This window comes from Apus apus, chromosome 1, assembly GCF_020740795.1.
Source record: "Apus apus isolate bApuApu2 chromosome 1, bApuApu2.pri.cur, whole genome shotgun sequence".
In the NCBI taxonomy this organism is placed as follows: domain Eukaryota; kingdom Metazoa; phylum Chordata; class Aves; order Apodiformes; family Apodidae; genus Apus; species Apus apus.
This window is the reverse complement of record NC_067282.1, coordinates 59,391,899-59,533,993: the sequence shown is the minus strand read 5'-3', so window position 1 is coordinate 59,533,993 and position 142,095 is coordinate 59,391,899. Positions and strand designations below refer to the sequence as shown.

General features: G+C 43.8%; 3 protein-coding genes and 1 long non-coding RNA gene across 12 annotated transcripts; 2 read left to right on the top strand and 2 right to left on the bottom strand.

The window, feature by feature from the left end:
• Nucleotides 1-15,509: 15,509 nt before the first annotated feature.
• LOC127381029 (uncharacterized) lies at nt 15,510-21,992 on the top strand. 2 transcript variants are annotated; one of them, XR_007888635.1, is made up of 3 exons: nt 15,510-16,229; nt 20,680-20,799; nt 21,650-21,992. It is a non-coding gene; the product is annotated as an uncharacterized LOC127381029 (long non-coding RNA). The 2 variants fall into 2 exon arrangements; XR_007888638.1 differs by having other exon boundaries at nt 20,680-21,514.
• An 11,988-nt stretch (nt 21,993-33,980) lies between these two features.
• ING1 (inhibitor of growth family member 1) lies at nt 33,981-40,927 on the bottom strand. 3 transcript variants are annotated; one of them, XM_051610774.1, is made up of 2 exons: nt 39,878-40,927; nt 33,981-35,639 (listed from the first exon to the last, which is right to left on the bottom strand). In XM_051610774.1, exons 1-2 carry the CDS (start codon nt 40,017-40,019, stop codon nt 34,936-34,938), a joined length of 846 nt encoding a protein of 281 aa, XP_051466734.1. In that variant the 5' UTR covers nt 40,020-40,927; the 3' UTR covers nt 33,981-34,935. The 3 variants fall into 3 exon arrangements, with proteins under 3 accessions (XP_051466734.1, XP_051466739.1, XP_051466749.1); XM_051610779.1 differs by lacking the exon at nt 39,878-40,927 and adding an exon at nt 36,894-37,550; XM_051610789.1 differs by lacking the exon at nt 39,878-40,927 and adding an exon at nt 36,124-36,887.
• An 8,356-nt stretch (nt 40,928-49,283) lies between these two features.
• CARS2 (cysteinyl-tRNA synthetase 2, mitochondrial) lies at nt 49,284-90,116 on the top strand. 2 transcript variants are annotated; one of them, XM_051610738.1, is made up of 15 exons: nt 49,284-49,608; nt 49,719-49,769; nt 54,822-54,939; nt 58,368-58,439; nt 59,099-59,204; nt 59,924-60,007; nt 62,899-63,028; nt 65,787-65,920; nt 70,368-70,435; nt 73,080-73,146; nt 78,084-78,219; nt 80,228-80,351; nt 82,423-82,521; nt 86,045-86,308; nt 89,114-90,116. In XM_051610738.1, exons 1-15 carry the CDS (start codon nt 49,400-49,402, stop codon nt 89,186-89,188), a joined length of 1,737 nt encoding a protein of 578 aa, XP_051466698.1. In that variant the 5' UTR covers nt 49,284-49,399; the 3' UTR covers nt 89,189-90,116. The 2 variants fall into 2 exon arrangements, with proteins under 2 accessions (XP_051466698.1, XP_051466708.1); XM_051610748.1 differs by lacking the exon at nt 82,423-82,521 and having other exon boundaries at nt 78,081-78,219.
• Nucleotides 90,117-92,164: 2,048 nt separating this feature from the next.
• NAXD (NAD(P)HX dehydratase) lies at nt 92,165-141,642 on the bottom strand. 5 transcript variants are annotated; one of them, XM_051610687.1, is made up of 12 exons: nt 141,316-141,388; nt 139,142-139,719; nt 137,470-137,841; nt 134,050-134,200; nt 132,719-132,764; nt 130,965-131,053; nt 118,619-118,727; nt 104,512-104,562; nt 104,327-104,431; nt 103,868-103,988; nt 94,868-94,988; nt 92,165-92,578 (listed from the first exon to the last, which is right to left on the bottom strand). In XM_051610687.1, the coding sequence occupies exons 2-12, from the start codon at nt 139,698-139,700 to the stop codon at nt 92,428-92,430; spliced, it is 1,875 nt and encodes a 624-aa protein (XP_051466647.1). In that variant the 5' UTR covers nt 139,701-139,719; nt 141,316-141,388; the 3' UTR covers nt 92,165-92,427. The 5 variants fall into 5 exon arrangements, with proteins under 5 accessions (XP_051466647.1, XP_051466676.1, XP_051466666.1 ...); XM_051610716.1 differs by lacking the exons at nt 137,470-137,841; nt 139,142-139,719 and having other exon boundaries at nt 141,316-141,642; XM_051610706.1 differs by lacking the exons at nt 137,470-137,841; nt 139,142-139,719; nt 141,316-141,388 and adding an exon at nt 141,132-141,308.
• Nucleotides 141,643-142,095: the final 453 nt, after the last annotated feature.

Sequence of the window (142,095 nt, the reverse complement as noted above, 5' to 3'; positions counted from 1 at the left end):
ATTTGTAGCTAATATTTCAAATCTTCACTTTCAGCCAAAATTCTGGTTTCGATAAATCAGGGATGAGTCTTCCTTCCATTAGGTGCTGGGTTGGACACTGTCATACTAGAAGCTGTCACCATTTGCCAGACAGATTCTTCACTTTTCATCTTGGGGCACCATCCTGCAGCTAGAGGTTGGCTTTGCTGACAGTAACCACATGTAAAGAAATTCTTGTCATGTGGGCAAAGGAGATTTTTTGAATCCTCAACAGTTCTTTTGTGGTGTATGTGAGCAGTGCTGCATCCATCCATAAGGGCAGTTGTTGTGCCCTCTGTTAGGTAGCAGCTTTTAAGAGGCAGAAATATTCCAACTGTATTGGAGCTAAACTATTGCCATCACCCACGCCGAGCTGAAAAGCAGCAAGGAGCTGATCTACAGGGGCAGCTCTCACCTTAATATTTTCAGGGGTCTGCAAAAACACCTTTTTCAAATGTGGGCAATGCCTGCCTATCTGCAGGGCACAGTCAGTGTGCTAGATTGCAGGAGGAGCAGGGTAGAGGTGTTTGTATCATCATTCATCAAGGGCTTAATCTGCTAAATATTTTCAGAATTTACAAGTTTAGGAACAAGTCTGATCTCGTTACCCTGACCGGAAAGCCACCTCTGGGACGTGAGTGAGGGGAACTTAGTAACAGTGACCTACCAAAACGATATGTCAAAGAGGTCCACTAGAGATTGCCACAGCTGCGGGGCAGGACGAACCACCTCCACGCACATTTTATTCTCATTTGTATCTCATTTATATCTCAACACCTATCTCAAAGTTGTCGCAGCATGCCCTGCTTGGGCTTCTTGCAGTGCTTCAACTACTGCACATAATTCTGTATACCTGCATCTACAAAAAGGGTACTACAGCATTGCTTTACGTAGGAGTTGGTCTTTTCACTTCATGCTCAAGTTGTGCTCTCTGCTTCAGCCAGTAGTCCTGGTTTCCCAATCTCTTCGCTGGAGCCTTGCTGGAGCATGTGTGGCTCTAGTCCAGCCTTCCTAAGGAGTGAGAGGGCCAAGGGGAAGTGAGGGAGACTTTGGCACTGCTTGCTGTGATCTGCAGTCAGGACACCTCCATGAGACTGAGGAGCTAAGAAATGCCCCTGGAAGCTACTGCAGGATGAGTTTTGCTCTGAAAAACTGATTTTCAACTGGATGTCACATCCTGCGCTGTTCAGTACCATACAAGGAAAGCAGCAGTGGCAGAATCACCCCTAGCAGACCCCTCTCTGCCTTGGTCCAGCAGGTCCTTGCAGTCCCTGGTGCCATGCCCACCTTGCTGGGGAAAATACAGTCCCAGTGGGAACACTGGCTGCAACAGCCCTGTATTCCTCAAGGTGTTGAGATGCTGCTCAGCTCAGCACTGCACAACCCAGCCAGACCTGTGCCAGCTGGAAGCTCTGTAACCAGGTTAGCATGGCACCAAGCCCAAAATAATAAGCCCTATTTATTAGGTCTTTGGAACTCTGCCTGAGGTTAAGCCTGCCGTGACCTCAATAACAAAAGGCAGAACAGCTGAGGGAGTAATCCTGCTCAGCCCAAAGACGGGAGAATAAGATCATCCCTCAAATTCAATTTGCAGAGTGAAAGAACTGAGATATGCACAGGTGTCCTCTTGCACAGGACAGCTGGGTAATGTGTCACTGGAGCAAGCAAACACAAAAATGGTTGCCTCATCCTGAAAGAAGATAAAAAAATGACCGACAAACTAGCCATACAGTCAGGCAAGAGCAGAAGGAAGGTGGCATCCTCTGTGCAGGCAGCTCTTTGAGACAGATTCTCAAGGACTCACTAGAGCTTTTCCAGTAGAGAAAGACACATCCAAAAATCCAATGATGAGATGAGACCCAGTGATGAGAAATCCAGAGATATCAGGAATGAGAAGAACACAGGCCAAGCAGCAAAATGAAGTGATGAAAATACTCAGCCTGAGAACAAAAGAGTAACTTTTTTGCTACAGATGACACTAATTTTTTTATTATTGTTAGTGATTTTTTTCAAATTATTGTGAATAAAGTGATCCATCCTACAGCTGTTGCATGTCTCCTGTAGAGACCTTACTATGTAAAGCATTGAAGGACTTCAGTATAGATGTTCTTCCAGGCTGTATAAATGCAGATGCAGGACTTGAAAGTAATCTATAGGGAATATGAGCAATTTATGAGCACTGGGTTATTTCAGACATATTGTACCACCACCCTGGTTCTGAAAGGAAAACAACTTAAAATTGCAAAGGCAGAAATATGCATAGAGCAAAACTATTATTGAATGAACATAAATGTTGCCAGCAATGGTATTTAATTTAAAGGAATTTCAGGACAATGCTTGACACATGCTCTCAAACCTGTACTTTCAGGTGTATTAGTAGAAAGAGTAGCAAGGGGAAACAAAAAAAGGAAAAGGCAAATGTAAAGATCTAAATCTGCTTTGGCCAGCAAGATACAACCTTTCCAGAATTAAAGCACAGTTCCATATTTTGCAGCCCTTTGCTTTCAAAGGGCCAAATCCGCACCTGGTGCAAATGACACATGGTGCCCGTTTTACCTAATACAGGTGCTTGGTTTCCCTTTTGCTTAAGCAATAAATAAATTTGCCCAACCTAAGCACAATATGGGCTTGGGGAGCTGCAAATGCTGGTTCTTGATGGCCCAGAGCAGAGATCCATGGAGTGTTGATGGGTACCAGAAGGTCTCCAAGCTCCCAGGTGATCTGCCACCACAACTGATGCACCACTGAAGTGCCTGAAAGATACATATAATGCTGCACATACAGTGAGTCCCAATTTTGTGGGGAGGTCAGGTCAAGGAGGTCCTCAATGTCCTGGCAAATGTCACTTGGAAAGGGCAATGGGAAGTCGGTGTCCTCACAGCCTGGCCTGGCCCTCGTGCTTTCACTTTCAAGCCCTTTCATTTCTTTCCAGCACCTACCACCCATCACTTGGTACAGACTGAACTTGCTGGCTCTGCAAGAACCATCCTGCCAGCTCCTTCACCCACTTGCTGAATTTTTAAGCAAACATCTTCATGCTTTCCTATGCAAGCTCCCATGCTTGGAGGAATTCCCATTTCATGTATACTAAGCTGTGCTCCTTCAGATGCTCCCTTGAAAAACAGCCTTTAAAACCTAAAAAACCCTTCACCTTTCCCTATTTTTTGGGCCACTGATGGTTTGATACTAAAACCTACCTACCAGGTTTACCAGCACTGTCTCTTGATTTGTTATACTGACTGTGTACACCAGTCATCTCCTTTCCTAGATGCAGTGTACATACACTTTGAGACAAAGATTTATCTTTTCAGTTGTGTGTTTAGATGGTATCTAGCACAGTGAAATTCTAGCCTAGCGATAGGGCTTCCAGGAATGATAGTAATTGAAAACAGCAGCAACAACACTAATAAATTAAGAATATTACCCAGGACTTAATGTACTCCACAGTAGGACAGAACAGCACACAGCAGCAGCTCCAACATCTGGTGGCAGTAACACTGAGATGTAGTCCTTTCTCCTCCTCTTCTAAATACCCTCTGTGGAAATGTATTTGAAAATATCAATTAACATGAATGTTGGAGTACTGTGTCCAGTTCTGGGCTCCCCAGTTCAGGAAGAGCAGGCAAGTGCTGGAGAGGATACAGCAAAGGGCTACAAAGATGATTAGGAGACTAGAACACCTCTCTCACAAGAAAAGGCTGAGGGACTTGGGTCTTTTTAGTCTGGAGCAGAGAAGACTAAGGGGGGATCTCACCAATGCTTATAAATACTTAAAGGGCAGGTGTCAGGAAGATGAGGCCAGTCTTTTTTCAATGGTGCCTAATGGCAGGACAAGAGGTAATGGGCACAAACTTGAACATAGGAAGTTCCACCTAAATGTGAGGAGAAACTTCTTTACTTTGAGGGTGGCAGAGCACTGGAGCAAACTGCCCAGAGAGGTTATGGAGTGTCTATCTTTGGAGACATTCAAAACTCACCTGAGCGCCATCCTGTATAACCTGCTCTAGGTGAACCTGCTCTGGCAGGGGTGTTGGAGTAAATGATCTCCAGAGGCCCCTTCCAACCCCTACCATTCTGTGATTCTGTTGTGCATTGTGTCCTGTTGTGATTATTTCCAAGAAAAGGCTGAAATATTATACATTTAAGAGCAGCCTTCCTCCACATCCTGCTCCTGTATTATGTCAGGCTGAAAAAACTCCTTTCTTTACTGTATCTCTGGTCTCATTTTCTCGCTTCCCAGTCAACACTGAAGTGGATGGTTCCCCAGCCATCATTACAATGTTTCTCATCTGCAACCATGAGTCCAGCTCTGCTCTTGCCCTCCTCCAGACTCTCCATTCTGCCACTCAGTGAGGCCGTGCGGAGCATGGGCAATACCCTGAAACTGAAGGTGATGAGAGGCTGGCAAAGAGATAGACAAACCAAGCCTGATTATTCCAAATCTGTTAGGAAAAAAAAGAAACCAAAACGAAACCCCAAAACAAAACTAGGAAAAAAAGTACTAGGGAAATAAAACCCAAGTAACTTAGCTATGGAGGTGCAGGGCTCCCAGGAGGCCAGCTGATTCAAAGGACATCCCAGTCCCAGGGAGGGCTGGATGCTCACTTCTTTTTGGGAGCCTAAACCCTTCAGGAAGATGGGTTCTATGATTCTGTTCTATGATAATCTTCTCCTTTAAATAATTTTTCAATCACAGCTAGAGGTAGCACTAGAAGGTGGTGCAAAGCTGCTCACAATGGAGACAAACAACACCACACCCAGTTCCGCACAGAAAAAAGAGCTATTTGGATCAAACGGAACTGAAATAGAGGACAACCATCTAAGATGTCAAAAGAACCCTTTAAGCAGCTATGTTGTCCTGCTGTCCCTGAGCAGTGTCTGAGCCATGTGGCTCTTCCCAGAATGATGCAGCACAGCTGCTTCTTCTCAGTTGCCAGTTGCCTGTGGCAAACAGTTGGGGTACCGCAGCCCTTCCCTGGGCTGCTGAGAAGGAGCAGGTCCTCTGCTCAGCAGAAGCCAGGGCTTCCAGGGGCGAGTAGGTGGTTGTTTTTCTAGCAGCTGAGAATTGAGCTCCAGTCACTCCCCTGATTTCCACTACTGAGGCTTTCAGAGAGCTGTGCTGCTAGAGTGAAATCAAAGTGCCTCCTCAAATGGCGAGGGGAGTAAATTGGGAGAGAGTTCTGAGAGCAGATGTTTGACACAGAAGGAACATAGGGAAGGACAAAAGCAAAGTGGGGAAGGCATTTAATGAGGCCCCAGCAAACACTTGGATTGAGCAGAAAGTTCTATGCACTCCCACACAACGCCTTGCCTGCTCCAAATGGTTAGAGGTGGGTTTCGCTGCACTTAGGAATCTCTGAAGGATTTTAATCATCGCACATCGTGGGAAGGGGGGGCTCAGCATATGCCTTGTGTAGCATTTAAAGTGTGGGAGGCTTTTGTCTTGCAGAAAGCTACATGTGGAGCACACTGGTTGAGTTGGTGTCTGGTTGCATCTACATTTCCACTTTGCCCATAGGCTCTGCTGCCTCTTGAGGACCTTCTCCTAGAGACTACTTTGCACTGTGTAAATGGGACTGGCACCATGCCAGGGAGTGTGTTCTGGCTGGCACAGGGGACTGCAGAGTGCTTTTTCCAAATAGTAATTTGCCGTGCTTTGGAGCACATGGACTACAGGAACATATGGGCCTCTCTGCACAATTCAGATGTTAGGAAAACAAGTCTTTGTAAGGAAAGAAGTAGTGTTGTTTCGGCAAAGGGACAGGCCGTGTGCTGTGCCGGGTCCTGGAACAGAGCTATTGAATTTGGGAGGTACTGAATGAACTGCAACGACAGTGAAATGGGGAGAAAAAAATTTAGAAAAAATTTAAATAAGGAAAGAGAAAAGAAAAAAAAGGAAAAGAGAAAGAGAAAGAGAAAGAGAAAGAGAAAGAGAAAGAAAGAGAAAGAGAAAGAGAAAGAGAAAGAGAAAGAGAAAGAGAAAGAGAGAAAGAGAAAGGCAGAATCTCATAAAACACAGGCTAAATAAATAAAATCAGTGAGTGTTAGTTGAGGCATATATAAAATCCAAATCCAGAGATAAATGAATCACAATTAGCTGAGGAGACTGAAGAGAGAAATGTGCTTTCTATTTTAATGCCCAAAAGGAGAGCAAGTGTGAACATCTATTTCCCACAGCCATCAAGAATGGGTAAGTCTCTCCATCACAGGCACTGAGGTCAACCTGCCTGAGCCTGCATGCTCAGCGACCTGCCAGGAGCTCTGGGCTGGGACAGGGATGGCAAACACTCTGCAGCACCTTGGTCCCCAGGTGCAAGCTGTAGAGATGAGAACATAACAGCGGACTGAGGAGGTCTTCTCTCACTCTCAGAACGCTTACACAGCTCTTGTGAAAGGCTGAATCATCTTTTTTTCCTGACATGATTTAATGAACAAGGGCATAAGGAAGTTCCTTTAGGGATCTCCTCAGATTACTGACTGCTCTACCCATCCTCTGACAGGTGGCTGTAGTAAAGCATCAGAGAAATATTTTTGCCTGTTCAGCCAGCTACTAACTCAACGGACTGAATTCACACACCTGCCAGAGTCCAACCATGTGTCTCATTGTTATGCTAAGTGAGGACCACACACCATCCTGCTGCCCAAACACCTGGTTGTTATGTGGGCAGTTTAAGTCAGCCCCTGTTGTAATGAATTTATGTACATTTTCCTGCGTTTCATTTTTGAATATTTAGAATTTGACTGAGTCTCCTTAGTCCTATGTTTGTTTGCAGGAGTGATAGAGTACACCTACTGCCAGTTCTGCCCTCCAGTCTTTCATGGTATGCCTCTAATGGGACCAAGAGCAACAAGAGTTTGTACAGATTGTCCCACCTCAACCCTGAGGAAGTCCTTGTCCTCCAGTTCCTTCAGCACTCCATCCCTCAGCCCTCACCTGTATCCAAAGCCTTATCCTTCAGCACATCTTCTAGTACTCTGTGAAGACAAGAGGGAGATAAATATCAGCTGAAAACAGCTAATGATGGAGCCTTCATAGGGTTTCACTACCCCATCAGCTACTGCTGCAAATTAAAATGGACACATTTTTATCAAAATAAGGCTGGAGCTCTGACTCTTGGCACTCCCATCACTGCTCAAGTGGATTAGGGCAGCTGCAGGAACCAAAGGAGACGGCCCAAACAGAAGCCCACTTCTGCAGCTCTCAGGTGTGTTTTGGTCTGTGTATCTCCTGCTGAAAGGTGTAAAGAGGTTTTTGTCCATTCAGAGGTAATGGAGACAAAACCCACTTTCTAACACCTCAATAAAAAGTCAGAGCCTGGGATGTATTTCTGCTACCTGATATATACATTTGCTGGAGAGAGAGTTGGATGTGAATTGAAGACTCGAAAGAAATTAAATTACTTGAGAGGGTACTGTAATTGAAGAGAAACATGTGAGCTTGAAACAAATTTATTTACTACCATGGGAGAACTGTAATTGAAAAGAAGAGGAACTTGTAGAGCAGAGCATTTGGAATTGACTTGAGAGGGAGAGAAAGCACAGGGCTCTCTGCACTCTGAAATTAATTTCTTGCTTGATTTGTAGTACCAAACTTTGGAAACATCTATACCAATTAACTTGAAAGTGTAATGCTTTGCCCTAGGGAGTCAAGCATTTCCATGTAGGGATAGAAAAAATAAGATGTTTTAAGCTTGTTCCTCAGCTTTTACACAAAGTGGAACAAGGCATTGAATCAGTTATAGCCAATAGCAGTGCTAGGTCTAGATTTCAGATGCAGCATCACCAAGGTTTTCCTCTCTGCATGTGCAAGTCCAGTTATCCTTAAAATCTACCTGGTGGTAAAACTGAATATACATCATCCTGAAATGGCTCATGAAAACAGAACTATCTCAGGGAGCCCTATTACATGAGCAAAACAACACTGTTCACCAGCATCTGGCTAACACTTGGTAGAGGAGATGGTTTATCCTTCTCATACCAGAAGAAGAGAAAAAGTGGGCTGTTACTGAGCACCACAGAGATTTCTCTGTAATCAAGAGTTGGGAATGTCTCTCACACCTTTCCCAACCTGCAATCCAAATAGCAACTGCTCTCCACCAGAAAGTGTAGCAGGTGTGCTGCAACCTTCCCCCAGGGCTGGGAGTCACCAGCCCATCCCTGGCACTGTGGACCTTTATTGAACACGGTCATAGACCAACAGCTCTTTCACTGTAGTTGCCTCTTGCATCCAACACAGTTCTAGGCTGAAAAATGGTACAAGATGGCCTTGCCAGGTCCTCACTTGCTGTGCTACAGATCCAGTAGCTCAGATCACTCTGAAAAACATCTATGCTAGGGTTTCTCAGCTGCAAACACTTCAAGCTCATCTTAGGAGCATAGGTCTGAGCTTGGGTTTTTTCTGCCTTACCCATCACCGAGTGCATTAAGGACTGTGCAGGGTGCTGAAGGTTTTCATTGACACCTCTGCAGCTGTGGGGCAGGTGTGATTGATTGGCCATGTAATAGGAACTTGCAAAAGAATCAGCCAAGGATGCACAAGAGGCAGTGGATGTCTTGAACTACTTTCTTTTCCCTGCAATAGCTCAGTAGGGTAGCTGTGAATCAAGTGCAGCTACAGTTTCATTTTGTCACAGGGCTCAGGTCACTCTCAGGCTTCAGGGCTTCTTCTCATGGGATTGTACTCCAGAATCCCACTTGTCATTACATTTACTATTTTTATTTATTTTATTTTACTTTCTACATTTATCCAATGTAATATTTTTACCAATACAGCTTTCTGACTTCTGACAATTTCTACATGAAGGAATTAGAAACAGAAGATGGGATCACAGGGAAATTCATGCTGGAAGAGACCTCAGGAGGTCCCTCGTGCACCCCTGATCCAAGCAGGACCACCTGAGAGATCAGACCAGGTTGCTCAGGGCTTTGCCCAGCCTGGTCCCCAAGGACAGAGCCTGCCCCCCTCCCTGGGCAGCCTGTCCCTCTGCCCATCCCTGGCCTGCCTGTCCCCCTGGGAGAGGTTCCAGTACCCAGCCTGACCCCCGATAGGGTCAGTTCCCACCTGATGAACCTTGTTGTCCGGCTGTGACAGGCCCAGTGCCCTGGCTCCATCCCCTCCCTGTAGGCACCAGGGGGACTGTCAGGTGCCCCCAAAGCCACCTCTGCCCCAGGCTGGACATGTCCCCTGCCCCTGCTCAGGGACACATTCCAACCTTGAGCGTGGTGGGGATGAACTCACTCCAGGTTGTCCATGTCTTTCCTGCACTGGGAGCACCAACTGGCCTTGGTACCCACATGTGGCCTAACAATGAGTGCTGGGCAGAGGGGACATGCCCTGCCCAAGCTCCTGGTGGTGCTTCTGCTGATGCAGCCCTGGATGCTGCTGCCTGTCTCTGCTGCCAGGACTTGCTGCTGGCTCCTGCCCAGCTCCCAGGGCCCCAGAGCTGCTCCTCAGCCAGAGCCTGTATCTGCACACTAGTTTTCCACAGCCTTTGACTGATTTTCTTCCATTAGTTCATTTCATTATTTTTCAACCTGCTTACAGTTTCAAGTTCTGCAACATCCTTTGCCAATGAGTTCTGCAAATTCAATATACACTGTGTGAAAAAGTACTCCTTTTGGTTTGTTATTCTCTGATTGCTTCATCTGGTGACCCCTGGTTCTGTGAGAAATAGTGAATAAATTTTCTTATGCAGCACACAATTTTGTAGAGCTATATCATATTTCCTCTCAATCATCTATTTTCCAAGCAGAGGAATTGTATTCTGTTCAGTACTTTTTATGAAGCAGATCTATTCAGTAAATTCTAGTTATTCTCTGAACCTCTTTTTCATTTCAACTATAACCTTCAGAGATGAGATGACAGTATATGAAAAGAGGATGCATCATAAATTTATAGTGTAATGATGTACACTGTTTTGTGCTCCCTTCTTTCCCTACTTAACACTGAAGTGATGTTCTCAACTGTTCACAAGCACTACCAGATCTTTCTTACACGGCTAGAGGAAATAGAGAGCTTACTGTATATATGTATATAGTTCAGATTGTTTTTCCTATATGAATTACCCTGAACATAATAATACCAACCTTCATCTCTGAATTTATTTCCAGCTAATTGGCACCATGAGATCCTTCTGCAACTCTCTGCATCTGGTTCAGTTCAGCTGACCCAGGATAATTTTGTATGACCAACAAACCCTCTCACCTCACAACAGATGCTTTTTGTCGTACATCACTTACAAGCATTTTGAATAATGTAGGTCACAACATAAATTTCTTTCAGATTTCACCCATATTCTCCTTGCAGCTGCCGATTTATCCCTACTACTACTCTGTGTTTTTAAAGCTCTTCTTAAAAGTTTCCTGTATCCTGGCTTCTGATAGGATGAGGGCTAATGGTTTCAAATTGCAAGAGGGGAGATTTAGGTTAGACATTAGGAAGAAATTCTTTCCTGTGAAGATGGTGAGACGCTGGCAAAGGTTGCTCAGGAAAGCTGTGGTTGCCTCCTCCCTGGAAGTGTTCAAGGCCAGGTTGGATGAGGCTCTGAGCAACCTGCTCTAGTGGGAGGTGTCCCTGCCCATGCGGGGGGATTGGAACTAGGTGATCCTTAAGATTTAACCCAAACCATTCTATGAAATCTTGGATAAAGGGCCTTATCAAGAAGTTTTGAAAGAAATAACTGGCTTAATTACTACACCTGATGAAACAGAATTACTCCCCCTACAAAATCCACAATGATACTTTCCTGTATGAACTGTTCATCCACATCTCTTGCTCCAGTCTCACGTTAGCCTGACAACCAGGCTGTTTTCCAGAAAGTCAAGTCACCTCCATGATCTCCACACTGGCCATTTTAAAAAAAAGGTGCCACAGCAACCAACTCCAAGTCTGCACAATGAAGTCTCACCTCACCAGCAGCTGACATGACACAGGCAGCTGCCACCTCCACCTTTGAAGTCCTTGACTTTCCCTACAAGAGCTGTAGCTATCAGTTTGGTCAATTTTTTTTCTACTGGCACATTAATCTGAGACTGATCCATACGCAATGAAAGGATTTTAGCTCCCCCAAGGGCCTCTATATTTTTTTTGCCCTCGAATACTGGGGAATTTTGGGGGGGGCCTGTCATGCTGTGGTTTTTCACTTAGTCTGCCAGAGTTTTTCCTTTTTTTCTATCACCCTCATTGGGAGGTATCTTCCATTTTCTGAAGGAATTTATTTATTTACTTAACTACTAGTAGTCTTCTTTACTGCTTAAAAACATGGAAGTGTAGCTTTTTTGGATTCTTTTTCCTCTTTTAAGAGAGATTTTTCCTTTCATCCCCTGATGCAGTGTCCCTAAGGCAGCTCAGTCCCACCAGGTACTTTTGGCTGCAGCTGTTAACGAGCTTTCTCACTGTTCCATGATTCTTCTCCTCAAACTTAAGGTTGTTGTAATGGACAAAAATCCCTTTAAATAAAAAATAGGCTTCCTATTTTTTGTTTACTATCCTCAAATGACGTTAGCATTGAATTTCAAAGGTCAGGGCCGGAGTAATACAACTCACCACACCACTTAGGCCTTTGCTAGCCTATTATTGCACCCATTTCTGAAGGAGAAATCTGAAAAAATTGCCAAGGGAGATCAAGACTGGACTGGTGGCAAAAAAGCTGCAATGAGGCTCATTGTGGAGGTGACTTTATTACTTTTTCCACTTCCTCCAAAAGCATGCTTCTCCTATGAAACTTAAACACCAGTGTTCTGCAAGAGAATCCCCTGGCACTCAATGTGTCAGGTCAGACACCCCTGCTATCATGGTCACATGCTGTCATTGCAGATACTGAGGGTATCACATATACAGTGGAAATAAAAATGTGTCAGAACTCAGGGATTTTAGAGTGTGTAAGTGGCAAGTTTTCATGTAGCTCACAAAAATATTCCTATTGTCTCTAGGAAGACAAACCAAGAAGTGCTGTTCCAAAGGGCTCCTTCTGTATGTGTGATCCATAAAATATTAGGAAGTCAGCTGATGGTTTCAAATTGCTTGACTCTTGAGAGAAGGGGTAAATAGATGAGGGAAAACTCAAGGACTCTCTACTCAAAAAGCTCGCATTTAAAAAATACTTAATTAGTATTCTCACATAGTCAAAAAAAAGTGATGAAGTGAATGCCTAAGTATCAAGCACAACACAGAGGTTGTAGAGCAATGTGCTCTGACACTTCAAGAGCAACCATAAAATGTCCATGTACAAACACCAATAAAAAAAGGTGAGAACAGGATCCTTCCATAAAAAGATGTTTGAAGTAAAGTACTGCCAGGCAGGGAGCACAGCTAACGAGAACAGCTAAAACACAGGATGAGTGGCAGCTACAGTCTTTTGCAAGCGTGCTAACACTGTACACTTGCTCAACATTTTACTTTGACCAAATAAACCTGTTTTACTTCCACGTTGAGTCTTGTCTAGTAATAACGTGATCTCGTAGTGAGCCAGGAGATGGTGATCCTTGCAGAAACAGCAGACTGCTGAACAGGATGGCTTGGGACAAACTAGAAGTGGTTCAGGTTCAGCGCATGTTGGAGGATGTCAAGAGCAAGGATGCATGCTTTCATGAAGTAACCTGGCAAGTTTAAAAGCTCTAACATCAGGTGATAGCCAGAGGAGAATGATTTCCTCTAACAGCCTCTCTGGCAAAAATCTGCTGCTTTTCCACAGCTGGCAAGAATGAGTTCAGTGCTCAATGACATAGTAAATGAGTGAAGGGCACAAGAGATGAGAGTCCTGATAGACACGGAAGGCTTCCCTGCTTGAACCTGTGTGATTTTTGCCTTCATCCACAATTTCTGCACACTTTCTGCTCAGGCTTTGCCTAGAAAATACATCCTGGATGCCAGCCAACAGCCCTTGCAAACGTCTGATAGAGAGTAACTTGCCAGGTAGATTTTGTGATTTAAGGATATCATTTATTACCTCCCTGACTCTAATCAGTTCGATTTATACCACTGAAAGATTTGGACAGCTTTAATGTCTGAAAAGTGTTTGTAATACCTCTTATTTGATGATGTTTAATAGCCTGACCCTGTTGACCTTGATATCCACTGTGATGTATTCCAAGTACTTCGCTCAAGCACTTTCCTTTGGTTTGGGGAATTTTTGGTAGCTATTTTTTAAGCCCAAATAGGTGTCTGAAATATCACAGTTTTGGATTTTCCTGCCTTATGCCAGGTAGCTTTTACACTCTCATGCTAACAGACTGCTATGCTGCAACTTCTGAACCTCATCTTTACATAGATGACGTACTAGACAAAATGAGAACTGAGTGACAGTTCCTGAAGATGGATTCATGTTACAATATTAGTGCCATGTAATTCTTTCTAGGTCAACTTTGAATGGCATTCATGCATTTGCAACCTAGGAATGGCTGGCTGAAAATGAAGTCCAGGATGTTTAAATGGCTTGGCACAGCTTTCTGGGCCTGAATGTCAAGTCTAGCTAAATAAGTCTTCAGTGGTCAGACTTGAGTTTTCAGTCTTTAAAAACATCCCTTAGGCTTTTGTTTTCTGGGGAAATCAGAATGATGATGCTTTGCCAGTGTGGTATTTTACCTCCTTCAAGTTTCTGAAGAGGTAATTGCATTAAAAGCAACTTTGTTTAACTTGTTGTTTTTTTTTTTTTTTTGATTACCATTGAATCTTTTGCTGTACTGTGGTTCGCTGTGTATTGACCACACTACAAAGTGCCACAGAATCCACTTAATATCTGGTTCAAACAGTAACTTTGAAACTCCATCCAATCTATTCGGACTAGAAAACATTGAGGGCCATTAAGATGATCAAAGGGCTGGAGCCCCTCTGCTATGAAGACAGGCTGAGGGAGTTGGGGCTGTTCAGCTTGGAGAAGAGAAGGCTCCAGGGAGACCTTATAGCACCTTCCAGTACCTGAAGGGGCTACAGGAAAGCTGGGGAGGGGCTTTTCGCTGAAAAGGGCAGTGATAGGACAAGGGGTAATGGTTTTAAACTGAAAGAGGGGAGATTTAGGAAATACATTAGAAATAAATTCTTCACCATGAGGGCGGTAAGGTACTGGAATAGGTTGCCCAGGGAGGTTGTGGAAGCCCTCTCCCTGGAGTTCAAGGCCAGGCTGGATGAGGCTTTGTGCAGCCTGGTCTAGTGTGAGGTGTCCTTGCTTGTAGCAGGGAGGTTGAAACTTGATGATTTAAGGTCCTTTCCAACCTTAACCATTTTATGAGTCTATGATTCTATGTTAATTCATCCTCATTTTCAAATCCTGAATACATTTCCATATATTATCTCAGACCACTTATTTGGTGACATTGGGATAGATGGAATTTTCTGATTCGCTCTTTGGGAATTGTGAACATTCTGTATCTCATTCCTGAATACTACCATTTATTTTGAAATGCTCTGAGCTAGTGGCACTTAGAAGACTAATTACTGTGCTGTGATTCTAGGTGTGTTACGTCAGTCTTCATAATTATATGCTTGACTTAAGATTAGCATATTGTGAAACATGCTTGTATTAAAATACTGTTTGTGGCAAATGAGGCATCAAATATAACAACACTTCTCTCCTCAATGTTAGAAGGGTAATCTTTCTCTTTTTCCTATAGGGCACACTACATCACCATCCTCCAGCACCGAAGTTTTCTGACGTTTTTGGAAAGTCAGAGGGCATCAGGACTGCACAGAGGAATGTCAGGATTGAATGGAATAGATAGCAACACTATGACTTGGTTCATTGAGAATGACTCTTCGTGCGAGAAGAATATGCCAGTGGCTGCCTGGGTTTAGCCTGGATTAAAAATAAAATAGTGGGTTGGTCCCTCTTTTCAATGGGATCCCTGAACAGAAAGTAGTTTTACTTATAAGAATTAAGATGAACCATACTTCAAGGCCTGGCCATAAGTACTTTTCAATTCTGCACAACCCTTCTGATGTGTCTTTTTTGTTTGGATAAAAGCTTTTATTTTTGCAGGGCTGGGTATGTAATAGCAAATACCAGTGCCTTGCCAAAATAGAGGTCTCAAAACTTTCCCTTGAATTTCTCCTGTGAGCACAGGCACCTGGCTCCATGCACAGCATGCGGTATGTTCAAATGCCTGCCACCCTGAGGGCTCTTCCCTTCTGTGTGGGGAGAGGTGGCACATGAGAAGCACTTGCACGAGGCAGAAAGCTGAGCTGTGGTCTGGGGCTGAAGCTGGCCACATCATCCCACCGCCTTCCTTGCATGGCTAGTACCTTTCCAGACCCTCTCCTGTGCCCATTGACCTACTGAAATGCCAAAATGTGCCCACTGCTTTTGCTCAGAGAGGAGTTCGATGCATGGCATACCTAGCAGAGGTAGGATTCCTGGCAGGAAGTTTAGCCAGGGCTTGGGGTGGGAACCATCCCATTTGGCAGCAGCGAGCTGTTACGTTGGCTCACACCGTCTTGTGAAACCTTACCCCAAGACAGCTGCAGGAGGAGGAACAGCACAAATAGGAACCTGGAAAGGAGAAGGCAAAGCAGCTTCTTCCACCTCAGACAAGCTTTCCCTGTGTGGCCGCTGGCTTTAAGAAGATGGTGAGAGGAAAAGAGTAGAAAGAACAACAGCACTAGACACGGCCTGATCAAGCTGAAGCATGAAGACAAAGAAGCAGATGTGACGTCTCTAGTGCTACGTCTGTCAAAAAGAAGCTATTTGAATGGAGTGGAATTTAGCTCCCCACACGGAGAAGGAAGCATAAAGATGAGTCGTCTGGGTGACCAGGAGCTCATGGGACTGCCCAGGACAGAATCCCTGCCGCGAGGGCCTTGTGTAGCTGCGTGGTCCTCTCCTTCCCATCTTGTAGGCTGCAGACTTTCGGTACTCTGGAAAACAGCCCTTGGGATATCCATGACTGCGAGGGCAATGGTGCTCCTAGGTCTGGGGATGGTTCCCAAATGGCTCCATAAGAAGTTAGGTTTCTCATGTGTAACACCTGCTACTCTGTGGTGGAAACTCTAGTCCAAAAAGTCTTCTATTTCAGGAGGAAAGAGGAATGTAGCCTTTGACAACCTGCTTCCCATCAGAAAAAGGAGAATGGCTTTACAGTTCCTTTTCCCAGACAACTTAATCAGCCGGAAAAGGTTCAATTAAAGGTGACAGCTTGTTTTTTGCTTTAAGCATATGTGCTGAGTGCAACTGCATGATTTTCATCCAGGATTCAGGGGCTGGTCAGTGACAAAGTTACAGGTAAGGGACAAAACTTCAGTCAGATTTAGAAATCCTTTAAGACCCAAGGGATACTGGCAGTAGCTTAACTCCTGCTCCTTTACTCTTTCTATTCTCCCCATATTTCTTCAGTTGATATTGATCCATTTAAGATGTATAAAGCAAATAACTGTATTTAACAGCCCTAGTTGTGAGCAATCAAAGAGTTCTTAAGAATCTCAGAATGTGAATCTACAATGTTTACCCTCAGGTAGGAATCTCATTAATAATTTAAGATGTCTGTATGCAATTGAAATGTAATGGTAATTTTCAGCTACAAGGGATCAATCTAACAGAGCATTCCAGTTCTCTGTGTACTGTGGAAACAGTACTTCTCTGCGTAAATGTCATATTTATACACAGTGAGCTCTGAAAAAATTACAGCCATTTTTCTCTATGGTTCATTTATAAAGCTTTCTTGAATCCTATGAAAAGCCCTCATAACCCACAGCCTCAATGCTTGCTTTCACACAGCCAACGGAGCTGCTACTGGCTTGCCTTGTAAGTCTGATGCTTCTCAGGCGTTCAAAGAATCCGAAGTAGGGTCATGAAAATGATCAGAGGGCTGGAGCACCTCTGCTACGAAGACAGGCTGAGAGAGTTGGGGCTGTCCAGCCTGGAGAAGAGAAAGCTCTGGACAGACCTCATAGTGGCCTTCCAGTATCTGAAGGGGCTACAGGAAAGGTGGGGAGGGGCTTTTTACAAGAGCTTGTAATAGCAGGATTAGGGGTAATGGCTTTGAACTGGAAGAGGGGAGATTTAGGAAATACATTAGGAAGAAATTCTTCACTATGAGGGTAGTGAGACACTGGAACAGGTTGCCCAGGCAAGTTGTGGCTGCCCCCACCCTGGAACTGTTTGGGGCCAGGTTGGATGGAGTTTTGAGCAACCTGGTCTAGAGGAAGGTGTCCTTACTCATGTTAGGGGGGTTGGATCTAGGTGACCTTTAAGGTCCTTTCCAACCCAAATCATTCTGATTCTGTGATTCAGTGGGGCACTGGCTTCAGCTTGCTTGCCTGAAGAGCAGTGCCAGATCCACCCACTCACAGCTGGATCATCTGCCAGGTTTGACCCATGGCACAGTTGTATATCATACATCAAGGGCTCATAGGTGCAGTTACATATCATATAACGTGCTGTTTCTGCAAGAAAACATCTTTCAGGAAGATGCCCACCCATCAGCTTGGTTACACTGTGGGACCCAAGGGGACAAATCTGTGGTGGGGTCAGTACCTTTGTGTGAGCCTGGTAGTCCTCATGGGGAGAACTGGTTGTGTAGGTATGGAAAAAGCTCCATCAAGCCAAGGGTGTAAACCTCTGCTAAAATTGTTTTCATTGAGGGCAGCAACTGAGAAGACAAGTAAGGAAAATATGAGTGCAAATAAACCCCACAAGAAAGTTAACAGCTGTGAAAACACCCAGCCCTGGCAGTGCCCACAGGCCAGGGAAGCAGGCTTTGCCACGGTGGGGTACTGCTGGCAGCTCTCCTGCTTTGTCCAGGGGTACCTAAAATCTTTGCTGACCTATCTTCCCAGCAGGTGGGCAGTGTGACACTTCAGGTGTTGGAAATAAAATGCCCGTAACATCCCCCTTGGAAGAAGTAAACCATGAGCTAAGCCCTTGTCTGAAGGTCTCTGCTGGATGCCTCCAGCTGGAGGACATTCCCAGTCCCTGCCGCCACCCTCCTGCACACGCTGCTGGGTGCTTTCCGTGCCAGCTGTCCCCACCAGCAGCCTTAGAGCTGTGGGAATTTTACCAGATGTAATCGGCACTGTAACAACAAAAACCAGCCTGACAGACAAGGCTAATGGAGGGAAAAAGAATAAATCAGTTTTTACTGGATTTCTCAGAATTCAGCCTCCTTCGACAAAGATGATTATAACTAATTAGGCAGAGCACGCTAACAATGCTCACATTTGGATGTGTGGTTTCTCAGTGAAAAGGGAAATTAAATAGGATGTAATCAGAGAGCTGCAGACAATGAGAAAAAGAGGCCAGTCCAAGCCAGCAGGTTTTCATCAGAGAATAGATGAACAGAGTAGGTAATTTGTTTTGTTGTACCTAGGACATTATAAGTGCTACACAGTACTATATTTTGCATTTCCAGTAGAAGTGTCTGATAATACTGTCCTTGAGGACTTTGTTTCCCTTCTGCCCTCAGCCTCTTCTTCAGCTGAGAGGAAAGGCTGTACAACTGAGCTTCCAACAAACCAGGGCTTCTTCAGGTGATGCTGAAATGCCTCAAACATCCCCCAGTGAGAGGGAAGGGTGGGGGGAAGGACAGTGAAGAAAGGGAGGTGGGAGCCTGGTGGCTGGAGTCTCTGTGGGAACTGCAAGTCTGACCAAGGTACCTTGACCTGGGCAGTCAGAGGATGGTCCTGCCATCCGGGCTCAGGGCTACATCATCATGAGGCTGGTGCCTGCACACACATGAGCACATGTGTGCAAGTCTGCTTCCCCTTCAGCTCAGGAGAGCCCCCCTGCACCAAGTGTCCAAAGCAGATCTAGATGTTGAGTGCCCAGGGTTGGAAAGCTGGAAGGATGCCCTGAGCAGTGAGAGGCATCATAGAATTATTCAGGTTCAAAAAGACCCGTAAGATTGAGTCGACTGAGGAGACGCAAGGTGGACCTGGTGACTGGGCACAGTAAAGGCACTGGCAGCTTTGGCACAATCAGTCATAACCCCTGGTATCTAGAGCCACCCTGGCAATTTCAAGGCATCTGAGCCAGCAAAGGAGCTTTAGATGAGAGCAGAGACTTGTGCTGCTTGCTTGCTGGCAGGTCTGATCCCTGCTCTAAGAGGCATAGCTCTGGCCTGACCATCCTGTGAAACTATCCTCAAGCTTGTAAGTGCTTTTGGGAATGGAGGTCTTCAGACAAATGTCTTTTTTACATCACTTTGTCAAATAACAACTGGGAAGCAGATTAAAAAGTAGTACCTTGCACTGACTGTACCTTTTTCTTGCTTACTCTTGGCAGGGCCCCTGATGCAGGCAGACAGGAAACAACCAGCCATGGAAGTGTGGATCAGGCTCTTTGTGATGCCTCTTTGGTGGCAGCAAACAGCAGGACCACACCTACTAGCCACTATTTGCAGTCATGGTCAAACACCAAACCCCTGTGCTGCTAATGCCGAAAGCAGGGAACTGAAAAAAAAAACAAAGCCACTGATAAAAAGTATTGCCAGGAAAAATCCCTCAGGCCATGAATCCTGCACAGGACAAATTGGACAATTTCATCCAGCAATTCCTGCTTCACCCTCTCCCTGTACCAAAAATTGCAGCACACTTTCAAGCTGGGCACCCAGCTCTGAACACCCTTCTCAGGCAGTGACTTCCCTTCTCCTGTGGGCTGAAGGAACAAAATCATAAACAGGTATATGAGAAACTTACTGCCTCAGCAATAGGTTCTCCATAACTGAGTGGGAAAGAATTGTGTGCAAAAAAAGATCTGTAGTTAGACATAACTGTTGCCAATAAAAACTTCAGACCATGTCACTGAAGCTGTATACGATCTGTGGAATTTACAGAATTCATTTTAATACAGCAACTTTCCCAGGAATATGAACGAGGCAAGTAAAGGGCTCCAGAGGAACAATAATAACTTCAAAGGTAGGGAGGCATCAGGGTAGGGATCAGCAAATCAAGCTTGAGGCAAGATCGTGAGCAATTGAAGGTGGGAGCCCAGCAGCCAGTGGTCTCCCCCAGGCGCCTCGTGCTGCAGCGTGGCTGGTCACAGGAGACCCTGGCCACCACCGCAGGAGGTGGCTGCCTGCACGGGGCAGCCTGCATGGAGAAAACAGTCCCTGGGCTGAGGGTGAGGGCATTGCTCCCCACGGCTGTTGTGTTTTAAAATTGAAAAAATATATATTTATTGTAGCCAAAACGTAAAAATAGGCCCATTAAAAAAAATGTGTTGGCTGCCAAAAACATAAGCCACCTTCTTCTGTTCCTTCCTCTGAACAAGCTACAAGTTCCCAGCTTGCTCCATCCACAGCCTCCCATCAACTTCCTGTGCCACCTTGAACACATTGACACTACCTCTGTACTTCAGCCTTTACTTTTACATAGAGATGGAAAAGGATAGACTTATTTTTCCAGACCAACCAGAAATTCTCTGGTAATCATAGAATGCCAGGTAGGAAGGGACCTCAAGGATCATCTGATCCAACCTTTCTAGGTAGGATCATAGTTTAGATGTGATGGTCCCACACCTTGTCAAGTTGAGTCTTAAGAGTGTCCAGTGTTGCAGAATCCAGCACTTCCCTGGGGAGATTATTCCAATGTCCAGCTGTTCTCATAGAGAAAAATTTTATTCTGATGTCCAACAAGTTGTTGATCTTTAAAAACAAGCATTGATACTTTTCAACTGCTCTAAAACTAGTGGATTTCATTTGTCTTAACACTGTTGCTATTTTTTTACATTTTCCTAGCACACTGCAGAGGAAGAAAGAAGTAGAGGCATGAGAGAAGCTGTTTGAGCAGAGCTGGATCAAGAACATCAATATTCAAAGAGGGATCTTTGATCAATATATGCAGACAAACCCCAGCCTGTATGCATCTCATTACAGTGCTCCATCCAGTACTGCTTGTTTGCTGAATTGCCTGTTTCTGGGAAAGGAAAAAACTTGCATAATACCTAGTTTAGACCTAAAAAAAGTATGAACACTTAGTGGGGATACATCAGTAGCTCAAGCCCACCAGCTAGGGGATCACAGTCTTACAGATTGCCACTGACTCGTGGGCAGAGAGAGGGAGTGGGAGTGGTAAAGAGGGGAAATAAGGCAAAAGACATGCTAGATAGCTTTCTTTCCAGCCCATCTCTGCACCCCCAGCCTGAAAATTAAAGACATGGTTGGTAAAGGATCATGGCTTACTTCAAGATGACCTATTGCATGGGTCCAAAGCCAGCTGAGTCATGTCCTCTACATAAGGGAACAGGAACAGAAGAGGAGCCAAAGGAGACCTATTTCAAGAATTAAGGTTGCCACCACTTTTCCATGTCTAATGTTTCTGCAAAGGGCTCTGACTCAACAACAACTTGCTGGTGCTTCAGGTGTAGCACAGAGGGAAATGTCACATAGGGGACAAAGTGTCCCCTGTGCCACAGCAAGCAGGCTTGCAATAAAAGAGCTTACCAGCCACAGTGCCCAGCTGAACAGGCTGACAGCATGTGCACGTCTAAGACTGTTGCAGAGGTCCTGTGTGACACCAGCATCCCAGTGGTACCACAGCTACTGATCTTTACCTCCTTATTTTGTGCCTCAGGTACCACAGCCCAGGTGAAGACGGGCAGGTAGTGCTTAGCCTGCCCAGTGCCCAGCGGTGAGCACAGAAAATGGGCTGGGAATCCACTCCAACATGTTGTTGAAATAATTTTTTCCTGTTGTTGCCTCTCTCCAGAGCTGCTGCATCCATGTGAAGCCAGTGGGGATGGAAGGTGCAGCACACTCAGGCAACGGAACTGCAGGGAGCGGTGGTACCAGCAGCAGAGAGCAGCCTTGGGAGCTAGAGAGCCTGGGGAAGAGCCAACTGAGGGCTTGGAAAGGTGCAGCATCTTCTCTGGAGCTCTATGGTGCCCTTCTAAAGGAGGATGGAGACAAACCAGAAGAAAAAATGGGAAGCATGATCCTCAGGGCTGCACACACTGTAGTACAGCTGAAGCCTTTCACCTTTCAGAGGGTTCTTTGTTGTAATTAAAGGATGTAAATACTGCTCTGTAGTTGATACAAAAGAGCATCTCTCATTTGGCAAAGTGTACCATGGAGTTCTGGATAAAGGCTGAAATGAGCAGGGTTTGCCCGGGTGCCCAGGCTGCTCTGACAGCCCTGCTGCAGCCTTCTACAGCTTTCCACTCACTGAGAACTATTTTTTTTTTTTTTTTTTTTTTTTACCTCCCTGATGTTAAAAGGCTGAGTGTTGGGGCTGTTCAGCCTGGAGAAGAAGGCTCCAGGGAGACCTTAGAGCAGCCTTTCAGTACCTGAAGGGGACACACAAGAAAGCTGGGTAGTGACTGCTTACAAGTACATGTAGTGATAAGATGAGAACAATAGCTTTAAATTGGAAGAGGGTGGGTTTAGGTGAGACGCTAGGAAGAAATTCTTTACTGTGAGGGTGGTGAGACACTGGTACAGGTTGCCCAGGGAAGCTGTGGCTGCCTCCTCCCTGTAAGTGTTCAAGGCCAGGTTGAATGGGGCTTTGAGCAACCTGGACTAGTGGGAGGTGTCCCTGCCCATGCAAAGGGTTGGAACTAAATTATCCTTAAGGTCTCTTCCAACCCAAACTATTTTAAGATTCTATGATCTTTTTTCCCCCTCTCTTCTCTGCCACTAGCTGCTACCTGTCTCTTTTACTTTGTAGCTCTCCTAAGGCTGAGTGAGATGCAACCCTAGCAGGTGTCGATTCCTGCACAACAGGGAGGCAAGAAAACCCCAGCTACCAGTGCCGCTACCTTATGCTGCTCCTTCACTCTCCTGCTCATCATCTGCAAAACAATCGCAAGCTCTGCTGGAGCAGACACAAGGAAATGTGTAATGGGGCTTCTACTCCATGTACACACTCAGTGTCACCACATCTCACCTACGCTTGCTCATCTGGCTCCTGCAAAGGAGACTGTAGGTGGCCCCATGGGAAGGGACTGGGGGCGGCCAAAAGCTTTTCCCTTCAGGTGTCTCCAGACGCTCTCTTAACTTTGCATGTGAACAGGGACTTCCATAGTAAGGACTTGCCTCAGCAAGGACTGCAGGCAAGTTTGGATTTAGCAGAGGTCTAGCCCTGGGCTGCAAACTGCAGGGCAAAACTGCAGCAGAGAGGTGGCTCTCTTTCCTTGGATGGTGTAATGGGAAAAAGAGTAGGGATGCTTGAGCACAGTGGCTTGAGGGGGTCAGCAGTGTTTGGAAGACTTGGACTTGGGTGACAAGTCTAGGACAATCTAGGACAACACAGTGATAAATGGAGAAGCTTTGAAGGTGATGCTGGAAGTTAATCTGATGTAAGGTGGGTGAACATAAACAGCTCTTTGCTCTAGCAAAACACAAGCAGACACAATTTTTTTATATGAATGTCTCAAGCTATCTATCTGCCTTGGCTTCAGTCTTTGATTCTGCCCTTTTGTAAATAGATTGTTACATTGCTATCATCCTATTGTATTCATATTTTGAGCATTTTAACTAGCAATTCCAATTTACAGACACCAATTTATTTTCCTTGTTGATTCCCCATGGTATGATTAGCAAATCTGCAGTTATACAGTCAGTGTGGGGAATCATATGAAGTAATTTAATGTGTCAAATCCCATAAAAGTTTGGCAACATAGGCATCATGGGAACCTTAGGAAAAATTGAGACTCATTATTACAACAAAAAATACTGGATCTTGTGAAAACAATGAGTTACTGCAATGAGTTACTGACTTAAAATATCGTGTAAAACACATTTGAAATTCCAACAGGCTTTGGTAGAAGCTGTAGGGGTTCATCTGACAGCAGAGTTGGTCACAGAAGGGTGGGAGGGATGGCATGGACTGAGTGATAAGATACCATGCATGTAGATAGTCAGAGATGTCAGATATGAAGTTAGTGGGAAATGTGCTTATGCATGTAAGTGACAGTTAAGTCCCAGTTCCTGGTTCTACAGCAGTACCTGTTCCTTGGGCTCATTTATGTTCAACTTCACTCTTGCTTCTTTCAGTAGGCTCCAGCATACACAAGAGAAGTTGTTGGTCTTCCTTTGGACCAAATACATGCAGAAGTTGCAGAAACGACTCTCTATTTTCAAAAAGCAGATAAACTGCAGCAAATGGATCAAGTGTGGTTTCACTGCCATGGTACCAGGATCCAGAAAAACACCTGCTGACAGTCTGCATACCCTCTGGGGCTGGGCAGGCCCCCTCTGGCCCTCAGCAGCAGCCTGCCCCATGCCCTCCCAGTGCACATGAGGAGACAGGGACTCACTGACTCGACCCTTGGCTCGCGCCAACCTGCCACAAGGCTCACAGCTGCTATTTTTGCAACATGATGAAAGTGCCCTTCTCCTGCTCCTCAACTTTGCCAGCCACTTACACCTCCCCTCTAAGTTCCTGGAGCAATAAAGTGACCTAATGTCCACCAGCAGCCTGCTACAGAGGACCCTTTCCCAAAAACAGTGAGACCTGCCTGTGTGGGTCAGCAAACCTGCTGTGTGGGAGCCTCTTTCCTTCCCTATATACACACAGTGTGGCCAGACATGGCCAGCGCTTGAGTCTTTCATGTCAGGTTCCCAGGTCATGCAGCCTGGCAGATCACTCAGGCAGATGACATCCCATATATGTCTCCTGGACCCGGTTCAGCTCCGTAGGAAAATCTGTTCTCCCCAGAGCCTGTAACATCAGTAGTGTATTTTGGGCAGGTGTGGTACTGGTGCTGTGTCCAGCTGCACACCTCCAGGCATCACGGTGGCAGCAAATACAGCCAGACCAGCTTGGGCCTTCACGCCTTGCACAGAGGATAAGATGGCAGAGGCACCAGCTCCTGACCCACAATGTAGGACTGTGTACAATTTTATGCCGTCTCATCCTTATAATCAAAAAGTTCATCTTCCTTTCTGATAAACATCTAAGAAACATAGAACGGTTTGGGTTGGAAGGGACCTTAAAGAGCATTCAGTTCCAACCCCCCTGCATGGGCAGGGACACTTCCCACTAGACCAGGTTGCTCAGAGCCCCATCCAACCTGGCCTTGAACACTTCCAGGGATGGGAATATGACATCTTCTCTTCAAATATCCCATTTCCTGAGGTACAGGATTTATAAAAAGAACACTGTGGCTATGAAAGCACCACCACAAAGAAGATAAGTTCCATATTGCTCTGGTCACATGCACAGCTAAGCTCAGAAAATCCTGTTGCTACAGATGTTTATTTAGGAAACTCAGAATTGTGGAATGTTTCAGCATCAGACTTTTTCCTACCACTGCAAGTATTTCCAACAGCTCTGTTCATAGCCAGGCACTAAAGTACTAATAAAAGACAAGCAGCCAAAAATAGGTGTGAGGTTTTGAGTTGGTCTAAAATGGATCAGAAATGAGATGTGGAGAGCTGGGAACTTACCAGAAGCACAGCAAAACCAAAGCATGCATCTTCAGATAAATGATATAATCCAGGGATTCCCTTCTTCTGCCCCTAATTAAGGAAAAGTTTAAAAAAGCTGGCAAAATATTTCAATCTGTTTGTATGTGACAGGAAAGAAGTCACCATGGAATGCCTTTTAAAGAAAAATAATAAAAAAAACACCCTGCAAGATTCCAGAGCTATAAACCTGTGTTGGGATTGGTTAGGGATGGGATAATAGGGTTACTCTGCTTATTTACTTTTTCTTTATGGTGCTGATCCCCACTGAGGAAGTGAAAAGCTCATTCCAATGCCTTAATGGACTCTTACATCAGAAATAAGAGTGAGCGGGTGTTTCCTGTCAAGAGTTAGAGGGACTTCTGGAGAGCTGTATGAATTCAGTTGTCCTTGCTGAATTGTACAAGATTCCTGATGGTGTCCCCACTCCAGCCTGTCTAGCTCTCAAGCTCCCTCCCTGGAAATGTTCAAGGGCAGGTTGGATGGGGTTCTGAGCAACCTGATCAAGTAGGAGGTGGCCCTACCCGTGCTGGGGGTTTGGATCTAGATGATCTTTTAAGTCAGATCTAACCCAAACCATTCTATGATTCTATGATGACTGGTACCATCATGTCAGTTTGGTGTCACAGGCAATCTTGGCAAGAAAGACCCTCACCACTTCCTCCAGTTCACTGATAATGATGTTAAACAGGACAGGTCATAGGACAGACCTGTGGTAGTCCGCTGGTTATCAGCTCCCAGGAAGAAAGTATATGACTCATCACCCTGACCCTCTCAGCCCAACCAACCAAAATGTTACTTACCAATCTAGTTGTCCACCTGTCCAGACTGCAAACTCCCAGCTTAGATGCGTTAATATTATGGGAGACAATAATGAAACCCTGCTAACGTTTACATGAACAGCATCCCACTCATTAAAGCTGAAGCAAATGAGATCCAGCACTTTTCCCTCATTCACAAATCTGGTAATTTTATAAAGAAAGGTGAACAGGCTGGTCAGGTATCATTTACCCTTGGTAAAGCCATGCTGAAGTCTCTCATTCACCTTCTTCTTCATGTGCCCAGAAACGTGCTCCAAAGGGACTTGCTCCCTGATTTTCCCAGGAAGCAAAGTGAGCCTGACTTGCCCACAGTTCCCCAGCTTGTCCTTCTGGCTTTACAAAAAAACATTCATTTGTGACAACCTTTCTCAAATCATGCTACGTATAAGCAGTCATCTGTGCACTCAGCATAATTCATGCACAGTCCTTTCATTTCTGTCCTGTAGTCATCTTCTTGGTCATGCCAGTTCACCTAAAATTGTCTTAGGAGGTGGAATGAGAAATGTTAATATTGCTGTGAAGCCAAATTCCCTTCAGACAGCTGGCTGCTGGGAATCCTAATCTTAGAGGAATCCTTTCAGCACCTACAGCAGAGAACCAACCCTGTCCCCTATAGCCCTCACAAGTTCCAGGAGTGCTGGACAAAAAGAAGAGGTTCTGTAGTTACTACTGTGCCCTTGTTCTGCAAACATGTCCAGAATTTTCCAATCCACAGGGTGCATAGATGACCACAGACTGTCCATTAGAAATAATTGATAGGAAAGGAGATACATAAGCTTTCAAAGATTCTTTCAGAAAATTAAACAGAGAATTAAACACATCCACTAATCTTCTGTATTATACCTTTCTGAACCCTCCCCAAAAACAGTGCAAAAAAGAGTGTGTGTAGAGTTCCTAGTCTAAATCCCAGGAGGACATGTCCTCAGTGGCATCCATGACGGCACAGAGACCTCAGAGACAAAAAACCTTTGTTGACCAGTGAGATGTGTGCAAGATGCTGATAAAACAGCCTCCAGCAGCTGCTTGATACGAACAGAGAAGCCTTCTCTGTATTTTCACTGCAGGGAATCTCTGCTCTCCAGCAAGACTAAGTCAAGGTCCGGCATACAATGGAGCAACCTGCACTGGCAGCATACCTGAGTCTGTGTCTCTAGCTTTTATTTCAAGCAAGAAATTGATCCAAAAGAGCCTTGTGTTAGAAAGGATGAAACAACGGACCCTCCAATAGTTAAATGAAACATTTAAAGTAAGATTTACATCAGCTTCACAAGTAAATATACTTCTCTTCTTCCTGAGCTTTGGTCCAAATTTTTTAAACTAGTTCTCCAGAAGTTCCTTTGTTTTCACCTTTTATATGCTAGTGGCATCTGACAACAGATCTTAATGCTGGAAATATTTCCTGAAATACCAGCATCTGACATTGGCTTCCACTACCTGTGGAAAATAGTAATGGTTTACTCATGGAAGTTAATACTTGTAGTTTTTTTGAGAAACTTGCTTAACTATTGTTTGACAGTGAGTTGAGATCAAATATAATTTTTCCCACTTCTGCACTGCCAGATATGGCAAAAGAACCCTTGGCCTTTGTCTTGCACAAAGAAGGTTCTTTGGCTTCCCTTGAAACCCCTGTGGAAACAGGTGATACCTCCTGGCCAGCGATGCCTTTTGTAAAATAACATCTATAGGTGATATGATACCTTGGTAACCCGCTTCTAGCAGTTCTTCAATAGTGTCTTGTATGGCCTGACACAGTTCTGGCTTTGCAAAATCTTGGAGAGTCACTTAGGAGAAGTGAGCGAGGGCCACACGTTTTGTGTTTATCTTTTCAGGAAATTTGATGCTCTGTTTCCTTATAAGGTATTTAGATAGAATCCTTTTAAATCTTTTACAGGCTTGGGAATATTACTTCTGATATCAAAGTCCAGCTGTTTACCTTGGTATCGTAGCCTTACTTCCACTCTTCACAAGAACTTCTCTCCCTTTTGTAAAGGTTACTTTGTGTTGATTCTAAGGCCTCAGAGTAAGGGAGCTCTCATGACACCTTCTATATTCCCAGAAAAAAAAAATAAAAGTAATAATATATATATGTGTGAGTGTGAATAACAAAGACTGAGAACAGTATCAGTAATTTGAACTTAAAATTATTACTTCTGTGTTCTTGAAGCTGTCTCCAATCCAAGTAGAATAGGCTCAGAGGATAAAAAAAAAACTGATACAAAATCAGGACATCCAAACAATCATATTTCTCTTCTATGTGACATGATGTCAACATGATATGACCATGATCTACATTTTTTAAGTAACTGTGACCATAGATTAGCTTGATTAAAGTTTGAGACATGTGACATTGATTTCCTTCTACTTTCAGTGTCCTCCAGGGACACCTACAAACTGAAGCATTCAGACTGAGGGGACTTTCCTGTATGAATTGCCCTTAATCTTTTAGTTGTTGAATAAAATCACTGTGTGGAACATGCATATAACAATTCATCTTTTACTGATACAGCTCTCAATAAATTGTCTGTTCCCAAAGTTATAAGACTGAAGAAGCTATTATGAGAAAGGCACATTTTATTTCAGATGAAACGATGCAAATCTCAAGGAGAGCAGAGGCTGGCAGAAGAAAAGTCCCCTGATACATATCTTTTAATTAACATAGCAAAACATTCCTTTCTGTATGCAGATAAGTCATTTGTGCACAAGTCATTTGGGCTTCTCATCCTTATCACTGTAAAACTTTTCTTTTTTTGCAAGTTTGATTTATTTTTGAAAAAAAAAAAAAAACAACAAAAACTAGGGAAGTGTATTGTATGATGAGAGAGTTTGGGATGTATAGCACTGAGGGGACAACAGTAATTTAAATTGCATTAATTATTTCACAAAATGAGAATATAAAGGTGAATTTCTCTGCCTTACCCAAGTTTTAAAATATTCACTTAAGAGATCCAAGTTTAAGTATAAATATAAATTTGTCTTATGATGCTGAGTTACCAGCATAGTCTCTTGGGGCCTAACCTGACTTGTCAGCAAGCCAAACACAAGAGATCACGCGATTTTCTTTGCATCATGATCCTTTCCCCAAAGCATGAAGCAGAAGCCAAAGTTCAGGGCCAGTTCAGCCAGTGCCTGCATGGACAACTGTTGTTCCACAAGCAGGAGGCCACCTACTGCCTGCATCTTCTGTGGCTCCCACAGAGTCTCTTCTAGCCCTCAGTCTCAGCTGACAGCTGTATAGGAAGGCTGACTTTTTAAAGGAAGCCATTGAAAATAAAAGCAACAACATAAAGTAGCTTAAAAATTAGTGTTACTGTCAATGTCCATAGAAGCACATTTAATAAGCAATCCGAATAATTGCCTTGAAACTTTTTTGGGGGATAGACTCAATGCACATGTGCTCAGTGCATCCAGCACAATTGTATAGAAACTCAAATTACCCTACTGCAAGGAATCCTGCCATTTCAGACCCTTTTTTTGCTCCCTGCTTCAGTAGTTAGTTACAATTTGGATGACAGATTTTCACCCCAACAATGAAAGGAATTTTGGCTTCTACAAAGCATCCATCCATCTGACCAGGATTTCTTCCACACTCTTGGTTACGGCAGGGTCTGAGAATTCAGGACCTTATGTTAGATGTATAGTGCACAAAGTCTTTAAAAATGGGTAGCTGAACTACCAAGATGCTTTAGAGAGGACAGCAGACCCAGCACTTCTTCTCAAGGATGTTAAGACACAAGGTTTATTTACGCTTCTCAAGTAAAAGCTAGAAATGTAAAGGCCAGCACCTGTTTTTAGAAGTTTGGTATGGATCACCTTTTGTCTTCTTCCAGGGGAGCTGTAGTAGCGGTGAGGTCCTGCAGAGGAGCCAGTGGCACATGCTGGGTGAGAGAGATGGTAACCACCATTGGCAAAGCTGTTTATAAAGTGAACTAAAGATCAGTATAATTCAGGAATCAGGCTTCACACACTGACAACCAGAAGCCTGCAACTGGGGAGAGCCACCAGCCCTGCACACTCCTGTCCTAGCTACTACCACAGCTTCCCAGCTGTGAGAGGGGACAGAGCTACCTTAGCTTTTGTCTGCCAACAATAAATGCTTGCTGGGAAAGTTAATCAAGACACCCTGAACTTAGGTGAAAACCTTAATACTATGTCTCAGCAGTTCCTATACATATTTCATTAGTTCTGGTGCTTTTCCTTACTGCGTCATTTACTTGTTACATTTGGGATTTCAGTAACACCTGGGAAAGTAAGAAGCTGCATGGACCATTACTAGCTTTATTTTTTGACATTACATTGAATGCTCACATTAATTTGAATACACAGAAGTGAAAAATTATTAGCTATGGCTAAAGTTGTTTTTTCTTATGTACAGAGCAAATAGGTGGTGAGGAGGAGGTTAAGTCTAACTAAAGCAATAGAATGCACTCCAAGGCTATCCAAATTTGTTTCAAAGCTTTTCTACTACAGATAACTTTTTTCGGGGCATTATGTTCTGTGAAGCACTTCAAAATATTTTGCCTCTCTCATTTTTATTACAATTTAAAAGATTAACTAAAAATACCCTACCAAAAAAATGAGATCTGCAGAGCAGTCCAATTCAATTGTATTTATTCTGCATGCTCCACGAAATTAGGACACAGTTAATCAGCAACTGTGCTTAATTAGTAAGAAACCTATTTAAACCTAATGATACACATGGCCAGGGTTGCTGCTGCTTAATGGAGACACTAGTTCTGCTTAATTGGGATGCTTTCAGGTGATATAAGGGTTGAAACTGATGTTTTGCTCTGCTGTTTCAGACTCATGGTGGTTCTCTCTCGGTCCTACTGGGAACACTTTGCAATCGGGGCTGACATAGCACCCAAAAGGCTCCCTCAGTGCTGCTGTTTCTCTCCTGACTCGTGCCTTCAGCACCAGCTCTCCAGCGCCAGCTGCCCTACTGCAGAACAAATCTGCCATCTGAGGACAAGGACAACTCAGGTGTAAGGTGTGCTGCCTGCTCCCTTGATTCAAGTGTTGAAACAGAGCTTTTCAGTAGTCAGAAGGACTTTACTTTCACCTCCAGGGTTTAGCAGCACAACATGGACATTCCTGTGACACCTACCACAAGTCAGCAGTGGTCAGCGCTGCCTGAATGTTTTCAGTGAGAAGTTTAAGAAGTTTGTGACTCTTGCTGCTGTGACTTCCTTCTCAACTAACACCTGCTGATCTTCATGTACTGTATGAATGCTACCGTACCCGATAGCCACTCACTAGCACATGGGAGATGAGTCAGAAGCCTTAGCTCAGTTCCTAGAAGAGCCTTCCTCTCACTCAAGCCTTTTGTTGGCATCCTCAGAGGGTCACCGAGAGATTCAGGTGTGTCCAGAGAAGGGCCACAAAGACGGTCAGAGGGCTGGAGTACCTCTCCTGTGAAGACAGCCTCAGAGAGTCAGTGCTGTTCAGTCTGGAGAAGGCTCCAGGGAGACCTTACAACGACCTTCCTGAAGGGGCTACAGAAAACCTGGGGAGGGACTTTTTACAAGGGAATGTAGTGATAGGATGAGGGGTAATGGCTTTGAACTGGAAGAAGGGAGATTTAGGCTAGACATTAGAAAGAAATTATTTACTATGAGGGTGGTGAGACATGGGCACAGGTTGCCCAGGGAAGCTGTGGATGACCCCTTTCTGGAAGTGTTCAGGGCCAGGTTAGATGCAGCTTGGAGAAATCTGGTCTAGAGGGAGTCGTCCCCAGCCCTTCCAACCCAAACCATTCTATGATTCTACTGTTCTCAAACCTGCAGCTGATCTCCCTGGATCACAGCACTGTCACCCTACTAGGCAGTACAAGGACACTTGCAAATTAGCTGATCTATCACACAGAAATAATTAAAATTGGCTCAAAGGGTGGCATTTTCTCACAACCATCAAACAAACTCATAACTAAGAAAGGAGGATTTGTAAAGCCATGTTGCAAAGACAGGACTTTAGACAAGATACCAAAGCCAGAACCAAGTTAGCACAGTGTGCAGCACTTGCCAGTGTGTCAGTGCACCATGAGATGGCATCACTTTCACCAACAAGGAGCCTAGTGCCCCTGGTCTGACTGAAGTAACTGCAGCCATCGACTGAAACTAGACCCGTTGAATGTTACCGGCCGGTCCAGTCAGCTCCTGGGGTCAAGCAGCAGAACAATGTTGCAGCCCTCTGTAACTGGGTGAGTTGGAAAGATAACACAAGTCTTGGAAAAAGACAGCAAGGGATTAACTCCAAGCTGCTTTGCAAATCAGCAGCTGTATTTTGCAAAAAGACTGAAACATGGGAGGCCACAGCAAGGCTTCAGCAGCAGGAAATACATTGATTAAAGGGCAATATAAATATTGCTCTACCAGCCTATCTTTCTTACCATGCTTCTTTGCACCTTCGTTGTCTTCTTCTGGCTATTCACAATCCGAAGAGCCAGTGCAGACATTTCATGCAACAGGCTTGATTTGAAACGGTATCTGCACTAGCTCCTACACAAAGTTTCACTGGGGTTTCACGAGTACAGTCTTTCGAAGTTACCCATGTTCTCAGAGTAGGATGGTGGGAGGACAGCAGAATGGCAGAAAAAACCAGAAACACTGGTCTTAGCCACAACAACAAGTGGAGGGAAGGAGAAGGAAAGATTGGGAAGTGCACAAGGAGAATGGAAAATGAGAAGGCTGAGTAGAGAAAAAGAGAAGGGCATGAGAGAAGAGCAAGGACACACCAACTCTAAACCACCTCAGGAGCAGGAGATATGGTTCAGAGTGGTCGCTTGCCCCAAGGAAAGGTGGCTTGGTATAACGTGACAGTCTGTTCCAGGCACGTGTGGTGGCTGAAACGTGGATGCACACACACTTGGTGTGCCTATGCAGGAACAAAACAGGACTCCTACTTGTCACTGTGAGCATGTCTGGCTGGCTGGGAATATCCAAGCAAGGTGATGCTGTGCATCTCGTGGCTTCTCAGTACATCTTTAGAAAACATTTGGCTCCTTCAAAGGTCTTGTGTTCGCCTGGATCCAAAACCTTGTCTCCCCTACTTCCAAAAGGCCTGATGGAATACACTGAGGAAAAGCTGCACCACCTCAGTGGTATGGTTTTGCTGTCCAGGAAGCAAAACTTCACAATAGTAAGTTTTAAGAGAATGCTGTGTTTCAAAAAACCCCAACCTCAGCCTCCCATATTCTTTCAAGACTCATGTTTGACCCACCAGAGTTCACAACCTTCACTTCCACAGCCTTCCTACTGCTGGTCCCATCCTTTCTCACACGCAGTAAAGGCTCCCAGGGGGATGAGGATATTAAATCTGCTCAGCCAGAACATCGGCCCCACCAGATACGCAGCTGAAGGAAACAGTCTGATGAAGCTTCACTAAAGCTAAGTGACAGAAGATCTGCATACCTTGGTCACAGCCAGCATGTTTTTGTATGAGGTGACCATTAAGAATAAAACCGACCCCAGAATGCAACAGTACACAAAAGATCATTCTGCTGATAACAAGCACGGAAAGGTATCTGTAGTGTAAAAGAATGAGAACAACTGAACAAGACCAGCTATCGATTTTTAGATAAATGGCCTGGTGTGGGAGGGACAGCAAGCACAGAAAGAGTTGAGTTGAATGGAAAGTTAAATGCTATTTTGGCTCTCCTGTGATCTTGCTGGCCATAAATTCTGTGAAGATTCACTGTCAGAACTGTAATTTGGTTACCACTACAACAGTTTCAGGCATGCTAGCAGCAGCTTGCTGGAGCTGCTGAGGTTAAAGACAATTTTTTAAATAAGCTATAGGAATGGTCATTAAACATGATTGCTAAAGAAGCAAACTGTCAAAGTTCTTTCATTTATTTCTTAATATCACAGCTGTACAGTTTTCATACATACAGCAGGAAATGCACATTGGTTACACAATGGCATTTGGCTGCATTTCCAAGTATAATACAGTAAGTGCAACTCCACTTTAAAATGTACATTTATACAACTTAAAGAAATTAAAGATTGCTACACTACTATCTGTGACAGTATAAAGCTTCATTTATGTTAAGTCTCATTACTAAACCACTTCCTGGTTAAATATAAAACATATTCAATCATTTTAAAATGGCCCTTGTGGTACTTGGCCAGCATATAAAATATTTGTTGTGTAAAATTTAACCATTAACTTTTTCTTTTTAAAAAATAATCCTCTAAGCCTATTTAAACATTTGCTATTGAACTGTTATACTGACACTTTGTAGCAGGAACCAAATTTTTACCCTTCTTTTGTTTGCTCTTGCACTGCTTATGATGGAAAGAAATTACATTTGTAATGTATTGCAGCTTTATTCAGATACAACCAAATGGCTAAACTATTTAACAATTTTGTTCAAAAGGTAAATAACATTCTTCAAGAAAGAAAACGAAATTACATTTCAGAGATATTTATCATCAAAATTTTAATGGGTAGAGTGCTACCAGCACTGAAAAAAAAAAAGTGAAAAAAAAAAAAAGTATTAATTTATCTTTTAAGACGCACCTGAATATTCAGTTTAAACTCTTATAACTTTAATTTTGGAATACATTGGTCCACAGACCACAGTCTTGTTACAGTTTACCAAATGAAAAACAAAATTGCTTATTGCCGTCCCTATAACAGGAATGGTTCAGTTTTAAACCTCCTTTAAAAATATACATTTTACAATCCTTTCACCTCAACAAAGGTGACACTGACAATAAATACACTGGTTTGGTGGTTTTGTTTTTCTTCACTAGGAAAAGTCTGCAAACTACCTGTTGTAGGCCCTTTCTTTTTTAGACTTCTCCAATGCCTTGTCCATAGTTTTCTCATTTTCTCCTCTACATTTGGGGCAGTACCATTTGCCCTTCGGTTTGTGATTGAGTCCCACGCAGGAAAAGTGAAACCACTCAATGGGGCACTCATCGTTATCGCATCCTATCATTTCTCCATAGGAGACCTGGTTGCACAAGCAGTATGTTGGCTCATTAGGGTCAATAGGAAGGTCTGGTGGAGAAGCTTCCCTCTCTGCTTTAGCCTTGGATCGTTTCTTCTTCTTGGACGTTTTTGCTTTCTTCTCCTTTGGAGTTCCTGAGGTGATGTCATCGTGATCATGGTTATTTGAAGCATTTTCTCGATTCTCGTTGTTCCGTTGCCGCCTCGACCTCTTATTGTTGGGCTTTTCAGCCTGTGCGATTGTCTCATTCTTTGACTTATCTTGGCTGGCTTTCCCACTGTTTCCAGTGGTATCGTTAGTCTCTTGGCAAGTCTCAAACAGTTCCATGTGGCTGTCCACTTGCCTGGTTCTGTTCTCAACAAGCTCCACCATCTGACTGACGATTTGGATCTTCTCATCGCCCAGTTCCTGACTCCGAATCAAAGCTCTCTGTATGCAGTGCAACATTCTTCTCTTCTGCACAGCATCTGTCTCTCGTTTAAATTTTTCATAGTAATCATCCAAGTCCTTCAGAATCTCTGCAAGGTAGGAATAAAAACTGTAAATATTTTCAACAAGGGGAATGGCAAAACAAAGCGTACCCATGTTTTTCCTTCCACCCAGCAACGCCTTTCTGTGATGCACAAAGCTGGGCAGAGTCCCTGGAGCTGGTATGTGACAAGGGGCTCATGGCTCCAGCAGAATACTTTTGTTACAGTTCAGTCCCACAGGAACAGAAAGCAAATGCTGACTTAGAAAAAAAAAAAGGACTAAATATCATTTCACATCTGTTAACAATTCTCACCTTTCAATGTATCAGTAATTCAAAAGAACTAACTAAACAAATACCATTTAAAGTTCCAAAATTAATTGTAAAATCCGAAGGCCAATTTAATAGATTGTTTGCACGGACATTTTCTGTATATCAACATGAATATTTTTAGTGAATGACTGAGAGTGGGAGAGAAAGAAAGCAAAAACCAGTGCAGAAATCAGATGCTGAGTTACTTAATAATCACTCACCTATTTGACAGCTGATGTAGAAGAACTCCAAATACATGGGACTGGGTCCCCAGCTATGGCAAGTTTCACCTGATACTGCTGAGTTATTTTAGCTGAGAATGTGAGGCCACTTAAATCTCTAGTACTACAGAATTAGGATTACAATATCCAAGACGTCTAGATTATTTCCTCCCTACAGTTTATGTAAAAAACCTGTTGCTTACTTTTTAAAACAGAGAAATCTAATCTTCATTAAATATTTACTGGAGAGAAGGAGATTAAAAAGTTAGAACATTAAAGACAATATGTAACAATTGGAGCAGCTAGACCTTCCAATTTAAAATGCTAACACTCTCGAACTGCAGAATTGTTCCAACAGTATATACAAAAGAACACTACACAAGTGTGTTTAAAGTTTCAAGACTAGTTCTAGAGACCTATTTTGAGCAGATGCTTTTGACTTTCCCTTTGATACTCAAATCAACTCAAATGTACAGAACACTCAGCACTAAGTCCTCAAAAACATGCAGAATGTTTTTCTTCTATCTCCTTTCTTCTCTGATTTTTCCCTGTCTCACAGGTTAGAACAGACTGTTTTAGAGAAACAAAATATACTGAGATATAAAATCTCACTTCAGTTCACCTAATGGAAACCAGGATCTCGTATACATGCAAATAGTATTAGCAAAACTGTGTCTGAATTTCACAAGCATGAACCTACTTTTTTTTTTTTTTTTTCTTAAAGGAAGAGAACGTGGTAACGACAATTTACATACACAACTAATAATTACCCAGTGATTTAGGTTTTGCCTTGGCTTTGAACGCACGCATTCCAAATTTCTTCTGAAGACACAGACATTTTCTGCAAGTTTTACTTCAGCTTTCAGAGCTGCAGCCCATGTTTCTCACATCAGGATAAGCATGACCTGCCAGCAGCTCCTGCAGTATCACCTATCTGACCAAAATTGGTATTTCAATGTTATTAACTATCTCAAGCAAATGCCTTTTCTTTTTTTTTCCTACTATCTAAAAAACCCACAACAACCCCCACACAAAAAATCCTCACCAAAACCCCTGCCCCAAAACCCACAACTGTACAGAAGATCAGGGATTCAGAAAGACTAAAAATCCGGCGTTCCTTGTGTTCGGTGGCTGACATGCAGAAGTTTTATGCTCTAACTTCTGGCACTTGACAGACGCCACCAGTTCTCCGGCTGGTTTGCAGGCATCTTGCGTGAAGAACACTCTCTCGATGCCACCAAAGCGGCAGGGACCTGACGCCCGAAAACTTCGGCGCGAGCACCGCGCGCACACACACGCACACACACGGACCCTACAGCACCGCACCGCCTCCTGAGGCCGCTCGTCTGTCACGCAGGAGGGGCAGCTGGCTGCGGGGATCTCGGCTTCTGCCCGGCCCCGCTGAGCGCCTCCACGTGCAGCGCGTGAGACGCGGTGCGGGGCGATGCGCGGCTCCACACGCACGCCGGCCGACGGGCGGGGCTGCCCCGCGCCGGTGCGGGCACCGGGCTGCTCCGGCGGGGGCGGGGGGGGGCGGCCAGCGCTGAGCGCCGGGCGCTGCTGCCGCGGCTGCCCCGCCGCGCTGCGACGCCAGGGCCGGGCAGCGGCGTTTGCGGTGACCCGCGTTACGCAACCGCAGCCCCGGCACCGCCAGCGCCGCGCGCGCGGCCGCGGGAAACCAAAAGCAGCAACAACCACCAGAAAGGGCGCCGCGTGCTGCGAGAGCTTTATTCTCCGGAGACCCCGCAGCCCGCCCGGGGGCCGGGACACCGCGCGACGGCTGCGCCCCCGCACCCCGCGCGGGCAAGGCCCCTCTGCGGCCCCGCAGCGCGCGTGCCGGGGGAGGAGGGGCGCGAGGCGCCGTAACGGCCCTGACGGCAGGTTCCTGGCGCCCCCCCCGCCCCCTGCGCCCAACCGGGCGGCGGCCTCCTCCTCCCGCCGGGCCCCAGGGGCCGCCCCCTCCCCGCAACCGGCGCGGAGGCCGCGCCCCGGAAGTGACGGCGCCGCTATTGTTCTCCGGCAGGAAACCGGCGTCGGGCTCCCCCGGTGCGCGGCGTAACGGGGGGAGGCGGCGGAAGCGGGGAGCGGCCAGGGGGCGGCCCGCCCGCCCTCCGGGAGCCGGCAGGGGGCGCAGCCCGCCCCGCTGTCCCCACTCGGCACCGGAAAGCCCCGGGGGCGCCCCACGTCATTACCACGGGCAGCCGTGAGGAGGCGCCCCCCGCCAGCGGCGCCGGGCGGAGCGAGCCGGCCCCGCCCCCCGCCAGCGGCCCCGCCCCGCGCACGCGCCGGACGCCCAGGGTGGCCCCGCCCCGCCACCGCCGCCTCAGCCAATCAGAGCCCGCGGGCCGGGGCAGGCCGAGGTATTCAAATCAACCCCACGGAAAAGTTGCTTCTCTAGACGTCACGAAGGGGGCGGGGCGCAAGGCGGAACTGCCCGGCCCCAGGACCAATCGGAGGCAGGAGGCGGGGCCGTGGCCGGCCCCCGGGGAGGCTCCCCTCCTATCAGCTCCGCCGGGGGCGGGGCGAGCCGCGATATGCTAACGAGGGGCGTTGATAAAAGCCGCAACGACGCCGATTCCCCAGCACAGCGCGGAGGCGCCCGGTGCCCGCGGTGTCGGTGCCGGCCTGCCTGCCGGCCTCCCCGCCCGCCCTCCCCTCCCCGCGGCCCCCACGGCCGCCCGGGGAAGTTTTCCCTGGTCCCTTCTCCCAGGAGCCGGCGGGCTCCCTGGCGGGCTGCCCGGCGAGGGGCTAGGGGAACGACCCAGGGCTCTCTCTGCGCACCGCCCCCTTAAGGCCACATGCACGGGGGGAGCGGGGCTGCGCGCACGCCGAAGGCGAGGGGGTCCTCCGCGCACGGCCCCCCGGCTGTCACCGCTGCCGGCGGCACTGAATAAAGCCCTCCCCTCCCCCCTCCCCTCCCCGAACGGACACCAGCAAGCAAGTGACAAAGCTGCCCCGAGCCCCGCACAAACTGGCCTGCCCGTCCCTCCGCCCGGGAGGTACGGGGACAGCGTGCCCCGGAGCGCCGGCAGCACGGGGAGGGGAGGGGAGGAGGAGGAGGGAGGGGGCACTTCAGCACATCCGTAAACCCGACCGTATCGCACACCCTCCCCCCCGCACACCCCACACGCCAGTCCCGTCTCCCCCGCCCCACGGAGCGGGGCTGTTTTACGGGGCGAAAACGGAACCCGGCGAAGAGGGAGCGAAGAAAGCACACCCTGCCCCCCACTCTCGCCGAACCCCCCTCTCCTCCCTCCTTCCTTCCCTCCCTCCCTCACTAGCTGCCTCTCTCCCCTACTACAGCCATAATGAATACTGTACATTCCTAAATGTTGTGCTGTAATCTCTCCCTCTCTGTCCATCCAGCACTTTCTTCCGTACCCCCAAACCCTTCCACCTCAGCCCCACGGCCGAAGACGGCCCCCCTTTGTGCACCGCACACCCCACTTCCCTGCCCCCGCCTTCTTGGCCAGCAATTTACACAGAAAAACAGAGTCCTTGCTTAATAAGAGAAGCTGGAGACCTTTTGTTCCGCCCCATGACAAGAGCTAACGCTGCAGATCAGCCCCTCTCTCTCCTCCCGGCTTTCTCCCTCCTCTCACCTCCCAAAAATAAAACTACCATCCCTGTGGGGTGCAGAGGGGCAAACGGAGCCGAGGCTCAGCTCTGAAGAAAAGAAAGGGAAAGACACCCTCCCCCCCGAGCCCCATACCATACACACAGCCGCACACACACGTATATAGAAAGCACTTACCTTGATATTTGGCGTCAATTTCCCTCATCAAGGAGACATTTCGCTGCAGATCGAAGGGCATAGACTCGATGGAGTCCAGATAATCCTCCACATAGTTCACTAGATGAAGCTGGTCTCCGTTTGCAGGACTCAACATTTTCATCCGGCAGAGAAAAAAAAAAAAAAAAATATCCTTCCCCACACCTCTCTCTCCCTGCCTGTGTGAAGAGCAAGTGCTGCTCCCTCCAAAGACGGTAACCCCGATGAACGGCTCACTCCCTGCCCACCTCTCTCTGTAGCACCCCCAAAAAACCGGGAGAAGCTACATCTGACTCCTCTTGTGTGAAACAGAGGGAGAGAGAGAGAGACACACACACACACACACCCTCCGCTAGTCCCCTACAGCCAGCAGCAGCTGATTGAATGGCTGTCGTTGTGGGTAATTCACGAAGGAGGTGGTAGGAACAATCAGAGGGATTTGTGTGTGTGTGTGTGTGAAGGGGAGGCGGGGGGGGGGGGGGGGGGAAAGGAGGAGGAGAAAGGAGGGGGGCTTAAACCAGCTCCTCCGAAACAATCTGGAAACAAAATGTGCTCCGCAAAGTGTCTGTCAGAAGCAGCGGCAGCCCCTCTGCATGCGCCAGCGCCGCTCTGCTCCGCTTCTCCTCCGCTCCCCCCTGCCTTCCCCGCTCTCTCCTCACCGCCGCCGCCGCTCCCCGGTGGTATCAGCGCAGCCTTCCTCGCTCCTATACGCCGCACTTGATCCAACGTGGAAAACCCAAATACCAGTTTCAAACACTTGGGAAACATTCAGCCCCGCCACGGAGGGCGCATGCGCACCCCTCCCCGCGCTGTGTACACACACACACACACGGGCACACTCACCGCGCACACACACTCCCTCGCTCCCCCTCCCCCTCCCGGAACCGCGGCGGGGCGAGCGCTCCTCTGCATATTCATCGTCCCTCCTCCCCTTACTCACGTTCGGGGAGGGGAAGGCAGCGGGGGCGCGGGGTGAGCGAGGGGGGTGGGCGGCTGGCTGCGGCCAGAGAAGTTGTGAGGAGAGCGGCCCGCGGGGAGGGTGCGGGGGCCGGCGGCTGCCCGGCCTGGCGGGCGGGGGGGGGAAGTTGGGTGCTTTTGCGGCAGGGCACGGACTTTGGAGGAGTCTCTCCCCTTCTGCGAGCTGCTGGCGGAGGCCGCGCTCACCCCAGCGAGGAGCAGCTCCCCGGGCTTCCCCTGAAGGAGACAGGGAGACGGTGGAGGGGGGGGGGGGCCCTGCAACGGCCCGGCGGTGCCGGCGCCGCCGCCGCCCCGCTCCGGGGGGCAGGGCTGCCGTGCCCGGCGCGGCGCCGGACGCTGAGGAGAAACGCTACCTCCCGCCTGCCGCCTCAGCAGGCAGCCGCATCGATCATCCCCTCCCGCGGCGGGCGACACCCGCTCCAGCCACTCACCGCTCCCCTCGCGGCCCGCCCCGCGGCCCGCGCGGCCAATCGCCACCGGGAGGGCGGGCGTTGCGGTGACAACGCTGCCCGGGATACCGGCCGCGGCGGAGGGGGCGGTAACGCGCGGGCTGGAGGGGGGGGAGCGGGGAGGGCGGGCAGGCGCATGCGCACTCCCGAGCAGCGCGGAGAGAAAATGGAGCCGCCTGTTAAGGGGCCGGAGAGGACTACATTTCCCGGCGGCCCCCGGGCGGGCTCGCGCTCTCACCCCTTGCCCCGCGCGGGGGCGGGTTCGCGGGGGCGGGTTCGCGGGGAGCCCCCCCCCCCCCCCGGGGGGTGTTTGGGGCCGCGTTGCGGGGGTGTTGCCGCGTACCCCGGCTGCGGGCTGCCCCCGCAGCGCCCGCCGCTCCGCTTCTCCCTGCCAGGGTGGTCCGTCAGGACGGACCCCGCCGCCGGCCCCCGTTCCTGCGGCTGGCGCTCGCCGGGGGCAGCCCGCCTTTGCTTCCCGGAGCCGCCGCTCTCACGCGTAAGCTGCCCGCGGCAACAAGCCCCCCGCCTGCCCCGGGCTGCCCCCGGCCCCCGCGGCTGCCCCACCCACCCTTGCCCCCTTCCCGCGGCGGGGCGGGGGGCGGTGGCACGGCCGGGAAGGCCTCCCCTCCCCTCCCGCCCCGCTCCTCCCTCGGCGGGCGGGGCTGCGGCGCCGCCGCGCTGCCCTCGGGGGGCGGGACGGGGCTGCGGGCAGCGCTGCGGGGCGGCCCGGCGGGCAGGGGCTGTGTCAGGGGCGGCGAGGGCTTTGTCTCGTCGCTCGTCGGGGCGAGACGTTGGCCTGAGCCGGACGTTTCCTCTCGGGAAGGCTCTGGATGCCGGTCCCGGCGGGAGCGGCGGTGTCGGGTAGAGAGGAGCGGGGAAGACGGGGCTGGAAGACCTGCCCCGCCTGCGGAGAAGCGAAACAAGGCGCGCTTTCTGGCAATCCCCTGGGTTCGGGGAGACTGAGTCATCGCTTCCGAGTGCTCACTCTCGCCGGTGCAGTCGTTGTGGTTGAGGCACTGGAGTTGTGCTTCTCGGGACACTCTTGACGAAGGACCTCAGCATCTTAAACCCCATTTAAGTATTTCTGCTGCTGTCACCAGCTCGGTGCCTGAACGCCCGGAGCAGGGTTTTCAGGGGACCGCAAGCAGCTCTTTACCGATCCCTGCAGCGGGAGTTCGGCATGGAAATTCTTCGGAGGAGGAGAGCCGATCTTCCATTGCACAGACTAAGCCCATTTTGATCTGACCCTGCTTCCCTCCTCCCCGCGCAAATTTCAGGGGGCAGTTGCTCGTTTTCTGAAGGTACCTTTGATTCTTCCCCTTATTTTCTGTTCCCGTGGGTTGCTGTACTTGCTGATGTAAAACCTCAAAAACCCGAGATCTTCAGTATGTAAATGATGATTAGGACCATAGCTTCTAGGCAGTGCTCCAAGGCAGTGTTTCTGGACCTGTGTGCTCTGGTTGACGGTGGCATTGAGGAGGAGTTTTGTAATGGTGGCAGTAGCCTGGGAACACCTATTTTAAATCACTGGCACCACCTTGGTAGATACAGCCTGTTTCACCACTGCCTTGAAGAAGCTGAGCCAGTGTCAGCAATTAAAGGTCGTTAGCAGTCCCCTGGCTAGTCTAAGAACCTAAGCCAATAATTATAACTTAGTCGAGGCAAGACATCTTAAAAGAATTCAAATTAGTTCCAAGAAAAGTAATTCTTGCAAAAAAGTTCACCACCATTCTAGACACAGTAGTAATTACACATACAAATAAGAAATAGTAAAAGGACCTGCTAATTTACTAAACAAGATTTTCTGTCCCTTCTCCTTATGAACAACAAAAAGAAATGGGTAAGTACAACTTTCAAGTGCACTTGTGGCCTGCTAGGCTTCCTTAATTTGCTCAAAAATATTGATTAGGCTTGTATGCACTGAGGACAGACCGCCTGGTATCACCTGCCTCTTTAAAATGCCATCTTCCTATGTTAGCCTTTCATATGTTGCCAGAAAAGTGACAGAAAAAACCTCCAATCGTTGGACTTTGCACAAATCCTACAAAAAGGATGGGACTGAGCTCACCTGAGAATTTATTTGGTACACACTTGGAAGGTCCCCTTTCACAGTTCCCAAAAATGATTCTCGGTGTACTGCTGTAGTCAAATCTACCTGATGCAGAAATACCTATTCTCTGCACCATCCCTTTTAGGTTCAGCAGTGTGTTAGCCATCTTTTTAGGAAGCTGGGGCAGGGCATGTGTGGACATCAGGTAGAAATATACATCTCTAGGTTGAAAAGTTCTGGGACATGTGGAGCTGACACGCATTGGTCATCTCTGTTTCTTTCCCTCCTCTTCCTCTGCTTTGTTTTATTTTGACCTCTTGCCTCTGAACTGCAGTAGGTGAGAGATGGGAGATTCTGAATGAGGTTTCGGTTGTTCTTTTGAATTAGGGGCCTGTTTATTACTCTGGTGGAGCACTTCACAAGTAGAAGTGTAGGGAATGATTGTCATGAGTCAGAGAAGGAAGAGATTTGTGGGCTTAGTTTTCTTCCCTATTTTCTATACTTTGTTGGAGGATAAAGTCTCTAACTCCTGCTTCCAAGCCCCTTTGCTCTGATTACAATAAATCTTTTTGTTTAGAACCCCAAATCTCTATGTTTTTTTTCAAATGTTTCTTGAGGCTGTTACTAAAGATCTAAACTTGAAGCAGTGGGAAACAAGGGAACATATAACCAGATCAACAACTCAGGCAACTACTGTGTAACATATATATAATGTATATATAATATTATAAAACATATGCATCATATAACATTTAAATATTCCAGTAATTATGGCTAGTCTGGTCATTATGGTTACTCCATCTCATCAGCATAAAGTTCAGAATTCTTAATATGAGGAACATAAAATCCCCAACCTCCAAATACGTTCCACAAATGCAGACATTGAATGTATGAGGATAGCTGGTATAAGGAATTCTGTCTGCCTCTGTTCTCTTACTCTGCCTTAGTTGCCATTGATATATGAAATACTATTTAATTAATACAGCTGTGTCTCTATTTATTAGAAAATACAGTATCTTCTGATCATTAGTCCCTATATAGGTATAGACAAATCAGATGAGTTATTCCTTCTAGTAATTGCTGTTTTTCACCATTTAATAGCTTAATCCCTCTCTTTTACAGTTACATATGGGGTTTTTTTCCTTGTCAGTTAATTCTTGATGAGGCTAAATTCATACTTATCTGGGTGGTGATAAGAGAATTTTACAAGTCTGTTATACTTGAAGGTTTTGAAACAAAACTGCAAAAGGCTAACATGCAAGATGAACAGACCTGAGGTTTGTAAGCATGAAGACCAGCAGATAAATCCTACTTCACACTTCCAAGCAATATACATTGCCTGTGCACTGGAAAGCTTACACCACTTACAGATATTTGGGTCAAAAATACCTATTCATGTCAGCAAATTATGTGGGATTAATGGATGCTAGAATCTGGAAAACAAATATAGCTGAGTTGGTCCTTTTTCTCCTTCTCAACAAAGGCTCAAGCATTTCACAAACTCCCCAAACATCTACTTAATGTAGGCCTGCCCTTCTAAACTTTTTTTTTTTTTGTGGTGGTGTTTTTTTGTTGGTTTTGTTTTTTGTTTGTTTGTTAAGTCACATCTCCTCATCTTGTCTTCTGCTTGCCCTGACTGTTGCACTCACTGCCTCTTTTCCCAAGAGTTTTCTGGCTGCTGCACCTAGTGAGCTTAAACAACACTGGCATTACAGGTGAGTGGAAGATCCTGACTGGAACCAGAAATCGTGCATTGCGGTACAAGGCCAAGGCAGAAGTATGTCTGAGTTGTCTCAGCACAGAGTCAGCACAGATCAAGGGGAGCTTATTCCATGGGCTCCACATTTCCACAGTGAGTACAAGAGAAATGTGCCTCAACAGTTGGAAACCACTGACAAAGACACCAAACCAACCCGTTGCTGAATTCACACCAACCCTCAGGCTTGTTTCTCTAAACTGTGGCACAGGACCCAAACACTTCTGATGGAAAACTGTCAGCATTGGTTAGAGCAGCTGACAGGTAGACTGTCTGGACAATAGTAGATGCTGTTAAAAACTCAAGGTTCGGCCTACTAGGCTTGTGAGAAGAACACACAAGTTTATTTTGATTTTTATGTCCACCCATTACATTTCTTTTGCAGTTTTATTTCATTTCTCCAGAGACACTCTTTTGGAATAGGTATCTCAAGATTATTTTTCTTCTGTAAAATATACTATTTGTGAATATTTGGGGGAATGGACACTGAACATTTACAGTATTTCTGAGTCAAGCGTTTGTATCAAGACAATTGTTACTGTCCTTTTAAAATTAAATTAGTCTTAGACAAACTGATACCCATGTTTTGTTAAAATAGAAGTACTATAAATGCTAAGTCAAAATGTTTCTGTCATTACAGACTACTACAGAGCTCCAAGAGACACTCAGTCCACTGCAGTGGATTTAGCTCATCTTGGGTTTTGGTTTATAGTTTGTCTTTACAACCTTTTCCCCCCTTAATTTCTCAGGGTCAGCTTCCTTGCCAGGTTCCTGAGCTAGAATCTGACAAGAAAGGCCACAGATACTGGAAACGTGCTTTTCATAACACAACAAATGCCATCTTTCTCCTTTGTCAAACACAGTGTGGTTTAGTTTTTTGGAAGAAAAATGCAGCACCTTTATCAATAGAGGGAAAACTGTAAAACCTTACAAAGCATATATCTCCTAATAATAAACAGAAAGAAAAAACAATTTTTTAGCTTATTTTTTATTTACTTGTGATAAGAACATACTACGGGATTTTCCTACTGATCTTACCTCTTGGGGACAAATCTTGTCAGTAGTCCTGATCTGAATACCTGGGAGTGGAAACTGGAAAATACGTGAGGAGCCATGTGAGCTAGAACCCCCCAGAGATCCTTCCTGCCCACCCCAGAAAATATATAAAGCCATTCTCAGGCATTCAGGACTCACTTCTTTACCTTAAGAGTTTCAGGTTTTATTTTTAAAAAAGGAAGTTTTATCCTTAACAGCTCCTAAGAAGAATGTGAGATGACCTGACAATATTAAATACACGGGTGTCCCCTTGAAACAACATTTTACCTGCAGCTCAGACAGACACACCTCAGTGGGATTTTGACCAAGAGATCTACCACTCTGCAGATGGCATCTCATACTAGTTACTCAGCAGAAAACACAGAAGTAACAGGAGTACAGCAAGCCCAGGCCTGGTATCAATCAGGTGTGCCCTGGCTCTAGCTGCTGGCAACCTCTGAAGGCATCTTTTACTCCAGGTGGAAGCAAAGGTGAACCTCCTGATGGAGGAAGAAAATCCTTTACCACTATTCTAGCTCTCTGGTAGGCAAGTATGGTCTGACTCCACATGTCCCAGGCCAGGAAGAAGGGTATTGGGAAAGGAGGTAGATGGCATAAGGTAGAGGTGTGCTTACAGCTATAGACTGATTGTTTCTGAGAATGTCTGCCAGTATTTATGGGTCTAATCCATCAGAATTAGCAATGCTGTTCATTTTAAACTGTACTTTTTTAGTACTTCAGTGTGTATAGAATGCTTCTGTCATTCCACTGAGTTTATTCCACTGCATTAAAACAAACCTGGAGTGTGAACGATGTGTACTGTTTATTTCAGGCATTTAATAATTATGGCTTTTCCTACCTTCAGAAAATAATGTTTCGTAGCAGGACATAGAGGTTTCTGAAATAAAGGCTAACAGCCAGTCTGGATAGCAGAGCCACTAAGTCTTCTGAAACCACAGGGGAAAGGAGAAACTCCTGCATTCTTCTGATCTGTTGGCAGTTTCATCCATGATAGCTAAACCTGGAATTAAGGCTAAAAAAAGCATTCATTGTTACTTAGTATTGATTTGGACTCTGTCAAAGTGCATGGCACCGTACAGAACAAAGCAGACAACAGAGTTAATGACAGCTCTTAACAGGATGCATGTTGAACAGCAAAGACATCAAAACCAGCTCACTATGGAAACTGAAATAATTGGTTTGTGAAGCTTCCCGAGAAGGATAAAAGCAAACATTACAAAGGTTATTGGATGGTATCTTCAGTTTCATCCTACTAGTCTCAAATTAGCAGGTCCAAAAAACAGGTTTCCTCTTTGATCAAAAAGTTAAGATTGTTAAAGGAAAAATATTGTGGAAAGTGCATACTAAGAACAAAAGGAAACTTTTTTCACTGGTAGGGCTTGGTACCTGACACTCTCTAAAATGAAGCAAGATGTAGATGGACATCTGTTATTATGTAAAAGCAATTATTTAAAACGATCATATTACATAAGAGACAACTATATCAAGCCTGTCCCTGGCAGACAGAAGAGGAAACAATACAAGGAGTTCTGTGAGGCAGTTCACCACAGGCAGACCTATTTCATGCAGTGTTCAGGCAAAAGAGGCTGGGATCACTCAGCATTACCTTCCTCCCAAAGGACAAGAAGATAGATACTTTAGCAGGTGAGTAACACAATGCTCTGGGAGACCCGAAAATGCTCCAAACAGCCCGTGTAGAGGCTCGTAGAGAGGAAGACAGTGGGGACCAGGGCAGACAGCACGTGCTGGAAGTGATGGTTCACTTTCTCTTCTCATATGACAGCAAGAGCGGCTACAACTTGAATACATGCCAAGAGGACACTTCCTAAAAATGGCAGTAGACCTGTGGTACTCCTTGCCAAAAGCTGGATTTGGTGTGGGTTCACAGATGCCAGGAAAATTAATGGTAGAGCAATCTACTGAGGGAGGCTAAAAAAACTGGGGGGAGGGGAGAGGGGGAGAGGAACCCCAAAGCATTCAGCTGAGGATGTAATCTGGTTGGAAACTGGGGGGTAGCTGGGAAAATATTATATATGCATGCAGAGTTCTCACTTGTTTCCTTGGTAGCCTCTTATAGTTACTTTTGGAAACAAGATGCTAGTTAAAAAAGATTTTTGGCAGCCTTATGTCTGTTCCATTGTACTTTCATTGACTCTAGTTGAGTAGCTCAGAATTTCCAGAGTAAATCAACTGCAGCCAGTTAAACCCTATTTCCTTGGTGTGGGAAGGAAGGAAGGAAGGAAGGAAGGAAGGAAGGAAGGAAGGAAGGAAGGAAGGAAGGAAGGAAGGAAGGAAGGAAGGAAGGAAGGAAGGAAGGAAGGAAGGAAGGAAGGAAGGAAGGAAGGAAGGAAGGAAGGAAGGAAGGAAGGAAGGAAGGAAGGAAGGAATCCATCACCAGATTAACGCGCACCTTGTGTCATGTTGGAAAGCGTCGATGTCAGGTAGGACCTTTACACAGGTACGTGGGAGTAGAGGGGATCACAGAATGGTTTGGGTTGGAAGGGACCTTAAAGCTCATGTAGTTACCATCTCCTTGCACAGACAGGGACACCTCCCCTTAGGCCAGGTTGTTCAAAGCCTCGTCCAACCTGTCAATGCAGAAGTGTTGGGGTTTTGTTGTTGTTTGTTTTGTTTTGTTGGGTTTTTCATTCTTATTAAATCCAGCTTGGGAACGCCACACCGCGTTTGTCTTTCAGGATCTCACAGGCTCCCGGCCGTTCCCTGACCTGAACGGCACCATCAAACAGACTCACCCCGCACTTGACCGAACTGACTTAACACGGCAGGGTTCAACTATCACCGATTTCCTCCACACCCCCCCACTCAAAACCTCGTTAGGAAGAGACCAGGCGCTGCCGAAGCCCGAGGCCACCTACGCGCTGTCCGGCCGCACCCGCGGGCTGCTCAGCTTACCTGGCACCGCGGGCCCCGCCGAGGATCGCCCGGGCAGCCCGCACCGCTGACCCCGCAGCCCCGCAGCAGGAGGGGGCGGCCCGCCCCGCCCCGCCCCGCCCCGCCCCGCCCCGCTCCGCTCCCTCCCGCAAGGCCCGCCTCTTCCTGCCGCTCCGGCTGTAGCTACCCCCCTCGCCTGCTGTTTCCCGGCACAGCCGGCGCGGCTGTCGCGGCGACAGGCGCGAAGGGTTGTGCCCGCTCCCCTCCCCGCGGAGAGGCGGAGCTGCCGGCTCCCCGCCCGCCCGCGGCCGGGAGCTGTGGCCATGCTGCGCGGGGCTGCGGCGGCGGCGCGGCGGTGCTGCGGGCTCCCCGGGCCCGGTGCGGGGGAGGCGGCGGCGCGGCGGTGCTGCGGTGCGGCGGGGCGGCGGGAGTGGGTGCCGCCGGCGGGGCGGGACAGCGGAATCGTGGCGTACAACAGCCGGAGCCGGAGCAAGGAGCCGCTCGTCCTGGCCACGGAAGGAGTGGCGACCTGGTAGCGCCTTGCGGCGGGGCGGGCGCGGGGCTGGCGGGGCGGGGGGCAGCAGCCCTCTCCCGCCGGCCGGGCGGGGGATGACGGGTGCGGTTTGCCTCCCCTCTCCGCAGGTACAGCTGCGGGCCGACGGTGTACGACCAGGCACACCTCGGGCACGCCTGGTGAGTCGCGTCCCCGATGGCGGGGGGTGGTCCTGACCTGTCCCGTGGCGGGGGGGGGGGGGGGGGTCCCGCGGTGGCGGGAGTGAGGGGCAGCCCCCGGGCTCCCGCGGTGGGCGGCAGCGTGTGTCCGGGTGGCACACAGACCCTGTGTCCGGGTGACAGAACCCGCTGAGAGCCGCTGCACTCCGGCTGTTGGTCTGTGCAAAGGGCAAAATAACTCTTGTAAGTTGTTTTTTTCCCCCCTTTTCTCGGCCTCGGGAAGCGTGAAGGGGGGCTCTGGGTGCAGCTCGTCTCCCTCAGCCGGAGGCAGAGGAGTGGGGTGGAAGGTATTAAGAACAGGTGCTTTTTTTGCTAGGCAAGGTGAGTTGTCTCGACTCGTATCGGCAGAACGTGGCCTCTTGCGTAGCCGGGGGTCCTGGAGCAGAGCCCCTCGCCCCTGTGACACGGGAGTTCTGCCCCGAATTCAGTTCAGACGCCGTCGGCACCAAGGAGGAGTTGTTCAGGGTGGTCTGACTAGTAAAAAGATGCTTTTAAGGTTAACGGAAAAAGCATCTGCTCTTGAAGCTGCCTGAGCTTTCTGAGATTTAAGGTCTCTTTGCATAGTAACCGTGGCTTACTGTGATTAAAAAAACCCCCACCCAAACAGCACCGTGTTTTCTCTGTAGATTTTTAGGATTATTGCAATAATAAGCGAGCTTTGTTGTAAGTAATCTTGACAAAATACTTTTAAAAGCGCTGGAGAAGGTTGCTGCCGGTTTTAAGGCAACACACCTGCTGAGAAGACGTGCAGGGTCCTGTGAAGCCGAGGGGAGCTGCAGCAGCTCCTCTGCTTTTGAGTCCGTCTCCTAGTTCTTAAAAGAACCAGATGCACTGGGCTCCTTGGGAGAGTAGGGGTTTCTTGGGTAATTGCCATCTGTGTGAAGATCAGATGCTGTTTATTTGAGCAGTTCCCTTTTAATGTAGGACATTTCACAGTTTCTGCTCCAGTCTCAGTTCAGAAACTTGTATTTTGCTCAGTGATAAGCTGTTGTAGCACAACTGCCACTTCTTTCTTCAAAACTGAAGTTTTGAAGTGGCAATAATGTAGAAGTATTTTCGGCGAGCTGTTGTACTATTGTGTGTATGTGGTGGTGTCTTTTTCCCCAGTGTTTTAGTTCCGTTTTACTGAAAAACTAGCCTACCTTTGGACTGATGGTGTAAGAAAATGGTAGCTTGAATTATTTTGCGAATAATTAGTGCCTGCAGGCGAACTTTAATGTTGCACAAATTGCCATCACTTTTTTTGTTATTTAAATCTGCAATGATTTTAATACAGGCTATGTTACAGTTTTCCTTCAAATAATTACAATTTAAAATCATAGCTTGAGAGCAACTGTATAAAAAGATGCTAATACTTTTGTTTTCTCCATCATTGAGTCTAGGTTCTCGAGTACAGTAAGGCCTGTCTTCCCTGATGGGGTGTAGCAGGGGAGGGAGTTGCAGAAGTGCTCCTGTCCCTAGGAGATAATTGATCCGCATTGTAAAACCTGATTCTGTGTATGGATGAAAACACTTTTGAGACTGCTGAGCAAAAGGCCATATTTAGTATAATAAGGAGCAAAGGGGAAGAGGGGTAACAGCATCTGTAGTGCAAGTCCAGCTCCTTTTGGTATCTTTTTCCTTTCTGGATGTGTGTGTGGTGCTCTTTTAATATAATGTTTCACTAATCAAATGTTGTAGCGGGGAAGGAGAGGTGGGATTGTCTCCTTGCAGCACCTGGGGCCGTGGGATAGAGTGTCTTGTACCACCTGCATCAACTCTGGCCAGTTTTCTTTTTGCTAGACCAGATGCCAAGGGGTATAGCGGATCTAGAGTAGAATGTTGATGAAGGTAAAAAATTCTACCTTTTGGTCTTCCATCTCTCACTGGCTTTTGAATGTCTGTTTTTGTTGGTGGATCTCCTTGTTTTCCTGCCTTTGGGCTTTTTCAATTAAAAGAGAGAGTAAGAAAGCCTTGCTTGCTCTGCCTGTTCTCTTACCACCTCTTTATCCATATGTCTAACAATTTAAAGCTTTATTGATGTGGAGGTTTGCCATATATCTGTACTACCTGGATTGGACCTCTTCAGTTGCTGATTTAAGAAAGGAATTGTTAGCGACAAATAATTGCCTTTGGAGCAGTGTATCATGCAGATAAGTAGCTGTGTTATACTCTTTCTGCTGCTTCTTTAGTGCCTTCACATGTTGTTTCCTGTAGGGCTGTTGTGCAGCACAGTGCCTGGGCTGAAGACGTCTTCTCTTTTCTGATCTGTTAAACCATCCAGCATGTGAGGAGTTCTCTGTTCCTTCCCAGTGTCTCTGGTCCTCTTGCTCAGCTGATTTGTTCAGGGTGGTGGAGCATTCTTGATTTTTCTATTTAAATTTTTTTTTTTTTTTTTTTTTTTTTCCAGCCCCCCCAGTAGCTAGGTCCAACTGTAGAGCACATTTGTAGGCACACTGGAAAGGCATGCTGCTGATGGGGAGTCTACAGGCCAGGAAAAGCACTAGGAAAGAGCATGAAGTCAAATGGAGTGATGGCTGCTGCTACAGTGCTACTCTTGTAAAATACCATAGTTTTGTTGCACTCTTGCATGTGTTGTCTTACAATTAGAATTCCTTTTTTCCCTTTGTGTTACATTAGTGGCAGAGACAACAAATGCAGCAAGTAATAATGCAGAAACTTATAAAGGAAAAGAACCTGAGAGCCTTGAGAAGAATTTGAAAACAATGATGTTATTATTTTTCTCCTTTCCTCCTTCCCCTACACACAGATTCATTATTTCTCTAAGTAATCTAACTTTCTTTAGTGTGTTGTGCTTCCAGACTTCAAAACAGGTGCTCTGTATGCCTTGATACAATATCTAAAGCTTATTCTGTATAAACAAAAAAATCAGGCTGGCAGATAATGCCATCTTTTCCCTAAGTTCTGAAACTGGTCTTGATTGTGCTGATGTGAGCTGCAGCCTGGTTGGCATCCAGGTTCCTGGCTGAATGCTCTGGAATAGGAGTAAACCCAAGCGCAAGAGGAGATTTAAGTCCCTTGAGCCTGCTCTGCTACTCCCCGAATACTGACTGTTTTTTCTTCTCAGTCCTGAAGTGGCAAGGACCCTGCTCTTTGAGAGGTCAGGAGATCTGCTCTGGCTCTTGCACTATTAACCACTAATTTGGTTAGAAGATCAGAGGAGAGGGAACAGTGCAAAATGTGTTTCTGCGCTGGGAACTAAGACTGCAGGGCTGTTTGATATCAAGCATTGATGCTGGCATTGTTCCTCTGAATGGGGTCCAAAGACCAATTTAATACTCCTTAGGAATCATGTCACCATATTAGATGAACATTACTCCCAGTGAGCTGGTATTTATTAAAAGCTGTCTCACTGGCAGCACGTGCCACTTTCCAAAAAGTGTATTTTTACACAGGCATAGGGCAGATCAACAACAACAAAGTTGTTTTTTTTTTCATTAAGGTATTACACATCCGTAAATCTGAACCTTAATGCTGCCTGGTCCCTGCCACTATGGAGGAGGATGCAAACCCAGTTCCAATATTTGCTTAAACTTCTTTGCTCCGACAGCCACACAGTTGCAGTTTGTGCGGTGCTGTGGGTGAAATGGGAACCTGTAGGTCAATGAGTGTCCTTTTGGGCTCTCCTTCCTCCAAAGCTAGTGCAGATGGAGGATTCTCATCACCTTGCTGAACAGACAGAGATCCTTTAGTCATTGTCTAATATCTCACCTAAAAAGCCTGGGTTTTACTTGGTCAAACTGTGTCTATCAAAAGAAGCATCACCAGCAGGTCAAGGGAGGTGATTCTCCCCCTTCACTCGGTTCTCATGGGACCCCACCTGGAGTGCTGTGTCCAATTCTGGAGCCCCTGTCGTAAGAAGGACATGAATCTCGTGGGGAAAGTCCAGAGGAGGGCCATGAAGATGATAAAAGGGCTGGAGCACCTCTCCTGTGACAACAGGCTGAGAGAGTTGTTCAGCCTGGGGAAGAGAAGGCTCCAGGGAGACCTCATAGCAGTCTTCCAGTATCTGCTGGGGCTACAGGAAAGCTGGGGAGGGACTTTTTGCAAGGACATGTAGTGAGAGGACACGGGGGAATGGATTTAAACTGGAAGAGGGGACATTTATTTTGGACATTAGGAAGAAATTCTTTGGTGTGAGGGTGGTGAGACACTGGAACAGGCTGCCCAGGGAAGTTGTGGAAACCCCATCCCTGGAAGTGTTCAAGGCCAGGTTGGATGGGGCCTTGAGCAATCTGACACTGGAAGGTGTCCCTGCCTGTGCAGGGGGGATTGTAACTAGATGATCTTTAAAGTCCCTTCCAACTCAAACCATTCTATGAGTGGAGAGGTATGAGTGGCAGAAGGGGCTGCTACAGCCCTGTACATCTTGTAGGTACGTCAATCTATCAGTATTTAATACTCTGTTTTGTGGTGAAGAGCCTGATTAATTTTGAAAATTTATTCTTGAGTGAAAATAAAATAACTCCCAGAGCCTCCCACCTTTTGCTATCAGAAAAAATTAGTGGTGTATGAATGAAATAGTTTCTTAGTGGCTGGTAGCTGTAGTTACTCAACCCCAAGAAAAGTTCATTTGACCTGTTCTGTTTCTCCCTGTTCTTCCTCCCTGTGGCTTTTGAAAACCTGTTGGAATATAAAAAACCTGAAGGATATTTTTCAAGAATATTTGATCTGTCTGTACTGGTTGCTTTGCGGGAGTCTCCTGGTTCACATGGACCTTCCGACACAGTTCGGTGCTTGAATAAAAAGATGCAACAAAAGAAAACGCTCAGAAAATTTGATGCAATGTGTCATTAATGCCAGAAGAGGGTAGGCCAGTTCAAGAGAAATTTGCTTGACTTTTGTGCAGGTGATAACTGGTTTTGGAAGAGCACTTCATGCACTCAGGAGTTTTTCATGGCAAGTATTGGGGTATTTTGGTTGTCCCTGTGACAGTTGGTGTGGTTGGTTATTTTTGTTTAAGTTTACTCTTATTACTACATGTTTAAAAGGTTATGTTTTTTTCTCTTCCAGCTCCTATGTTAGGTTTGATATAATTCGAAGGATAATGACTAGGTTTTTTGGAATTGAAGTTATCATGGTGATGGGGATCACAGACATAGATGACAAGATAATAAAAAGAGCCAATGAGGTAGGTGTTTGCTGCAGTCTTTGACCCAAACTTTTGGTATTTTCTACAGATACTTACATAGAAAAATTAAGCTGGGTTTGGGGTTTTTTTGAGTTTTGTTTTAATTAATAGATAATAAATGTTGGTATTTCTGGTCCCCCAGCATGGCTGTAATGGGGCTGGGTGTCTGGTGGGCTGGGCGTCAAGAGCTGTGTGGAGGTAAATGGATGCAGAGATGTGTGAGGGGAGAGATGAGGAGGTCTCCTTTACAACATCCACAGCCAGGGTCCTCCCACCCTCACCCTTGCTTGGGAGGCCAGCAGGATGCAAAAAGCTGGGGTGAATCCCCAATGCAGTTGGAGAGTATCTCATCTCAAAACTTAGCAGCCAGGACACTTCTGGTTGTGTTGTGGAGAAGCTGTGTGTGCCATCAATGGTTAAAGGTTGTATATATAGCATTGCCACATGCAAGGCTGAGGGTGGTTCCTGAAAGGTGCCAAAGACCATCTAGCTGCAGTGTCAGCTTGGAAAGCTTCATCCATCTTGTCACATATGTGAAGGTTGACATTGATTATAGGGGTAAGCCTTGGTAAGACTGGGGCTATAAGTAGTTCTCAGTTGGATTTTAATCAGTCTTTATTTTCCTACCAGCTGAGTTTGGTGAATGATTATTCCAATTCTATTTATTTTTTTTGAGTGCTTTTTGGACCCTGAAACACGTAAGACTGTATTCTGTGTTTTATTCTGTGTTTTGCTTTTTTGTTTATTTTTACAATCTGTAACTCATGTCTTCTGGATCATAAATGAATGTCTTGGATCAAATTGCAGTTGCAAGCTTTAAGCTGCTTTCTTGGAGCCAGAGAATTTGACAGCTGTCACTTTTATTTAATCTTTAAGTAAACAGTTAGTATTGCAGTTAAATATAGGACACTGCACTCAAATGACTACTAGCACACCACGCCTGTAGAAACACTTGCGTTCCTTTAGTCCATTTACTTGCAGTTTTCTAAGGCAGTAGGCCATCTTTAAAAAAAACCAACAACCCTACAACAACCAAGCAACTAAAAACCCCAGGCATTTAAAATCTATATGTGCACATTTTAAAATGTTTCCTTATTGTCAGAGCGTTACGGAGATTATATGTTTTAGGAGGAAGGAAATGACATGATGTTTTAAGAGAATCTGTGTTCATTTACTGCATTCTTTAGTTCTATGAAGTAAGCTTTTAATGGCTTTTTTGTGACTTTTTGAAGTGCCTGCTCTTCTCTGCACATTTTGTTTGGGTGGTCAAGGCCACCTCCTCCATAGCCTGATTTTGTTGTTGGGACCTCTGTACCTGAGTCCCATCGCTGGGGTCTGGAAGAACACTCCAGTCTATAGGCAGAAGCATCCCTTCATTTCTCAGTGCTGAGCATTTTCCTCATTTCATTGCTGGTTAAGCATCTGGTCTGTCTTCACCAGAACTCCTGCCTTGTCCAGGAGCTTGTTACCCACCTGTTCTCTGAAAATCAGACCCCTTAAAGATGCTCCACTAATGAGCTGGAAGAGATGAAACTGGTTGTATTTTGTTAACAGTGCAGTTGTCTGCAAGCTGGAGAGACTGGCAGTGTTACCTCCTCCTCAGTAGGTTGTTCTCAGAGAAGATGTAAAAGCTTGCATTGGAAGCACTGATATCATGCTTTTGATTGCTAGGCCAGGTTTTGCTGTCATGCATCTTTCAAGCACTGGCCTCTTCTGAGTATCTGAGAACAAGTATCTTGTCATGTGCAAGTTGTCTCTTTCCTTTTTGTCAATGGGGCAGAATCTAGTTGGAGGCCTGTGACTAGTGGAGTCCCTCAGGGGTCGGTACTGGGACCGGTGTTGTTCAACATCTTCATCAACGACCTGGATGAGGGCACAGAATGTACCCTCAGCAAGTTTGCTGATGACACCAAGCTGGGAGGAGTGGCTGACACACCAGAAGGCTGTGCTGCCATTCAGAGAGACTTAGACAGGCTGGAGACTTGGGCGGGGAAAAACCTGATGAAGTTTAACAAGAGCAAGTGTAGAGTTTTGCATTTGGGGAAGAAAAACGCCATGCACCAGTACAGGTTGGGGGCTGACCTGCTGGAGAGCAGTGTAGGTGAAAGGGATCTGGGGGTCCTGGTAGACAGGAGGATGACCATGAGCCAGCAATGTGCCCTTGTGGCTAAGAAGGCCAATGGCATCCTGGGGTGTATTAGAAAGGGTGTGGTTAGTAGGTCAAGAGAGGTTCTCCTCCCCCTCTATTCTGCATTGGTGAGGCCACATCTGGAATATTGTGTCCAGTTCTGAGCCCCTCAGTTCAAGAAGGACAGGGAAGTGCTTGAAAGAGTCCAGCGCAGAGCCACAAGGATGATTAAGGGAGTGGAACATCTCCCTTATGAGGAAAGGCTGAGGGAGCTGGGTCTCTTTAGTTTGGAGAAAAGGAGACTGAGGGGGGACCTCATCAATGTTTACAAATATGTAAAGGGTGAGTGTCAAGACGATGGAGTTAAGCTTTTTTCGGTGATGACCAGTGATAGGACAAGGAGTAATGGATACAAGTTGGAGCATAGGAGGTTTAAGATGAATATCAGGAAAAATTTTTTCACTGTAAGAGTGACAGAGCACTGGAACAGGCTGCCCAGAGAGGTTGTGGAGTCTCCTTCTCTGGAGACATTCAAAACCCGCCTGGACGCCTTCCTGTGTGATGTACTCTAGGTGACCCTGCTCTGGCAGGGGGGTTGGACTAGATGATCTTTCGAGGTCCCTTCCAACCCCTAGGATTCTATGATTCTATGATTCTTTTGAGTTGCACTTTCTTGTTACTTCTGGGAGGATTGCTGTTCCTGTCTGTCACCCCATGAATGAGAGATGTGGAGAAGGTGCTTGAGAAATGCTGCACTAGGCAAAGCGTGGGACTGACTTTCAGCTCATTTCCCCTGATTGTACCGAGATCTATGAGTAACTGTGATTGGCTGAAACAGCTTAGTTCTCTTAATCACTGAATATTAGTATCCTGTCTCATCCTGCAAGTCTCTGATCTGTCTTTCTGACATGTAGGTGGTATTGGTGTCCCCTGCCAATAAATTCAATGAATTTCACGTCCCATGTACTCTAGTATATCTTCTCACTGGAAATACAAGGCCCTCTCAAGAGGAAAATAATGAGGGAAGGAAGGAGTTTGTTATTTTAATCTTTGGTTGCTTTCTCTTAGAATATATGTATTAATACTTTGGCAACTGAGAAGCATAAATTAAATACTCCTTTAAAGTTATTTACAACTTGCATCTCCTTCCCATGAATGTTAGATGAACAGGCCTTTCTGACCCCTTACCTTGGGGGTCTCTAAGTCTTCCAATTAGCTACTAAATGTCTGATAAAAGACTGCAGTATTTTAGATTAGTAAATCATAAATCAAAGTAATCATCTGCTTCTCTCTTTTTCAGATGAATATATCACCAGTAGCTCTGGCTCGTATTTATGAAGAGGACTTTAAACAAGATATGGCTGCCTTAAAGGTACAGATACTTGAGCTTCTAAATTTTAAGAGGATTTTAAAGCAATTATTTTGAAAAGGAATCTGGTTTTGACAGTTTGATCTGAAAAAATAAATTGATTTCTTGTGTGATGAAGTGTTGCTTGGAAACTGAGTACTAATTTACTTTGTCCATCTTCTGGAAATACTCTTCTGGATATTGAACACCTTTTGAGTAAGGAAAGTGGGGGGAGAAGGGGGGAGGGAGAAGCAAACCCTGGCTTTAGAATGAACAAGTTGAATTTCTTTGGGAGCATGAATTGTTTTCCCCATGCAACAGAGCCTTGGTTCACATATAATACACATTTACTACAATGCAGAAATAGCCTGATCTAAAGCAACATTAAGTATTCTTTCACTGACTTCAGGTGACTTTGCTTCTTGCCCAGAGTACTTGTCAGAAGCAGGAGGTAAGCCACTGGGAAAAATTGCTGGGTTTTGGGGTTTTTTTGCCACCCCTCAATTTTTTGTGTGTGTATAATCTTAAATGCTGCTTACGACCTTTATATGATACTTGACATTTTTTTTTTTTAAGGTAAAATTGAGGAGAGTGTTCTTTAAAGTTCCTTTCTTAGAGTGAAGGGACAAGTCAGCAGTGTCTTTCAGACAGGCTATTGACATGTTGCTCTTCTTTTGTTTAAGGTCCTTCCTCCTACGGTATATATGAGAGTGACTGACAATATTCCTCAGATAATTTCCTTTATAAAAACAATAATTGCTAATGGACAAGCTTATGTAACCTCACAAGGTAAGACTTAAAGCAAGACCACTCCTTTTTCAGCACACGCACAGGAAATCAGTGCTCTTAGTAATCCTGTTTTGGGATCAGATGAGACACCCTGTGCCAGGCTTTCTTCCTGTTGATTAACAGTCGGGGTGTGAGCAACTCGTTTGTGGTGACATGAATAAACAGAACAACTCTTACTCAATTTCTAAGTTAAATTAAGCTCATTACTTAATATAATTGTTTATGCTAATGAACTGCTATCTAAGCTCCTGTGGGGAAGTCCTGGCCTGGCTTCTGCAGGTGAGCTGGGGGAACCACTTAGCTCTAAACAGGAGGTGGGTATCTCCTGTGTGCTGTAAAAGATGTGCCTGCAAAGCATAATGTGTGGATCTCTTTATGGCAGAGCTGGTGGTTGTAGAAGCATTTGAGTGCATTATAACTGGAGTAGCAGGAGGCTACATTTCAGAGAAGGGATTGCTGATTGTGCATGTGCATGCAGGGGAGAACCTGGGGAGATCTTCAGAATATGAAGTTTTTCCAATGTGCAGAATGAGCATGTGCAGTGAGGTTACTGAAAAGCTGGTAACATGGGAACATTTGCTACTGCTTTTACAGTATTTCTGAATTCCAAATGGGAGCTGAAGGGCATTTTATTTTGGTTTGTTTTCAGGGAAATAATATCTCATCATCGTGAATGTGCCCCATCTTTGCTATAGAACTAAACATTTCTTTTCTATTAGGCAACGTTTATTTTGATGTTAAGTCTTGGGGAAAAAGATACGGAGTATTAACTACTATTTATCCTGATACCCAAGATGAAGCAGGTAAGTTCATGGCACCAACCTTTTTGTACTGACACATTGTTTGCACTCATGATGTATCTATGCATAAACTTTAATTCAACAGTTTGAAACGGTTTTTTAACCTGTTGCATATAGCCAGCTTTTTGGTTAGTTAAGGTCTCATTTTAAAAAAAAAATACTAAAATAATTATTTATTGAGGCACTCACTGTTTCCAGTGCAAGAGGAAACTTGGTGGTCTCTCTTCATACTCCGTACCCTTTATACCTTTGTTCTGGTACTCTCAAACAATGAAGATTCTTAGTATTACATACTTGGGAGTGGCACATACAAACTTCATAATGAGGTGATGGTCTCAGCCATCGTGCTTGCCAGCAGTGAGATATTCAAGAGTAAATGCAGGGAGATGTCATGTACCGCCTTCTTGTTGGGGCAGTAGCACCCTGCTGGTGCATGCTAACCAGATGAATTTGCTTCTTTCATTATTTACAACTGAGCTACTGCTAAACAGCCTATTTATGTGAGAGTGAGTGATCTCCTTATAGGCTGTGCTAAAGCAGGCCTGTGCCCTTGGCTGGGTTGGGTTTTTTGCTGTGGTTGTCTGGCTCCTGAGCAGGATTGCTGAGCTGCTGTGTAGTTTCTGTAACTTGGGTCTGATCAGGTCTCTCTCTGCTTTGGAGGATTTGATGCAGATCTCCTGCATCCTGTGCACAGTTCAATATTTCTTAATTAAAAAAAAAATGTGTTTGCAATTACTGAAAATGCCTGGCAGGCCAATGCTGAGGTGAATTGCAGCCAGAAGCTTCTCTCAGCTCCACTCTGGAGTTGTTTCAGCATTACAACTCACAGAGGGAATGCATTTTGTCAACAGTCATTTTGAGATAGTTACTGACTGCAGAGACAGCCAACAGCCTTCTGGGCTGCATTAGGAAGAGCGTTGCCTGTAGGTCAGTGGAGGTGATTCTTCCTCTCTGCTCAGCACTGGTGAGATGTGCCTGGAGTGCCGGGTTTAGTGCTGGGATTCCCAGTACAAGAGAGATATGGACATACTGGAGAGAGCCCAGCAGAGAACCACAAATACAATGGAGGTACTGGAGTATCTTTAATATGAAGAAAGGCTGAGAGAGATGGGACTGCTCAGCCTGGAGAAGAGAATGCTCAGGGGCATCTTACCTATATGTACCAATACCTGATGGGGAGAGTAAAGAAGAGGCAGACTCTTCTCAGGTGTGCCTAGTGATAGGATGAGAGGCAATGGGCACAACATGAAACACAGGAAATTCCACTTAAACCTAATAAAAGCCTTTTTTACTCTGAGGATGGTTAACACAAGGATATGTTGCTCTGAGAAGCTCTGGAGTCTCCATCTTTGGAGATACTCAAAACTTAACTGGACATGGTCCTGGGCTGTCTCCTGTCACTGAACCTGTCCTGAGCAGGGGATTGGAGTAGGAAATCTCCAGACATGCTTTCCAGCCTAAACTGTGACTGATGATGTGTTTTGCTCTGTTTATCCTCAAGTGACTTACAACTGAATGTACTTTTTGACTGTTGTTTTGATTAGAATTGAGAAGGTGAAGAGAGTACTTCTGTGTAGCAGTATACTCAAAAAAAGGCTAAAGAGGGAGGGAGTCAACAGATTCTTGTCAGCTGGAGCTGAAAAAGTAGCAAAAGAGCCAAGATGAAGATTCAGTGTCTAAAACTAGGGCTGTATCTTATCAATTTTGAATGATGAAGCAGGTGTAATGGAGTTTTGTAATGTGCTTCCCTTAATATTGCATGATGTTCCGAATAAAAACTGACTCTAATATCAATAAAGTACAAGCAGAATGGCTCAAGAAAAATGACCATCTAATAGATCTCCCAAAATAACTGTGAATCATCATTAAAATGTGTTGATGCCGGAGTGTTCCGGGATTTGGTTCTGACCCAGTCATACACCATGGTTTTGTTAGCGGTCTGAAATAAGTGGAGGAAAGAAAGAAATGTAGTGTCAACTGCTGATAAGAGATGAGTGGTGGTAGTTAAGGGAACTTAAAATGATATGAGTTGCTTGTCATGCTGGATCCCTTTGAGTCAAGTAAGTACATTGTTCCACGTCAGTCAAATGCCAGGTCACGTATTTGTCAGGAAAAAAATGCAGAGTCCAGAACCCTGTTCTGTAGTTCTTGCTGGGGAGGGGTGTGAGTCCAGCTGGGGGTTAGGAGCCAGCAGAGACGACGTCCTCTGCAGAACTGTGACAAAAAGGGCTACATCCTTGGCTGTGTAGTGGAGGAACCAACAAATAGACCTGTGGAGGAGACCTTTGTAGAGAAGCCTTTGATAAAACTGGCACCAAAAGGTTTATACTGTCCGAGAATAAGTTTGATTCTCATCTCCACGCTCTTTTTGGTTTTATAGTGTTTCAATATAGAATTCTGTCCAGAGAAAAAATTGTGGGCTGTTGGTTGGATTTTTTTGTGTGTGTGGTTTTTTTTTTGGTTGTTTTTTTTTTTTGTTTGGTTGGTTTGGTTTGGTTTTTTGGGGTTTTTTTTGTGTGAGGTTTTAGTTTAGGTTGTTTCTGTTATCTTTTTTGCTGCGGTCCAGTCTGTCCTGGGAAGCTGACTGGTAAGTATCTAAATGAATGGTGTAAAACCAGAGGAGGCCGAAAGGACTTAAAGGATAGAATGTATTAAAGAATCTTGAATCCATATTGTTAGCTTGCAGAAATCTAATCCAACATATTATTATTTTTTTTTTCAAATGGTTGATTGAGAAACTGGAAACCCTGTATAAGGGGGAAGGGAGGAAAGATGCAAAAGTTGAGCAAAAGAGATAAAAATCACACTAGTTCACTCAATGCACATTTCCACTTGCTTCCATTTGCTCATTTTTTTTTCCTTTGAGGCATTAATAAATTGCTTGTTCTTGGCAGTTCATACTGATAAACGACACAGTAAAGATTTTGCCTTGTGGAAGGCTGCCAAACCTCAAGAGCTATCTTGGACTTCTCCCTGGGGAAAAGGAAGACCTGGATGGCACATTGAGTGTTCCACAATATCAAGGTCAGATTTCTTGGATTTTAAATCCTAGTGCTGATTTTTCTTTTCAGTCACAGTACAGTGGTAGCAGCAGTATTGAGAGTGTTTTTTTCTGATTACTAGAAAACATCAGTTTTAATGTGAATACTTTGTGCAATTTGAGATGTCATGTGTGGCCCAAAAAAACTCTGCTCCACCGTAATGGTGTAGCTCTCTTGCTGTGTGTGAACACCTTCTTTTGAGCAGACTTGGATATTTAAGATATGTCATCAAGGATCTCACAGTTGATTAGCAAGTATTTTAACTTGAACTGACTAACTAAAGTTTTAGTGAAAGTTATAGTATCTCATTTATTTGCCTCCCTTCCACTTCCTGCAGTCTCCATCAGACCTAGTCCAGCATGTAGTGCTGTGTCAGGAAAACAGGTTGTGGGATTCCATCCTGACTCCAGCAAATGTATGAGGTCTTGCTGGCCTTATTTTAACAGTAGCTGTGGTTGTTCATGCTAAACATCTTTTACTCAGCTTTCTTGAAAAATCAGCCACAGTATGAAATAGCCTGGTTTCTCTGTGGCAGTGAATTCTGTGTGCGTGATGCAAATTGCATTTAGTAGCATTTTGGTTGTAGTTGGTTTAAATTAATTTGCTTTTAATTTGGGGTTTTAGTTTCTCCACAGGATGGGTAGCATTTTGTCCTACACTCTATTGACTTATGACCTGTTAATTTGTGCAATGAAAAAAGAAATTCTGTCTCTTCACTGCTGGGAGATTAATAGTGGTACTTAGTTTTGCATTAGTCTCAAGTCTTTTTTGGAAGCTAATAGCAAATTATATAGATCTAGCCCTGTTTAACTTGAGAGTTTGCAAACCAAGCAGAAAGTAGAGGGAACAGGTGCTTTAGGTTTCTCTTTCAGATGCTTTTCTGGTGGACCTGGGGTCACTAGTCATTACTACCCGATTGTGAAAAGCCTTTATAATAGTGATTTTCTGTCTGTAGTTTCAGCACTGTGGAACAGTTCTTAAAGCAACAGAAGTGCACAAAACCATGGTGTATTTGAAATGCAACCTGTGATGGAAGTGCACACTAGATAAAGAAGTGCCAGGCCATTACAGAATGGCCTATCTGCTGATTTAGTGCTGTTAATAGTCTGCATTTCTTTCTGTAAAAACTTATTTTACTGCAGCTGGATGAGGCTCCTGGCATGTAAGTATGAGTTGACCCATGCAGAGCATAAGTGTAGTAATCTTGGACTGTGAAACAGGGAGAGCTTATTTTGGTAGGTTACCTAAAGTGTTTTGCTGTCCCATTCAGCTGCCCAAGGCCCATTTTAACCAATAGCTACTTACCTGCCTGTTTTGCAAAAGATCTCAAAGCACTCTAGGTAAGCTAGGTGAAGTGATTTTGCAAGGACCTTGAAGCATGCCTGGGGAAGATAAGTGAGGAGCTTGTTGGTCTCCAGTGCAGCCCTGGAGGAGGGAACCACCTGTGGTGACTTAGGTCTGATCTCCTATCTGGAGTCCCGTTCTGGTGAGATGGGCTGCTCTTCCTGCCCCTGCTTGGTCTCTCCTTTCTTCCTAGCTCTTAATGGTTTTCTGGGAGGGAACATCAGGTGGCCAGTACTCCTTTGTAGATGGCGCAAGGGAGGGCATGAGCTGGGGCCAGTCCTGGGAAGATCTCTGCTTAAGCTCGTTTTGGAGCAGACAGGAGGAAGCAGAGTGGTATGAGCTTGGGAAATGGCAAGAGCTGGTCTTTCTTCCCTCCTCTCTTCTCCTTGTTTTCTTGTCTTTCAGTGCCCCAAAAGCTTGTGCAGAGCCATCATGAGTCAAGATGTTCTGTCCCAAAAAAGGACAAAAGTTTTAATATCAAGCCAGCTTTCAGGAGAGACTTGTTAGAATGACATACAGGAAGACTGTGTGTGTCTGTGCACACAAGTGTGTGGGGCTTGCCTTTTGTTTTCTACTTGTGTAGACCTTGCATCTTCCCCAGCTTGAGTGTCCCTGGTTTCTGTGCAGTTAGTGTTGTTTTACCTCGCTGTGGTTAGTTAAGTGTTGTCTTTGTTTGACAGATGTGCAAATTGAAGTTATTAACTTAGGCAACATGACCTAGCAAGGGACAGTGGGCAGAGTATAGCAGCCTTGACTTATGGTATTTTACCAGAAAGGGTCTAGGTCTGCCCCGTAGCCACATGAGTAACTTGCTTCCAGCCACCAGTGTTTGCAGAGAGGTCTGTGCCATGCAAACCCATGGGGGACCCATGCAGATGCAGCTGTTCTACTGGGATGAGAGGAATGGCCCTGGGAGATCAGGGGCACTGGCACTTCCTTTTGACATTATAATAATGTAGGACTAAGCATTTTTCTACCATGACTGTGTACAGTATCGCTTGAATTCTTACAGAAAAAGTACAAGATAAAGAATAATACCACACTTACAGAAGTGTACATTGCTTCAGAGTTGTTTGGCTTGCGGATGAAGGCAGCTGTCTGATACTGAAACTGTAGCAGAACAAGGAAAGGAGTTGTCCTGCTTGCCATTCTTTAATCTAAGTTAGAAAAAGAATCGCTTCTACTAAGGGGAGTTAATTGTGGGCAGATAAGGGTCCTGTCCATACAAGTTCTGTTGCAGTTTTGGTATCTAAGATCCGTGTAAAGTCTTGTTTTAAAACTGCAATCATTACATTTTACCCTTAAATTTATGTTGTTTCATCTTACTCTTTTCTGTATTTCTTTCACAAAAAGCTTTTGTAGTGTTCTACTTACCGATCAGGAAAATATTGTTACAGTGCAGTGTTTGGAAAGCAACTGGACATCCATACCGGTGGAATAGATCTTGCATTTCCTCATCATGAAAATGAAATTGCACAGTGTGAGGTGTATCATCAGTGTGAGCAATGGGGAAATTACTTTTTGCATTCTGGTAAGTAAAGATATTAATTACCTAAGATGCCTGTAGACATTATACTTTATTTTTTTTTTAAGTTTGGCATTTGTGTGGTATGAAGTGTGAGGGAAACCTTCTAAGCAAATGGTCTGCTACAGTGACCAAATTCCTGGCTTAAGTGAAGAGAGATAAATGAGAGTGAATCTTGAAACTGTAGAATGAATGCCTTTATTAATAAAGCAGTTACAAGAAAATATTCCTGAATTTCATCTGGGGAAATCTCCAAATAATGACAGTGTATGCATTGCGCATGTGTTCACTCCTACTTAAAAATGTGGAAAGAAGAGTTTTTTCCTGTATAATCTCATTCACTTTCATTGGCATTTCCTCAAAATTTGAGGGTACTCTTTGTCACAGGTGTTCTTTCTAAATTGTGTTTTGGCTGTAGCAGTTTGGCAGGACTGTTCTGTAACAGTCGTGCAGGAGGAGGGTGAAAATACTTGGTATTTTCTGTATGTGCTTATGTAGTCCTCCTAAACCCAGAAATTTCTGTTGTCCTAGAACCCCAGAACCCTGGCAGGTGAAGGCAGGTGGGTAGGTAGCTGATTGTAACATTTTAAAAGCCTTGAGAATCATAGAATGCCAGGTTGGAAGGGACCTCAAGGATCATCTGCTGTAACCTTTCTAGGTACTACTATCGTTTATATGAGATGGCTCAGCAGCCTGTCAAGCTGAGACTTAAAACTGTCCAACGTGGGGGAATCTACTGCTTCCCTTGTGAGACTATTCCAATGTTTGACTGTCCTCATGGTGAAAAATTTACCTCTTGTGTCCAATCAGAATCTCCCCAGGAGCAACTTGTGCCCATTACCCCTTGTGTTTTCCATGTGACTCCTTGTAAACAGGGAGTCTCCTTCTTCTTTGTAGCCACCCTTTAAGTACTGGAACATGGTAATAAGGTGTCCCCTAGGCCTTTTTCTTCTCAAGGCTGAATAAACCCAGTTTTCTTAGTGTCTTCTCATAGAGCAAGTTCTCCAGTCCTCTGATCATCTTTGTGGCCCTTCTCTGGACCCTCTCCAGTCTGTTTGCATCCTTTTTGTAGAGCAGGGACCAAAAATGAATGCAGTACTCCAGGTGGGGTCTGACAAGCGCTGAGTAGAGCGGGTTGATGACTTCTTTATCTCTGCTGATGATGCACTTGTTGATGCAGGCCAGCATCCTGTTGGCTTTCTCTGCCACTGCAGCAGCACACTGGTCACTCATGTTGAGCCTGTTATCCACCAAGACTCCCAGGTCCCTTTCCACAGGGCTGCTCTCCAGCCAGGTGGATCCCAGTCTGAACTGCACTCCTAGGTGAGGAGAGTAGAGTAGGCCAGTGTTTTCCAGTGTCTCAGTACCAGTTGCTTGTGGGTTTAAAAAGTTTTCAGTAGCATGCAGAATAAAATACCCTGTGTCTGTAAATACAGTGAAAGGCTTTTGATAATGTTAAATAAAGACATCTGTACTACTGGAAAACAGGAATGGAGAGAATGCTAAGATACATGAACTGATGAACCACCATAGCTCACAAAGTTGTGATCCTGCAGAGAAATGTTAGAGCTGGAGTGTTTTGTGTGGTCTGAAATGTGGGGGAAGGCTTGTGGGCGTTTATTGCAGCAGCCACCACTGGATGTTCTGTGTGTGTGCAGTGCACATACCTGTAACTATTTAAATTTTCATGGAAAGCCTTTTTATCCACCAGTAGCGTTATGCCTAGTGAGGGATATGAGGAACAAGATTCATGCTGAAGACCAAATGAGCCAGATGCTTTGATCTGTTCTGATCAGTGAGGTTGCTGGTGGGTAGAGACAAGGAGGTCTGTGACATCCATGGGCTACCTAAAGACTAAGTCACCCCTCGGCTCTGTAGAAAAGTGGAGACATTGAGTCTCATCATGTGGTTCCTTAACTCCTGACTATTGAATTCTGGTTTCAGTTCCCAGTATAGAGCCTGTTGCCATTGTCCAGAGGCTGGTACACCCTCCAGGGTGTGCTTTTGTTCCTGGAGTGTGGGGAAATGCTGTGAACTTGCACTGAGATGCACTGGATACTGCCAGGTGGAGCCTTCTATGGAAAACCGGTGACTTTTCAAGCTTGGAATTGAAGCTGTAGGCAAAATATTTTTTGAAACTAACTGAATAAAGAGGAGTAAATTTTTCTTAAAAAAAAAAAAGTGGGGATGGGGAGAAAAGAAAATAACTTAATTCCAAGGGCAGTTTGTACACTGAGGTTCTCTAGGAGCTGACAGATTACTTTCATTAAGTCAAAAAATGTTGCTGGAGGACGATAGCGTGAATTATTTAGGGCAGATGAATCAGCTTCAGAAACAATTTATTCTGGTAACAGACTTCAGAATTTCAGCAGGCTTAGAATTGGAGGAGCAATCCCCATTAGAGGAAGAAAATCCCTGCACTGAGGATAAATCTCCTCATAAGGACCTTATTTTTAGACTACTTGTACTCTGGGAAGAGCGCCAAGCCAAAGTTATGAAAATCCTTGTATTTTGTGATTCTTTAATGAAATCATTCTGAATGCTGAAGCTGTTGAAGAGGAATATTATTTCAAATTCAGATGTTACCTGAACCTCATTAGGAAAACACAGTGGAACTCTTTTAAGCTCAGCTGCTTAAAGTTAAGTAAGTCAATATTTAGGCACCCTTGCAAAAGAAAAAAAGTAACAATTCTACCCAGGCTCTTCCCCTTCTCCTGGGAGAAGTTTGTCTCTGGGTTTTTCTTAACTCACAAGAATTGCAGGTGTCCATTGCCTCTGATGGCACAAATGTTCTTACTGAGGGCTCTGACTTCAACCACGCAGTGGTGAAAATTACCTCAACAGGCTGGACAACTGTGATGAAAATGAGATTTTGGTTTGATCATAGGTATCTGCTGGATCTGGTTCTGAATGCGTAGATCTCTTGATTCATTCCTTCTCCCCTCAGAGTGCGTTGTGCAAACTTAAATTTCCAGGTGATTGGGGTAGGACCAGAGGTAGCCTTCTTAGGGAGAATCCGTGCTGCCTTGAATCAGTGTCAGAAACAGCTAAGAAGTGAAACCAGATGTTTTTCACATCTGTTACCAGGCCTGAGCGTGTTCCTTTTGTATCCAGATGAGTGTAATGGGGATTTTACCCACTTGTGAAAGAGAGGGGTGCCAGGCAAGACTGTGTGGGGAGGAGCACAAAATGCAGACAGCTGCATGGGCTGCTGAGCCAGAAAAGCCACCTTTGCCATCACCACCTGTAAAAGCAGAAGCATGATCTTATGCTGTGCTTGCAGAACACCTTGGGGCATTTGTCACGCTGGACTGCCAAATCTGAAAAAATACGGAGTGCTGATGTGTTATTAATGAGTAAGAAAAGCTCCTGCTTAAAAATTGGCCTCTAAGTATGATTAAGTGCTGGATTCTGCAGTTCACGAAGGGCCTGGAAATTGCGTGTTAGTTGAGAGTGCTCGTTAACTTACAGGATTAGGAGAGGCCAATTAATTCTTTTAACATTTCTGAAAGGATACTGCTTTTATCAGCTACATATTTGGCATCTCTCTGGTGCTGTGAGTAACTGATGTTTTCCACCAGTGGTGGTGCTGTGGCTAGCATGGATGAGGCCCAGGAGTGTACAGCCTGAGTTTGCCCATCTCCTGTCTTGCTTTGACAGAACTTTTAGTCCAGAAGCCAAGCTCTACATGCTCTCCTTAACATGGTGGAGATGGCTACTGCCCTTTTCCTGTACCACAGCCCTGCAAATCAACAGTCCACGTGGCTGTTGAAAGCTCTACCTGAGAGATTGCATTTTAAAATAAGCAAATTCAAATTAGTCATGATAGCTACATCCTTCCTTCCCCCTTGTTTTTATCTCAGTTTCCCAAAGTCTGGAGAAATAGGGACTGTGTAGAATATGAATTTTGCATGTAAGGTATTTTGAACCAGGACAATAAACTTTTGGATTAAAAAAATCAAGGTAACAGCTACCAGCAAGTAATAAGTAGAGAAAATTGTTTGAGATACTGTAATTTGAGATCACTGGAAGATTCTTAAAGGTCTTAAAATATGTTTGGAAAATAAAGAGTAACAGGTAAGGTGCTTTTCTGTGAAGACTGAAAAGTATTTCCTTGCATGCTTATTTTAATAATTTTATTATCAATTCTGAGCAGAGAGACTTTTTGTATTTTCCTTGTTAATGTCTCTGGTGATGGTGGTGTGGGGTTTTTTTAACATTTTATTTTCCAGTGTTTTAAAATTCATCTGGCCAAAATTGAGAATGAGGAGATGTGAAGGACTGTAGGCAAAGCTACTGAAAATTAGGTTACATTGAAATGGTTGGCACATATATATCACAGCATATGCTGCCCCCAGTGTTCCCAGTGTCTCAGTGCAGTCTTTCTCATTTGCTCCCCATTCAGAAGCATGCTCATTTATCCTGATTAATTTTTTATTTTTTTTTGTTCTAGGGCATTTGCATGTTAAAGGAAGTAAAGAAAAAATGTCCAAGTCATTAAAAAACTACGTAACAATTAAGGTAATCTATTTCTGTGAATTGAAGCAATGTATATCTGTAATATGTAAATACTAATCACAGCCTTCTTGAGAAAATGCTGGAGCATGTGCTTGCACAGCAGTGAAAGATCTGAAGCAGAGTGTCTCTCTCACCCTGGTGTAGCAGTTATCATGGATCTGGGTGTAGAAACCTGCTTGGTCTCAGGGTTTGCCTATAAACTGGCTCTTGCTGACCTAAGAGGGTTTGTAGGAGCAGCATTTGTGGCCAGTAACAGACACATTATACATTTGTGGTTGAACTCGACAAACTCTATTACCTTTTCCAGCCTGAATGATTCTGTTCTGTAGTGCTGTGTTCTTGTCTGTCTGCTCTTAATAGTGGATATGCTTTTGGGACTTGGTAAAGAGCGGTTGTTTTTCCCTTTTTCTGCTTTAGCTGAAATGGGAGGTAGTGTCAGCACTTTGTCAGGAAGCTATCAGGTGTCCTGCAGCTGTGCTATGCCAGTGGCCTCTCATATTCTCCTTTATTTTTATACAGTCACCTTGCTGACGCACAGAGAGCTTTGTCTTTTGGTACCTACAAGCCATGTCAACATGTCCTGTTTTACTGTGTCCCAAAGTCTGTGGTGTAGCCCAGAGCAGAGTTTCTCTGCTAGGCATGTGCTGTCATGATGGGTGACACCTATTGCTAGAAGTGGGTGATTTCCTTCCTTTAGACAAAGCTTGGGAGGCTGTTTCAGCACATATGTTCCCCTTCGCCCTCTTGGAAGACTTAATTAAAATCCCTTTAAAAATGAGTTCAATATGAGCTGCTTTATTCTTAATTCTCCTGATGCTGTCTGGGTACAGTTAAGCCCTGTCTCCCTCAGGAAAATGACCCATCACTCACAGACATCTCCTGAGTCTCAGCAGGCGTTGTGGACAGAGTGGAGAAGTGACCATGGATGCAATGTATGCAGTTAAAAATCATGTATAGAAACATTCCCATCCATGTCTGCAGTGGGACTTCCCTGCATTGAGAGAACAAAAACTCTCTTCCCTTGTGGGTCTTTTAATTTCTGCTCCTTGACTTGGCTAACAAGGATTAATCCTTCCCTATAAGCAACTTGCAGTCCAGTGAAACAAATTTATTCTCGTACTGCCTTCCTGCATCTTGAAAGTGAAGCCCTACGTGGAAGTTCCTACACCTGCTCTGAAAGAGGGGAGGCCCCTCTGGCACAGTCCTGGCATTCCAGGCCATCAGCTGGGCATGGCCACCTTGTATCCTCCATGTCTGTCTTCCCTGTTTTCCCTCCCCCTTGTCCCCTTCTCTTGATTTTTTTTTTTTTTAAATATCTGTTAGTTCTGACCCCTAAAATCAAGCACCTTGTGATAATGCATGGCCAAGCAACCTGCTTTGAAAGGGCAGTGGTACTTTCCCTGTGATCCATTTTTAACCAAATGCAGAATGATTTTTTTTCTCTTCAAATGGTCCTTTCCCAAATTCGAATTTATTTCTCTACTTTACTCCTATTGTTCTACCTCTGTGTATTACTGTAAAGCTTCTGGAAAAACTGGGTACACTCAGATATTGAGTTTATTTTAAAAACAAACAAAAAACCCCACAACAAAGAAGTAACATCAAAACAGTTAATGTCACTGTCTGGTTCTTGATTTAGGTTACCCTGATTCCTTCTTTTTTTTTTCACATGAGAGAAAGCACATAACTGACACTTTACTGCTTTCTGTGTTCAGGCTGATATAGTCTGGTCACAGAAGCTAAATTTTGAAATGTGCATCTTTCAGCAAATGACACTTTCCAAGTTTTCTCACTTTTATTGACTTCTTATGATTTTCTATTTCAATTGAGCTTCGGTGTTGCAAACTTGCCATCACCAGTTTCCAAATTAAAAGGAAAAAAGCAGGAATGCATTGTTCACAGTCAGTCTGCCACAGTGTCCAGCCTTGCTGAGAGCACAGCTGGAAGTGATTAAATGGTTTATCATTCCCAGCATTTAAATAGTTCTTTTTACTATTAATATAAATTCATTGCACTACTAGTAACAGTTTACTATTTACTGTAGTAAATTATTTGTAAAGCTAGAGAAATATTGAAGAGAAATTAATGAGGTTTTGTAATTAACACAGATAAATTCTAGCAATGTATTTTTTTAAAAAAAGGTTATTTGTGTTTACTCCCTATTTTCTTTCATATTCTAGTCCTGCAGGAAAAGTACACTTACTTTCTTTTTCAATAGATCTTTCTTTTTTTCATAAAGTTTGCAAAACTCATGAGCTGTCCTTTCCTTCAAGATTACATCCCAATCTTAGTCTGGTAATTTCAGTTTGTGGTTTTTTTTTTTTTTTTGCAAAGGTCTTTATAGAGTGTATGTTTAATCATAATTAAAAAGTACTTTTACTGTCTTATATTTGACATTGTGTGTGTATTTAAATCTTGTATGTATGCTTACACATCTATCTTATATGGAATTAGATTTTATTTCATTTAGTCTTTAAACAAGTGTTATGGTTTAAAGCTTTATGGCTATCTTAAGCTACAAAGATGGGTTATTTGTCATGTCATTTTGTATGAAATGGACTGTGAAAGGAGTGTAAAAGGGTGGAAGAACTCTTGAAGAAATGGTTTGATATAATGCTAAAAATGTCTTTTTGTGGGTGGAGTTTAGGAATTCCTGCAGAAATTTTCATCAGATCAATTCAGGATGTTTTGTCTGCGCAGCAGATACAGCTCAGGTAAGGAAGAAAATCCCCTCATTTGTTGAGATATGCATGTTTTTCCCTGCACGCTTCCCAAACCGGTGGTGCGGTGCCCTTGCAGTTCCTCTCCAGCGGGTGGGAAGGTTGGTGGTGCTCTGCAGGGCTGCCCTTTGGCTCTCATGTAGAAAAGCATCTTTTCAGAGCACAGTACGTAATCATTCATCTGAATACCTTCATGAGCTGCAGTTAATTGCAACTCTCAATTAATTGCACTTCCAATTAATGAATTACCTCCATCTCTGATTTGCATCTGTTGCAGTCACTTGTATTTCATTCACGATCAGCTGTTTTTGGAGACTTATCTAGGTAGAGCTTTGCCTTATATATCTGTAGGGTATGACAAGGGCTTGCTAATAACTTTTTATCTCCCTGCTGTGTTATTAGTTTTTGTCCTGTGGAGTTACTGAGTGTTCAAGCGGTTCTGTGGTGCAGTGCAGCTCGCTTACACCAGCACTTGATAACCTAATTATTATCTTAGCCTGGCAATCACTGCTGTTGGGGAGAGGTGAAGGAGATTTTGTCAGCTTCCCTCTACACTGTGGTGTTTCCAGCAGGCAGATGCTACTTTGCACTGGAAGAGGTTTTCATACAGATAGTGTTTTTACCAGTTTATTTGGGCTTGAGAAAAGCAGATGATAGTTCCCTAACTGTTGCTGGGTCATCTGGCTTGTTGGCCATCCTGGCATTGTGAGGGGATGGTGGAGCACAGGCAGCACCTGCTGTGTTATTTCGGTGGGCCTCTAGCAGCCTCAGATAAAGCACCTCTAGTTGAGTGACTGGGAGAGCTGGTGTGGTTAAGGCTCTGTGGCTTTGCTAGTGCTCATCAGTGTGCAGTGCACTGCAAACCTTTATAGAGGTGCAGCCATTGAGTGAGAAGTTTTTTGCTCGTTGCTACCAGTAGCTGCCTGCAGGATCCACATGTCTGAAGTTCTTGGTGGAGCCACCCTCTCCTAAGGCAGCTGAAGGCATTGGGAATGCCATATATCCCTGAAATATTTTGAAGCATGAGATAGTAAAGAGACTGCTGGTTCTTCACTGCTGACCTCCGCCGTTATAGGAAGGGAGGAGCAGATCCTGGTGGGAGGTTTGCTGAAGGGCAAGTCCACATTTAGAGCAGGAGAAGGGACAGACAGCAGGGAGCACTGCCATCGTGAGGTGAGCTGGTGAGATGGTGGCATACCTGGCTGGTGCCACAGGACAGTGGCACACCTGGCTGTTTGTCTCTGTCAGGAGATAAAACAGATTGTGCACACTGGCTTGAGAGTCTTGAACAAATGTGCATTTAAAACAAAAGAAGGAAGAAGGCTAGCATCTACAACACAATCATGTATACGTTTGTCCTGTAAACAAAAGCCAAATGGCTGGCAAATTGTAAGGTTGCCTGAGGGCTAGGAGCAGCACTGGAGCCCTGCAGCTGAGGGCTGCCTGCCTGCCTCCAGCTTTCTCAGCTGCACCTCAGCTAGCTGCATTTGAGCCTCTTCGAGAAGGACACGACCCTTTTTTTGCCTTACTTCTAAGCTTAATATCTTCCTTGATAAAAATAGAGGGCTACCTGAGCAAATACAGGTGCTTTGCTGAGAGCACACGGTGGGATTATGCCAGAGTGCCAGCAAGCCACCTGGCAGATAGGGATTGCTCTCGAGTCTGCTGCACTTGCCACCTGCACCCTCTGAGGTGTAGGTGCAGTCATTCCCTGTCAGATAAAAAGCCAGAGTCAGTCCCTGCTGAGCCAGGTATTTACTGTGCAGCCCCTCAGTTTATGTCCCTGATACCAATTCACTTTGGTCTGAAGCTAAGTTTACCACACTCCTCATCTTGCTATCTGCTTCTTAAATATTTTTATTAGAAGTGAGATCCCAAGCATCTTCTGTTTGCTCATAAAAAGGTTTTTGTGGACAAAACCTCTTGGCAATGATTCCTGCCATCCCTGCTTGTGAAGAAGAGTCTTTTGTGCTTGCTCAAATTCAGGTTGAGGGGGTCAGGTGATGTTACTGTGCTGTTGGATCAAGCCCATGAAACATCTTTGTAGACATGCAGGTGGGGGCAGCACCTGACAGCTGGGAATGGCTCGTGCTTGGTGCTGGGGTTTGCATGGATCTTGGGCTTGGAATGGGCCTTTGCTGTCTGGGCTACCTCCTGCCTGTGTGTGTGCTGATGGGCACCTGGGGACAAACTCGACTCCAAGCTGCCCCAGCAACAGAGGAGTGTGGCCTGGAGGGGTACGTGCATGTGTTTCGTGGGAGTGGGGATCCCCTTGCGTGGTGGTTGTTGTCACAGAGAGGGTAAAGCTGGATTCCTTGCCTGTGGTGAAGAGGAGAAAAATCGCAAGAAAGAGGCTTTGACATAGGACATCACCCAGGCACGGCCTGTCTCTGCAGGGGGTCCCTCTGCTCCATCCCCCTCTCTGCGGGCTCAGACTGGTGGGGCTGAGCTGCTCGGGGTTAAGTTGAGCTCTGGATGCAGTGATGGTGATCTGAGCCTTCTGCTCTGGCTGATGCCTCTGGCTCTCCCCTTCTTGGCCTGAATCACCAGCCTTCGGCCCACCTGGGACTGTTGGGAAAAACTCTTTCCTAGGTGCCACAGGGAGCAGCGTGGTGCCCCACCACTGACGTGACATCCCTGCCAGGTGTAGTTTTTATAAGAAGTCTCCAAAGCCCTGGGGAGCCTTGTTGTTAGGCACTGCTTTTCCTCTTGTGTCATCAGCAGTGGCTTTCTTTTTCCAGCTAGGTGGAGGGGCTGTGAGCTTGCTGCAGGCAGCAGGGTTCTGCCCCCAGAATGTTCTCCTGGTCACCAGAACCCCTCAGGTTCTCAGAATCACCAGAGCAAACTGTAACATTTTGGTCCCTCCAGTCTTTAATTACTTGATGATGCTAATAAAAACATGTTTTGTAATTTGACAAGTTAGTAATGATGCCCTCGGTGGCAAAGGAGGGAAGGAAAGGGAGTACAGGGAAGATCTGTAGAGCTGGGCTTGCCTGTGCCATGCTGTGAGCTTGCAGTACCTGGAGAGTGCCATGAATCGGGGAAGAAGAATGGCTTTAATCAAAGCAGGTTTCATCAGGATAAAATTTCATCAGGTATTCCTCCTGGAGTCCCTGTAACCAGGGTAATCAGTTGAGTAATTTTAGTGGATATAAATGACCTCTTTCAATATCTCATTGTTTTCTAAAAGTCTGTACATCGGTCTTTTTAAAAGCTGACTAAAGCTTAATTTTAAAATCAGTGTTGATGAGGCAGTAATGCAGATTTTTAATTACACATGAGTAGATAATCTGACAAATACAGGTTCACACTTACACCTTAGTTATACTGGGATATTTTGTATGTAAAGTCTGTTTAAACATTAGGCTTCTTTGGGATTTAGGCTAACGGAATTGAGATAAGGTGTCACATCTGGCTGCTGCTGCCCCCTGAGATCTGTCCACTTGCTCAGACTGCCTGCTCTACAGAGTCTGTGTCTGGGCAGTGCTGGGTAATTGCACAGAGCAGTGGCTGTAACATGTGCAGGACCAGAGGTGAGATTGCGGTGGAAACTACAGGTGATGCTCAGTATTGATGAGATTAGGAATATGCTGAAAACTGTAGTTTGGATGTACTTTAGCGCAGAGGTCAGGCATAAAACGGTGAAGCAATACTGCACTGGTTACAGATGGCTCTTTGATACAGACTCTGGTGTGATACTGTGGGAAGGAATCCATTTAAACTTAGGCCTGTTCTTGGTGGACACAACTTCCACCAAATTTGGGTGAGCTGTCTTGTGTGAGGGCCAAGTGCTCTTCTACAGAAGATTGTGCATTACTGTACAGATTTAAAAATTTCCTCTTGCTGATGGCAGCTCACAGCAAAAGTGCCAGGGGACCAGTCCAGCACTGGCACTTCTGAGGGCTTGGGAAGGCAAGAGGAGCCTGCTTAACCCTGAGCCAGCAGAAGTGCACACTGACAGTTCCCGAAATGCAGTTGCCTGCTGAAGCTAGAGTCCAGCAGAATGCAGTGGGGGTGTCCATGTACATGGGTGCCATGTAAACAGGGGGGCTGATGTCATCTTTCCAGTTGATGGAATTGAAGCATGGTAGGGTTAGGTTATAGCAGATCCCATCACAAAGCAGAGCTCTGCTTAGGATGCAATGAATCATTTACATTAAGGTTTTATCCTTCTTTCCAGCAACTACAAGAGGCATAAATATAAGTGTGTAAGTTTGGTGTGAAGAATGTCATCCCAGGCATGCCCTTACAAGTTTAAACAATTTGTATTTTCTCTAATGGTTGCCTCTGAAAATTGCTGTGGTCAGTTTAGCTTTGATATTGTGGGGGAATTGTGTATCTAGTGCAAAATCTAGACTATAAATTTTTAGGTGCTTTTTAGATGCTGGTGAAGCAGCCCTTTAGCTATTAGTGCCTGTATTCCTCATAGAGTCAGTGGTGATGGTTAGGTCTCTTTGGAGGTTTCAAAAGACAGATCATGTCTACCTAAATGAGAAAAAGAACAGAATTTAGGGGTGAGATCAAAGGTATGTCTTGACAACTTAAATCTGAGAGGATGCTTAGAAATATATCCAATCCAAATGCTTTGGAGTAATAACTTCACAGAGAAATTCAATAATGAGAAAAACGTTGAAAGTCAAGTAGCTATTGCTTCAGTCAGCTTCCAGACACTTTTTGAATAAATCTGTTACCTTTCCAAGCAGGTTATACTTTCTCATATGTAGTGATTATCTTTTATATTGATTTAATTCACCTACTGTGCACGACGAATGGAGTTTTAATTAAATGTGCAATTAATTGTAAGAAAAGCTTGCTGTGACAAATAATAACAAGGTTTTCCTGGCATGACTTAATCTCAGAATATTATTCCTGTGTATGACAGACAACATCCTCTCTATCATAACACCCAAATATTTTCTCTTTCTTAGCAGTAGAATTTGGCGACGAAACCATGGATGATGCAAAGCACGTTCTTCAGGCAATCTCCTCATTTATTAGAGATGCAAATGCTTATATAAAAGGACAGCTGGTATGTGACCCTGTTAGAGAAGACATACTGTGGGAAAGGTAAGTGCACCTCCTCTATCTTAGAGATGGTGATTATATGAGCAGTAGTTTGCTGACAGGCTCCTTGGACTAATCAGTGTAGTGCACCAAGTTCTGTTTAAGAAGCAGGACAAGAAGGACTGAGAAGCATTCTTCCCTGCCAGCCCTCACCAAGGGCAGGTTTTTTTTTTCCTTTTTCTAGCCAGCTGCTTTTCCTCATAGTCTGTTAACACTTAGTTCATTTTATTTTTAAAATCTGTGTTATTTTTGTAGTGTGCCTGTCCCAACACTTGCATCATTTCCCCTTTCATGTGATGTAGAAGGTAAAGCTGTGAACAGAGTTGTCAGGCTACCCAGTTCCTAAGTAGAACTGTGCATTAGTGACTGAAGAAGGAAGAGGACAACTGGAATGTCATGGGCACATGAGCTTGTAATCAAGCTGGCTGGCACTGTGGCATGGAGCAGGGGAGAGAAGGGGTTGCTGAGAAACTGGCTGGGGGCAGAGATGTCACAGGGAAAGAAGAAATGTTGGTTGATGTGACCCTGGCATTGACGAGGAGAATCTTCTTTGGAATCCCTCAAGAAAACTTAGTAAGTTGATCTTCCAGGAGAGAGACCTGCTGTGTGTTGGGTGCAAAGCTTGGAAGATGAGCACAGTGCTCTGGAGTTGGGGTTGGAGGGATGTTGAGTGCCTTGAAGCTCTGGGACATAGGATCAGAGGGGAAGAGTTCTGTGCTGTAGAAGAGAGAGGTGGCTTCTGTGTTCTGTGGGCACCTCACTGGGTGAGGGGAGCTTGCAGCTGCACCAGCTAAGGCTTGCAAGGGGCACTGGAACATGTTAAAGGGAAGGGGAGCTGAATTAACTACTTGTGATATTTGGCAGAAGGGAGTCCTTCAGCAGGAAGCTGCTGGAGTCCTGTTGGTGCAAGATAAGGCTGAGAGATGTGAGGCATGGGGGGAAGTTGAAATGGATTGTCGGGGGTGGGGGGATGTGGGAGGGCACAACATTTTAAGCTGATGATACACAACCAAAATGCAACAGCTCTTAATTAGGAATGTGGTAGATGTTCAGCACAGAGGGGGAGGCTTGCACGGAGGACTGTTGGGAGGAATGAGCTAGGGCATCAGCCATTTGATGTCTGAACGGAGGGAGACATTCCAGGCAAGAAGACTCAGAAACAGGCAGAACAGGGTTCAGGATTGCCCCAGAGATGCTAGGAAAGCTTGATGTTCCCCAGGTAACCCTGCTTCCTGAGCTTTATCATGAAATAGCATCCTTGGGTCAGTACTACTGAGGTCCCGTTTGCCTGGCTGTGTGCAGGAGCACAGCAGCTCTTTGCAGCTTAGCATTTATTCCTGCTGCTGGGCTTACCCTCCTGCTCAAAGAGGCTGCAGCCAGAGACACTGGTCCTGCAGCCCTGAGTGCTGGTTGCCCAGTGGCTTTTGGTGCTGTTACAGGAATGGTCCCACCAGTCCTTTCCATCTGGGCCAAGCCGAGTGGAGTCCCGGGGCTGGGATTGGGCTTGCCTGGGAAGTGAGGAAGCAGCTCCTGCTTCCAAGCTGGATCCTGCCAACAGGATGCCTGGCTGACCCTAAGTCAGCTCTCATGCTGGGCACCGGAGTGATGTGCGTGACATGGCTTGGGAAGAGCAACATGGTGTTACCGTGAAAAATGGGATGCTGGAAGAAGAAAGTTACCCAAATCATTAATGTGCTTAATATCAATCTCATTTTCCCTCTGTTTTTAAAGGATTAAGGCAAGCCTTCCTCTCCCATTTTTGGTTCCTGTGATTAACTGTGCATCTACTGAATGGATGATGCACATTGCATTTTGACACACGTCAAGGTTTTCCTTTTGCAGCTGAAAGATGTATATTCTCTGATCCGTGTAGCATCGCCTATCATAGGACAGCAAGGAAGGAAACTACAGTGTCCTTTCAATGACTCCCTGAGGCTGAATAGCTGATGAATTCAGTGTACTGCTGGCATCTTGTTTGTCCTACCTTAAACATTACCTTTTCTTCTTGAAGGCTAGCCAACACGAAAGTAACTGTGAAGGCTGCGTTTGCAGATGACTTTGACACCTCCAGGGCTGTTGCAGCAATTATGGACCTCATTCACCATGGCAACAGACAGCTTAAGGCTGTTACTAAGGTAACCTATTAGGATACAGAGATCAGAAAATGACAGCTGTCCACTGTCCTACTGTTTAATGCAGACAGATTAGTTTATTGTTCACATAGGAAGCCAGCAGAAACAAAGCTCTGTAAATTGTTGACCTTAATGGTGCCCGTTTGTCCTGACCGTATTGCAGGAATTGTGTACAGCTGTTGTTTCTGCTTCCTTGTCTCAAAAGGATGTTTCTTTCCTGCTGCCCTGTGTTACTTAAATCTGAGGCTTTTGAAAGGCCTGAAGCCATTGTGGCATGCTGCTCATTTTAGTGCAGTTTTTGTGTTTTTACCCTGCTTCTTTGCTTAATACCTATGCTCAGAAATCAACTTACTTTGGGAAATGGGAGGTGGTGTTGTTCATGGGGGTTTTTCGGCAGGCGGTCCCAGGTGCCACGGGACATTGGTGGTGGTGAGTTCAGTTGGGGACTGAGTGGTTTCTGCTGTTGGCAAATTGTACCTGTGGCCCCAGCGTGCCTGCATGAGTCAGTCTTCAGATGGCTTTTGGCAAATGGAGACCCTATTAAGATCTCTCAATGCTGATGCTCAGAAAGCATCTGGTAAGGACCAGCCCTGATGAGTAAACACCATCTGAAGCACTTCTGGCTCTCCTTGTACTACCAGCTCCCTTTCTTGCTTTAGGTGAGCAGCTCAGCCTTGTTGCTGTTCTCCTTGACTGCTGGTGTTTTCCACCATGTTTGTGCTGTAAAAGAAATGCTGACTACATAGTTGTAACTGATTTTAAGAGAGAATTTGCCCATTGGTTTAGAAATCCTGTCTCCTTCTGGTCCTGTCTTGGTGCTTGATGTGGGCTTTAAGTTCTTGGCCTTATCTTTACAAAATGACTCTGAGTGAATCCCTGACCCAAACCAGTTTGCAGCAGGGATTTGTAAGAGATTGCCACTCCTAAATACAAGTAGCCTCATTTTGCCAGTTGTTGCTCATTTCCCCTGAATTCCTTCTGTCAGGTCGTTTGTTGAGAATTGGGTGGGATATTTGTGGGGCAGCTGACTCAGATTTCTGGTTGTGGTGGTGGGAGCTTTTCTGGGTGCAGCCTGGCTGGCTGAGAGCTACTTCTTACTGACTGTGTGCATAGTTCTTTTCCTTAAGAACTCTGAGTAAATTCACATAAACATAACTATTCATTCTTCTCTAACTTTCTTGCCAGTCTTGCCTTAGTTGGCACATTCCTGTTTCTGTCCCTCAACCATCTACTTCAGCTCTTTCTGGTTCAGATCCTTTGCAGATTTGAGTTTATGGCTTATCTCAGGCCCTAATGAAGATGTTATATAAAATCCAATACCAGCTGGTAATTTCATAGAATCATAGAATGGTTTGAGTTGGAAGGGACCTCAAAGATCATCTAAATCCAAACCCTGTGCATGGGCAGGGACATCTCCCACTAGACCAGGTTGCTCAGAGTTGTGTATATCATCACTTTTCTTTTAGGTAAGGGTTAGTTCCTTAAGTTGCTTCTCATTATAATTTAATATTAATTTTAATTTTTGTTTGTGAAATAAAAATGGATGAAAGAAAGAAATACATGTGTTCTTAAAACAACTATTTTACCATGGCTGCTGGTTGCTGGGCATGACCAAATGCCATAAGCTACCTCAAAGTAGTCTTAATGTTATTTCAATCAATAAGACACTTGAAAATGTGTGGGTTTTTTAAAAATAATTTATTTTACAGATGCTATTGAAGCTGGGGTTTTATTCTTTTATTTTGTTGTCATACACACAGGCCTTTCATGCCCAGAAGTGCTATTTTTAAGTCCCATTTACTGTTCACACATAATGCATGGCAGCTTCATGCATCTCTCCTTCTTGCTGCACATGCTGATAAAAAGCTCTCCCCTTCCCCCATTTACTTAAATCTTTTCCCCTTGTGTTCTGAGATGCTTTTATATCTAAAGTTCCTTCCTGGGCAGGTGTTTCTGGTGGAGTTAGATCTATATAATTAGTGATAGTTTTCCCTTGTGGACTAGGCTACAGAGAGATGCTGAGTACTGTAATATGTATTGACTGGACAATCTCTTCTGAGTGTTTTTTAAACAGGATGCTGGATCTCCCAGAAGCTCTGTTGTGTATGGAAGCATTATTTCCTATATAGAAGGCTTTTTTAATGCCCTTGGGATGTCCTTTGGAGAAAGACAGGTATGAAACATCTCTTCTGTGTGTTCTAGTATATGGTAGCAGTGCCAGCATGTGTTTTATAGGCAGCTTTCTAAAAGCATCAGATGTAACAAAGTTATTTATGGTTTAGAAAATCTTCTTGCACTGCTTGCTGTTCCTGCTGTGAAGTCCCAGCATGTGAGAAGCTGGAACAAAGTGTGGACTTTTTTCTTCTCAGAGGTACTCCCGGGTGACTTCTGCAGTAGTTGTGCTGTAGAAATTAAAGTTTGAGGAATTAAATGAAAAAAAGTTAGGATTGGAGTCCTTTTAAGTTGGTCCTCTTATGTCTCTGGCTTTTCCTGGCTGCTCTTCTATTTGATGATGGTTGCACTGAAGCTGACATCAAGAGCCATATGGATATTTGCAGTTGTGATGTCCCTGCACAGCAGGAGCTGGGATCCAGCTCCTCTGCAGAAAGCCAGGGCATGGGAAAGGGGCTCCTCTACCTTGAGCTGTGGTAGAGTGTGGGGAGGAGAGGGCAGCGGGGGCTGTCATTGGAAATAGCTTACATATCCTCTAGTGCTTGAAAAGGTAGGAATGAGGAGAGAAAAGCTCAAGGCACAGGGAAGAGAGTGATGAATATGGAGGTGATATCCTAACGTACCAAAGGGGAGCATTTAAAATGGCTTTAGGTGTTGGAGACTTGCAGGCTGTTTTGTGCCTCTCTCCTGCTCCAATCTGGAGCTGAAAACCAAGAAGTTGAAAACTGTCTTTAGAGAAACTATTTTAAAAAAATTATTTTGGGGAGGGGGAGAAGACGATAAGAAAGTGACCTTATTCATCCTTTGAAAGTCATAGCAATAAATGCATTTATTTACTTTGCCTCCTTGTGGGTTTTTCTACAAAAGTTCTTCCAAAACACTGGTTGGATGTGATTTGGCTGTGTGTTACTCCTCATAACCCATGGTTTGTCATGTTAATTTTCAGTGGCATACTAAGCACTTCTATTTGTTTCTAAGTTGGAAGGCAAAGTCGTTCCTCCAGACTCTGGGCGGTCTGTATGCAGGTGCCTGCTGCATCTTTATTTTTGCTGAAACAAGTGTCTATGAATGCTTTTCTCTTTTGCACGCTGTGCTAGTTTCTCTGGGCAGCAGGGGCAGCAGAAGATGTTGGTTCAAGGTAAGCAGGAAGGAACAGCATGTCAGACACTTCTCTGTCTCTCTGCTCTTTTAGCTTCCAGTAGATGAACCAATATATTTATCAGAAGGGTCTGTGGGCTGCTGCAGGCTAATAAATAAAATGGTGCAGGGATTGTTTTCTGACCTCGAGACCAGCCTCAACAGTTCAGTGTCCAGCCTTTCTTGTCCCTTAGCCAGGTGGCCCAGGTCATCAGCTTGCTGTAGCAGTCCACCACAGGTGATGGTTGCTTTCTGGGAGAGGGCTGGCTGGCCTGGTCGCCCTTGTGCTAACAGTTTCACGTAGAGGCTACGGGGAGCTGTGTTCGGCCCCTCTTCATTTGGAAGTTTGCATATAGCTTGGGAGTCTGTCTTGCTTGTAGGATGGGGTTCATCTCAGCTAATTAGTCTTACAGTCTAATGTAGCTGCCTGTGCTTCTGCAGTAGCTGGTGGAGAGAATAAGGCACGCTGAGGGATGTGTCATCTTAGTCTGGTGGTTGTGTAGAATAAGACTGCCTGTCTCTCTCAGCATTTGCAAGAGAATGAGATTGGAGAGCCACAGTCAGGTAAGATGAATTGGTCTGAAAAGGTGATGGGTAGAAACAGTCGTGCCTGTTTTAGAGCTGGGGAGCAAAGGTGAGGGCTTTTGCTGTGCTATATTGTGGGTGCAGCTGGGGACAAGCAGGTGATCATCTGTAGAGTAGGCAACGGCCGAATTTCTGTATAAAACTTGTAACGAGCTCTTTGGATTGGTTGGTACTGCAGGAGAAATAAGAGGTCAGCCCTGAGAGGCTACACAGTGTTGTACGTGGAAATGTAGTCATTTTATCTCCTAAAGCTGCCCCTCCTTTTGGAGGATCTTGCCTTGTGTCATGAGTATGTGCCTAGTTTGAACTTCGGCAGTGGTGTCTTCAGAGCCATGTTTCTTGTTCCCTTCTTTGTCTTTCTCTTCTGTATTTAAGCATTTATCCATCTCTTTTACTTGCCCTAGATTATGATGGAGCACTTCTGGCACTCTAGATTTGTTATCTTCTTCAATCTCAAACTTCTTCTTTAGTATGTTTACATGTTTTGAAAGTTTGGGGAATTTGTTGCCCTTCATGATTGTGGAGAGCACTGAGCATCTAGTGCTCCAGCCCTTTGATAGCTTCCCCATCTCCACCTTCTCCTCTTTGTTTGCTTCAGTCAGTGACCTCTGCAACGACTCCCTTTCATTTCCATCCTGCTGTTTGGTGACTAAATACAGTCTCTTCTGGCTTTAATTACTCGGCTGCTCTTCTGCTCCCAGTCGAGCGAGTGTTGCTGCCAGCAACTTCGCCCCCCCGCCTTGGTATGTTTGACATCTCACAGCTCCATTCTCTGCTCCCCCTCTCGTGTCTTACTGATAAAATACTACCCGTGCCCTTTCCTTGACTGTTGGAGGTTTGTGCTTCTCCTCCCTCTTAGGAGTTTGCCCCTAATGAGAAACAGGGATGGTTTGTCTCCTGAGAGCAAGACCCAGAGCCTGTCTGTGCCAGTGCTGAGGAGCAGCCTTCCTCTCCTGCTAGCACCTGAGCTCCCGTCCTGGCACCCATCTGACTGGCACCCTCTAGGATGAGCGAGGTCATTGCCTTTCTACAGAGCTGACCAGCAGGACTTCTGCCAAGCCAGAGGCTGGGGAAGCTCAGAGCTGGCTGGGGAAGCTCAGTGCTGGCTGAGGAGAGGGCCAGGCAGCAGCCAGAAAACACCTACTGTGTGAAGTGACTGTTGCTTCTTGCTCAGATCCTGTTCGGTGGCTGAGATTTTGAGTAAGGTGGATCAGTAACAAGTTCTGTGGATGTGGGGAGGTTTTCTGTAGAGGCAAGGAGGAAGGGTGGTCTAGAGACTTGCAGCCAAAATGCCTAATTTTCCTGGTTGTGTTTCCTGAAGAGGATCTGTTGCTCAAAGACAGAGAGAGGGGCTGGGGTGTGCTCTAGCTCTGCAGACTTTTGCAGCCCAGGGACTATCTGAGCTGGCGGCTGGGCTTCCCTTGCTGTGTCAGATGGCTGTTGCCAGGCCACTCGCATGAATTTGTCTAATCCCTTTTTAATTTATGCACGCTTTTGGCATCTAGGAGGTTTCCTGTGGTGATGAGTTCCACAGCTGGGTTATGCAGCACATTATGTCCACATGAGAGCTCTCTACTACAAGGCAGACACTTTCCTGTACAGGAATACACTGAACTACTTCCAAGTATGCCTGTACCGTAACTTTTGTCCAGCACTAGTGAGATTGTGACATTTTAATCGTAGCAATACAATGGAAGATGGCTAACCAAGAGAGGTGATGAGGCTGCTGAGCATGTTGTTCAGTTGGGGTTGACTTTTAAATCGTTCTCAGATGTTTATAAAGCAACTTGTGTGATTCCTAGGTGGCTCTGGGAGGAGGCGACTCGGCTGTGCTCTCTAATGTCATTGATGAGCTTGTAAGGTTCCGCACGAAGGTCCGACATTATGCACTTGCTCTGCCAGAAGCAGCAGCAGAAGCTGCGCCGACAGAGGGTGCTGCGGGAGCCAAAGGACCAAAACAGGAACAAAAGGAAAAGAGGCAGCAGTTAATGCAGGAGAGAAAACCCCTCCTGGAGGCTTGTGACAGTCTGCGTGGAGACCTTGCTGCCTTTGGAATCTACATAAAGGTAGAAGACACTAACCCTCTTTATGAGGCCATTTGTCATTTTTTAAGAGTTTGTTTTTGCTCGTTGGCAGCTTTCAGTGTTGTGCCCTGCTCCTTGTATCACTGCAGTAGCAAGAGGTGGAACTTAAGCCCATCTGGTTGAACTAACATTCTCTTCTGCTCCCTGTGTCTCCATGCAAGCTGTAGCTACCACCAGAGTTACTAAGGCTGTGTTATTTAGCCACTGAAAATACTGTAATATTCAGAAATCCCTAAGTTGCCCAAGTTCAATCCAGAAGGGAAGCTATAAGTGATGTGTGCTGTTTTTCAAAAGATTGCAGAGGAATTGGAAAGTAAACTGTGATTACTTATGAAAATACCTTCTCTCTACCCTCCCCATGTTTCTGCACCAAAAAGATGAGCCCTTATGAGAAAGCACTGTCCATCTTTGGCAGCTCCATTCCCAACTGTTCCTAAGCTGTAAATACTTTGATTCTTGTACTGCTTTTCCCTCCAGTCTGCTTTCTACTTTCAGCCTATACCTAATGCCACTGTGCTTTTCCTTTACCCCAGTTATGTCTCTTGCTCAAGAGAAATCTCTTCACTTCAGCTTATAGTTGTCTCCTGGTTGCAAAGTGTCAACATGACTTTTAATGGGTGCCACTCCTAGTTCCCTTTCCTTCACTGCCCTTCTCACCTCTGCTGCAGCCCTTGGCTCAGTGTTGCTCCTTAGGTGCAAAATAATCCTCCAGTTTCTCTCCAGTGTCTTTCTCCCTCCCTCCCATGCTGCTCATTTTTCCCCAATTTGGGAACTGAGCTTCACATAGTCTCCTTGCCTTGTTTCAGCAATGGGAGGATATAAAGCACAGTGACATTAGGGAGTGAAAGCACACAACCCCTTTAACTGCTGAACATGAAAGCTGTCATTCATCAGTGCACTCATTAAAAGCAAATACAAATTATGGTCAGATGTCTGGTGATCTCAGCTGACAGTGAGTGGGCTGCTACAAACTGGAGTAAGGGCCAAAGCACAGCAGTGGTGAGCTGCAGCTGTGAAAGCAAAGGAAGGCTGTAGGAAGTTGGAACATCTGCTTCCTTAACTTGTTTGTACATAGCTAAATCCTCACTCCACTTTTCTGTCAAGAAAGTTTGCAAATCCAAACAACTGCACTGAGACAAAGTCTTGGAGAAGACGATTCCCCTTTTGATCTATTTGGCAAAACTGCCAAAACCCCACCTCCACCCTTTTGAAGATTGTTTTTATTTTTAAAGGGATTTATGGACATTTAATAACCTCCTGGAAATTTGCCTTAGCCAGAATTCAGCCTGTTGTGTTTATTTCAGGGTGGTTTTTTTTTTTAATAGCGTGAAACTCAACATCAGCTTTCTCCTGCTTGTACCAGAATAGCTTGCTCCTGAAGACAAAGCACACATACATGTCTGGGCACACACAGCACACATCCAAAGCTGAACTCCTGCTATTTTTCTGGAAGTATCTGCAGGTGTGGTGTGAAGGTCCCAGCTCTTGCCTTTGCAGATCCCAGAAGAGTCCTGCCAACTGAGTGATGCAGCTCTGCAGTTCCTCACACAAGGTGTGACCCTACCCAAAACAGGGCCTCCAAAGCCACCCTCCTGCTCAGCTGGGTTGGTTATTGCCAAAACTGCCACAGTAACACAAAGCGTGCCTAACAAGGGCTTGAAGAAGTCATGTGAATTTGTCTTTTTCTATCCAGCCTGATTTCAATGAAACTTCTGTGAGCCCCAGGACACACACACTGTAAGGCATCTGTTAACACGCTCTTGTTCTATCACATGCAGCCAAAGTCAGTAACTTCTGTAGTCCACGTGCAGAAGGAAAAGCAGCAGAACAGATGAAGCATACAAGCCTCTACTCCACCCAGTGCAGACCAAGAACCCCCTGGTTTGGGGCTGGGCAGGGAGAAGCTGGCCACTTTTGGTTCTGAGTAGCAATTTAGGGAACGCTGTAACTTAATTCCATTTAAAATCAACTTTGTAGAAAGGGTAATTTCTCCTTCAGCTTCTAAGTTTGTGATTTCTGTACACGGATTTCTTCTCTCAAGCTGCTCAGTGCAGACATTGTTCTGTTTGAAGTTACAGAACTTGGAACAAATGTATTAAAGTATCCACCAGTCTTTTCATGTTACTACATTGTGCTTGAAATGCAAGTGAATGTGGGAATTCGGCATCAATGTATAAAAAAAAGTTTTAACACACAAATTCCACATTGGGTTCCAGCCTCTGTCCTGAGGCACACTGTTATGTTTCAGTAGTTATATTAACTTTTTGTTTTCAAAAAATCCAGTCAAGCAGCTAGATGTTAACCATCAGAACTGCTCCATTTGACTGTAATAATCTCTTTCAAAAATATGACAGTATTGTGCTACAGATAGTACACAGCAACAGGCTACTATTGCAAAATTCAGAAGGGGATGAAACACGTTAGGCAACATAGTCTCATGTATTGGCCAGAAGCAGAGCTGTTTTCCATGTACAGGAACCATTTCAACATGGCAGTGTGATTGCCTGAGTTTAACAGGATTTACTCATGTGAAAGCGCCAGCACGCTGCTGCAGGATCCCGCACTGAAGAGGTGACGTATTGACTGTAGTCCTTCTTCACTGGAAAGAATTGTCTGAGTTTGTTTTACAACTTTGAGCACTGTCAGGAACAGTGGCATCCCCACCTCTGGATTAATAGCTTTGCTTTAGGAAGCTTGGTTCAAAACCTCTGCCTCCAGATATCTACACATGTATAACACCTGTCTGATGGAGACTGCTGGGACTGACCCACTTTCTTCTTCTTACAGGACAGAGCTGCTGTTTCAACCTGGGAAATTGTGGAAGGAGGGCAAGCAGAGCAGCAGACTGAGAAAAAAAGCTGATCCTTCATCCTTGGACTTGTTTTTAATTTCTGCTGCTTTGGCAGCAGCTGTAAATACTAACACTTTCCAAATAAAATCTTTGGAACAGAATGGCTAACTAAGATACAATACAAAGTGTTGACATTACCATCAGGTAAATAAATACAGGACTGGCAGCAGGTGTGTTTGCAGCACAGGTGGTGGCAACATCCAAAACACAGGGGAGCAGCAGCTGTGTCATCTGCCACAGGTATATTCTAATGCAGGAGCTGTCCCAGCCCCAGTTGCCTCTTCACCTGCACTCACACCCTGTTTTGCTGAGCTGGCATTGAGAATTAAAACATAGTGAAGACAGAGGCAAGAATTTAGTCTTGGCTTTGATGGTGAAAACAGTTTTATGTCCACTGATTTAAAGAATTGTGTTCCTCTCAGAGAAGGAGGTGACACTTTGGCCTTGAAATATGTCCTTGCAGTGTTGTTGGTTTGGTCCTGTGAAATCTTTAAGCATAATATGATAGTAGCCAGTCATCTGCAGGGCTTGGTGTCTTTTCAGCTTTCCTTTCTATTTGCACAGAAGATACTGAGATTTCTCTAGCAGCAGGCATGCAGCATGCTCACAATCTCTCCATCAGGATTGGGAAGATAAATTACCATGTTTGGTTATTACCTGTTCAGTTACCTTTATTCTTTTGCCATGTTCATGTTTAAAAAGTATCCATGGGTGCTGTGGCAGAGAGGCCCCAGTGGCTGAGCTTATATGGGACTTGTACCTTACCTTTTGGAATACTTCCTTTAAATGAATATATGAAAAGATAAAAATAAGAACATAGGTTCATCTGCAAGGAATTTAATTTGCAAATACCATTCACACAAGTCATCAGTTCAAAAGGATAAAGGCTTCTCTTTTTTTCTAGTCTTGAGAATAAAATGTGTTTCTGTTTTTCTGCTCCCTTTCTGGTTACCAGTACTCCTAAAGAAGATGGGCGGGGGCGGAAGGGGGTGGGGGTGGTGTCTTAATTAGCACTTTGCCAGAAGCTCATTTGACCCTGTAGGTATTTTAAATTTCCTAGTTAATGGCTGTACTGCTGTAAACTCGAATGAATGGCCGTCAGTTCAGCTTCTGTGGGAAACGTGATCAGAACACACACAAAAAAGTACACACGCAGTTAATTCGCTATTTTTATTTCCTACCAAAAGAAACTGCTACATTTCCAGAATGTTTAAAAATTGTAACAATTCATATATATTTGTGAATAACAGAATTACAACTTGGGTGTAGATTTAAAACCAACTCTGCAGGTTGAAATCTGTACTGAGCTCTGTTGATTGACTTTGCCTACAAATGCCATTTAGATTACCATACCACTGTTGTTTTTTTTTAAAAAAAAATAAATTAAAGAATTGCTAATTTTAAATGAAAATCAGTAGCTGTCTGAAAATCAGTTTTTATTTTCTGATTTTATTTCAAAGGAGTCAGGCTTCTCTAATAATTTTAGGGAGGGGAAACAATTGTAGCTTAGTTTCCCCAAAGATGTACAGAGTTTACAAAACTGCTTAAATTAAACACCAAAACCCCATCTCTTAGGGGGAGACTTTTTTCAATTAGAGCAAAGTCTGTGAACCCTCATAGACCAAAATGAGCAAACATGTAAAAACCAATTTTAAAAATAGGTAACTGGTTTAAAAAGAAAAAAAAAAAATGCATCAGGGTGAGGTAGTAGTCACAGTGCATCCAGAAATATCAACTCTAAGGGCTGAAGGGAAATACTCGGAGCAGCCTTTCTGCTTCCAGGTGCTTTCTGTGGGCAGTTATTGCAAGGTAGGAGAACACAAGCTGACTAGTAAGCGTGACACCTCATTCCAAGCTAGAGCTGGATCACTGGAAAAGAGTGGCTGCAATGAATTAAAACATCTACTGTAATAACTAGACATTTTATGCTTGTTCCTGCACTTTAATGTGTATATACACTTGGAGCTTGTGTGCAGGTTTAAGGGCAGCACCCACTTAAATCTACTTCGCATCAACTTGTTCCTCTCTCCATGCTGGTTCAATCCCTACAAAATTTGACTGAAAGTCTGTAAATGCAAGAAATTATACTGTGCAAAAATCCCACACAACTTACCCTTTTCTACCCAACACCCATCTGCCCTGCCAATGAGCCAGCTAGGTATGGGCCCTCACAGTAGAAGTCCTGTCTCTTAGCTAAAGATGGAGCAAAATGCTCCTAGCCCCAGGTGCTGCACTCGGAGCTCAAACACCACTCACCACTTTTCTATTCTTGCCTTTGACTTGCAAAGTGGCTGCCTTTTGTTCCTTCCATTCCCAGTCCCGCTGGGTAACGACCACCTATGTCTCTGGATGCTGATCTTTGCAGAGCTCTAACCTGGCAGCTGATGTTTCAGAAGCACTTCACTCTGCCTTGGTCACTGAGAGTTTGACCAGTTCAGTTCGGTACCACTGAGTTTCTTAGCCCACATCGTACCTCTCCGAATGATAACTGAGTTCTAGATGAGTCAAGGCCAGCTGAAGGAACAGAAAACATTTGGGTTGTGGTGTTTTTTTTCAGGTAAGCATGATTACTGTTTACTGCTAACATACCTACAGGATATCCTTATTCTGCCCTGGGGGAACTTTTCCCAAAAAAACCCAAGACGTTGCAGGAAGGGGTGTAGTGTTGAAATGAATGCTGCCTCTGGGACTGGGAATGGGAAAAGGCAACTAATTAAATTCAAAAACTACACAACTCTCATGCGTTCCCTTTCCAAAGAGGCTTGCTTTTTGCTTCCTTAATACACTAGCATGGCAAAAAATGAAGTGCAATAGCTAATTCTAGACAGGATCTAAGAATGAAAACATGCACCAACCTTGGTGCAATCCAAGAAATTCCGTTGAGCTGGTGGAAGAATTTTATCTAAGTATCAAGTGCATTTATTTATTCTTTTCTTGCTGTTCACACTTTAGTTATTGCTCAATAACTATCAAAAAGAACAGAGGAATACTTTCAGTTTAGTTTTATTATATTATAACAGATCTGCAACTACAGCTTATTTCAGCCAAAACATTTTTGTATTCCAAACTCTTAAAAAATATCTACATTAATCATATTTTTCTATTCTTAAAAATAAAAAAAAAATATCTACCTAGCATACCAATGCTGCTACAGCACTTGAAAGGGTGCATTACTTATGTAAATTCTACGTAAATGCAACTACTCTTGCAGTCATTGTTCTTCCGTTTCTTCTTTTTTGCTGCTTTGGCTTCAGGTTTCAAAAAGTTTATTAAAAGCTGTTCCAACTTCTGAAACCATGTCCGAGGCAGTCATTGAACGTCCAAATTTTTGAAAGGCCTGGTGGTTAGACTGCCTTGTAAGACAGCAGGCTCCAAATGCAGCCACTAGAAAGGGATTTTGACTAAAAGGGAAAAAAAAACAACAATAAACCCAAAATTATAAAGAAAATCTGAACACTCTAAGGTGGTGGACATAATTTTTATATCCATAAATGGCTGTCAGGAAGGCCTCTTCAGCAAACATCTGTGTTTCTCAGACTCTTGATTGCAGAGCACCTTTGGCTGAATCGTTTTTAACAAATACTTCCCTTCCTGGGGCACAGCATATGACTGAAATGCAACACTAGGGCTGAAGGTTGCAAAAGAAGAACATGGTTGCTCAAAAGGTGTGTAAGAAGGTATTCTATGTCTGGTTTTACTTATGTGAAATTCATCCTTTCCTTCAGAGGAAGACTGCAGTCTCACCTGGCAGCCTTTTAATTCTCTTCCCTCCCCACTCCCTGGGTAACTCAGTTTAATTCTGTCTGGCAGGGGTGGGGAAGGATGTGGGGATGCCAACAACATGATTTTTAACAGGGCCATAGTCACTGCTCTGGGGCATTTGTTAGATCAGCTTAACAGAGGGACAGTGACAACTATGGACCACAACAGAAATTAAGGCACACTCTCTTAATGCCTCCCACACACCTATGAATGGTCTAAGAGAGTGTACTCAGCCCCAGTCCTCAAGCACTGAAGCTGCCCCAGAGAAGCCAGCACAGCTCTGTCACTTCCAGAGCACCTTCTCTCACATGCTGGGCCAAGCTGCTTCTACTGCCTTTCCAGGAAGGGAAAAGCCTGCAGAGTAACTGAGCAGCCAGCCCTGGTCTCCAGTTGCTGCCACACTCATCAAGGTCCAGGAGTGAGTATTTAGCCCATCTTCCAAGTCAATCCTGGATGCCCAAATACTGCTCTGGAACAAGAGCTGTGCACCAGCTCCTAGGCTCAAGACAGTTAAAGCACCTATTTCTAAGGCTATGACATAACCACTGCAATATACACCATACTCCAAAGATACCACCTTAGCATCCTGCCTGCTGAACAGGAGAGAACCCTACCTGCTATACCATCAGCACCCTTACAAGCCAGTATGACCTTAATGTTTCAAAATTCTGCTCTACACAGACCTGTTCTGAAACAACAGTCAGGCACAACCATGGAATGACTGACTGGACTGCCTGCAGTGCAGTCCACAAGCTGATGCCAGGATTGCCTGAACCCAAAAAAGCTCCACCCTTCGTGAAACACATGAGACAAACAGGATCCATACAGCAGCTGTTTAAGAAGGGTCACCTTAACACCACCACAGGAGGCACAATGTATTGCTGATGCCAATTATACTCTCCCACTTCATCTATAAAATAAAAGTTTCTGAGTGAGCTGTTTCAAAAAGCCACAGGAGCCCAAGTCAGGAGAGCCTGAAAAACACATGCTGTGTTTGCTCATCTCTCCAACAATTTAATACTGATCTGTTGGACACCATTCAGAACTGAAATAAAACAAAATTGCCCTTTTGGTGGCAGCTGCAGCTTCAGGTATTTCAGAATTTTAAGGCCTGGTTCAAGTCATTCCTCCTGGGAGACCTAGTGCAGTACTCTCACTGTAACACACAGACAGACCATGGGTACCTAACTGTGCCTATAGCATCCAGAAGGCTACAAAAGACCTCCACTCCTATAGCTTCAGTAGCTCATTACTTACTGAGAACATGGACTCTTACTCCCTAACTGCTTGTGTCAGGGTTCCTTTCAGCTTTATTTAAAGCAGCTAATTTCACAGAAAGACACCATGACTATACGGACCAATGACTCAGACAGGAATTGACATAATTTAACAAAAGAGCTGCCAGTGCGTGGCTGCTTTGCATACAACCAAACTGGACTGCCATTTGGCCTTACAATGGCCAGTGTCTTTGCCACTGTGTTATAAAACACAGCAAGTTTTACTTACCTGCCCCACTGAACTGCTTAGGTACAATGCAAGAGGATTCACCAAATTACAAAGCTAAATGACATGGGTTTTGAATGATAGAGGTGTTACTGCCAGTGACTAATATTTAATTATTCTTTGTACTTTCTGCCTACATTCAATTGTTTTGAAAACACATACATATATGTTCCTCTGAACTGATCCAGGTTCACACTCTTCTGCCTCAAACTTGGGAAATGTTAGGTACTGAAAAATTTGTCTTATTACAATTGTAACTATTATGTAGACTGCTCTATAACACCTTTACATTTTTAAAGGTACATGGATACCTTAGTCCTAATGACTGCAATTTCATCTGGAAGTTTCTCTAGCAGCTCTACAACAGATGCCATTGGAGAACACAGACTCACAACAATTAAGAAGGTATTAATTAATATTCATACCCATTTGTTTTTTCTGCTCCAGCAAGAAATGCCCAGTGTGCTAAGACTCCAAGAGAACCAGAAAGCAGGTCCCCCTGTCCACCACATCTCCGGCTGCTTCCTTCATGACTGCACACAAGTACTGTGAACAGACAAAACAAAAACAAAGTCATGTGCATTTTTTTTCTTCTATTTACAGTGCCCCTGTAGCTGTGATGGTTAACCTCTGAGGCACACAGAGATTAACAGATGAGAGCTTAATCACAGGCAGCAGCATATGCTGAAATAGACTATTAAAATAATTAATACTGCATTAACTTTAAAAAAAAAACTTTTCTAATTATTTTTCAATCCTGTATGAAGAACATCACACGATGTATACACTTTTTCCCCTCAGCCTGAACAGAAGATTCAGTCACTAATGAGTTTAGTGATTCATGTGAACTGATGCTGCCATGATGAGCAATCACCCCAAATTGGACCAGATTCCTCCACAAAGCAACTGCACAAATGCAGCTCTCCAGAGTCTCTGACCTTCAGAGTCTACAAATGTAAACCAAGGCGTTTTACAGAAAGCAAATGCAAAATAAAACTAAAACCTCAAATCTTCTGCCATGCCCATCAGAAAGATATTTTACTGAAAACAGTCTTTTCCTTAGGCTTTGTAAAAAACATATGCAAAGAGAGATCTCTTTTTCTGCCAATCAACAGTGTCCTCAGCATCCGTATATGTTTCCGTCAGCAGTGTCACCGTGGGTAGGCTCTGTCAGAATATCAGATGTTACATTTCTATTTTAAATATACCAAGGGCCTTGGTCAAACTGATCTCTCTGTGGGATTTTAACTATGAAGTACATGCAAACAGTTTCACTAAATTTAACTCCTTTGTTCTTCACTCTCAACAAACGCAAGCAGGAAGACTGAAGGATACATAAGGTACATAAAAAGAAAACAACATAAATTCTTCCAAACTCTCTTGTGGGTATATATCTATCCTTAGCTTCCTTCTTGCTAGGCTCTGAAAAAAACTCAGGATAAATTTATTTTCCTCTCCTAAGAGAGCAGAAAGCTTGCAGAATCCAGAGCCTTAGCATCTCCAGTCAGCTACCATGGGTTTACTCAGGCTTAGGACTATGCACACAATCAGCTGTGTGCTCCTGAGCAGACACTGCTTGTACAACAGCCTGTACCTCAATTTTCTGAAGTCACCTAGGCTGGGTTTCTCCAAGATGTATGAATAGAACAAGCCCAGGTGTTTCAGAAGAAGTACAATCTATACTTTTAAAAGGAATTTTTCTCTTAGAAAATAATGAGAAAAATCTGCACAAAACTGTAAGATTTGAAGGTAAACCTTCTTAAATAGCAGGATAAAAAAATACTACTTAGCACAAGCAAACCCTTTCCAGTTCATTTGCATAATTCATTTCTGCTTGTTGTTACTCGGTGCAGCAAAGAGTTCTACTTCACTTCCATTTCCTACCAATTCTTCCAGCAGTAATTACTGGGCTCCTGAGGCCAGACAGTTGTGCATTTTTGCTGCCACTGAGAGGGCAAAGATTCATTAGTCACCACGAACACAGCAGACACTGCTGCACCATTGCCAGCAGTTAATTTTCCCAATCACTCTTCTCCCCTCCCCCCTCCCCCCAAATTAAGATTCTGGTTGTGTTTCTCAGTAAGCAGCAGTTAATGTCAAATTTCACAAGTGTAATGCTCTTCTGAGATTGCTATTTGAAGAAGGGGTGCCCTTTTAGGTGGTGTCATTTCTTTTTAAAAAAAAAAAATAAAAATACAGTGCTTTGGAGAAATTGCCTCTAATTCTGCTACTTTGAAGATGGTATCTCACAGCATTTTCACTTTGAGGGCTTGAACTCCTGGCAGGAGGCAGGATGGAAATCCTCTGTTCAAAAGCTTTGGGGCCTTATGACTGACAGCTGAGCACAAGCCCCTGCTTATTAGCTGTATGTCACCATCTGCCACTATTCTGTAGCCTCACAACCTTCCAGTCAGTTTTGAGCTGTACAGGAAAGCAAGATCTCAAACTAGGCCAATTATAATACCCCACTACAAAAAATAAAATAGTGGTCTTTTGTTTGTGGTTTTTTAAAAAGTAAGTCTCTAATATGTGCAGACTACCTCAGAGGCAACAACAAAAGCAGACCTTTGTACTCTGCACAGAGATGCTGGAAAACAAATCCATGCAACAGCTTCAAAGAAGCAGAACTACAGGAAATTAACTTGAATGAGGGGGAAAGGTATAATGCTGGGACAATTCTTGTGCAGAGGCTCAGTTCCTCTAAGCACATCTCAAAATAAAGGGATGATGAGCATTTTAACAGGCACTGGGAAAACGAATGAAGCACTCCTCTGAACTGTAGTCACTGTTAAGAGCTGTTAAATTAAAAGAAGGAATCCCACACTACCATAAAGACAAACTGGCACACTGCCAAATCTGCAAAGAAGAAAGTCTTCCTGATGCTTTTCCCAGCCTTCTCCTAGAACAACGAAAATAAAACTGCTGTCTTCCCACTCCCCCAATCCAACATCCCCCACTAAACGTCTGTGACCTGCTGTGAAGACAGCTCAAGCAGTTCTTTAAGGACCGCAGGGGTGACGTCCTAATGCGCTGCACTGAGCAGTGACAACCAGTGGCATTGTTACAAGACCTTGATTAGATGGACATGACTGAATAGTCAGTGATGATGCCAAGAAGATGGTTAGTTCTATTCTCTGGAGAAATGCAGAATGATGTATTTACATGAGGATGGAGTACTTTTCAGTCCACAGCTCAGAGATGCTATACCACATTTAACTAGGGATGAACACGTAAATCAGAAAGCCTAGAAAAGGTGGCTCTTGGAATAGCTGAGGAGACCAAGCAGCCTGGATGCTGCACAACAGGAAAACTGCAAAGACTGAAATCACAGACTCACATAATGGTAAGAGTTGGAAAGCACCTCTAGAGATCATCTGTCGAACCACCCCGCGAAAGCAGGATCCCCTAGAGCACATAACTCAGAACTGCATCCGGGCGGGTCTTGAAAGGTGTTTTTTAAGAGTGTGGCCAGTAGGTCGATAGAGATCACCACAATGTGTCAATGCTGAAAGGCAGCAACAGGGTGCACTTAAGGTCAATTAGTCTGATACTAGTCCCAAACAAAGGGCTCAGCTAGAGTTCAACTGACTGACCTGAAGATCTAAAACACACAGCTAATGCTGGTCAAGCTGGCTACTGGGGCAGTGTGTCTTGCTTTATTTTTCAGTTGGTCTGGGCTACCAAATCTGATGTCATTATTTCACTGGGTGACAAATCAAAAACCCCCCAGATGACTCAGTATAATTAATGGACAGTCTTCTAATTAAAACTGATCTATGCTAAGTAACTTTCTGATAAAAACCCTAGATCCACAGCACTTACCCATACAGCATATATATAGACCATCATAAGAAAAGACTATATGAAATAAAAATGTCATGACTGAAGAAATTGCTGAATGTAGTATGACAAGGAGATCTGCTAGAGTCAGAACAACCACAGCCCTACTCAACAGTCTCAACATAATCTCAGCAATTAAACAGCACAGAAACATTGCCCGAGTCGTATGCAGCAAATACATGTCCCTCACATATAGTCATCCAGATCCCTTGTTCACCTAAGTCCATGGTAACAATCTGTACTGAAACAGGAGTGCAACAGAAACAAAAATACAAAGGCTGTCATACTGACAGAATAGCGCAAAGTAGAAATTCAAGAGTTTCAGGGTCCACAAAATTAAAAATTTTGACCCAGAGTTTCTGGGTAACTATGGCCAAGTTGTTTAGTAGCTCTATGATCAATACATTTCAAGCCATAAAATAAGTCAGCATCACTCCCTTTTCAGCACTTCTTGAAGATAAACATTAGCATTTGGGGAAGCATTCAGACCATGGTGTCATACTTAACTACACCACTGCCAACAAGGTTTAAGCTGAAAGAATTCCCAGCCCAAACTGTGCTGGCAGATCAAAGCCCAGCAGAATTACTCATTTACAGTTATTTTACAATTAATTAATAAAACAGTCTGTTAGTAACTGAAAATAGCTGTCCTCTCTTCGAAGGAAAAAAAAGATAGAATTTAGTAGTTTTGCTGAGATCAAGTGGTACAAGTTAACTGGGAAGCATGAATTTTGATATGGCTGTCCACAGGCAGCCCTACTTACAACACTAGGCTCCTAGGCACATTACAGTTACAAAATCGTGAGCCCATGTAGTATAAAAAATATTACATGTCTGTGTGTTCTCGATTCACAATCTTTACATAGTAGTGAAAAAAAGAACCCTGGGATTCATCCTTCATGTCTGCATTTCAAACACAGAATATGAAATATGGGATAGCTGGTTAAGGCTAAACACCTAATACTGATGATGACAGAAAAAACTAGAAGAGCTTAAGTGAAACATCACATTTACTGAGACTGCAGACCAAAAGACAGCCTGGAGATTAAAATGTAATACTTGAATCTCAGGTGTCCTGACCAAGGTCTTTGCATTTGTTTTCCTTTGACAGAGCAGGAGTTTTATACTCACCCTAATGTGCTCAGGAACCTATGTATGAAAGTTATGACCATTCCAACTTCTGATACGATCCAACTGGATTGGATCGGCTAACATCAGCTACCCCACAAAACAAAAATTGTTGTTAAATTAAAAGGCTCAAGATTTCCACTTTTCTATGCAAAATAATGTAGCTATCAAGGACCATTTTGAGTACAATCTTATACCAATATAGATCTCTGACTTGGCAAATACCCATACTAGTAAGAAATTAAATCTTTCTCCTTTTGCAAGTTACTTCAAAAAAGCACATAGCTGGAGATTGTGGACCCCCAGAAACATGTCCTGGAGTGCATACAGACAGGGAAACCAAGATAAATATTAATGCCTTTGGCTGGACAAATCACTCAACTGATGTGGAAAAGGTAAGCTGGCTTTTATATAAAGGGTGCTTATACTTCTATATTCCCTAATCATGCTTTTAAAACTTAGATAGGTCCTTGAGTGTGAGACACCAGGCACTTAAAGTGAAAAGGAAATGATCCAAATTTTACATTACTTTTCTTGGATAGGTGCAGGAGCCAGGGGACAGATGTGCTGACAGATGAGCACTGCCAAGCAGGCAGCATGCAGGGCTGTGTGTGCATGGAGAGCACAGTGGATGGGAACCATTGACCTCCCTGTCCTGCTCACTTTGCAGATGCAGGACAAGAGATGAAGGTGCTGCCCCTCAGCAAAAAAATGTAGGTAAAATCTGCTGGGCAGACAGACACCATAAGAGCTTTTAGCTGAGTGAGCCAGGGACTTACAAGGAGTAAACAGCTTTTGTTTCAGCTGCATACATACTGAATGGCAGAAATTTTAAGTACTGCTTGGGGATTTATGGCAAGAGCTGGCTTTTTACCCCATACTCAGTAATCCCTCTCATATGCTTCTTTGCTTCTCTTTGCCTCAGCTGCAGCTGGGCAACAATGGCTACTGTCTCCAGGTAAAAGGAGACAGAGGCAGCAGTGGGCTGTTTACTTATAAAGTCTGCCTTTTGGAAGGGAGGAGAAGACAACCACAGGTGCTGGGGAAAACACAGAAACACTCATTACAGCAGTTAAAAACAAAAATCCAAATCCTCTTACTTCAAGGACCTAACCAAATTTTAAACATGTTAGGAACTAAGACTGGTATAACCACACTTTATTACTGACCAGTTCTCCAAAGAATAATAAAAATAAAACCTTAGAGAGCTGTGCCATAGTGAATAAAAGCTGACTTACCTTTTGCCCACAAGCTGAGTACTCATTCCTACCCTGGTCAGTGATGGCACTGATATCACCTACCAAGAGCATGGTGAAGCTCATCTTTGTAGAGCAGGGAATCAACAACTGTAGACCAAGCTATAATGTGAAATTGCAAAAGGAAAGAGAAAAAGAGTATATAAAACTTAATTTAAAATCTTGATGATTATGTTTACAGAGCAGTTGGCAGCTCATAACTGAAATGGAGGCAAATTTCAGAAAAAACCTCCTTTACAGTGAAGGATTGTTACTGACTTCACAGAGGCCATGTATGCGATTCAGTACTGATTTTAAGGCCATAGGGAACCACGTGCATCATCTAACTAGATCTATAAAAACAAACCTTGAAGGAGTCCAGATACTTCAGAGTTTGGCAATCTATGAAGTTCTAGGTATGTCACTCTCACAGCTAATTTATTTGTGTGTTAATACAATCTGCCTTACTTTTAATCTGAATGTATTAAGCTTTGGCTTCCAATCAGAATTTATTGTGCTTGTCTGCTTAACTTACAGAGCTATTTGCTGACAGTAAACCCTTCACCAACACCTGTACTTCCAAGCTCATTATCAAAAATACTTGATAATCCTCTTTGTCTTCAACCAACAGAAGTAAATTGTCTATTGAATTACCTGCAGACTCATGAATAAATATACTACGAAAATGAGCACTACAATCACTCTAAGCTATAAAGTATTCACCAAGACAGTCTTCCCTGCTGCAAAATTCAGCATCCTCAAAAAGACTTCCTTCCACAACACCCAAGCACAGAACACTAAATCTACACAGTTAAGTCTGCATTTCTGTTTTTCCTGGAGAGCACAGAGACTTACTTTTTTTTTTTTTTCTTTTTTTTTTCTTTTTTCTTTTTTTCAGAGTGCATGCATGGAATATATTCCCAAAAGGAAAAAGTTTAAAAGTGATGTATGGAAACTACAGTTACCAGTGTGCTAAGCACACGAACTCAAGCAGTTCTGAAAATAGCTTGGCTTAAGCACTGCAAATGGAGGATGACATGAAAAATAAAAGGCAAGAGGAATACACAGATCTTGTCATAATATTTGATTGTGCTGAGAGGAATTGGGCCTGATCCAATAATCTGGATTTCTCTCACACTGGAATCACGATGGATGTTGTCTTAGCTGAAAAAAAATGACGACATCAGATCAAAAGAACAGACAGATGAAAAGAAGTCAAGAGCAAAAACCTGGGAGAGAATTCAAGGTCAGTGACATGACAACATGATCTGTGCTTTGACACAGAGCAGGCAGTAGAATCTCCTTTCTCAATGTGATTTTGCATTTGAGAATCATTTAAAAAATTGACCGACATAAGTGCCAGACTCACAGAATATTCTTCTTACAAGGAAGCTGAAAGCTACAGTCTCTGCAAAATTCTCAGAAACCTTCTCGCAAGCAACACAAACCCTAAAAATAGTGGTTATAACAGACATTATAAGCTATATTAAACCTGACAACAGCTTTCTCACAGCTCTGTAATACTGCCTGTAATGTCTGTAATCCAGAAGAGAGAAAGCATCAGTGATAGAACCAAGCTAAGAAAAAGTAAGTAGGCTATAACTGGACATCAAACAACTGTGATAAAGGCATGGAACTAGTTTCATTTCAAATCAAAAAGGCACTTTACCAAGAGAAAAAACAATCAGAGCACAACGGAGATAAAGAACAAGGTGGGGGAAAAAAAAAAAAACAACAACGAAAAGCCCCAAAAGCACAAAGTACATACACCAAACTTGTGCAACACCTGAATATTCAAAATTGAAATTAGAAAGAGTTTCAGTGGTTTCCTGGTTTTTTGAATCATGCATTAGAAGAGACAACAGAAATGGAGCACTCCCTGTCCCCATCAATGGTGGAGCTACACTTATCTCAGGAATAAAAGCTCAAAAGCAGAACAGAGGTACAGCAGTTAATGTGCTCAATCTAAAGCACTCACCCAGTTTTTCCAACATTCATTAAAAAAGCAACAACCTTTCATAAAAATAACATTGTTGACATAAAACCAGAGAAAGAAGATACACTACAGTACTCTAAAGCTCTCTAGCTTGCATAAAGTGGAGCCAGTATATTTTATCTCCTGAGAGTTCATCCTCCCTTGAGCCTGGCCTGACTATCCTGATATGATATCCTGATACTAAGTCTGATTTGGTGCAAATGTGACACCAGACTTCATGCAGGGCAACTTGGGGACTCTAGGGTGGACCAAAGTCCTTTACCACATAGGCATAACTGTATGGCTTCCAGATCTCAGCTTGCTCCACAGTCTGCTACAGTATCTGTACTAATGGGGGGATGTGGAAGGTGGCTCTGCACAAACCAGTTCTCCTATTACATCTGTTCTGTTGTTACAAAAGACTCCCATGGCTCCCATTGATGAAAAATTGGCTGTATATACAAAGTGGTTCTGCAACAGCATAAACATTTACCAGAGATTAGCATACCAAGTAATTAGAGGCAGGGCTGCTGCTTGTCATGTATTTGAAATAAGACCACGGAGTCAAAATGGAATGAAGGCACTCATGAATTAGCTTCATACTGATCACAGTAAATGATCAGTATAAAAAGCATCAGACAGGCAGCTGATTTTATTAAGCATACTTTAACCATATTAGTGACTGTTCTAAAAAGCTGTAATGGCAATTTAATTTGTTTTTTTTTGTTTGTGTTTCTTTTTTTCATTGTCAGGGCTAATGTACAAGTTATATATGTACATGCTAACCTAAAGCATGGTGGATGGTATCAAGGAGCTGAGCAGCTCATAAACCTCAAGACATAATCATTTTTCAGAGACACAGATATATGGCAAAACAATATTATTCTACATTAATTTAGCAATGACATCTGCACCTACATAGAACAGCTCAGCTGAGGATTTTAAAGCAGTTCACAAAGAATAAAAAATTAACTTCTCAATATGTAAGGTAAACTGTATGTTGTAGCCATTTAAATGAGAAATAAAAATCAGTAACTTTTTACAGCAAATAAATTAAGTTGCACTCTTTTAAAATATCCATTTAAACAAATAATCTAAAGGTGATCTGCAAAGAATGCCCTGCCTCCCCTTCAGCCTTCAGGGGAAAACAGTCAACCAATTACTATATATAGCCCAACCACTGGACTATGACTAAAAGCAAACAAACAAAATAAATCACATTGCTAAAAGCAAAAGGCTTCACTTACCTTTCTCTCCATCTGAAATAAGATCTCTTTCTCCCTTTTGAACAACTGTCAAATTCCCCATGGCTTGGCTGAGTCTTAATACACATCCATGATGATCACTACTGTCTACGGGGTCTCTAAGCTACAACACAAGAATTCCATACACAGTACATATTTTACTACTACATCAACATATGCTAACATAGGCTACTTCAGCATATGGCAGGGGCAAGGGGAAAGGCAGGGGGAAGAACATCATCATTATCATCAGTCTTCCCTTTTTTCTATACCCTCTGCAGATGCAAAGTGCGTAAGAAAGGGTCTTTAAAAAAGAGCTCTGCTTAAGAATATGCACTGTTGTGGCAATTATTCCATGGAATAAAAACCCAGAGAATGCTTCTCTTGCATATAAGAAACAACACATCATGTTAAAAGACTAAACTTAGACACACTTAAATATCAAAAAGGAAAACAGCTCACCATGGCTTCATAAAGTCTACTAAACTCCATATAGTTTGGAGTAAGAATAGCTCGTTGGTAGCCTTGAATAAGAGAAGGCTGCTGGGAAATGAGCCACAGGCCATCCTGCAAAAACAAGTAAGAGGAATATTTACTGAATAGATTCTTAAGTGTCAAGCCACTAACTGAACCAAGAAAATACTTACAGCATCAATAATGATAGGAATTCCTTTCACCTTCGATTTTTCTATAATAGCCTGCAAAAAAAGCAGATAACTTTAAGATGCTTGCTAATTTACATATTGTAAGATCCAGAACAAATTCATACAATAAATCTGATCATGCAAGTTGTTTTTATTAAGATAAAAAAAAATTAAAAATGTTATTTTCTGCAAAGTAATACAAGACTTTTAATTAAAAATTGGTAATTTTACAGTTACATTGTTTTTTCCCTGGTTCAAGCATGAGCAATGTCAAAAGGGTTGACAAGCAAACAAGCAAGCAATCTCGCTCACTCTTTCTGCTACTGTAGGAGGTTTGCAATGCCAACCAAATCATACATAGTAAACATAACACTCCCAATTTAAATGAAAAAAAAAAGAAAAAGAAAGAAGAAAACCCCAACTGCCATTACAGAAATCTATCACTCATTGTAACACTACTTTTATTTGCATTCCTGATGACAGCCCCACTGCAGTGTTTGGGTTATTTACAAACGTCCCAAGACAAACAGTAGGTAAAACCGTGTCATTTCACTCATGGTCCTGGAGGTTTTGTACTTTCAAAGCAAAGTCAAGGCAGCTCAGACAATGGACCATTTGCAGAAGTGTTTTTCAGCAAGCATTATCTACCAGCAGACTGCCTGCCCTAATTGAGCAGTGGCAACAACTGATACTGAGGCTTTCTTAATGAGCAACAGCTGACAGTTAAGCTTTTTGAATCTTGGTCTTTGAAGCTGGAGAGTTTATCTTTCTTCTGTATAAGGTAACAGAGGATTGATACCCATCCAAAAGTCTAGTTATTTTTCAACATCATTAACCTCTTCAGACGAGCTATCATATGGCACTGAGCTCTACAGGTAAGCAAGACATTACGTAAGGAATAAGGAAACAGTCTTTAATTAATGTTCATGGAATCGAACATACCTCTCTTCTTGTACTGTGGTCAATATAAATACTGCCCATCTCGCTTTCTGTAAAATATTAATTATGGCATACACATATCCTCACTAACTCATTGCCTACCTGATTCTGAATCTTTCCCTTCTACTGTTAAATAGATGACCAGAACTTAGCAACATGCTTCAAGTCAACACTACTTTTGTTTGTTTGGGCACAGTCTGCATGTTGTGAGCGTGAGACTGAAACACTACCCACTGCTCCCAGCCTGAGGACTTGTTTCAACACACAGCTGCAGCTACGCTGGGAGCCCCTACAGAACAAAAACCTTTTCATGACAATCACACCCTTGCACAGGTCTCTGCTTGGGCTGTGTGTCACAGAATGCCAGGTGCCCACCCTCCTTGGGATCTCAGGGGAACAGCAAGTCTTCTCCTATATTCAGTTACTTAAGTATTTTTGAACCAATATCAAGTTTTACACAACTCATACCATTCAGCTAACACTAAATTATTCAAATTTATTAATAAGTATGTTTAACAGCTTCACAAAGATGGAATCTTAAAACATACCTAGAGTTAGTTGTGGCACACTGAGAACCAGAGAGCCTTACTTTCAAAGATTGTAAGAAATCTATGAGACAGACTCATTTCTTTATTCTTTAATGTTTATCTGCACAGATGTGCACAGTTTAGTTTACTTCAGAGGAACTGTACTGCTTTACCCCTTCTCTGTTAACTTCCTTAACAATTATGCTTAATTTTACTTACTTGGTTATAATAAAATAAGGCTGTGGATCTAGCAATCAGGCTTACAGTTTGTGTTTTTGTTTGGGTATTTTTCCCCTGTATAAATGAATGTTATACATCCAACAGTCCAATTATTTTTGAACCATACTAAACTCTTTTGGTGAAACATTGTATGGCACTGAGCCCCAGAGGTTAGCAAGATATTATGTAAGAAAGCATGCAGATGATCCTCCTCCATTTTTTTAAGATATAAATACATTTTACTGCAACTTCGTTTTTTAACTGGTTTTAATTAGAATGTCTTTGTACATGAGCAGCTTCACCAAGCTAAGTGCACTTAAAATAATTACTGTCCTGCTTCCCACTAACATGAATCACCAGTTTATTCTAGTATGTCAATTTTAGAATGGTATTCTTTCATGACATTTCATTTTTTAAAACAGAAAAATAGTTCCCCAACAGATTCCATAATAAAGTCTGAAGGAAGAAGACATCACGTATCAGAAGACATCACGTATCAGAAGCCCTTCCTTATCCTTCCAAACTATTCTGTTAAACTAATCAAGAACAACCCAGGGAATTAATTTTGCCAAAGTTCTGTTCTCAAAAACAGTTAAGGTTTGGCTGTTGCTGTTAATGTTTGGCCACTTTTCATGTTTACTCATAGCTGTCATCTTGACTACTAGTTACAGTTTCTCTTTTTGTCTATGTATGTATCTAACAACAGGCTAAAACAAGAATCATGAAGATCTGTTGTCCACTGAAAGAATGTAAATATAAAAGGAAAAAGAAAAGGAAGGCAGAAGTTACAAAGAATGAAAGTATATGTACAGGTAAATAGCTTCTGGAAGGCTGGGTCAATGGTACACTCCAGAGAAATAAGGCACTTCTTCCTAAATATGTTTTGAGTTCCTACCTCTCTAGCACAACATCCACAACACTGAGACATCTGACGTCTGCTGTGAAGAGAAATTTCATCTTGCTAAGTAAAATCTACTGGCCAAGCAACTTTTATTGTGTACCAAGTCTCTGAGGTATCGGTTTCTAATCTAACAAATCGAGTGATCTTTGCTTTTTTCTCTCTCTGCTTATAGAACAAATAATCACAGAATCACAGAATCTTAGGAGTTGGAAGGGACCTCGAAAGATCATCTAGTCCAACCCCCCTGCCAAAGCAGGATCACCTAGAGCACATCACACAGGAACGTGTCCAGGCGGGTTTTGAGCGTCTCCCGCAAAGGAGACTCCACAACCTCTCTGGGCAGCCTGTTCCAGTGCTCTGTCGCTCTCACAGTAAAGAAGTTTTTTCTGATGTTTACGTGGAACCTCCTATGTTCCAGTTTGTACCCATTGCCCCTAGTCCTATCACTGGACATCCCTAAAAAAAATCAGGGGATATAAATCTTCTGTCTTATTTAGAAAGCTCATTATTGATTAAAAAAAACCCAAACAAACAACAAAACAAACAAACAAACAACTACCTTAATTATTTTTCCTTTCCTCTTCCTTCTTTAAAGCAGACAAAAGTTGCTTGTTGACAAAGAACCTCAGAGAGGAAGTTCTGGGGAGGAAGAGGGTAATCTGGCAACCATAATAAAGCAGGTAAGAGAACACCTGTAAGACAACCGCTCTTTTGAAGGACACAACATTCATCAGAGAACCTCTGTTTCCTAGTGATTGTGGACGTGATCCATCGTATCTCTTGCCATTTAAAGGTCAAACGGCTCATCAGTGGAGAGCAATTCATCCCATGCAGTTAAGACACTGTATTTAGGGTCGGACGAATCACCAATGGACAAACTTGTCTCTCCTCAACTATCACAAAGGGAGCAAAGACACCTTACTGCTTTAATTTTACATGTCAAGAATCAGGTGATAAGAAGGCCATTTTAAAACACTCTATTACTGTATTAAAAAAAACCTAGCAACTGGTTAAGAGGTGTTTATAGCAATAATGGCAACATCCTCTATGCAGGGTATTTTGTACCTGGAAGCAAAAATCAATTTTCTGCTGAATCTGTATATTCATAGTTGGCATGGACTTTCCTGGTTTAGTATTTGTAGCATATAGAAGAACCTTTGCTGTTACACAGCACAACTAATGCAGCTCAGACTAACTCTACTTTCATATCAAAACCTATTTAACAGTTTATGATAGGACTCTATGCATGAGCAGGAACGATCTGTTTAGTTTTATCCCATGCAACAATTATTTCCATTGAAAAGGATTCAATATTTTTAATTAGCAATGTTCTCTTCTAAGAAATGTTTCCAAGACCTGAAATCCAAACACCAATCACACAAGTAAGCAGCAACACATACAAGTATCAATGACAAAACCCAAGATATTGCCCCTTCCCTTCAAACAACACTTTGAGTGTTAAGATCTTGGAGATTTCCAGTGGACTACCTTTATGTGCAGAGAATGTATTATACCACAATAGTGGTGGTTCAGTTTGGTGCAGAACAAGGCAGGACCTCTTCCTTCACTCAATTTCTAAGTACTCCAAGACATCCAGAAATGGACACACAGGGTAACCTTGGCACTAGCCAGAAGTAGAGAGGACAATGAGGAGGAGAGTGACATGCTTCTGCTATCAAGCCTTATGACCTACAGCCACACTGGTCAGCTAAGATATCAAAGATTGAAATTCAGATCCTTCCTCTGTGATATTCACAGCCAGGCCCTAATTTCAGCCACTTACCTTTCATATAGGAATCCTAATAAGAGAGGTTTGGGCAGTCTCTTGACAGAGATACTCTGTTTTGTATGAGTTAGCTAAATAGTTGGTGACTCTGAAATAGTGATTCCACAGCCCACAACATTTGAATGCAAAAATGGAAACCGGTTCCAACCTGCTGTGATTAAAATCAGCAATAGTGAACTGTATTACAAGACTGCAGAACTCATGACAGAACAAATCTGTAACAAGAGTTTTCTCTCCTAATAACTCAAACCCAAAGTTTAAGTTTCTACCCTAATTAAGCTAAAGAGGAAATGAGTTGGGATTCACACATCCCATGAAAGTGCTGCTTTGGACAACTTCCCACAAACACTTGACATTTAGGAATGCCCACAACAGTACTTCAGCAATTGCAATTTTTGTTGGAGGTGGTTGCGGGGATGAGAGCCAGAGGGGTTAAAATTAACCTGAATCTGCTCCCACTCTACACAATTTCCTAAAAAAATATTTATTCTGTGACTGGGAATCCAGGACTTGTATGCAAGCAACCTGCTCAATAAGAACTGAAAAATAATTTGTGTCACAGTAGAAACCACTGCTCTATCTGGATAAAGGTAACTCTTTACTGTAATTGTGAAAACTGACAAAGTAAGGATGAAGAATTTATGCATTTTAATTACTTATTATCCTATGCTATTCCTTGAGATGACATGCATTCATTTTAGTATAAATCTGCGTTCTCTGTCTCAGCTTTCACATAGGAATTGCAAAACTAGATTCCCAAAACCAAATTACAATCTTCTTTTGAAAATTTAAATAAATAAATAAATAAATAAAAATTTCCCAACTCAAGGTCCCCAGCACAGTAAAAATAACACACACATTGAACACATCAACATGAAATCAGAATCATTCAGGCTGGAAAGAACCTAAGGAGGAAGGAACAAATGGACAGGCCACTACTGAAAGAGGGCACAGTGATGCAGAAAAGCATGATATGATTTATCCAGTTGACAGCCTGCAGCTTTGCTATGAAATACCACACTGACCTGCAATGCACTAACACCGACATCCAGGACTCTTGCTCCCATAATTATTGTTTTAAAAGAGAATGGGCCAAGATAAACCAGTGTAAGACACTGGCTGCAGAAAAAACAGCTAGGAGGGGAACTGGGGGAATACGTGAAGGGGGAATGAATTGCTACGCAGCTCCCAGGTATGCTCCAGGGATATCTAATCAGCCATGGAAATCTTCACAGAGCAGCCACCTTGAGGCAGCAGGAGCAGATAGGAGGTGCTGCACTCATAGTGCTCACCCACAGCCTCTTGCAAAACTCTGCAATCAGTTTTGACTTGTCCATGAGCCAGCAGTAGCACACATAAGCAATTTATTCTGCTGACATACAACAGCATATAAACTGGCTCTCCACAGCTCCTCAGAAAGGTGATTATGTACAGTTTTATGTACTTTTCAGCTTTTTTAATTAGATGTGGATTGGCAGCAGAGTGCCTGCAATGATTTTTAATAGTCATATCACTACTTACATTTTTCCTGATGAACTGGTTTAGCTACACAATAACTTTGGCATTTGGTGTTTACAAAGGGAAGAATCAGGAAATTAGAGCCAGTAGTTTAAACAGAAGACTGCATTTTAATGAAATAAACAGAAAACCACAATAGCAGCACATAAAGCAACATCTATCCCACAACGGTAATTAGTTTTCACTAAGGATGCATCACACTGTCATCTTTGTGCTTCGCAAAGGCAAGGTACCGCAGGCAAGGCTTCCTTTACTGACACTAACAACGAACACTGCATTTCCCAGGTCCCTTCAAGAGTCATGTCTTGACATACTCATGGCAAAATTCCTTACCCATGTACTCAAAACTTCAAGCTTCAGCATGCCATAAAAATGGATAGCACTGACTACAATGACACCCAAACATTTTAGGAAGCACTATAACCTTGCCTTCAGCCCACCCAAAGCGCACTCTACTGCAACCTGCAAATGGCAAGTACGTAATTAAATCTTTTGCTAGATGTTTTAAGGTAAAGATAAAGTATCTGAGGAGGGCTGCTAAGCAGGCGAGGTCCTTTAAACAACAGTTTGCATCCATAAAACTTGTTAAGAACTGGATTTTGAAGAGAGAGTAATATCCTCACTTGTCCAAATGGGAAACTGCATCTGGGCAGTACGTGCCTTGCCAGTGAAACGCTGCGCCTGCATTCACATGTGTGAAACTCCAGCCAGCTGAGGCCTGCAGAATAAGTAAATGCTATCCTTGCTGTACTGCATGGGCAGGTTAACCAAAGGGCTGTCCCAGGAGAGACTAAAAGGTCCATTCTCTAGAAGCTCCAATACTAGCTTTAGCAATGCTGATTACATTAAGGTGACTGATAGCGCAGTCCAGCTCCGCTGCTCCAGTGCGTGCTACTGATTTGACAACACTGGACTGACCTGGATCCGGGCTGACTTACACTGGAGTAGCCAGACTCTAGGCAGCAAGAGCGACTAGCTTCTGGGTGGGTAGAGAGAGACATGCAAATATGCATAACCTGGCACCGGTTATGTCTCATGCAACCCTAAATAATCAAAATGGAATGGCAGCCCCTTTTACAAAGAACACACTACTGAAAGCTAGGATCAGAAACTGCTGTTGAAATGCCACTTATAATAGCTTGCATTTTCTGCAATGCTGGTCTTATCCAACAATCCTGAATCCATGGTTTTGTCCGGAATAGAGATAAAGAGGGAGAAACAGCTAAAATTACCCTGCAAATGCTGCAGCTGGAAGCATTTCTGCACACCCGCCTCCCCAAGGTGCTCAGGAGGAACAAAGAAGTTAGACTCCAACACACTGCGAACCAATTCCTACAAACAGGTGCTGAAAACCATAGGAAGCATTTCTGTGTTCCTTGCTCCAAGCCTGGATAAATGCAGAGTTAGCAGGGACTCAGCTGCATAGAGGTCAGGATGCAGCTGTGTGCCAGAGATGATAGGAAAATGGGCTTGGCAAGCAGAAGTTTGTAATCTTACACAGCCAGAGGTAGGCAAATATCCCAAGCTCAGGCTGTGCTCAAGGCTATAGTCAGGGTTGGTGGGGGGGCAGGGAAGCTTCCCTAAATAGAATGCAATTGACACAGGAGGTTTTGAAAAATGTTTAAAATGGAGTTCCACTGCTTGAGATCCTTCCCATTAGAGCCATACTTTCAGTAACTGTTTTTGGTTTTTTATTTACCCACTGGGGGAAACATGCAGGCAACTCTGAAACTTGTTTTCATTAGCAACCACAAACCAATCCAAGAATTCATCCTCCTTTCACAACTCAGAAATGTCAATCAAAATCTCACTTTGTGGACAGGGTTTATATAAATCACTTTTAACTAGCCTAATTGTCTCAGTGTTACTTTCTATATTTCTGTATGCATAACTATCACTAGCTCATTAATCTTTCCACTAAGCTCTCAAACCTCACATAAGAAATGATTAACTACTGACCACCACTGGTACTACCTGAATGAAGAGTCACATAATGGAGACAAATATCTTCTATTTGAAACAATAGCTTCTGTATCTCCTGGTTTATGCTCTGTTCAATTTAATTGGGTTTTTTAAACATAGTACCACACACTAGCATTTGTTTTCCATAACAGAATTCAGGTGCACAGGAAAATACTTCATTTAGGCCAGGCTGAGGGTGATAAGGACTTTAAAGAGTATCCCAGTACATCATCAAGCTGACTACTTTGGGAAATATTAAAAGCTGTTGTTACAATAAACAAAGCTGAAGATACTGTAGATGGCAGTTAATCAAAACTGTTTCACTCTACATATTTTTTTTTTTTTTTAAATGAAGATGATCCACTTGTAGATTTCCTCTTTGATTTCAGAGTAGATCACCTGCTGTCAAACTTGGAGGAAAGCTGCAGCTAACAGTTTCTTAGTATCTGCCTAAATAAAAGGAACATAAGAATACAAAGCAAAAGCCTCTGTCCTAGTTAAGCAAAAACTCCAGAGCACTTATTTTTAGCTATCACCCCCCTCCATTAATGATCAACCAGATACCACTTGAGAAGCTACATTTATATCCTTTCATCCCTACACACATTCAAATCCAGTTTAAGTAATAACGCTGTTTTGTTCAATCCAAGATAAAAAAATTTAATCAGAATAAATAAAGGCACTAAATTTTCACATGCTGCTCATCCACTGAATATTTGCACTCACCAAGTGAACTCTACAAGGTTTCCAATTTATGGTTGATTATGCTAATGTTAGATTTGGCTTAAGATATTCATGGTCAGCTGCTGGCTTTTTGTCTTAAAATGAAACAAATAAACAAACTTGAATTCTGGAACTTATCACTGCTAATTTTTTAGGGTTTCTAGATGAATGATGCTTGGAACAAGTTGAAAAGGTATCCAATTCCAACATTTTGCTTACAAATGCTTTCAAGTATCAAAATCAAATTAAACAATATAAGCCTGCACACAGAAAGCAAATAAGCATCCCACTTCACTCTGAATGACTTTCATCAAGATCCATTACATATATTAGAAAATAAATTCTGCTTACAAGCTGCATAAATCTGTATTTAAAGTCCTGTTAGCATATTTTCAAACACTGTTTTTCTAATCAAGACATTTGCAAGGAAGCCACAGAATACTAACAGTTCTCAGCATAACCAGGAGGCGCTCTCTGCCTAGAGCTGGGTTCCCAAGCTTTATCTGCACTAGTACTACCATCACAGAGAAAGAACTGCCTCATCTTTGGTGAAGATGTCCACAAATTCCGACTCTCCTCAGGCTGTTTAAAAGTAATGAGGCTTAGCTAGTAGGAGAGTAGTTTTTCACTAGATAACACTTTTGGTATAATGCATCTATCTTGAGGGCTGGGGAAAGGGCAGTTTACACACATTCTCACATGGAAAGAGGACTTTCCACAGGGCATAAACAGGACCAGCAGCAAATGCACGTGACACACATTGAAAAATATTCCAGTACATAATTCTTCTGTTAACTTGAGTCAATATGAGCAATGATTTCAAAAGAATTAACACATCCTTTTGTTCATACTCATACATGGTGGTAGGTACCACAGGCAGCATTATCTGGGATCAACTATCAACTGCAGCATTAGCCCGGGATGCTTCTCAGGTGTTTTATACTTGGAATAAATGGAACCCAGGGGGCTACTTAGGTATCAAGGGAAAAATGCTTCTCAAAGTCCATAGTGGCAGATTTATCTTTAAAGGACTCTTATGACAACAAAAGGTGGCTCTCTATCCAGTAGGCCAGATAATGTACTAAGCACCTGGTCCCATTCTCACAGTTTATTAAGGCTCTGAAATGTCCCCCAAATCCTGAGGGCATGAGGCTTGAAGGGGGGAAATTAATCTAACCAACAAAAAACAAACACAAAAAGGCTGCTGATACCTCAGCTCAGGTGGAACTGAAAATTCATGTGAAAGAAAATTTCAAATGGGCTCTCTCCAGGCACATTCAATGGAGGTGATCTATGACAATAGCTCCAAACCTCTTGCACCCTTTTGCCAGATGTTAACTACAGCCAACACATTTCCACACAACCTTAAGATGATGCAGTAGGGGCAGAAAATAAATGAGATTTCTTAAATTTATATCCCAACAGATAGCAGAGATCTTTAAGGGCAAATGACTAGATGAGGGTAGTGCTGAAGGATGAGGAGGCTGGGGGGGGAAGAAACAGCAACAGCAATGGGCAGAAATGTCAGCTGGGAAGGGCCTCAATCAAATACCTAGGCTGGTATTCAGGACATGTTCTTGGAGCTATAACAAAGACTGAGAATTGAGCAAGAGGAACAAGTATGCTGTTTGATAACGCAGCTGATTTTACAATGTCATCTGAGTTACACAAAGCCATTCTTGCTATTAAACATTACCCCTCTTACATGAGGGATGCAAGCATGCTCTGCTTAAAACACCAATCTAATTTTACTGCTGCAAAACAAAACTTGGCAAGACTAGAGTGGCAGAGTCCAGGATTCAGTGCTAACACTTCAGTAAGAGAGGCAAGGTACCCAGTGACAATTCCAACTTCAAAGTCTTTCTTCAGTTAAGGACAGGGCTCTTCGTAAGAAGGAATGCTTTTCTCTACCTGATCCCAATGGTAACTACTATTCCACTAAAGCCAGTAATGTATTCAATAAAGACTCACCACACTCAGAGGAGAAAATCTGACAGGAACATCTTACTCATGCCAGAAGGAGCAGGAGGAGAAAGGAGATGACAGGAGGCTGGAAACTGATACAGGTCACAGCAAAGCAGGATGCAGAACACCCTGGAGTGTTAGGCAGCAACGTTTCTTCTCTCCGAGGGCTAAGCAAGGAATATAATATTTCAAAATCCTCTTGGGAGCTGTACTCGTCACCCTGCATGAGAGGAACCTGGTTCTCTCACAAACCTGAGAAACAGCTCTTGATGGTACAGACAGGAATTCCCCTACTTTCAAGCCTCAGACTACAAGAAAAATCAGATCAGAATAAGACCAGAAGTGCAAACATCCCTGGAATGGCTGAATGAAGAATGCTGTGGTGGGTAGATATGATAGGACATACATAATATTGCTGCTGTGTTAAGAAAGGAGAACATCCAATAGCTTTGGCAATACACTGCTTCTAAGCATTGATAGAGGACAGTTGTAGGGACTTTGACCCTGTTTCCACGTGGCAGCAAAGCTCTTTCTCAACAGAGTCTAAACCACCACCAGCAGCATACCAACTGAGGTGAAATTGGAGGGGTAATGGTATTGTTGTCTCTGACCAGAATCAATCACAGACACCGAGGTAAAACAGATGGCCTGACACTGCCTACAAGGAAGCTGGCTGTGGTGGCCAAGCTCCACACCAGAGGAGGTAACAGCATGTTAAAAGTTTGAAGTAGAACAGAGAGATGCTTCAATCTGCACACTCCAGAGCCAAGAACTGGAACAGAAACATGTTTTTGCTCCTTTCTCCTGAAGAGAAGTAGCTTGGACTGCTTATTTGCTCTGGAGTTGGAGGGTCTAAACAGGCCGATACCAAGATTGCCACATCTGCATGGGATCAAGCTGCACAGCTGTTAAGACACAACAAAGGCTTCCTTTAAAAGATTCTTCTCAAGCTGCAGCTTGTCCTGCAAATCCATGGCTAGAAAATTCACAGAGCACCAGCTCTCATCCAGGCAACTGAGGAACAGCACGTGAGGGTTTTGGCACAGACCCACACAACTGGCATGAGAGAGTGATATAACTCGTAGAGTGGCTTCTTGTAACAGGACTTAGAAAACGGATTTACAGCCAAAACCAAGCACAGGAAGTCGCTAAGTATGTATTCAAAGAGTATTACTACGCTCTCAAGAAAGAAAAAAAAAAATAAGAAGAAAAATAAGAGAAAAAAGAAAGGAAACAAGGTGTTTCTTTCCCATCAGAATGTTGACAGGAGCTGAAATGCCACAGTGCACACACTGCAGGGATTAAGCATGGATGAGGCAGGTGACATAGTAAAGATGTTGAGTGAGCAAAGCATTCCTTGGTCTGGAGAGAAAAGATACACCATCTGGTCAACAGGTAGTTGGGCTATTCCACAACAAAATGCTGTCCATGCGCCGTGTACCAGAAATTGCAGGTTACTGCATTAGTACCTTAATTTCTCAATGATCCGAAGACAGAAGTAGCCCAATTACATGACTGACTGGACAAGCACATTCATTGGCAATGTGCTGGCACAATACTGACACAAACTGCCATCAGCATCAGAGAGGTGACACCACTACACCTCAGCACTTTAATAGGGCAGGAGAGGGTATAGGGAAAACTCCCTCCCATCCTAACTGCCACTCTGATATGAAACCTTGACCAGAAAGCAGACACTAATCTCCATCTCAGCACTTTATCCATGTGACAGCATGCTGAGGTTAGCTTAAAGGGAAAACAGAAAGTTATACACCAAGCCAGCCTCCTATTAAAGTTTAAAATAGTAACACTATCACCACTTGCTTTTTTCCTGAGAGGTGAAGAGTGAGACAAATGTTAAAATTCACTGTTGAAGCAAGAGGGAGACTCAGTCTTCCCTCAGCACAGAGAAGTACCAGTCTTCCTGAAGCAGACAACCAGGATTCACTTGTCAATTATTACATGCACTTATCAAAGATTTTGGCTGAACAAAGAAGTTAAAAGATTATGGTAGCTGGATAAAAAACCCAGCATTGGGTAACTAATGAACATTTACATAACTACAGTGAAGACAAAGAACCTGAGCTTTAATATGACTTGAAATTAATAAGGTCAGATCCACAGCTCATATGAACATGGCCTGAGATTTTAGCATGAAGTAACTTCTAAATGCTGGGTTTGTTTCTTTAACTTAAAGCTAGCTCACACAAGACAGTCAGGCTGAAGTAAAAGTATGCCTTTTTGCTAAGAAAGCAAAATGATTTTTAGCAGTGATGAAAAAAAAACAAACAAGCCAAACAATCAAGGAATCTTCCAGATACTTCTATAATACAAATAAGCACACTGACAGGTATTTCTAAAATCCAAATGGAATTCTGATATAAAAGAAGCTTACGTTAGGTATCATAGATATGCTATATTAATTCTTATTTTCTTTTGTTTAAAGTTGTCTTCCTTAAAAAAAACAACTTTAAAGTATTTTTAAACCAAGAAAAACGGAAAAATAATTGCCCCTTTTTTCTGTAAAAGAATTCTGAAAAAACATTTTCACAACAGAATAAAATCTGTCTTGAAATTCTTTATCCAAAATAGGATTTTATTTCTTGATCAGCTATAATAAATTTCTTTTTTCTTTCTTTCTGAATCCATGCTCTTTACTAGTTTTCCATCTCTGTATCATAAAACAAACATTTGAAAATTAAAGCAAAAAGCTCCAATAGCAACTTTCTCTAACAGAAGCCCAGTAAAACCACTTTATGTAGCTCTCAAGGTACTCTAAACTACTTGGATAGTATGGTCTCCAGTTTCTTGCCTCCCCTGTTTTGCAATTTCACCGTGTAACTGTCAGCATTTCTGTAAATTATATTAATTCCACTTGTTAGTACCACTGATTAATTCAGTAACACTTCTCAGGAAAAAGTACAAAATTAGATTGACATTAGACGGAAATATATACTCCAAATGTACGAAGATGTTTTGACAGTAATACAGGACATCATCTGGATGGTTGTATAAGTACATATTATTTACAGGACAGAACTATCTAAGCTTCTGTTTTCAACTCTCCATTAAGACTTGACAGAAAACAGGATTACCTCTTTACCGAGAGGAGAATCTGCAACATTTTATAATTAAGAGTATTATTTATTATTGCAAGGGGACACAGTTCCTGTTCTTTTGTACCATTCCTAACATAAGTTGTCAAATACAGTTCGGAAAATACAGATCTCCAATTCATATTTATGTTCTTAAGGGTACAGGTGCTTTACCCCTAAGAAAACACAGAGCCCTTCATCTAAATATGCCAACATCTATTTCTTAACTAGCAACTGTCACAATCAAAATAAAATCAAATCAAAACAACCATATGGGTGCCTAAAATTCAGAGTGATGCTTACAGTTTAATAATGAAGACCATGAATAAAAGCTGTAATTTTCAGTCAACAGTGCTTTAAATTTGTTGTGTAGTAACCCTAATCAAGAACAATTGTCTAATCATGCAAAAGACAGGAAACTGGTTGATACAATTCAACATACAGACACGGAATAAAATATCGGTGTACACATTACCTTAGCGTTCTCAAGTAGAACTTCATCTCTACCTAAGCCAGGTCCTATGACAACTGAGTGCAGTCGTGGCAACCACTTTTCCACCTCGTGGACAGCATTGGGACTATCACTAAATGGAAGTGGGGGATAAAAAAGACAAGTTTAAAAAGGCTTTATTTTAGCATTCTTAAAATCTCAGTTCCAGACCCAAGATAGAAAGAATACTTCCTATCTTGAATGTCAGGCAATTTTATCCTCCAAACTACAAAAAAAATCTGTGACATGGAATGGTGTGCAAATTGTTAAAATGGAAGCTATTCTCTCAATTGATTCCTTAGAGAATACCACATAAAAACAAGGAGGTAATTGCAAGTATCCACTATGGTTGTTACAAAATAAGTAAAATAAAACCCTAGCAGGAAACCAACAATTCATACAGTCTGTCACAATCACCTATTTCATACTTCTTTGCAGACATTACACCTTGGAGAGAGAGCCACCATCTCCCAGGTATATACTGTGGCTTCCTGGAAATGATGCAATTGTTTATTACCCTGCACAGCAAAATGATAGATGTACTCATACCCTTTTTTGTCAGTTGCTTCATAAGCATTTGTTCCAACTGAATTACGGCCAAATTGTCCCCTTTCCCCAAAAGGCAACAGAATGAGGCTATTTAGTAAGGGTATTACCAGCTTGTAATGCTTAAGGTTTCTGTAGCATTCTGGTTTTCTCTATGCTAGAAAAACAATGAGAAAATCCATTGCCAAATACAGCTGCCACAACACAGCATTCAGCTGTTGACCAGAACTGTTTATTTTGTTCTAATCAGTTTTGTTGTGTAAATAGGTCAGAATATCTTGAAGGCACTGCCCAACAATGTCAGTTAATCCTTACAGTACTGAGGGAAAATTTAGCCTCCCTCCCGTGCCATCTCTGATACGATAACAAAAAATGAACACTTTAACTGAAGCATGGGAGAAAAAAGCTCGCTATAGGCTAAGCAGGGAGTTACTATATGGTAGTACTACTCAGAATATTTTGAGCTTGCAAATACTACAACAAAGCTCTATTATTACGGATGAAAGCCCTTGCATGTTTTTCATAACCAACAGCTGTACTGATGGGACACACCACTCGGGAACAAGTGTTTAGCTGGTGTCTGGCAGAATCAGCAAATTCCACAATGATTTCTGCAAGTGCCAGGCAGGAGCCCAAAGCTTTTGCAGCTGCACTGACAGAGGCGGCCGTCCTCAAGGCCGCAGGGATGCAGCGCCTCGCTCCTGGCCAGGGCCCAGCGGCCTCTCCGTCGACAATAGCTGCTTCAGAAATCCCTGGCTGCAGCAACGCCAGCTCCCCAAAGGCGCCCTGTGCTGACACCACAAAACAGCTCTGTCAAAACAAGGCTGCTGGGTGGAAGCAATGACCCGCTGCAAGGGCAAGGCAGACAAGGAACCAACCACGTGAGGACATCCGTGTCCCTGAAGCAGTACCCTGCTTAGTGAGCTGAAGTTGAATTTCCATTTGAACCATGCATCTCCCTGCTTCTCCTCTGTCACAAGGAAACAGCAATAGCTTGCAAACTGCCAAACAGCTCACTTTTTTTTTTTTTTTTTTCTGTAAAACCACCTACCAGTTTATGATGTAAATACAGGCTGGAAATAAAAAAGGATTCAAGAAATATTTAAAATACTATTAAAAAAATCCAGTTCTTTTATATGTAGTAGGTTAAGCATGTGAAAAACTGTCTGTGAACCAAATTCTAATAAAACGTCATAATTTTTGAATGCAGACTACTTTTTTATTTCCATGCTGAAATTTATTCTATCTGTAGTAAAGAAATATAGATATCTCAAATACATATATAAAATATAAGTATCAAATACATATCTCTTATCTATATATCACGTACACACAAAAAACCCTCTGCTATATTGATAAGGATGTTCGAAAGGTTTAGATTCAAAATACTTTTGGTTAGTAGACACCAAATACATTAAATAAATGTTTCTTTCAATGCAAGCTAAGAACAGAGCCAAGATAGTACCATAACTGTCTCTGCTCTCTAAAAACATCTCACGCAAATAATCTCAAGGTAGACAGTTTGCCAGTTTATATTCAGACTTGAAATAAGGTAATTTTGTCTTCAACCCAATTGATAATGTGCACTCTTCAAAACAAAGCCCTCTCTTGGGAAGTGAACAGTCCAAAGCCACTCCTGCTCCCTTTGCCTCTGGTAATAGTAAAAACCTACTGTAGAGCTTTTCATCTTCAAAGCATTTTACAAAGATTATGTTCACATAACTCCTCTGCAACTTCACATCAATAAGCAACCCAAGGCATAAGAAGGGCCAAGAGATTTAAAACCGTGATGATGACTATTACATTGCAACATCAGCTATAGAAACACGCTGAAAAATAACTGATGGATTCTGCTTCTTCGTATAGAAAGTAGAACAAATTCTGCCTCAGAGAAGCATCGCGCCAACTTCATTTAAGATCCTGAATGTTCCTAACAGCTGTGGTTGGGCAGCTAAGGGCACCTTACAAACCCTTATCTACAACTTGCCTGAAACCAGAAAGGCCGTCATGTCATCTTATGGCTTATTCCCACACATGGATGTCAAGGTAGTAACACTGTAAAGCTGAAACTTTCTTCAGGAAGATAAAGAAGCGGTGTGACCTTGAATGTTCCTGACCACAGGATGCAGCATAAATGCAGAAACCGGTTTAGCTCTTAAGAGATACGGCCTACACTTAAACATGACCAGAAGAGCTACCTGATCCTGAGGTCAACTGGCTTCTACACCCTCACACTTCAGAGCAGGTAGTGCTCAAGCTGCCTGTCAGGCACAGTCCGTAGATCATGACAGTTCTTCAGCAGTGGAAAAGGTTTTGGAATAGGCTAGTTGACATGGGCCACAAACCTTGCCAAGGATTGTCTGGGTAATTTGACAGTAGAGATAATCATGTGTGGTGTGCCTGAGAGTAAATATTCCTTGGCAACATTCAGGTTATGACTACAGAAAAAGCCCATGTGTATTCTTGTTTGCCTGTGAATTTAAAACAGAAAAAAACCCACTCCAAAATGGTACCAGCACAGATCAAAAAATCATGTCCTCAGCTGTTCACTGTGCATGACACTAATACAAATAGCATTGTTAACTTCCTTTGTCCCTTCATGCCAATTTCTCCACCTGATTACTAACCTGATTTCAAACCTCTCCATTCAATTACCACTTCCACTGCCCAAGACGTGCATGCAAAACTGAAATTAGCATTGTATTTTTTTAGGCGTCTAGAAAGGTATGAGGATTGCAAAAGACATCATCTTGACCAAAAGAGATGCAATCTTCAGGCTTTGTCTGAAAGGGATCAAGGAAGCAAGAACCTGCATTGCCTTTAGAAGTGCCCACTTACACAGCAAGCAATTTGTTGTTTTTTTTTTTTTAAAAAAGGAATCACTAGTACAAGATCCCTATTAAACCACAAAGCTAGTATTAATATTAAGGAATCTGGAAATCTTTAGTCAAAGCAGATCTGAACAAGTAAGCAAGAATAGAGTCTCACAGGGGTGCAGGTTATGAAAAAGGACCCCAGACATGGTTACCTGATCAGCCTTCCTCAGCTATTAGCAAGAGGTAGAAGAGAGACACAAAGATTTACTCAGCAGAGACTAAGAAGACTGTGATCTCTTGGAAAGACAGACAAAACAGCTTTATCATTCGCCTTGTCTAAAGCCCCTATGCAGACAGGGCCAAAGTATGGTGTTTAGCATCTTACATGTTTTTTCTTTTTTCCTTTTTTCCCTGCCTCCAGAATATATTGAGAAAAGTACTTCCCATGGATGATTCTAAAATTATTCTTCACATTGAATAGCACCTAGCACCAGAAATGGTGATGGCAAACTTTCTTTGCAAATATCGGTAAATTTAGATTACTTCTGCCAAACTAAAATCAACACACTGAAAAAATTCTTCTTGTCTTGCCACCTCAATTATTTTTGCATACAAGAACAGCACTGGCTTGACTATGTTGCTTATGGCAATAAGTGATGGATTCAGTACTGTATAGTCCCCTTGTTGCCTCTTACTTTAATGCATAATCTCACAGCCTCTTATAATACTTGTTAATTTTGAAAAACTAACAAAGAAAATCACTTTAAGTCAAGCTTTATGCTCTTCAGGACTCCTTCTGTATTGCACTATCACGCAATTCAAACTGGCATAAAACATTGTTCTGTGTATCTTCTTCTTGGTGGAAACTTAATGCAATAACCTTTCCAAAACCAACAATGAACCTGAAAAAAAGATGGTGGCTACTGCCCTAATATCACCCATAGTTTTCAAACATCATCCAGAGCAATTTCTAACAGATATTTGACAGATGCCATCTGCTTGAAATTCTGTTCTAGACTGGTCGGTGCCCAGAGTGGCAGGACACATGACAGTTAGGACCTGAAATGTAATTCCCCTCTCAAGTCCCCAAAACAAAGACAATTTTGCTGTACACTGAATTTTATTAAAAGACTGGCTTTCACCGAATGATCAAAAGCCACCAAGGTAAGAGCTGTAAATTATCACAGAAAGCTCTAAACATAGCAGCTTTTCTTATTGAGGATGAATGACAGTTACTGTCATTGCTTTCTAGGCGAGAGAAAGGGACAACGGTGATAAGGTGCAGCCTTGTCAAATTTTACATGGAAACAAGAAAACGTGATGCAAAGTCAGCATGGGGGTAACTGGGAGCTACGGAAACAGTTCACAAGCATGAATGACAGCACTGATGGGAGGCAGCGGAACCGCAGCTCTTCACATGTTTTAGGCAGAGCTGGAACCACCTTAGCGATCAGAGATGTGGTTTGGACATCACAAAACACCACTCAGTGAGACCTCCTGCTAGAGAGGACACTGGACACATGCAAGACAGCTGTCACCTGAACAACTATACAGCTCCTCGCCGGAGAGCATATTTTTCAAATCCTGCTCATTATCTGTGTAGACTCGGTGTGACTGAGGCAACTCCAAACACATTAAAATGTACCATTGCAAAAGTCTGTTACGTAAACAAAGCCACTTAAAGTGGGCAGTTTCAAAAGCCAACCTAGAGTCTTATCTTCAAAGATGGGAAAAAGTCTCTGATCTGAGGATGAAAGACTTTCGATTTTGTTTGTCCAAGCACTGCAGGTAATTATATTAATGGGAATCAAATGTTAGACCTGCTGACATTTAGATCCTGTCATGTTATACAGTACATCAAAAGAACCAAAGATGGGACATAATGTATAGCTCTAGAATTTAAGTAGTTATTTCAGAAAGCTAATTATTAACTATTGTGGTAAATCCTGGGTGAGGTCATTATTGGAAACTGAGTAAATAACACAGGGAGAGCTTATTCTGGAAAGGTTAGGACAAATGAATTAAAAGCAAACCCAAACAGTGCAAAAAAACCAAGCATAAAAATTAAACTGATTCTATATTTCAAGAACAGCTATATTTGTCAATGTTTCAATCACCATTCTTGTAAATTAACTAAATTTCCAGAAGCTCAAAAGCTTGGGACAGCCTCTTTCAGCTCTAGGAACAGAACTGGAAATACCAACTTATTCTAGATCATTGATCCCATTATCATCTCATGGGTTTCTCACCAAGCAACTCAGTCAGGCAGATAGTAACTCAGGGACCACATGGTGGCATGAAATTGGCTGAGTACAACCAGAAACCAAAAAGAGATGTTTAGTACATTAAGATTAGTATATTAAAATGCGCCCCCCCTGCCCGCCCCCCCCCAAAGTTTAGAAGACAAAACAGTAATTCTTCTCCTTCTAGCCTGTTGAAAGATCTTTCAATAGTATTTACTCTGCAAATGCTGGGTAGACAATACCTATTTTCCCACTACAATCTGATTAAACAACAGGAAAGAAAATTAATGAAAAAAAGACCCTAATGAGAGACGGACTGAATACTATTCAAACCAAGTGTTTCTCTTCAGCCATTTAATAGGTTATATTAGATATCAGAAGTGAACCTAGTAGGCTTTGTCTATATCTTAGCACCACAGCAGCAAAACCAGCAACCAATCATCTAGCAGAAGCAGTGGTGCCTCGAGTCTGTAGCGAAAGATGTCTTTTAATATGCCACAGCCTTTACTTGCTTCATCCTCTACCTTCAAGGTAGCAAGAGTGTGAACAACCTACTGAGGTATGCATTTAGAAAAAATGCCATGTTCCCCATACCATATTTTTCAAATCATAATGACGATGAAACCCCAAATGTTTTCCACAGCTGCTATTTGGACACCATAGACTCTAATTTAGGTATCAGACCTTCTGTTGCACTAGAAATTGGGCGAGAGTCCTGTCAACACACAACAGGCATCCATGACAACAATCAGCTCTTCAATAATGAACCCAAACACACTAGACAAAAGGGGTCACCTCTCTTAGGCAGACCAGAGCCTCTCACATCCTGTGAGAAAGAACCCCAAAGAAGCAGCTATTGCTTGACTATATTTTCTGAGATTTCTTACATAGACATGACAACAGTACTCAAGGTCAAATTTATCCTTGTAAAGACACCACAGGTACCAACACAATCATTTTATGACCTGCATTTAGATACATCCGAATCTTCAAAGTAGTTGTAGTATCTTTTGATTCAATCACATTACCAATGTGTATTATGATAATCCCTCCATAAAGTATAGTCATAATATAATGTCTCGACTTCGTATTTTCAGAGTTCATGAAGTGGTCTTGACCTCTATATAACTCCTGTGAGCTGACTTGATAAGCAGAATCTGTCAAATATTCTTGCAAATGGACTGCCATCAAACAAAATGTGTGACTTTAGAAGTGACAGAAGGAAGTTAAAATGACAATGTACTTTTCTTCAGTATGAAACAGACTTAAAGTGTCCCTAGAAAAACTAATGTACTTTTTTTCTAAATATTAAAAGCAATGAAGTGACAAGCATTTAACAGATTGGTGTCCCTGCTTGGTTTACATTCAACTCTTAAGGCAGAGATGATAATTGAACTGATACCCAGAAAGCACGAGTACTTCAAGTAAGTGGTGGACACATGAGAAAACAGAACAAATCTCAGTCTAAGCATTTGTTTTGCTGATTTGTCAGCTGGAAAAAAAATACAATTATGAGACACTATAACCTTCAAATAATAATAATTTAAGGAAAAAGAAAAAAAAAAAAGCAAAAGCAAATCCCAGGCATGCCTGCCTTCACTCAAACTCAAGAGAGATTAAATACCAAAGCAATCTAATCCTGGTGTCAAATCACAGCAGTATGGCAAGTGTTCAGAAGGCTGAATTTGGCCAGGATCTAACTGGAGTAAAACACTCCTACACACATATACATCTCTTTCTGACGTATCAGAAAGCAGCAAGAACATCAGCACTCCCCGCAGAGATGCTAAAAATCTTTACTACTTGCATTTTGAGGAGGTAGAAAAACCTCTGTTAGTATCACCTGGGATAAGGATCTCTGCAACAACAGGGAAGAAAGAAACTATTGTATAGGGCGATTACAGCTCCTGACTTTAATTCATTCTGCAGCACAGAGCGAAGAAGCAGCAGCTTTTTGCAGAGAAGGCTGGACACAGGAAATAGGTCCATTAACAAATTTTGTTCATGGTACTGTACAACAAGGTTAGAAACAGTTTAAGTATGCTTCTCTGAGTCAGCACATATCAACGGACCTCTCTGTCTCCCCAAGTACTTAGGGGAAAAGAAAAAACCCAAACACACTCTTGTATGAGATTCTTAGCTAGGCTGCTATGTAAATGAGGTTTGGGAGGAAGATCATAAAGTTTATGCCTGCATCTTGTCTGCAGGTATAATAGGGATCCAGCTGCCAAGTCACTTGGGAGGCATCTTTTTGGTAATGGGAGCGATCTGTGCTTTCTCCTTGACTTTCCCTGGGGACAGGAATTCTTGCACTTCTTCCAGCAGCTGATTCAAAAGAAAGGCCCCATATTACATAGAAGTGTTTGATAGCTATCCTTAGCCAACACAACTAAACAGTATGAGCTTCCATTCACAAAGGAGCCATGTTTTTGAATCTCCCCTCCATATAATTAATTAGAAAGGTCCAAAAATCTTGAAAATATTGTTCCTGGGCTTTGTTTAAGAGACTTGGCAATGGTTAAAAGTGCTCAAATAACAGCAGGACTTTGCTATCCATGACTCAACTTTAATGATTTTTTCAAATCATCAAAACAAAGACAAAATCCAATAAAACTATTTAAAATATGTTACAGGAATCCTGTTCTAAACTAAGCTTCTTCAGTAATGACAACTGGCTTTAACACAAAGGCCAGCCTCGTGAGTTTTCTTCCCTATTATTTGTATTTCAACTGAAAAGAATAATATTTTTTGAAATCCAAACCAAAACTTGAACTCTGCAATTAACTATAAGACTTACAGTAATTCTGGTGATCTTTCCCAGTCCATACAGAGTAGGAAAGAAGGTGTTAGTTTTAAATCCATATCTAATTCAAAGGTGACTTTTTTGGAGACAATGGACCACAAGAAATTAATGACCTGCCATCTCAGTTTACTTCTCTGATAAAACTCTAGAGATCAAGGAGTATATTGATTGTTGACTTTACAAACTGTCTGACGAGGTTAAAAGTGGGCTACTCAACAGTTATCTCGATTTTTCCTGGCCTACACAGAACGAAAAACTCTGTAAGATGATGAAAAAGTCCCTTGCAAAAGGGGAACACAATAGACTTATTATCTCGTCTTCTAAAATATAATCAGCTGGGTTCATATAGCTCATTTAACTCTGTGATCATTCACCTATCAAAACAGGGTAAGCTAACCCAACACAGGTATCCAAGCAGTCTATTTAACTTGACCTGAGCCAGGGAATTAACATGGGGAATGTAAAAAAGCCCCTGAAAACTGTTGTGTAGAAAGTTCCCAACGCTAATGCAAGAAAGCATGCACACATCTACAGCAGAAATCCACACAGAAAACACCTGTGATAAGACTTACTAAAATGCAAAAGCTAAGCTTTATCTTGTCTGTATTTGTGTAGAGTTTGCAGTGGGAGTATGTTAGCTGAGAAAATAGAGAAATGTAGCACAAACCAGGGGTAGTGGCTACAAGAGTAAGGCAGCTGTTATCTGGACTTGGTATACTCCAGCATTCAAAAGACCCCAACTTCTGCAAAACACACGTTTCACTTATCCACAGGAAAGTAAAAAGTCAGCCAGCAAAAATACTGAACTGGTTAACTGGTCAGCTTTTAATTAACACTATCGTTAATACCAAGTCATTGTGGATGGCGCCATAATACATGACAGAATTCCTGAATAAAAAGAAAAAGCTACTATTGATAATATTGACTATTCATGGCCCCTAGACATCCAGATATCATTATTCAGCTCAGGTGGTGAGGACACACAGAGCCAGGTGTTGAAGCTTCGTCTTTCCAGATCCCAGCTTCTACGTGCAGTCCAAGCTCTTCTACCTTTACTCCAAGGAACAGCGAATGAAGTTGTTAGACAAAAAACACAGAGAAAGTTGTGTTACAGGTGTCCTCAGCTTGGGGTATCACACAAAAAGGAATCCCATGACGGTCTACAGCTGGGGCCGCATGCAATTGCCCTGGCAATGCTGCAAGGTGGATGCCTGTTTTCATTACCCTCCTTCTCCACTCCTACTCAATCTTTCTCACATAACATTCCTTGCATCCTGGCAGTGACAGACATTTGCCAAGGACCTGAAACACAGCAGTGCAATTTCTAACGCTCGCATACCTTCACTAGTCATGCCATCAAAGATCCATGACAGCAGTTCTAACAAGCCAGAAGAGCCCCTGCATAGGGGGCCAGCAGAAAAAAAAAGAGCATGTTCTTCATTGAGGTGATGCCCTGGGAGGTGAAGGCAGTAGGGAAAGGTAGCAGCAGCCAAGTCACAGAGGAGATGATAAAATGTCAGACTCCTGGCAGTACAAAATGGCAGCTGAACCCTGGCGAAATGCCAAACTGTTGAAACAGTGAATTGAGGAGTACACGGGGCCATAATTATGATTAGCATAATAAGAGAGTGGTACAACAGCTACCTAGTTACTCTGAAGGGTCATGGAGGAATCATAACAAAGCAAAGTTTTAAGGAGAGACACAAAAGAAAACAATGACGTAGGCTGCTCGGTGGGTTTTACCCGGAGGCTCTTCCATGCGTGAAGCACGACCCGGGAGAAAGTACAAAGACTGTTTAAGAGATCAGACTCTGAATCAAGAGCGGCTGGCCGTGCCTGCAGATCTCAAACAGCTCCACAACATATAAAAGATCATAAGAAAAGTGTGACACTGAAGACAAAGAACCTTGCAAGAAAAACAGGCTGCTTGTGTAAATCTGAATAAAACCTGGGCTCAATAGAGTCAGTCAAGTCAGTCAAGATTTTTTCCTTTCTAACCAGAAAATATTGTTTTCTCTTTTCCTCAAATAAAGCAGAAGAGATAAAAATACGAGAAAACATAACAAACAAAATCTAAACATTCTCATATTGGTATGTTTTCATTCTGACTGTTAAATAAGCAATATCTACAGGTCTATAGCTTCATGCAATTAGCCAGCTGTCTGGATGAAATTTATCAGAGTTGTAATAGAAGAAACATGGAGTTTCAGACAAAGCTATATGGATAAGAAACATTTCTAGATTCACTGTACTTTGTACATCTGGCAGAATTCATAAACAGAACTGAAGTTTAAAATCAGAAGTTCTCTTTTCTAATAGAAAGCTCAGAGTTTTCATTGACATCTGAATTCCACACAAGTCACTGAGAATCTGCGTCTTAAAAAATACCCTTATTTTGTCGGCATAATCTGGTCCTCCATAAACAGAAATTTTTCTGTTTACACATTGTCACCTCCCTTTTTCTCTATGCTGCTTCTGTTTCTATTAACCTTTTCCATTACCACACACATCAAGGACCCTGCACATAGGAAAAATGCTTCTCCTGAGGCAAGGTCAACTTCTTCCCATACAAGACAACTGTACGCTGTATCCCCAGTGTCATCCATCAAGACGACCAAAGTTACAAGCTAATACTGTCATTAACACTCTTCATCTCATTTGTTACCATATGATATCAAGACACAATATGAACTAGAGGTGTGCCTTTTGGATTTTTGAGGCTAATGTAGCTGGACAGGTAAAACCACCTACCCTTGTATCTTCCCCTTGCTTTACAATACAATTTCTTACCTATCTAAAATCCACAAAGTCATGGGATTCTTCTATCTTGGAAAAAAAACACCACAAAACAAAGCCAACAAAACACAACCCTGGATATCTGTCTAACTGACTTCTTTCTAAGCACCTCTCTCTACACCAACGGGAATGAAATCCACCTTCAGAATGTAATAAGCTTACAGCTTCCAACAGCAGGCGACCTCATAAGGGAGATCATATTCTTCTTCTCAGTGAAATATTTCTACTGTCATAAATCCTTCCTGACAGCAATATCTGACAAACACAATTTTAAACATGCTTTTTCTAGCTTAATCACAGCTTTGCTATGTACACCAACAGGCTCTGACACGCACTGGTGCAAGCTAAGCTCAGGGACATATACCTAAGGCACACATCTTAATTCTCATTTGGAGTGCTCATTGTAAACCATCATAAGGCCTAATTGGAACAATTTATCCTGTGAAAGGGCATCAATCAGTAGTGTATTTCAGAACACAAATTCAGGGAAGCACACACTGATTTTCCCAATTAGGACAGTTGCCTATTAAACTTTTCACCTTCTTGTTAATAAACATTGTATTTTATATCATTTCAGAACATCCATGTATTCCCAGGAATAGGTCTGTATCTAATGCAACATACTTATGAAGAAAAATGAGAATCAGCGTCTCTCTTGCCCAGTAATTTTGCATGAATGACTATATCCACAGCAACGAGAGGAAAAAAGATACACTACTGTTAAATACTACTAGGACTGAAGAAGCAAGAGAACATACTCTATTTGCCTTTCAAACGCAGACTCCAAAATGCTGACTGGTAGTGATTCTTACTTCTGGATTTTGCTGCTGTTCACAGCTAAATGCATTACAATCACAGAATACATGTCAGCATGTAGCGGGAACCAAGATCTTTGCTTTTTAAAAAATTGTACTTTGATAGTAATGAAAAAAAATCACAGCTAATTGTTCTATATGTAACATCAATCTGTTAGCAACGATAGGACAAATCCAGGAGTTTTGGTCACCTCTAGCTCACCCTTCCTGTAACTCAGAAAAAGAAATAACGCAAGCTAATCAACTGTCAGACTGACATGTTCAAACTAGTAATCCTGACTTGTTCATTTAAACAAAAGATAAGTCACTTACAGAACTGGATGAACAATCAGCTCTGGACTATACGATTTGATTACTGTTGCTGCATCTTTGGTACAAAACACATGGGATAAATCTGCACCCTAAAAAAGAAAATTTGCAGAGTTATCAGATTAATATGTAAAAATAACTTTTTAATTCTAAAGTCTAATCAGTGAATAATTCACATGAATTCTTACTCCTCAGTAGTTAAAGCAAATGTTACTATTTTTTCTATTTTGGCTTGGACTACCATGCAATGTTTTGGAGCTTTTTTTTTTTAATCTAACTTCCAATATATTTTTTTCTGTTTCTCACTGACAGACTGGCTAAAAACACAGATTGTGAACCTTTACATGAGAAATGTTCCTCATTTGAAGATTTTTTTAAAAAGACTAAAATGTCACATATAAAAAGAAAGGCAAAAGAACACTGTTGAGCAAGAGACAAACTACACTAGAGAGGAAAAATAATACTGTAATATAATTGCAAAATATAGCTATGGCAATCTATGAGAACATCTCTAGTCCCATCATTTGTACTCAGTGGGCCAACTCCATACTAGCTAAAGAGTGGCAAAATTTCAACAACATCACTTAAGTTAAATAAACATTAAAGCTGAGGAGTTCAGCCTCAATTCAAAAAAATGAGACATACACCTAAAAATTACGTAAGCAGTGACCAGAAAGCCTGACCTCATATCTGTCTTGCATATTGAAATTTCCCAGGGTTAAGTGTCTCCTCTGCTTTATTTCTAGACTTTCACAATTTCAAGCTACTAAGCAATACAGAGATTTTATCCTACGACTCTTCATGTGCAGACAGAATGATCTAAGACCAAGTGACTGTATTTGCACATAGGGAATAGAAAGCTGAATAGCATTAGTATCTTATATACGTTCAATAAATAATATTATTTCCATTTTAAATCCTTGAGGGACTGCATCAGAGGCAGGGAATGGGTGGAAATACCTGGGTTGGTTACCTACTTATTAAAATACATCTTCAAAAAGAAAAACATACACAATAAACTGAAAAAGTACTGACACCCTCTATGTAAAGTACTAAAAAGTATGTATGTTTTGTTTACATTTGAATAATCATCACTGTATTTACATAATCTGTAGTAAGTGTATTTTAGCCAGTTAATATGTCACTAAAATAAGGACGCTCATACTTCTAGGAAAAAAAAAAAAAAAACAACTTAGAAAATACTTCAGCTAAAGATTATAATGTAAATAAAACACGCTACTGAAAATTACATTAAACTCAAACAACATTATGTAGACTTACAGTATATAAGCATTTTACTAGCCTAAAGCCGTAAGTTTGGAAAGAAAGTTAACTTCATTTAACACACTTACCAGGTCCAGAAAAAAAATTTGGAAGAACTGACTGCAACACTAAAATCACAACTTTAAACATTGAAGTTATTTTATTGTTCACTTTTGGATAAAATTTCCTATCTGAGTTTTGAAATTTCCTATCTGAGTTTCTCATAAAACAGTTTTACCTCTGAGATTTTCAATTTTTTGACATATGTCTCACTTTATCCTCTACAGAGAAAATACTTAAAGAAAACCTAGCAAATTACACATATTTACAAAGTACTTCAACAAATCCAGGACTAAGGATTTTCTTTGTTACTTAGATGACCTTTTGGAATTCAAATGTCATGTGCAGCATAGACGAAATGCTTTTAAAAAATGGCATTTAGCCAATACAAATTGTGAGAAGTTCATTTTGGATTGGTATAGAAGAACACATACCACTTTGAGAGCTGTAATTGCAGCAAAATACGGTGCTCCAGTGTATCTAGAATGAAATACAGTTTTGGTTAGGAAATGGATTCAAGAGATTAGATAACCTGGAAGTCAGCCTGGCATAATGAGGTCCCAAACTTAAGAGCAAATTTTTAAAAAAGCTCTCTCTTTTGTTTGCTGTAAAAGACAGATAAAATCTGAAGCTAATATCAAACCTTGCTTTGATTTTAAAGGTGTAGGATTTCACCTTAGCCACCTGATCTTTTCACAGAAATATTTATAAAGATCATGCCATAAAAAAGTAAACTCTTCTCCGACAACCAACTAAAGGTCTAGAGACAAAACAAAACAAGAATCCAGCACTGTTTACAAGCCAAATGTGGGATCTGTGACCTGTATCAATCCCATCCGGTTTTAGGTGCTTAACAGAAGTCCCTAAACTGTGATTCCAGTTGCCCTAAATGTTATGAAGGCTGAAGAGAGAGATATGGACAGAACCACCCCCCAGAAGTTCCTACTTCTGCCAAGAGGTAAGAAGCTAAACCCATTAGACCAACAGGAAAACTAACTCTTGGCTAATCCTCCCATCTATAAGACAGCACCTTTTTGCTCTTTATAGAGTGTTTATTAATGGCAGATGTCCAATAGAAAATCTTTTTAAAGGAGAAAGATTTCAGACGGGAAAAATGAAAACCAGGAAGGTGTAGTGGCTCAAAGTATTGTGCAGATTACTGAACGTGGCCAAGAAAATAACGGAGCATGTTTTATTTCTAGGTCAGTACAGCATATAACTCATTTGTACTGTAGCTCTTTTTTCCTCTGAAATGTGCTACTGCTGTTACTTCAGAACATAAAACAAGATATTGACAGATCTAGTAAACACCACAACTTATCAAAACAAAAAGCATGCAGTTAAGAAAATACTCTATTCCTGATTTCAGAGAGCTAGTTCCCAAGATGCCAAAACATAAAGAAAAAAATCAGATGTGCTACTGTCTTGCTCTATTCTACTTATTCTATAACTTCATCATGCAATAGGAAAAGACTGAGAACAGAGAGTGCTCAAAAAAAACAAAGACGGTAGACAGACACAAACAGCATTCCAAGTTTCAAACACATTCACCACAAAATGTCAGAACACAAATGCATGGGAACAATTCTTTTGTAAGAAGAAACATACTCTTTTGTAAGTATGCATGGTCATGATGATGGACTAAGCAAAGCTTGCTAGAAAACACCCATGGTTTAAATGTAAGGCGAGTTTAAATGGCTTCTACAAGTACTTATGACATCCTCAAACTCTCTCAGAAAGAAAAAATCAAATTTGTTTAACTTACTCTCGACATCCTCCAACAATGCCTATACGTCCATCTTGACCTTTATGCCTTTTCCCTGTTAGAGGAGGGATAACATTGCGTACCAGCTGAAAAATATTCTCCATGTCCTTTAGAGAGTGTGTTCTGTGCAGTGAAAAAGATCTCTCTATAACTGAAAAGAAGAAAGTAAGTGTTAGTTTAAAGTATGCTCTTTCTGAAACTACCATCAGCATTTCTTTTAAGCACTCAAACACTAACAAAATCACTCAAAAGATATAAAAAGTGACATACTTCTAAAAAAAAACCGAAATGCTTTGTCACTTAGAGGCCCCTAAACCAGTAAGTAACCAGGGAAGGTGATATTCTTAAAAATAAATTCAGGGTCTGATGCAGACTGCTCAGAGTCCTAATTTAGGGCTCAGGTACAGAAAGAAACAACAGCCCAGAACAATTATAGGAACATTTTTTAAGTAGGAATATCTTCTTAGTTCAGCCTGAAATGGCTTCCATAACTAAGCTCAACTGAAACAGGTACACTTAGTAAGGGCTAAACACATTAGACACAGATCAAGCACAAAGCAACTAAAGCCACGTTTTAAACATACACCCTACCTTATTTTTCTCCTCCCCTTAAAGACTTCCACCTCTTATCAGAATCAGGGCCTATCTCACTGCTGTTTTTTAATTTGCTAGGTGGTTACAAAGCGTAATTCAAGTCTTTCTGCAAAACTATGATTCAACACACTACAAGCAAACATTACAAATATCACACAAAGAAAATTATAAGCTATAACGCAACTACAGATCTCTGATGCAAAGCCACAAGCCAAGCTACATATTAAAACAACTGCACGCTCAGAAAGCCACATATTCAAATTACTGTTTTGAAAGATTACAAAAATTTGGAAGAAAAGTATTTCAGCAAATACTAAACAGTTTACCTATCATGGGACAAATCTGAAGATCAGTAAATACACTAGAAGAGTGAGTTCTTGTATTTCAACCAAGCTTCTCATTAACTACAATTCTGTTCAGAAGAGTCGTTCATTTAAATGTTAATATTACGTCTCCTAGACTGTAGCTATGCTTACTTTCTTTTTTACAGATCTTGTGGAGAGCTTTCAAGGAGCTCCTTAATAGTAATACATAATTACGTAAAAAATAACTCCCACGTTACTCCTTATTTTCAGCTGTATACAACTTGGTAATGCTAGCCCCTAACTTCAAGATCTAGAAGGGAAAAAAAATACAGAGAAAAAACTGTTCCAGAAATGTTTTACATAATAATGGGGGGAAAAAATGTAATAAACAAGAAACTCCACATCTCTGCACTATAAGTGTTCAATAATGATAAATACTCCTGGCTGATCTTTTGCTTTTAAAATCCTTCTGGAAGACAAGTAACCCACTCCTCTTGAGATAAAAAAAAAAGAAAAAGCCACCCTGTCTTGGATTATGACCAAAATAGCATCACAGTGACCCAGAGGAAAACAAAACACTCATCTCCACTGGAAATAGGGCAGATCATACTCTTTAATTTAAAATCACACTTCACACACTCACTGGTTTTCAACCACACAAGAAATATACTTATCATGTAGCTTATAACCCTTAAAGCACAATGCTGCTAGAAAGGTACTCTGTTTCTTCGTTGCTGTTTATGTAAACATAAAGTGATTGCATAATATATGTATAATAAATTGAAAGAAAACAGAATGATGCAAAAAGCAATTCTTAACAGAGCCTATTTACCAACAGAAAAACTAAGGTATCTTTAGCTATGAACAACTGAAATCTTAATTCCTTAAAAGATGTGCTCCCTGAAGCATTATTTTCACATTTTATTATAAATGCTTTGTTACACCAATTAGAAGATTAGAATCTCGAGTTGCTCTCCTACACTTAAAACATATATAATGCATTTCTGCATAGTGTTACGTTCTTGCACACCTACATAACGAAATCCAGCACAAAAAGCTGAACTCTAGTATCAAGTCTCTACAGGTAATGAAACTCTTTCAGCCAAAAACCTTTCAGAAATATTGGTAAGGCCTTGGTAGATACCATCATCACAGTCTAGAACCTCAAAGTATTTCCTAAGAAATTTTCTAACGCACTTCAGATTTCCTTTCAATTTACAAGTGGAAACAACATTTGAAACACAGAATCCGTATGTGCATCGTAGTTTGTCTACGAAAGTGCCACCATCAAGGAACACTACAGACCAACTGCTCACTCAAAAAGAAACACAACCGTATCAGCCAGCCTAAACCCTCAGCAGGCCTAAACCATCCTGTTCCCCACGCACTGCACAGGGAAACGCACTATGGAATGTAGGACTGAAAAAGCTCCAAGAACCCCTCAGGAATCAGAGAATGCCCTTTAGGATCCAGCATGCTGGATTATTATTCAACACCGAGGCTGGAGTGCTGTTGTTTTTTTTTTTCTTCTTTTCAAATCCCACTTTTTTCTTCTAAGCCATGTGAAATTCAAAATTAAAACTGAATGAAACTTGTTTCATTTCCACACAGCAGGCTTCAACCACCCAACCCCAAGCTGGCCCTGGTTTCAGCACTGACAAGAGTATCCCCGTTTTCCTCCTGCTCATTCAGTCTACCTCCACAAACAAACAGACTACGGTAAAGATAAATGACACGGAGCCACAGAACCCGACAAGTCTGTTAGTACTAATGTCTGATTACCAATTTCTGCCCCAAACATAATGTATGGAAGGAAAAGTCTGTGCATAAATACCAATTCTAGAGTTACTGTTTTGCCTTTTTCTTTAAAATAATTTCAGACCCCAAAAGAATTTATAAATGAACCGGTGCAAAATAAAAATGTAAGCCAGTATTTTAACCTTCTATTATGCCTACTACAATAATATGATCTTTAAAATAGAAGATTCAGAATCTTGATTTAAAGAAATTTATTTTAAAGAAGCTGAATTTTAATGTTTGACTTACTTCAGTGCAGGAAAAACTCCACTCTTTTCCCAGCCCTGAAAAAACATATGCACAGCCTCAACTTCACATACTGGGTTAGGCTTGGTAACTTCAATAGTAGCAAAATTTCCACTACAAGGTATCTAATGTTCCCAGACAGCTTTCAGCAAATGTGCTTCTTGCCTTTTACATATAAACCTTCTCCTAACTTCACTTTACAGCGACGTGAACATCGAAAGGAGTCCCCGATGTTTTATGGGGTTTGAAAAGCATGACTTTGCTCATTAAGATTTGTTAAAACTAATGTATCTGTATTAAAGAACAAGTACAATGGTACACATGACATTTTAATTTCGTTTTACATCAGACAGACACCTTCACCACAATATGAAATAATTCCAGCTATTTTTTATTCTCAAAAGCTACTTACTACCAGTGCCTTCATACAGAAGTTCTAAAAAACCTAGCTTTTTATTTATGCTATAGAAGGAAGTACCTATCGGTGGAGAAAGTGCTGCTGTCATAGCATTATAATTAAAGTTATCCCCATACGAACGATGGTTCGCTCTCTGAGGTGGACTTGATGGTATAGACTGTGACCTTTGTGATACCGTAGAAGAAATTCCTGCCAACATCTGTCCCAACATCTGTAACATTTGTAGCTCTCGAGCATGCTCAGCTTCCCGACGCTTGTCCTCAATTTTGAGCCTCTGCTCTTCGTATCTGTAAAATTTCTCTTCTGTATCCACACTCTGCTGCAGGAATTTTTCCATCATTTTATCCAATGTTAAATTTGCATGGCGTTTTTTTGACCTTTTGGGCTGACTGAGCGGTGGGGTAATAGTTGGAGCATTGATTTCTTTAAAGCCTAAAACAAGAAGAGAGAGAATGATTTTTTCTTCAGAAAAATAATTTTATAAGAAAGCAGCAAAAAAATCTCCCTGGGAGATCTGCACCCAATGCGTCAGAAAGTTGTACTTTTTAGACTCGGATTGAAATTCTTTAATATATTTTAATTTCAGAGTACAAAAGCAAACCCACAAGCTTCTACAAAGTTATAAAGGTAAACATGAAAATCACACAGGCATCTTTTAATTGTTGTAGTACTAAACTTCAACAATAGGAGTCTTTTTGATCTTCTAAAAAGGTTTAAGTGAAGGCTATTAAACAGTATAGCTTCATTTGTGTATTGCAGGTAATTACATTAATCTAAATGTCTGTTGGCATTCTGGATTTGCATTTCAAAAGCACATTAGTGTAAACAACTCTTTGATGGGGTTTATGTGTAATAAGAAGGTTGGTTAAACGTCAACCAATTGGCTGATTCCTCAGTGATGTCAACTTCTGAAGGCAGGTTCACGTTTGTATTAAAACCACAGCATTAATCTAGATTTAAAACAAACAAATAACACTGCCCCTCCCCACCTCCACACAACACAAATACGGAGCTGAGGGTAAAGAACGAGCAAGGGAAGGACAGGCTTTATCCTAGGGCTGCTTCTGTCCACAAGCCTGCTAAAGTTAGCAGCAGCGTTTCTGAACCAACTCTAGCAGTTAATTACATAAAAGCAATCCCCTAGCTTTCTGGCCTATCTGCAACAACAAGCAGATTTTTCAGGTATTATCGGCATCATCATTTTAATACCGATTAACAAAACTGCACACAAGTCTACAGGGAACAGGAAAACTCTCCAGCGAGAAGAACGCCTATTTTCTTGCACAGCGCTACCTGACACTTTTCCTTGATAATCTCTGCGCTAGTTTTCCGTTGGTTTCCCATTGATCAACACCGAGAAAAACTCACTATGGTCTCCGTGCCCCAGCATCTCCCCCTACCCGGTCTGCAGCGTTTCCCGCACGCCTCCCTCCTCCCTCCCTGCTTCCTCAGCAGCCCGCTCCCCTTCCAAGGCGGCGTTCGCGGGAAGGGAGGTGGAAAAGCTCTCGGGGACAAGCAAGGTGCAGGGGAGGCGAGGAGGAGGATAGGTGCTGAGGCGGATTTCGGAGCTGAGAGGACGAGGCGGGAGGGAGGAGGGTAGAGCAGAAGCCGCTAGAAGCACGCTAGCTGGAAAAAGGCGCCGGTAGCTGAGCTGAGGGAGCCCGGGGGGGGGCCGCGCTGCCCGCGGGGTGAGGGAAGGACACCCGGCGCCGGGAGCCCGGCGGCTACTCACCGTCGCCCGGCGGCACGGGAATGGCGAAGGGGGGGCACTCCACCTTGATCGGGTGGTCAGCGTAGGAGGAACACTCCCCGGAGTCCTCGGTGAAGTTGTCGCGGGGGGACTCCAGCTCGGCGTCCTCTTCCAGCTCGGCGTCGACCTCCCGGCTGTTGTGCGGCGTGCCCGGCGTGGGCGGCCCGGCCAGCGATGCCGCCGGCTGGGCGCCGTCGGGTGGCGGGGCCAGCGGCTCCGGGGCGCCGTCGGGCCCCCCCCGGCAGCTGAGGATCCGGTCCATCTCGTCGTAGTACTTGCATATCTTGCGGGCGTGCCCGTTCTTCTTCAGCCCGTCCCGGGCCTGGTAGTACTGGCGCTTGAGGCCCTTGATGCGGATGCGGCACTGCTCGGGGGTGCGCTCGAAGCCCAGCTCAGCCAAGCGGCAGGCCACGTCCCGGTACACATGGCTGTTCCGAAAGTTGCCGTCCAGCGCCGACTGCACGTCTGCCTCGCCCCAAATCTCCAGCAGCGCCCGCGTCTCCAGGTCCGACCACAGGAAGCCCCGCGTGTTCGTGATCATCCTTGGCCGGCCGGGGTCACTGCAATGGCCGCGCACCGGGGAGAGGGAGGGAGGGAGCGAGAGAGCGAGGGAGGGAGGGAGGGGCGGAGGAGGGCGGGGGGTTTAATGCCCGCACTCGGCGCTCCCAGGGGGCGCCTAGGCCAGCCCGGGCCGCGGCAGCCGCTGCGCGGCGGGAAGCAGCGGGCAGCCGGGCCCCGCGCCCCGCATCCCAGCACCGATCGCCGCCGCTCGCAGCCCGCACGCAAACAAAACTTTCCAGGCGCCGCTTTACGCAGCGGGCACCTGCAAAAAGGGGGAGGGCGGCAAATACATAAATAAATAAAATTCCCTTCCCGCCCCGGCTCGCCCCCCCCTCTCCAAACAATGATGATGAATAAAGCACCGGGCTCCCGGCACGGAGCCGCTGCCCCCTCCCCCGGGGGCAGGACGCTCCGCCGCCCCGCTCAGGCAGTCATCCGTGCCGCGGCCGCTCCCCCGCCCCGGGCTCCTCCGGGAGCAGCAGGACGACAGCGCCGGCTGGACTTGGAGGCCCTGCTCATCACAGTGCGCCTGCCTCCTTCCCTCCTTCTTCCCTCCCTCCTCCCTCCCTCCCTCCCTCCTTCCCTCCCTCCCCGCCGCAGTGGAGCGCGATCCCTGCACACACAGCAGACACACACGGGCAGGCGCACGGAGCTGACCCCCGGCTCCGCTCGGCGGCTTCACCCCAGCACACCGCCGCCACAGCACGGGCAGCAACAGCGATCGCTGGCCCCTCCTCCGGGGGGGGCCCTCAGCCCCGGGGCGGGCAGCCAGCCAGGCTCCCGCACACCCACACCAAGGCTGCCTGCGGCCAGGGGGAAGCCGGAGCGCCCGCAGCCCGCCTCGCCCCCGCAGGCCGCCACAAAAGCCCACGCTGCGGTTGGCAGAGACGGCGCATCCCGGAGGGCCCCGCTGGATCAGGCCGCCCCTGCCTTCGGCGGTCAGGGTTCGTGTGCCCCTTTCCCCCCGCTACCCCGGGCATCCCTTGGCAGGGCAGGTGGGGAGCGGCCCGGCCGGGCCCCCCCCGCTGCAGGCGGGGATGGGTGTCCTTGTGCCGGGCCGCCCCCAGGCCCCGCTGCCGCCCACACGCCGCTCCGGCCCCTGCCCTTTCGCTTTGGTTTCGCTCCGAAACCCTGCTCCGGCGAGAGGCGCGGAGCGGCGGCGCCCAGCCCGCCTCCCCGCCGCGGGCACCCTCCGCCACCCGCCTCACGCCCCAGCCCGGGCCCCTGCGGGGCAGCCCGGCCGATGCCCCCCGCACCCCCCGCCGTGACGGCCTTTCCTTCCGCGGGGAACACCCCCCCGCCCGGCCATAGGCTTCCGTGGTCCCCTGGGAGGGGAGCCCTCGGCAGCGGGCAGGCCCGCCGCTAGCTCCGCGCCCGGCCCGCCTCCCCCTCCCCACGGTGCAGGCCCCACCTCCTGCCCGCCGGAGCTCCGCTGCCGAGATGTCGATGCCTTCATCGCGCCGCAGCCAGAGGGCCGCAGCCAAGGCCAGCGCAGCCAGGGCGCCGGCGGTGACAGGGCCCCGGCCCCGCATCCTCCCGGGGCAGCGGGGCTGTGGCAGGGCCGGGCACCGCGCCGCTCCGCGCTCCTCCCTTACCTCGCCGCGGCGCGGGGCTCCCGGCACCCCCCGAGCAGCGCGCAAGCAAGCGGCGCGCACACCTCATCGGCGCGGCTTCCGGGCCGGGCACGGCGGGGCAGGGCAAGGCCGGGCAGGGCAGGACAGGGCAGGACCGGGCAGGGCAGGCCCCGCGCCGACACCGCTCCGCGCCTCCCCCGCACCTCCCGGCCGCAGCAGCCAATGGCGGCGCGGGGCCTGCGCGGAGGGAGCGAGCGAGCGAGCGCGGCTCCCGGCGCCGCGGAGCCGGGAAGGGTCGGAGCGGCCTTCTCCGGGCCTGCCGCCCCCGGGCCTCCTGCCGCCCCCGGGCCTCCTGCCGTCCCCGGGCCTCCTGCCGCGCCCGGGTTGCGGGCTGGGGCCGAGGGGCGAGGGGCGGGCGGGGGCTTGAGGTGCGGAGCTCCTGCGGAGCGGCCGCGCGGGCTGGGCAGCTGTGTGGCGGGGCCCGGCCCGGGAGGGTAGAGGTCGAGGCCTCGCTGGGGCTGCCTTCCCAAGGCTTTTCATTGGCAGCAATTACAAACCCCTAGGAATTCCCAGTTATTGCCGCCAGCGTTTGAAAAGCTCTTCACGTCCCTCACCTCACCAGGCGTTTCTGAGCAAACCCCTGGCTTAAAAGAGTGTGATTCGTTTCCGAGCTGCTATTTCTAGCTCGGATACGTCGTTTTACAGCAGTGATCCTGTAATATTTTCTTTAAAACACGTCAGGGCTAGTGGAAATGCCAGCTGATTCTCGCCTCTGGTCCTGTGGCACCTACTTAACCTAGA

What these genes read in the sequence shown, in the direction of transcription:
- ING1 (XM_051610774.1), bottom strand. Translation starts at nt 40,019, where the DNA reads ATGAAAATGTTGAGTCCTGCAAACGGAGACCAGCTTCATCTAGTGAAC. An exon ending in AATTGACGCCAAATATCAAG is followed by an intron (nt 35,640 to 39,877) that starts GTAAGTGCTTTC and finishes CCTACCTTGCAG; the next exon opens with AGATTCTGAAGGACTTGGAT.
- CARS2 (XM_051610738.1), top strand. Translation starts at nt 49,400, where the DNA reads ATGCTGCGCGGGGCTGCGGCGGCGGCGCGGCGGTGCTGCGGGCTCCCC. An exon ending in GCACACCTCGGGCACGCCTG is followed by an intron (nt 49,770 to 54,821) that starts GTGAGTCGCGTC and finishes TTTCTCTTCCAG; the next exon opens with CTCCTATGTTAGGTTTGATA. An exon ending in AGCTTAAGGCTGTTACTAAG is followed by an intron (nt 80,352 to 82,422) that starts GTAACCTATTAG and finishes TTTTTTAAACAG; the next exon opens with GATGCTGGATCTCCCAGAAG.
- NAXD (XM_051610687.1), bottom strand. Translation starts at nt 139,700, where the DNA reads ATGATCACGAACACGCGGGGCTTCCTGTGGTCGGACCTGGAGACGCGG. An exon ending in CAATTACAGCTCTCAAAGTG is followed by an intron (nt 131,054 to 132,718) that starts GTATGTGTTCTT and finishes TTTCTTTTTTAG; the next exon opens with GGTGCAGATTTATCCCATGT. An exon ending in GTAGACTTTATGAAGCCATG is followed by an intron (nt 103,989 to 104,326) that starts GTGAGCTGTTTT and finishes CTTGTGTTGTAG; the next exon opens with CTTAGAGACCCCGTAGACAG.